General features: G+C 39.4%; 2 protein-coding genes across 2 annotated transcripts in view; both read right to left on the reverse strand.

The window, feature by feature from the left end:
• Nucleotides 1-10,439: 10,439 nt before the first annotated feature.
• On the reverse strand, nt 10,440-109,619 carry SH3GL2 (SH3 domain containing GRB2 like 2, endophilin A1). The gene is made up of 9 exons (XM_030466965.1): nt 109,562-109,619; nt 32,319-32,387; nt 27,392-27,464; nt 22,291-22,434; nt 21,148-21,281; nt 19,664-19,822; nt 16,463-16,566; nt 13,137-13,267; nt 10,440-10,681 (listed from the first exon to the last, which is right to left on the reverse strand). Exons 1-9 carry the CDS (start codon nt 109,604-109,606, stop codon nt 10,482-10,484), a joined length of 1,059 nt encoding a protein of 352 aa, XP_030322825.1. The 5' UTR covers nt 109,607-109,619; the 3' UTR covers nt 10,440-10,481.
• A 27,415-nt stretch (nt 109,620-137,034) lies between these two features.
• CNTLN (centlein) overlaps nt 137,035-144,179 on the reverse strand; it is a 178,812-nt gene continuing 171,667 nt past the window's right edge. The window contains 1 exon segment of the mRNA XM_030467597.1: nt 137,035-137,136. Within this exon segment, the coding sequence (XP_030323457.1) occupies nt 137,035-137,136 (102 nt within the window).

Consider the following 144,179-nt stretch of genomic DNA (forward strand, 5'->3'; position numbering starts at 1 on the left):
CACAGGGTTAGCTGTTGCTACACATTACCATTGCTAGACACTTCTGTGTTCCCTTAGTGCACTTGAACAGCAGCATCTGAAGGTTTCCCGTACAGCCCAGTCATTACAAAACTTAGTACTGGAGATCTTTAAAAGCTAGTCTGAATAAGATATTATAGAATACTTACAGAAAAACAACTTGGGCAAAGATTAACTTGGAATTATGTAGAATTTATCTATAGCTGATAGAGATTGATATACAAAATTACTGTAGAACTTGCACCATACTGGGCATAGTGTTAAAAAACAATACAGATATTTTTTTTCTCTTTCTATATCTGAAACTGCAAAATAAATTAATGTGACTAATTTCCTAGGCAGAAGACCAACATAGTTGAAAGATAAAAAAGATTCACACGGCCTGTGGCAGTGTACTACCAAGTGCAGGCAGGAGTTATGAAGTTTTACAGAATGTTCAGTAAACAAGGACAAAGGCCAAGTGCAAAACAGTTGCCGAGACTACTCTGCTACGTAGCCAGAACAGGTGAAAAAAAAAGTAATTATATTCAGTATCTGATTAAACATGATCAGATCCTCAGGGTTTACTGTGAATACACAAGAGATCTGTGATGACAGGAAAATTGAAAGTAAGAAGAATAATCTTGACAATAGAGCTTCAGAAGTTCCTATTAGCTTTATCAAAACTACATTCTTCAGAAAAAAACCTCCCCAACAAGTAGGTGTGCAGCCTCTACATAAACAAAAGTTATCCTCTATATAAAATAAGAGTCTGTTGCTTCAATCTGTAAGCTGGAAAACTAGTGCAGAGGCAAAAGATGTGGTGCAAGTTCTACAGTAATTTTTCATATCAAAGCAGCTATAGATACCATGTTACATAGCGCCCCATTTGTCTTCATCTTGGCCTAAGAAGTCTCCTTGTAGCTTAGTGACATCTGTGTATTAGAGAGATACTCAAGAGCAGATCAGAAATTGTTTACCAGAGAACATTTTTCAGAGCTCACCATCAAAACATTTTTACTTTGCACATTTCAGATACTTTAAAGGAATGTGCTAGCATAGTTGTGCCCGCATCATAACTTGTAAGTCTTTCCTACAACAGTAATGTACAGGTGGAAGCAGAAACCTGTATCCATGGAGCTCTAACCCCAATATACATGTGCTTTATCCTCCCTTTTCTTCTCTTTCCTTTTTTTTTTTTTTTTTTTTTTTTTTTGTATTTTGAAGAGGCAAAAAAACCCCAGCCTCTTTTTGTCTGAATCTCTTGTTTTCTTTTTAACTTACTCTTAAGGGGCAAGAGGATAGCTAAGGATGACAATAAAGTCTCAGAAAAAGATGTTTCTGTTCCCTGCTGGCAATAAATTCATTTTACAAAGAACTGGTGTTGCTGATAACATCAGCCCAGATCTTTCACAGTGACATTCAGAGCACACATAGCAATAATTTGCTTTCATTGCTCTTGTACCTTTGGCAACCCGAGTTCTCTCTGCCTTGTCTTCACCAAGCCCATAATTTACTAAGACTCAGATTATTGTCATCTTTACACACACACTCTGTCATTTCACACATGTACACGACATTGTTATTCTTACAATCTGCTTTTGAGAGTGTTTTTAAGTTTTCATATGAAGAATATTTGTTTCAGCACAGAAAGGCACCTTCATCTTAGCTGTTTACCAATACTAATAACTTTCAGAATGTCACTGGAGGACACATCTTTAATCCCGAAGCCACTTTTTGACCCTTATGCTCATATATACCTACTACAGTCACACTATAATTAAAATCTTAGATATTGGTATTTCCCACATCTCCCCTTATTTCTAATACATTTTTAGAAAAACAAAATAAAACATTTGAAATTGCTCTAAACTAGGAACTGAGACAACTACTTCAGTAAAAACTTTGGAAAAAGCAGGTCTTGATCACTTCTGCCTCAAAGTCTCAAATGTAAACTGAGTATAATAAATAGATTGTGTTACAAGAAGGAACCTCAATTAATATACATGAATATTTAGGGAGGGGTTCATATTAAAGGTGCAATTGACTGTCAATTCATTCCTTGTCTAATACATTCTTAGAGGTAGTTTGGCCAAAAGAAAGAATAAATCTTGTTCCATCCAAAGGCTGAGAGATATATTTCATTATTAATAACTCGCGTCTGAATGAACAATTTTAGAAGATACTCTGGTTAAAATTTTATTTTATTTTATGTTTCCTGAAGGTAGGCATCTGCAATTTTATTATTACACAAGGGAGAGAAAAGAAAGAGCTACATGTAAGCATGTGTGTGCCTGATTGAAATTATAAAGCTTTGTGCTGGAAAGATCTGTAGCTAGGAGACAACTAAAAATAACGCTATTTAGGACAGATGAGTGATGTAAGAATGTAGGTCCTATTCAACATTTTTACTGGACTTTTCAACCCATAGGTGTCTTTTATTAACCCATTCTGGAGATCCCCAAGAAAAAAAAAGTTGCTTATATTATGAAATATGATAGATGAAAGTAGATAGGTGAGCTTTAGTAATTTCCGCAGCTTGGGCTTTTGGGTTGTTGGGGTTTTTTAAAACGTTAATATTCAGGTGTGAGTGACATTGAAAGAGCGGGTTTTTACAATTAGCTTTGCACAACGGCCATTATCTATAGGAATCTATAGTTTTGGTAACAGTATCCTTTAAAACTTTAAATTTCATAAAGAAAACACATCTATTAAAAAGTTAGTATTAAAATTAAATGCCAGGGTGCCCTCTACTGGCTCATAGTATTTGCATCAACCAGTAAACTTCAAATATTTCTAAGCCTACAGGAGCCGTGCTCCAAAATCTAAGAGAAGATTTCCAGCTGCATTTAATCTGAAACATGCTGGACTTGTTAAAAACAGATCTGAGTCCTTCCCACGTCTTGAAAAGGTGGCGGCAGCATATGCTGTGTGTAGCCTGCAGAAACTGACTGGCTTCTCCTATGGCTGCTGACTGCATGGAAGAGCAAACCACATTAGTGCATCTCAGTAATGAGGATCCAACATTATGCATCATCAGATGGGAAAATAAATACAAAAATAAATAAATAAAATCATTACAGAGCATGCAAATAGAAACAAAGTGTGAGTTCTTACACTTTCTACAGCTCATTGGAGCCTACAGGTTCAGCAGGGACTGTGAAAATCCTGCTGCTTCACAGACCTTCCCTGATATATTTCCTCACAGGTGCTATGAAAAAAAGTGGTCTTTGACCTGTGGTAAGTTTAGGAGCAAGATTGATAGTTGCACACAGTCATGAGGGAGTTCTTCACCTCAGTCACCAAGTAGGAAGTTTCTCGGGCAAACTGGAAATACTTGCTCGGAGGTGGCAGTAGATGACTGCTGACTTTCAGCTGGTGGACAGGAGAAACATTTTAACACCTCTATGCTTGCAGTTTTGCCTCCCTGTGGTCTGTGGAAGTGTGCTACAAGGCAGATCAGCAGACTTGTTTTTTCAGACTTCCTCATACTGCAATATTGCAGAGAATAGCAGGAAGTGAGAGCTTTTCTATGTTTCTAGTAAATTTTGGAATTCCACAAACTTCCTTTGGCCATACAAAGATTAAAATTATAAAACAAAACATGAGATTATATAATACTTTTTCAGGGTGAGAGAAAGAACAGAAAAAGAACCAATGGGGCAGGTTGCAGTTACTTGGTAAGCCCTTTGACATGGTAGTGTGGAGGAGCACATCTACATCTAACTTAACAGACTAATAAAGTGCTGAAGACCTCCAGACATCTACCTATAAAGCTGTGGCACATTAATAGCTGTAGTTTCCAACCATCATCCCAATATTACATGGATATTACAATACTTTCATCTTAATTGTTTGCAGGTCGACTGAAGGTTGGAATCTTAATGCTTAATGAATATCCTTAAGCAGTCAGAAGTAAAATTTTGGCCTTGAGTAAAAGCAGAAATTTTGATTTGGTTGGGTTAATACCATAGTTATACTGAGCAGATTTTTCCTCATGTCTACAGTGTAGAGTGTGAGAGGTTTAAGCACACTGCTACATATTGCCAACAGCTCTGTGAAAAACTGAATTATTATCAGCCCTATTATACAGTTGGAGAATTGAAGCTAAATTCACTGTCCAGATTCTGGCAACAATTCTCTTCTAGCACTGGAAATCAAATCTATGCGGAGTCTCATCCTAGGATCTTAAACAGATCTGGAAATAGGCATGATTTGACCCTGGAGACATGAGACTCGACTTCCAGTCCACAGTAAATAGTAACTGCATGATGCTCCAAAGCAAAAGCATGGAACAATTTTGGGGAGAAGGAATGTTGTGAGGACATGGTGAAATGATCTGTAATATTCCATGACTCTGGAAGCTTCCCTATTTTAAGCAGGTATCTCAGCTTTACACACAACTTCAAGTAGCAGCTGCTGCTCTTTTGTAGAGGACCTTGTGAGTATACGTTATTTCCTGGTAATCTCCCAGGTTTTTATCCTCCTGCTCAAAAGTTCTAAAATGATGGTATAAACAGTCTAGTTGCTTTCTATTTACCTTATACCTGCAATTCATTCTGCTCTTTGAAGTGCAGGCTTTAAAGTATCCACGTACAGGATTTGAAGAAGCTGATTTTCTTCCCTAGCACTGCTCTTCGCTTCACCTCACTCACGGCACAGAAACTGGACACAACTTTGGATCAGATGATTACTGCCGGACTGATGAAGCTCATGCATCTGCAGTTTGTTTTCAACACTGCCAGCTCCATGAGCTGATGTCTATTATCCATACTACATCTCTTCCTGGTGGTTCAAGTTTGCATTGCTAAGAAACTTCTTTGGCATGATGCATGAGGACTGTCAGAGGCCATGTCCTCTCATGATGAAGAAGTAAAGTAAGCTTGCAAGGATTTCTATTTATGACTCTGTTTTTCTCATCATGTCAATATTTGCTTTAGAAGCAGCTCTGATTACAGTAAAGGCTAAAATCAGAGAGATTCCAAGAATACAAGTAGCACCTCTAGAAGGATAGAAGATAAAACTACTTCCTCTTTTTTCTCACTGATATTTTCTCACATATTATGATGTTCTCTCTTGATGTTTTCATTATTTATTTCCCAGCTCCACCAGAAAAGTCAGCAATAGAAGAGGACAGTCCAGGCTTTAAAGCTTTCTACTGACAGATTGAGCATCCTTTCTGCCTCTTCTAAAGTTCTCTTCTCCATCACGCAGCCCCATGCACAGGTTTGAAACTTCAGACACATGATACTTTCCACATTTAAACAGGCACTTTTGGATTTCTTCATGTGCTCATGATCTCTGGATCCAGAGGTCCTGGCAGATAAGGATATCAAGTGTTCGACTGGGACAGCCCAGCTAGAGTTAGGACTATAATGTTTGCTGATGGGTTTTAAAGATCAAATCACCCAGCAAATCTTGACATAAATTGAGAAAATAAAACTGCATATTGGACTGAGCTCTGCCTGAAGTATTGGCAGAGGATTTTGAGAGTCTTGTGGTTTAACATTCTCTGTGGTTTAGCATCCTCACAGATAAACTGACAATGGACAGTGAGCAGTGAGGAAGACTGAAAACAGACTGAAGGACGAGGCCCAAAAGGGTGTGTTGATCAGCACCAGCTAAAGACAAATTATAAATGTTGTACACCAGAGTTTGATAGTGGGTCCAATCTTCTTCACCTTCTTCACTAACGTGAGTTTAGAGGAGGGCCAAGAAAATGTTCGGAGTCCTGGAATGTCTCTCCTATGAAGAGCGGTGGATAGTGTTGGGGTTGTTCTGTCTGGAGAGAAGGCTCAGGGAAACCTTATTTCATCTTTTCAGTATATAAAGAGGGCTTATAAGAAAGACAGACTTTTTAGCAAGGACTGTAGTGACAGTCCAAGAGGTAACTGAAAGAGGGTAGATACAGCTTGGACATAAGAAAGAAACTGTTTTACAGTGAGGATGCTGAGACACTGAAACAGATTGTCCAGAGAAGCTGTGGATGTCTCACTAATGGAAGTGTTCAAACTCAAGTTCTTGTTCCTGTTTGGGGGTTGGTACTAGATTATATTTAAAGGTTTCTTCCAACTCCTATGTGATGCTATGACTCTATGATTAACAGTCTAGAAGATTAGGCAGAGTACACCCTCCATAACTTTGCAGATTACAGGAAACAGGGAGGAGTGGCTGAAACAGAAGATTGTGCTAACTTTCACAGGGACCTGGATGGGCTGGAGAAATGGGCTCACAGGAACTCCATGAATTTCAAAAAAGGGAAATGTTTCTCTCCAGAGGAGAAACCTTAGACAGTGTGAAGGTCCCATGTCACAACAGAGGTCTGTGTGAGACAAGAGAGTTTGTGCATTATCCTGAATTTTGGTCTAGGCATTAGATGTGTACATGGTTTCAGACCAAAGGATATAGTCTTTGTGGAGCAGGAAGGAGCACAGATCCTAGGGTGCAGCCAACAGGAGCCCATGGAGCCTAGTGTTGGTGCTCACAGCAGCAAGGAGTACTGGGATACAGCTGTGAGGTCCAAGAATACTCAGAGTCTGTGGATGTGCAGACCACAAGGCCTGGGAAAAGGGTCACAATTTGGAGCCACACCTGCTCTTTGAACCAGTTCTTCAAGTCATAAGCAAATGTCTTGCCACTCTGGTGTGGGAGGAGACAAAATGACTACAGAAATCATTAGAAAATCCAGTAAAACAGCTCCCTTGGTGATGTGAACTATGGCTTCAGGACCTCATTGCCCAAGCAGTGCTCTGAGCAAAGAAAGTGCCAGAGGTCAGTGACTTTTGTGCTACAGGAAAGTCTTGTTGATTGTGATCGAGTAAATTGCTGAATCCTCCAGTTTCAGTCAGTGACCCCAGGAAGCACCACTGTGACACTGGGAAAGCAGATCTTGTCAGAGCTATGCAGCTTCTCCTGGGGCCTTCTGGTTCATAGACTAGCAAATCACTGGAGTTTAAGCTCCTTTATCTTTCCCTGCATTGTTAGTGCTCCTTTTCTACTTCAGGTTTCACCACAGGTAGAGAGATGAAAAGGCACAAGCCCTGAGCACTGGGCAAGTTAGTGCAAATGGAATGAGGCTGGCTGCCAGAAGAGGGCTCATGCTGCAGGGACTCCAGCTTGTCCAGTGTCTGCCCTAGCAACATCGGAAAGTGTTCCCTTTGAGTCCTGGACCTGCCAGGGCTTTCCAGACCCACTAGCTCTAGGATGGAATGACAAAAGCTGCTCCTTCTTTGTCCTCCTGCCCTGTGCTTTATCTCCAAGGAGATGAATGGGTAATGGTTGAAGGTGGAAGAGGGTAGATTTAGATTGGATGCTAGGAATAAATGCTTTAGTGTGAGGGTGGTGAGACACTGGAACAAGTTACCCAGGGAAGTGCCTCATTCTGGAAGTGTTCAGGCCAGGCTGAACACTTGGACTATTGGAAAATGTCCCTGCCCTTGAAGAGGGTTGCAACTCAATAGTCTTTAAGGTCCCTTCTAACCCAAAACGTTGTATGAATATATTTGCTTCTAGAAGAGAACAGTCACAGAGCTCTGCAGGCAAAGCTTTGAGCTTCAAAGATGTAACAGCAAACACCATCTTGCTTTCTTCCAATCCCTAAACCACACTCTTCTTCCTAGCACAGAAATTTCAGATGCAAGCTTTTGTCACCTCTGGTAGTAACTGTCTTGGATAAGTCATGTTTTTCTTTTACCACCTGAGGAATAAAGCATTCTTCAGGGATTACCTGTACAAGACAGAGAACAGAGCAATACAGAACTACCAGGAATTGTGCAAAATGTCCACACCAGGCCCTTGTTATCAAGTGATGGTCTGCAACACACTGTTTGGCTATTTTGTGGATTACTTCTGTCTGCACTTGCTGAAAGACACAACATTTCCCTACACCTTAAAATTACATCCTCTAAGCAGGCTGGGACAGCTCTGCACACGAATTATTCTTTTGCTCAAAATCATGCCAGTTATCTCTAAGACAGTTGCTCTATGTTTGCATGCCCTTCACAAACACTAAAAAACAGTGAACTGACAAAACAGGGGTATGCCACAAATGTTGTGTCAGATCAACACTTGTGACTTTTAGACCTTGGTTTTGTTTTGTTTTATTGTTTGTTTGTCTTTTAAATAGTGTGTCTTGGAAGAAAGCTTTAAAGGCCATCTTGTCTGACTCCCCTTGCAATGAGTCAGGACATTTTCAGCTGGATCAGGTTGCTCAAAGCCCCATCCAACCTGACCTTGAGCTAAACTTTGAATAAGACTCCATCTATGTCAGACTCTGTTTTGTTCTACTCAGTCATTCTCTGTCAAAGTGGGTAGGGACATCCCTTAGATAGGCCTGTGGGGTTATGTGAAAAGGCACTGGCAGTGGGGGGGCTGCAGGGCAGCTGTGAGAGGCTAGAGCTGCCCTGTGCTGGGCAGAGAAGAGTGAGAAACAGCAGAGGGACCAAAAAGGTCAAAGATTTCCCACTCATGAAGTAGGGGAAATCTGTGACAAGGAAGGAACAGCAGGGAAGAGCTGTAAGGAACTGATCATGAGCCTACCTTTCCATATCCCCCCTGCTTTGCTCATGGGGAGGAGTCAGGAGTGAAAGAGAGATTTAAACTTAGGAAATCAGAAGGGAAAGATACTATTTTAATGTTTGTCTTTTTTGTTCCTCACTGCACAAATCTCCTTTAAGTAATGATAAATTAGTATCTCCAAATCAGCTCTGTTTTCCTTTTGACAGTAATCAGTAAGCAATCTCTCTTGTCTTCATCTCAGCCCACGAGCTTTGTTATCCTCCTACTGAGGAGGAAAACTGAGTTAGCACTTGGGTACATGTTTGGCTTTTTGCCAAGGCTAAGCCATCACAGTATGTCTACAACAAATAATATAAAGTGAAATAAAATTCTGTGTCGTTTGAAAGAAAAAATAGATCATAAGGTACCATATCATTTAAGCTTTACTGTGTGCTTGTTCACAACAGCGTTCCTTCATGACAACCTGTATCCACAAGACTGGAGGTTGGTCATCATGATATTAATTTCATGTGCTCAGGCTTCAGTTTATCCTGCTTATGAGGGCCACTATACACATGAGCAATATGACAGTGACCAAAAAAAGCGGTTTTCACGTTTGGAGGAAATCAGGAATAAACTTTCTGAAATACAGTTCTTGTTAGTTGAAATTAGCACAAGAGATTTGAAACCAACAAATAATCCACAACATTATTCTAGGTATTCTCTCAGCATTTATTTGAAATATCAATACTTTCCATGATACAGTTTATACATTAAGCAGTAGGGAATTATCTTCATTTCGCATAATCCAGTACTGAAGTGGCACATTCGAAGCAGCACATTACAATTCTGAAAGAGTCTGTACATTTTAGATAAATAGAACTCTGGATAACTAAACTAACAGAACTTCTGCAACTGTTACCAAAAGAATGCCAAGAAGCTAGGCACAGCACTGTACACACAAAGTGCAGGAAGGAGGAGTACAAGAAAACCAACCAAACATATTGAAAATGTTTTTGCATATACAGCCACATATCATTGCTCAACACAAAAATAAAATGAGTTTCATTTAGTCCTCATTGAGGGCAAAATATGCACAAATGATGTTCTAAGAACACATGGTAGACAGAAACAGATGAAGTGAAGACTGTGTTTGGTTGGTTATTGTATTCCTCAGTGAATAACTTTACAAAGGATATCTGGTGCTCAAGCAGCATGATTTTGTGCCAAGACTTGACAAGAAACAGTTACAAATGCCAGTTTTATTCCCCATCTTGCCCTCTTACTGGCATTTTGGTGAGCATGCACAAAGTTCCTGAAGGGCAAATTCAGGTGGTTTGTGGTCCAAGGTTTTTACTATAGGAATCCCCATTTTATGGTTTATAGTTTACCTATGGATGGAAATAGGCCTCTTAGCAATATATAAGAATATAAAAACAAGCAGAGAACAGCAGAACACACAGTACAGTGGTTCACTTTCTGAGAAACCAGAGGGCCCATATTTACACCATCTCTGTGAGAACAGTAAGCCAGTTTGGTTGAAAGATACAATTCTGGTTAGTCAATGTTAGACCATGTGAACTGTATCATTAGGAAGGGAATGATAGAATGACAAGAACTTTTCCCTCCTATTATAGAGAACTAAGACTGAAAAGAAATACAGTGGTGACAGGCATTATCTTCCCAAAACCACCTTCACTTTCTGCTACTTTTCTGAACCACCTGGCTTTGCTTGCCATCATCTTCCCAGCTCTACCTTAGTAATGGCTCTGGTTACCCCCAGGCCAGCATGGCCAAAAACTAATCAACACTGCTGGTTCAGAAGATACCACGCATCACCACCTCATAGTACAACACATAAACCAAAGATGCTCAGTGGGAATCTACTCTAACCACTGCCGTTTGCATTTGTAAGGTGTAAGAAGCAGCATTTTGAAAGCAGTGGTACTGACAAAGCTACCTGGGTCAGAGGTGGTGCATCAGCCATTCTAATGGGGTAATGGAACTAGAATATCAACGTAATTGATGGGGAAGAAACCTGACTGGCCATGAAGCATTCCCTCATACCAATTTTCATCAATCTGGTTAGTGAGGGTAATGATATCACCCTCTTTAAAGCCCAGCTCCCCTTCGTTTTCTGGTTCAAAGTCATAAAGAGCTCGGCAGCACGGCTGATCCATGTGAACACCTATGGAGAAAAAACACAAATAAACAATGTATTTTAAAGAGTTAAAGAATCTTTTTTACTTTTGTACTTGCTGCAGATTTTGCTGTTTCTCTTGCCACTTGTGCTGATGACAGATTTCTTATAGCATCTAAATTTGGACTGCTAGAAGACAGCTTCAGCTTTTGGCTTTTTGGCAGCCTTCAGTTTTTATGTGACTGCTAGTAAATGTCTGAGAATTCTAAAAGAACCAAGTCACAGTCAAGCCCACACCTCAAAGCATGGCTTCAACTAGTTTGGAATCTAATTTTTTTTCTGTTGATAGAACACAAATAATAAAGTAGAAGTCCTAATGTATTTTCAGCTTTACTGGCAGAGACATGCTTTGTCCATTTACCTCAGTAGTGCAAGGGGCAGCTTAAGACAACAGTGAAGATATAACAATGTAAATATGCTCCTATTCCTCTGAATTTTACTATGAGGTTTCCAAAGACCTTTTCTCCCCATTGCTACAAAAGACTTGATTGCAGGGCCACAAGCATAGATCCAGAAAAAGTTTGAAATGAAAATTTTTTTTAATACACTAGCTCATGAACATCTGACCATAAACCCTTTAGGAAGCCTAATGGATATTATTATAAGTCATTAGTTAGTTAAGAATTTCATGAGTTATATGAAATTAATAAACATTCCTCCCATCCCCCAGGTGCCATCCAGTGCTTCTTCCTTCAACTCTCTATAGCTTCGAGCTTGCCAAAAGTAAAATTGGTACTGGTCAAATTAATTAGGAATTAGGAGCACTAAACTGTTAAGGATTCTTATATCCCTGACTTTAAGCAGTCAAAGTTCACACACTTCAAGTAGTCAGAAAAAACTCAACACATACCACTCCACCTTAATGACACTTCTAAGAATATGTTTTTCAGCTTTTTCATGTATACTTGTTTCAGGATAAATAAGTTTCAGATTCAAACTTATTGCACATTCATTTTAAACACTCATTATGGCTCACAGACCTATGATCAAGAAACTTCAGTAGAACAATATTCAATATCTATGGATATCAACAGCAAGTTGTTTTCAAATACTAGATTTAATTTATTAATATCTGTGGGGAAACCTTCTTTAACTTCTCTAGATACTGTTCAAAATTCTTTAGATACTGTATTTTGCTTTGTTTGTCATGATGACTATTTTGCTGATAATAGTAACCATTACAAGGCATGGTTAACCTCATTTCTGCCACATGAAATTTAGAGGACTTAGCAAATCTAATGACCAGAGAAAATCAGAGTTTTGAACAAACAAACATACATTAAAGAATTTTCAAAGAAGTAATTTCTCTGAAAGTTGTAAACTCTTCAAAAGAACAAACCAACAATTGAAGAAAATGCTAAATACTGCTCTCTGAAGACGAAAACCATTAATGATGAAGAGACACAGTAACCTCAGTCTGCACTGCCTTACCACAGACAAGTATTCATGACACTACAGAAAAGACATGAAAAGAAAATGAGGAGCTTTAGTATGCAAGACTCGAGCCATGCTTGAGCAATCTGCATTGTATCCACCTCTCAGCTAGCACAGTGAGATTTCTAGGAGTTTGCAAGATCATGCAAGGTGATATCCCACTGCAGGTGCCAAATGGAGACACTGTTACTGCCTGTATCTGAGAGAACAACAAACATTCCTATCAGGATGTAATGGGAAGGTAGGAAGGATATCCTGATTAAAGAGGTAGTGAAAAAAACACAGTCTTGTAAGATGAAGTGTACGAGCAGTTGTCCCTGACATAAACTGGAATAACTGAGCTTCGGGTCTGGAGAGAGACCCTGAGCCATCACCATAGCATGGGATAACAGACCATTACTGTGAGAACAAATAATAAGGCTTTCTAAGTATGTGCTGCTGCCAATTGGACGAAGAAAATTACTCAGATAGCTTTGTTTTTCTTTTTAGTGACTTTTACTTTGAGGCTCTTTGTGTTGTAATACATGGTTTTAAAAAGCAGGATGAGGTTATGGAGGTTTCAGGGGGGGAGCAGTTCAGGGTTCTACATTTTCATGGAAATCTTCCAGTTCTTAGTTTTCTAAATGCTTGTTTTGTAAAGGTCTATATTTCAAGCTCAATTTAGTACAACAGCCTCTCTTCTAGAACTAGTGAAGTTTTTGACACAAATACACATTTAAAGCAGTGGGTGATTTGTCCCTGTCTCCAGTCTGGTGATGTGAGCATTTAACAACATTTTGAACTTCTAGGACTAGTGAAATTTTTGACACAAATACACATTGAAAGCAGTGGGTGATTTGTACCTGTCTCCAGTCTGGTGATGTGAACATTTAACAACATTTTGAACACCCTTCTCTCATTTTACTTCATTATGGAAGGAATAATTTCTAGAATGAAGCATGGAACTTGTGCATTGTAACACAACTTCAGACAGCATTGTTTTTTCTCCTCACACTGCTCCTGCCATTACCTGATGGTTTGGGTGTGGTGGCATGGGATATTCCTCCATTGTGCTGAGTATTGTCACCAGTTGTGAAATCCAGACTCATACGGGGTTTGGGCTGGTATTCCCTCCTGGGCTGAGATGATGCTTCTTTTATTCTGTCAAAGTGTGAAGTTAAATATCAGGAGTTAGTTTTCTGTTAACAGATGAGATGTACAAAACAGCTCTATTTCCACCTCTGAAGCTCCTGCTCACTGCTCTCCTAGACTAAACAAGTTTTCACATTTGAAGAAATTTTTTGCTTTTCACATTAGTTTAAGTTACCAAAACACACTAGCTGTGACTACATGGTAAGTTTGTTAATTTTTGTTTTCCTCTAGGAACCTACAACTTTGTCTGTCTTCCTTTTGTCTAACAGTACCAAAGAGTTCCTAATTGAGAAAAACTGATTAGCGATGCTTACAGAAGGGCTGTAGAAATATTTCTGCCCCCATTTTCAGCATGACCTTTTCTTCTATCCTTGGCAAGCCTTGAGTATTCAGTTAATCAATGCCAACTCCTGCCATTTGGTGAGAAGACTCTGAGGAGATGCACTGAATTCAGTTGCACTTAGTTAATTTTTAATTTGGAATACCTGTTTCATAAAGGCACACAACTCCAGTTTCCCTGATTCTCAAAGAAAATATTATGCATAATTCATTTCAGCTTACTCCTTTAATGGAGAAATATATAATTTCTAGGAGAGGAACATTTTCAGATTCCAGGGTAAAATCCAGTGAAGGCATGATGACAGAATCAGAGCAGCTTACACAGAACAACTGCAGCATAGGTTTCTAATACTGCATATGAAGGAATACTTGGGTCAGAATCTCTGTATTTCAAGGACAGGTAAGTTTCTTTAACCTTCTCTAGATCTGCTCCAGACTTCCTGTTAGCAGCACATTCTGCTTTTATCTGTTGAAAATATCTGCACCTAACCAAACCAGTTTCAGTACTGAAAACAAGGGTTTACAGCAATTTTATTCAGTTCCCAGAGACTGCTTGTTGTCTTGATAAACAAAAACAATCAAGTTAAAAAAATAATTTAATGAAGTTATCAAAATAAATAAAAGGCTTTGCTGTGTTTCATTCCTTAACATAAGTTACTTTTTGAAAGCAGTGAAGTTTTGAGGAAATCCTTAAGCAAGTCCTGTTTCACTTAATACTTTGTGAAACAAACACCATTTTTCACTGATTGTGAACAAGAAAGAGCTGGTTCTATTGACTTGTTAAAAATTACCCAAAAGCTCAGCATGAGCCATGCTTCTTAAGAAAAGAAACATCTCCAAGGAAACCATTCTCACTTCTCAGTTGCTCTGTCACGATACTGTCTTCAAAACTGTAACCTCCTTTTGCATGATGAAGAAGAGAGTTTAAAAGGAAAAGATTTGCTAACCTTCCAGAATTTACAACTTTCAGTGCAAGCTACCCAGTATTTGCCGAGTTTCTAACACCCCAGTTTCTGGAATCATGGTATGTTAAGGAAGCTTATGCTTGCCATTAATGTGTAGAAGAAGAAAAATGAAAATTCTTGAACTTACAGTTCCCAAAGAAAGCTTTGAAGCTTAATCTAAAGGGCCCAGAAAGAAGCTTTGATTGTGCTTTTAAATTTGTCATGGTTTTTGCTATCTCGGATTTTTAAAAAATTCTTATGGTGGTATATTAAACAGGACAGTGTTAGCAGTTAGAAGATATTTCCCATGCCAAACAACAGCAAGAAAAAGTTCTATTCCCATCTTTTAAAAAGTATTTAGAAAAGAGGCAGTATGTACTGTAGACATCACTGTGAGTGAAGAGTAACAAATTTTCTTATAATAAAAGTATTATTTATTTTCTGGTCCATATGGTCAAAAATATAAACCTAAAACCCAGTGCCATGCATTCTTTGCTTCCTGCATCTCAGCAGCAGGAAAAGACTAGTAGCTCAGATAGCAGCAGCTCTATATCCCTGCTTTTCTCTGGCATGAGCATATCACACTGCTCATGTGGTGCAAAGGATAATTCACTCACCAGACCCTTTACCATTAGCGATAAACAGTAAGTTTACATAAATGATTTGCCTCAGCTGATCTGTAATAGCAGTCTGATGCAAGGTTCTCAAAAAGCTAAAATCATTCAGAGCTGAAACTTAAAGCAAAGATACTGACTGTCTAGCAGGAGATCTAAATGGGCAAAGGATTCTCTGAACTGATGCAGGAAGAGAAAGCTTTTGCAGAAAGAGGTATGTTCACTTTATGGTGAACATAGCTTACAGATGACAGGATAACCATCCTGTTTCTGAGAAATTTTTAACTCGTCTGTAAAGCAAATGAATTGCAGTATTCATTTGGAAGTGCTGAAAATCACTTAGCTATTTTCACAGTAACGTACACTCTTATCCTGAGACAGCCTGATGGGCAGCCTACCTACAAGTGCTGCTCCTAATCACAAGGAAATTTTAAAACTTAGAACTGGATGCGGCTTACAGACTCTGTGCCCTGAGAAAATAAACACGGATAGACCTAGTAGTACCAGAAACTATATCTAAACCAGTGATATCATAAAACAGCAAAGAATTATTAAAAAGATGCTATCACACAGTAAATGAACATTATCTGCTCTTGGTAATTAGGAAGTTTAGGAAGTTTTTTCTGTACCATGTGGACTATGGAAGTATTTTTGCTATGTTGTTTCATCAAAGAAGGACATGTGTGGAAAGCTGATGAACTTCTATAAACACTATTATCCTCATTTGAAGAAGGTACAATCTATTTTTGACAGAAACAAAAATTATAAACTGAGTAAATTCTATTGAAAGACAATGTACCAATTCTGAGATAACATTCACAGTTACAAAACAAAGGGATTGAAGACATAAACTCAGATAAGTCTTCTGTTAAGTTTATCTAATAATACATCTCAAACTAGGATTACTTAATAAGATGGCAAATTATGGAGGTCTCACTACTTGTCTCAGGAAGACCTTCAGGTAGATGAGAACCTAACAAGACATACTTTGTGAATACATGCAGGAATGGTAAGGAATCCAAAGCTGTAAATGTCATTGACTTCTGATATTTTTAAACTCTTGCTTTTACTTAAATAACATTTAACAGCTTTACTGAGCTGAGGTGCTTTCCTGAAGCCAGCTCACATTCAGGAATATTTGGAAGGAACATACAAACCTCAACCTGCAATTGCCTAGTGAAATGGTCTTTGTTTTCACAAACATGCAATTACCAAGTTGCAAGAGATAGCAGCATTGCGTTCTACTCGTAAGTTTTCTGCCTCATAAAACAAAAAACATTTCCACAAACTTACAAAAAGTGCATTACCTATCCTCCAGCTTAGAAGTAACTCTCTGTAGGATCTGTGTGGCCTGCTTGTGGTACTCCAGCTGGGCTTGTACAAGAGCAGAAAGCTGGCTCACTTGTTCAATCTGAGGATTGACAATAAAATATCAGATCTTAGGTAAGTATTAAATGCTCAGCAGTAGCAAGGAAATACCACTGTCACACTGACACTGCAAAGGCAGCTATACTCGTCTTTCTAAAAATTTGATCCACCTTTGTAATTCATACTTATATACATATACATCAGTCTTTTCTCATTACCATGTCTGGTTATGGCCTGATGATGAATGCAGCTCTTCGACAATGCTCATTTACATGGGTAATTTGCATGAACATCAGCCCATAGACCTACCTTGTTCAGCAAACACTACAAATTAAAAATGAAATTGTAATGAGAGCATTATACATCTTTCTCTCTGCAGTTGAGAAGCACAAAACCATAGCAACTTTGGTCATGTTTCTGTCATACTCTGGCCTGTGAAGCAGACCAAATCAGGAATATACTATATATTCTTAAATGCAGAGTATTTGTATTGAAGGCAAATAGCATTCTAACTCAGGAGTGAAAAAATGCTGAAAACTCTTTCATGAGCAATGCAATTGCTAGCAGTTTCCATACTTAACAGTGCCACAATGGTGCAATTCAAACTGGCACTATATGTCCACACAGGATTCGATGTTATTCCAAGAATTAAAATCAGAAACTTAGTATACTTCTTTAGTTTCAAGTCAGCTATATTTAATTTCTAACTTGCAAATATTTTCACGTTTTTTGTGGTTCCTTTAAGTCAAGCTGGAAATAAAATTAATAATTAAATTCAATGTGTATTTAAATTTTAAACGAATCCAATCATTTACTTCAATGGAAATATTTAAACTGAGTTTCCTTTGACTATAGAATTATAGAAAGGACTAGGTATGAAGGGACCTTAGAGATCATCTGCTCTAACCTTACTGCCATGGGCAAGTACACATCTCATCTAGACAAGGTTGTTCAAGGCCTCATACAACTTATCCTTGTACATTTCCAGGGAGGCAGCATCCACAACTTCTCAGGGCAATCTGTTCCAGAGTCTCACCACCCTTGTACCATAGAACTTTCTAACATCCAGTCTAAACCTATTAGCCCTCAGTTTAAATCCATTTCCCCTTGTCCTGTATCTGGATAGTCTTATGAAAAGTCTGTCTCCAGCCTTCCTATAGGTTTCCTTCAGTTATTGAAAAGCAGCTATAAGGTCCCACCAGTCTTCTCTTCTTCAGTCTGAAAAACCCCAGCTTCTTCATCCTCTCATAGCACAAGTGCTCCAGCCTATGGATCATCTTTGTGTCCTGCCTCTGGACTTGTTTCAACAGACCTATATCATTTTTATGGTGGGGAAACCAGAACTGGATCCAGTATTCAAGGTGGGTTCTCACAAGTGCAGAGCAGAGGGGGAGAATCACCACTCTCGACATGCTGGCCGTGCTCCTCTTGATGCATCCTAGGATACAAATGGCCTCCTGAGCTGCATGAGTGCACTGATAGCTCACATTGAGGTTCTCATCAATCAACACCTCAAAGTCTTTCTCTTCAGGGCTACTCTCAACTTACTCTGTAACCAGCTTGTAACTGGGCCTTGGGTCAGTTTGACCCAGAGGCAGGACCTTGCATTTGGACTTGTTGAATCTCATGCAGTTGACACGGGCCCATTTCTCAAGCCTGTTAAGGTCTCCCTGGATGGCATCCTTTACCTCAAGTGAATCCACTGCACCACACAGCTTGGTGTCATCATGAAACTTACTGGGGGTCATTCAATGCCATGGTCCGTGTCACTGATAAAGATGTTAGACAGCACTGGACCCTGAAAAACTCCACTTGTTACTAGTGTACAGTTGCTCTTCCCACAGCTACCAGAGTTCTAACACTTGTGTAGGCCACCATATTCATCAGGCATGATTTGCCCTTAGTGAAGCCACGCTGGCTGTCACCAATCATCTCATTGTTTTTCATGTGCCTTAGTACAGATGTCAGGAGGACCTGCTCCATGATTTTACCTGGCACAGGGATGAGACTGACTGGTCTGTAGTTCCCTGGGTTTTCTGTGCTCCCTTTCTTAAAAATGGGACTTATGTTTCCCCTTTTCCAATTTGTGGGAATTTCTCCAGACTGCCACAGCTTCTCAAATATGATGGCTAGTGGCCTAGAAACTTCAGCCACCAGTTCCTTCAGGACCCATGAAGGTATCTCATCAGGTGTTCCCAAACCTGATATTCACTTACTCTTGGTGGTTCCTCACTCTCCCAGATCCAGACATTGCCCTCTGTGAATTGAGTAGTGTGGCTCATTTGGTTATCAGTGAAGACTGAAGCAAAGAACTTGTTGAGTACTTCAACCTTCTATATATCCCCAGTAACCAGGTCAAACTGTATCCCTCTGGAGGGGCCCCACATTCTCTCTTGTCTTTCTTTTTTCTCTGACATATCTGTAGAAACCTTTTGTTATCTTTAACTTTTGACAAGATGGCCTGTAAAACAGACTGAGCCTGAAATATTTCTTTTCCTCCAAAAGAGATAATTTTTTCTTCTCCCTCAATTTTACCATTTCAACATCAATTATGAAAAGTAGACAAGAAAAACAACCAAACAGATGCTCAGTCCCAAACCACTCTATAACGAAAGTCAGATTTAAGCTCTCATATTAACTTTGGCTGTCCGATTAACTATTTCATTTCCTTACAGCAGAGACCATGGGCTTGTGAGTTCACTGTCTCTGATCTTTACCAGTCCTCTCAGCAGCTTATACACTTGAACAAGAGCCTTGGCTCAGACCCTTAAACCAGAACCAAGTAAAAGTCATGACATTTAAACAGTTCTAAGAAGGAAGATATTTTGGTTTTGTAAATAACACTATGCAGCTAGGAAGCACAATGATGTTACAGAGAATTGGTATTCTTCAGCTCAGTTACCTATCAAATACTTATAAAATTAGTTCTACATGTGCATGCTATACATTACTATAGTTTCTGAGACTCTATTAATAGAGTTCACCGAGGAGGCAAGTGCTTCTTCACTATACAATGACAGAAATCTATGTCATTGTGGATTTAATAAAGCTTTCAAGCTTTAGATTGCTTTGGTCTGCCTTCAGTGCTAAATAAGTGTCTTCTTAAAATTCAGCTCAAAGATTAACAAGGGATATCTCACATCCATCTCCAGAAGGTTGAACATGCTTGACTCAGCAATTTCTTTTGATTCATCAAATTTCTCCAGAGCTTGGCGAAGTTCCTCATCAGGGAGCTTGCCCTGTCTTTTCTTTTTGTAATCAAAATCCAGGCGTCGACCCTCCATTTTCTTTAGGTGATGCTAAAAAACAAAAATTCAAACACAGGCACAGAATAAAGGATGTTCTCCAGCTCTCCTCAAACTGCATTCTAATCAGGTAGTGCATACATTTTGCAAGCATGTGCTGTTTGCTCTATATCAAATCTTCCCTAAATGGGCAAATTACAGAGCAATGAAAGAGGTGATTTTACATATCATTTAAGAAACTATGGTTCACTGCTGTCTAAATGACAAACCTTCAACATTAAAAAGTCTCACAGAATGGATAACTGCACTTGACACCTGTATAAAATATATGGGAGTTTATAGCTTTTTAACTCCGATGCAGAGTCACCTGGACACCAAGTTTTTTCCTGAGATGTCTAACACTCTATTAAAAGCACAAGTTAGTACATTTTTGCCTGTGTAGTAGTTCTCATAAACAAAGCAACACAGAAAATACTTTTGTCATTTCCATAAGACTACCAAAGGATCTTAGTGCTATCTTTTACATCTATCTTTTAGTAAAGATTTTTGAGTTTGCTAATTGATGTAACATTCACGTCAATCTGTTTAGCAGCTGCCACATCAAGCCAGCCAAAACTTAATGCTACCAGCATGAGCACAGGTACTGGATACTTCAGGTGTTTACCTTCCCTCAGAATAATCAATTTGCCATCTATTATGATATTTATAACTTTTTCAGCTTTTTAAATTATATTAAACTACCTAAGATATATTTCTTCCATATATATTCAGCAATATGAAAGCACTACTTAGGTCAGAAGAACAGTTACTAGCAGGGATAAGAATTTGCTGAACTGGGAGGCACTGATACTTCCCCAGTTACAAAATTAGCTGGTGTCTGCAGAAGAATGTGTGCAAACAGATTTTTCTCTGTAAATGTGAGTTGGTTCTTGGATTTCTAATTATGTAATTCATGCATCCAAACAGTATTTGTGATCAAAACTCCTGGGGACGTTTCAGACACAGTTGTCAGACAGACAAAGAGAGCCAGTCTAGAAGCAACTACAGAAATGCCCTCACATGTCGTACATTAGAAAACTGAATGTAAACATCTGTTCATCTATTTTGTGAAATGAGCTTTCAAATCACACGATTAGAGTACTGTGTTGTGTCTTCACAAGCTTGATGACTGCCAGCACAGAATGTTAGAATTTTGATTTTTCCCCTTCTAAACCAGTAAGAAGAGAAAACTGGAAAGTAAAACTCAGGCCAAGAGATACTAAAGTCAGATCACCTGTGAATCTGAAAGCCTATTTTTAACTCCACAACTAGTATACACTTGGAACACATACACTTTCTGCACATTTGGCATTATTAAAATGCCACATCACAGGCAATACCTGAATTTCTCTCAGATCTTTGTCATGAAGATTCTGAAGTGGGTCAATGAAGTTTTGTTTCACTTCTATGTCTAAAGAGTCCTTGACCTCAGAAAGCTCCTTCATAGCTTCTCCCACATCTGCAAGTGCTGGTCCTGAAAGAAAAGGTCTCCAGTTTACCTCAAAGTAACTTTTGGACAGTTCCAAATCACTGTCGAATGAAACCAAGCCATGGTAAATAAAATCATCAGGGACTACATAGCAATTTGCACAAACTAAATTCTATTAATTCTTCATTTCCTCTTTAAAAATGAGTTTGAAATTTAGCAAGTGAGAGGCAATCAATAGAGAACCCAGTTCAGTAGTCTTTAGCACAAACGAGTCTACATCTGACAAGTGAGCTAGTAGACTATATAAAATAAGCAAGGAAGTACCCTTTCCATTGCAGGTGTCTTTATGCTAGAAAGTTTATCAAGATCCAAATGAAATACAATTTTCACAGTCCTATTTGAGCATCCCATGTCTTGCCATATAAAAATGGGTATAGAGAGGGCTACAAAATAGGGCAGAATACTCTCACATTGTGAGAGTAATCACCTCTACTGTTGAAGAACATAATGTTAAGTCTCAGTTTAACATTTTTAACTCAGATGTAAACTCATGTGAGGCTTTGAAGAAGCAGTTGATAGGTAAGAGAGGAGTATTAACTAGTGCCTTAGATGTGGAATTTGGCCAGAAAAAATGTGAAAGTCTTTCTAAAATCTATTAGCTTTTATTCTTTGCCTGTAATGAAGACAATAACATTTACTATAAAGATTCTGAGGACAAAATGTTTTACTGTACACATGCATAGAAATCATACAATTTCTGAAACTACATTTTTCATCCCAACACAACCTCAGTAACAAAATACATGACAGAGAGCCTAAAGCCTCTATGGGTCCAAATGGAAACATTTTACTTTCAATGAAAAGAAAAAAATCCTTGATGAAAATAAATCAACAGGGATAGACAGTTCTTGAAGCTGAAGTCTGTTAAAGCAGAACCCTAATGTTTCTTCCTGAAGTTCTCCTTTACTAGACTGCAACGCTTTAATAATGAATATTATATTAAATTTTACTACAATTTTTATGGCATTGTAATAAAAAAGGAAGTAATAGTTACCAAAGTTGCATTCTTCTCCAAGTTCTCGGCCAAATTTCAGCATTGCATCTGCCAGCAAGGCTTCAGCTTGAGGGTAACCTGGTCCCTTTTCCTGGCCCCGAATTTTTGACATAGTGTTGATCATGCTGAGTTTAGCCCTGGAAGCTGAAGCAAGTGACAGAGGTTACAAACATGCAACACATAACTATACAGACAGTTTTGATGTTTACCTCAGCTACCTACAATGTATTTGAAGGGCGCTATTTATGTTTAGGACCAAGCCATGGCTTTCACCACTTATTTTAAGAGCAAAGGAAGGAAATGTTGGTCACTGACTTTTTCCTTCTGCTGCCAGGTGAGAGAAGAGGTTCTGTCCAGAAGTTTAAGTCAGAGCTTCCCTTGAAATTGCTTGGACAGAAGAAAGCCCAGGAGTACTATGAAGATAAGCATGTTTGATATGTGCTACAATTCAGGTAGAGGAATCTTCAAGCTATCACCAAATTCTTAATCTTAAAATCACCAGGTACTGAATGGATAGCAGACTGAGCCAGCCTTCCTCTCCAGGCGAAGTTCAGACTATGTACCCTCAAGATGATACTGTGGTGTCTCACATTTTTTAAATGTTGAAAACTTTTTCTGTTGCAGAATATTTAAAACCTATGTCCTCAGACATGGTGTCCAACAACCTTTGGAACAATTTTTGGTTTTTAAGGAGATTTAGGCAAACTGCTACTTCAATACCATTTTCAGCTGTACTTTAGCTTGTATTTTATTTCAGACACACAATTGCAGATCAGAAGAAAGCAGCCAATTACCATAACTGATGAAAACAAAGACAAACATAAAAGAACTTGTTTGATGATGTGCTGTAATGAATTCTTGCAACAGTGAATTTTCACAGAATGTAAGCAGCCTGCAGAATTAATTAGTGGCACTTGTCTTCAAATTTTGCTAATTAAATCCTATTGTCAGCAAAGATTACTAGGTGTTGGGTTTTTTTGTATGCACAAAACATACACACAAAAACAGACCCAGGATAATCAGGCAAGTGTCATAGCATATATTTTGCCTGAGAAGCAGCTATGACAGGATAACCAGTTCATAATAAACACTAATTTTTGTGGGCTTTCTCACTAGTCTTGAGTGCCACTAGATCATTCTTTTCAGTGTATGAATTTCTTGATGCCTTCTGTCTCTACCCACTACAAAACTATGGTCACCAGACTAGATGACTGTTTAATATAAGAAACTGCATTTTGATGGCCTTTAAAACCACCGTTAACATGATGGCTGCAGTGAGAAAATACTGAAGCATAAAAAAGCCCAACTAAGGCACAAAAAGAAAATTAATAAGGGGAACTGAAGCAACAAGCTTAATTAAAGCAGAAAAAAATGGGAATACTTTCAGAAAAAAAAGGAAAAAAAAGTAGGAGGTAACATAAAATAATGTAGTGTCTATATTCGGCTGTTTAGAGAGTGACCAGTATTCATGAATCCTAGCATGTGCAAAAATATTTTCCCAGAGGACTTAGAAGTTCCCTGAGCAAACAGCCAAACAACCCCGGTTTCATGAGCCACTCCTCTTCAGACTCATGCACTAGATACTTCACCTGCTTCTTTGCCATTCTTTGGACTTGCTCCAGCACCTAATGTCCTTCTTGTAGTCAGAGGCCCAAAACTGAACAGAGTATTCCAAGTGCAGCCTCACTAGAGCTGAGTACAGGGAGATGATCACTTCCCTAGTCCTGCTGCCATGCTAGGTCTGATACAAGCCAGGATGCTGTTGGCCTTCTTGGCCACTTGCGTGCACCACTAGCTCATGCTCAGCCAACTGTGACCAACAGGTCCTTTTCAACAAAGCAGCTTTCTATCCGCTCTTTCTCAACCCTGTAGCATTGCAGTAGGATTGCTGTGACCAAAGTGCAAGGCCTGACACTGAGCTTTGTTGAACCGCATGCAACTGGCCTTGGCCCATTGAACCAGCCTGTCCAGGTTCTGCTGTAGAGCCTTCCTACACTCAAAAAGATCAACACTCCTACTAGCCTGGAGTCACCTGAAAACTTACTGAGTGTCCACTCAATTCCCTCATCCAGACCACTGATAAAGATATTAAATAGAACTGGTCCCAACACTGAGCCTTGAGAAACACAAGTGACAAACCAGCAACTGGATTTAGCTCCATTCACCACAAGCCTTTTGTCCCAGCCAGCCAGACAATTTTTTACACAGTGAAGTGTATGACTGTCCAAGCCACGGGCAGCCAGTTTCTCCAGAAGAATGTTGTTGAAAATGGTGTCAAAGGTTTTACTAAAGTTATGGTAGACAAATTCCATATCCACTAAGTGTGTCACCTTGTCACAGGGGGAGATCAGGTTAGTCAAACAAACAGAACCTGCCTTTCATAATCTCATGATGACTGACTGGACCTGATCTCCTGGTTCTCCTGCATATGCTGTATATGACTGATGTGTTCTTAATTTTTTTTCATAACTGGGAAGTCTAGTAAGCGATATTTTTCATTTGGATTAATCTCAGTCCATCTCTTATGATTCATTCACCTTTGTCTTTAATATATTTTTCCATTACGCTTCCTTCCCCTTACCTTTCCCCTTTCCATTTCCCTTTAGCATTAACTGCTTTCTGATGTTAGACAATGCTGCATACCTCATTTAAAGATCTCTCAAAACACCATGAATCCAATTGATCTCTAGCACTGCAGTACTATGTCATACGAGCATAATGATATTTTTATGGCACGTCTTACTTAACAAGGAATGTGTCTGACACCCCAAATCCTCTTCTCCCTGCCAAATTCAGGGAAACTCCTAAAGAAAATCTTCTGTTAAATCTTGCTGGTTTATTGTTAGTTTTTTGTTTGTTTGCTTGTTTTGTTTTCACTAATTTTTCCCTCCTTCCAACTGTAATATATCTGTTTTATTAAAGTGAGAAAGTAAAAAGGAGATACTGGAAATCAGCTGTTTTGGTGCCTGAGGTAATGTCATTGTAGTATATATAATAAGTTGTAATATATAGTAATACATATAGGGTAACATATAGAGAGTAATATATAGTTATATATGTCTATATGGGGAATCTTAAAGATTATATTTTTATTGTATTGAAGTAAGAAGTAATTTTCCATCCAATACTGTTCACTATAGGGAGCCTTTTTACAAATGATATGTAACAATCTAAGATTGGGTTAGAGCTGAAAAGACTGAGTCCTGCTTCCCTTTTACTCCAACTGCTACTGTCGCCCACGTATGGAATCAATAGCATTCTCTCATTTGATAAGCAAGAAAGTAAATCTTCCTTCTTCCTACTACAACTTTATTTTCCTGATCCTACTTACACATGTCACAAGCAGATGATAGGAAGTGTAGCCAGAGTATGGAAACTGCTCTTTCTTGCAGCATTGCAAACTTACATTATCCTGAGGTGCCTGAAATCACACTCTTAACTACATACAGAAATTTTGGTCTCCAGCATTGCTGTGACTCTCCTTCATGATTCACAGCAATCATAACTATTCAAATGTGTTAGGAAAGCAGACAGAGAAACAATAAACAACTCAATCTTAGTCTACATGCTTCACAACATGAGCTTGATGATAGTTAACAACTTTATCACTTGCCCTGTGTTTGTCAATCCTATTTCTTTTCCTGCAGAATGCTTGTTGATGATGAGCAATAAAGCTGTGGACTTGAGTCACAAACAGTATTTCAACAGTATTTCAACTGTTGACACAGAAACCATTTTAGTCAACAGTATTTTCTCTCTAGCAGCTCTTGAATCTGTAAATATTATTCCTCCTTTTCTCAGTCCACTGGCAGCATCATCAAATTATCCTCCTTTCCTCTGTGGCCTAACACAGAAATATCACTAATTAAGCTATACCAGCAACAGTCCTTCATCCTTCTACACTGGAGTTAAAATATTTCACACTGGTTTAAACTTGCTCCCATCTATTAGGAAACAAAATCTGCACAGTGAATGAGTGAAATTGTTGTGTACTTCTATGAAATTCAAAGATATTTGCAGCAGGTAGAGGGTGTCATTTTATTTTCACACAAATTTTGCACAAGCATGACTCTATTGACCCCATCAGTGAAGCTGATACTTTCTTACACTAATATTAAAACTCTTATATTCCTAAATCATAAAATCTAGGATTAAAATCTTGAAGTTCTTGAATTTAATGCTGTACTTGATTGTAACAGTTCCAGGACAGCCCTCCTTGTCAGGAACCTTTGGCAAGAGAGGAGCATGCAGCTTTCCATCAGCCCACTGACAAAATTTTTCTTTGGTCTTCCCATGGAAACCAGTCATTTATTTCCATTTTGAAGGTTCAATTCATTCATCTCTGATTATGTCAGCTTTTGTGCCCTTTCCTCCTGTTTGGCATCAGCAGCTCTTTTGCACCCTTTTGTAGTTATTCTTCTGAGGATGAGATACTACTAGAGGACCAGGAGAAAGGTGTTGTTTCTTCTTCTGCTATGCCTTGGAGGAAACTGCTTCAGAACTTTGCTTTTATTCCCATGGTCTGCAAGGACTGCTTGGCCTTTTCCCCTTACACAGGGTGAATGACTGGCACTGTAGAAGGAAAAGGTGTCTAATTCTCATTTCCACACATAAGCTGATGGTCTGGCCTCTGTACCTCTCCACACCCAGGGAGGTGACTGCTGCTGCCCCAGTATTCCCTGACTGCCCTGCTCCTGGCTGGAGCACCTACCTGGGATGGGCTGTGGCTGACAGGCCTGGCCCTGCCACTCCTGGGGTGTCCTCTGCCAGGACAGCTCCTAATGCTCACAGTGCTGATATTCAGTAAATAAAGTAAAATAAAGTAAACACACCTGGCTGCCAGCCATATGCTGCCCCCTTACCTAAAGCAAGACTACATAAAAAGAAAAGAAACCTCCTGAAGTCAGCCTCCATCCTCCCTGACAGCCTAACACAGAAACCTGTATTCACCTTTGTCTTTTATTTCACGGTAACTTCCCCAAATTAGTGTTCGTCCAAACTGCATCAGTGAGGATGAGATCTATCCGGTTACATATTGGTAAGAAAGAGTTTTTGAAAAAAAAAGTGCTGCAAGTATTTTGGGACAGAGAAGTTACTTTACCTGGATTGGGTTGAAGATACTCTATCGTCTTTGCCATTATTTCCACAACTGCCCTGCTGGTAACATCCACTTTCTAAAAGATAGTGAGACAAACAAAAAGACACATGATTAAAAAATCAGTTGATGAAAACTTTGAAGAATTAGCCATTTTTTATTGCAGATTTCAGTAAAAATATATCACCAATTATAAAATAGGCTGCCTGCCTCTTGCAGAGGGAGGTCTTTTAAAATCAGAGTAAGGAAGACTAGGTATCAATCAGCTTCCAGTTTCAAGAAATCTATCACCACCAACACAGACCATTTATTTCCTTTTCTGAATCCATGAAGAATTATTTTATATTTAGGAATTTAAAATTCTTAGGACTGAAAAGCATCAGTTCCTTCTACTGTAATAAGAATTTTTGCTTTCTTAAGCATCAACTTCTTAAGATGCATATAGCAAAGTACAAAACTACTCTCCCTCTCAGAAATCAGGCCTCAAAGAAAAAATGCTGCTTTGGCAGATTTGGGAATCCCTGTAATCTGTCCTGTACTCTGCATTTATGGAGACACATTGCATTTCTCTGCAACGTGAAAGTATCCCACAGAGTGGACTTATTTAACATAACGACAAGTTCCTATTTTGGAAAAAGAACACCTGAACTATGTCAGTTGCAGCATGCTGTGACTGACCTCTTTCCTGTTTCCTGTTGCCACTGCCATCTGCCAGGTCTTGCTCTATGGTTTACACAAAGAAGCAGTAGAGGTCTGCCAGCCCTGTACTGCCTGGTGGGAAGCCCAGAAATGGCTAGAAGGCTGCAGAGGAGAGTGGGGGTGAGAGAAAAGAAGGCTGGGGATAGGCAGTAAGAGGATGCCCACTGTCTGCAGAAAAGATGGCGAAGGACATGGAGTCAGGCAAGGAGCATGGAGGCAGCCAAGGAGTTAACTCCATTCTCTTCTCAGCTCTCAGTGCTCTCATCTCCTGGAATGCCAGTCAGTGGTGACCATGAGCACTATGTGACACTCACCCCTGGCTGTTGCAATGTCCTAGTTTCCCCTCTAAACCTTGCATCAGTATTCTAAATCTTTGCTATCATCTTCCAGCTTTGTCAGCAGCGTCTAAACTTGTACATTCAAAGCAAAGCTGGGCAGAAGGGAAAAAACTCTGTAGCACTTTAGCTGTAAAGAAGTACAGAGGACATGCCCTTCTTTGTTTTCTATGCATTTTTCCCCATATCAGTATACAAATGTACAGATAAAATAACTTCTGTCTCTCTTGATCTGAGTTAGGTATCAGATATGTACTCTACAAATACCTTGCGGTAGGTTGTGTTGCAGGATTTGCTAGTACCTTTCAAGTCATAACCAGAAAAAAATCTGCCCCTACTGTTCCCTCCAACTGAAATATTTTCACTGGCACACACAGCTATGTCTCCTTTTTTTTCCTTTTTTTTTTTTTCCACTCCATAGAAACACTCAGTGCTACTGCTGCCAGCCTCACCAAGCACTCCTCTGTTGAGGGGCTATCCCCTCCTGCCTAAGGCACTTTGCCAGTGGAAGCCACTTAACAGGACCTCTGAACCTGTGAACGAGTATTTCAATCCACTGTCAACAACCTTCAGCAGACAGCAGTTGCTACTTTTGACACATGGTCAAGGAGTTGAGAATTACAGGCACCTTTTGCCATTGAAACAACTATCTTGCAGGTGGACATTCTATGTTGTAGTATCTCGAAGTATCACAGATGCAGTGATCAGAATATTGTGGAGTCTGGGGTGCTGCTGAGCATGCTGGAGGTTATTACTAAGACAAAGATTTAGATTTCAAAAGAGCAAACTTCAGCTCACTCAGAGCTCAGCTGGGAGGAGTTCCATGGGAAGCGTCCATGGAGGATAAAGCAGGTAGTGAGTTATCAGAGTTTTTCAAGAACACTCTCCCAGAAGCAGAAAAAATTAATCCTCTTTAAATATAAGGGAAGTAGGCAGAGCAGGAGACCCCCTTGGGTTAAATATGAGATTCTGACTTTGTTCAAACCGAAGTGTATCAGAGATGGAACAGAGGACAAATACTTGTTGAGAAATATAACAGCACTGTCAAGGTGTGCAGAGATCTGTTGGAAAAGCAAAAGTTCAGCTCAAACTGAAATTGGCCAGAGATATCAAAACTACAAAAAAAGTGTTCTTCAGGTACATAAACAACAAGAAGAAAATACTGGTCTATTGTTAAACTGGATACTTGAATTAGACACCAAAAATGAAAAGGCAAAGGTTCTCAACACTTCTTCACCTCTCCCTTTACCAGCACTATTGGTTCTGGAGAACAAAAATCCAGGGCAACTGTCACAGTTTAACACTGGCCTGGCAATTAAACTGAATAACAGATGTTCTCCATTAATTCCACCCCAACCCACCCTGTAAAGAAAGGAGAACAAGAATAAGGGAGACTTATGGGTTGGAAACTAAACTACCCAGATTTAATGAAACAGTAATGATAAAAAAGGAAAAAATACTAAATATATATAAATATACAGGAAAATTGATACCACTTTCCTCCCCCCTTTGCCTCTATAACTCTCATGTCACCACTGAGGCTGCAGGGCAGTCCTGGGAAAGTCCAGGCTGGACTCCTAGAGTCAGCAGCAGTCAGAAGCTGGAGGCAGGAACACACAGATTCAGGCTGGAATGGATCAGGACCACAGGCAGATGAACGGATGGAATGCTCCCAGGATGCCTCCCGGCAAACAGGGACAGGAGAAAAAGGAAGGAAGGGAAGGGATTTGACCCTCATGATCCCTCAAATTTATACTGAGTATGACGTGTATGGGATGGAATACTCTGGTCAATTTTGATCATTTATCTTGCCTACTCCTCCCTAAAGGAGGGTTTGCAGCTGTGACCTCTTTACTCCTTTTCTTCTTCCGGAGGGCAAAATGTTCCTCAGAACTGAGCAGTGGCCTTGGCTCAGCACACCAATCTCTGGCTGTAACTATAAACATTGAGTGTTATCAGTCCCAGAAGCAGACACTGACTGTTCATTTCAGCAAGTGCAGCTACTTACAAGAGACTTAACTGAAAGCAAAAGTAAAAGAAAGAAAATTACCTTTATACTGGCCCAAACCAGGACAGCAATGCAAACACAGACTCATCATCAGTGAAGGAATCATTGGTACATGATCTATTGCAGGAGCTTAATGCTTACAAATCGATAGGCCCTGACATTACCCACTCAACGGTGTTAAGTAAACTGACAGATGTCATTGCAACATCCATTCTCCGTAATTTTTGAGGGAGATCAGGGCATAACCCCGAAGACTGGAGGAAGGCTAATGCCACCCCCATCTAGAAGAAGGGCTTACAGGAGGAGCCAAGAAATTATTTCAGTCACTGAGACCATTATGGAACAAATCCTTCTGGGGACTATCACAGGTCAAACGAAACAAACTACTGGGAAAAGCCAGCATGGGTCCTCCAATAGCAAATCACACTTTACAAACTTGATTGCCTTCTATGACAAAGTAAGATGCTCAGCTGATGTAGGGGAAGGGGTGAACATTGTATACCAGGATTCTCCAAGGTTTTCAATATGGTTGTCCACAGCCTCTGCCTAGAGAAGCTGATGCATTATGGTCCAGACAAGTGGACTGTGCAGTGGGTGGGGAGCTACCTGCATCCAGAGGGTGGTGGTAAATAGCTCCTTTTCATACTGTCAACTTCTCACAAGTATGGTCCTAAAAGGAGTGATACTTGACCTCACACTGTTTATTACCTTAATACGTGATCTGGATGATGTGATCGTGTACTCTGATAAAGTTTGATGATGATACCAAGCTGTTGTGGAGAAGCTGAGTGGAGAAGTGGACATCTCAAAAAGGAGAGCCACCCTGTAGTAAGATCTGCATAGGCTGGGAGAGTGGGATAACAAGAACTTCATAAAGTTCATTGATGACAAATGTAAGGTCTTGCACCTGGGAATACTTAACCCAGGACTGCAGCACAGATTGGGCTCAACCTAACTCCATGGAAAGGGACCTGCAGGTCCTGGTGGACAACAAGCTCAACATTAGTGAATTCTCTGCTGCAGAGGCAAAGAAAGACAGTGGGATGCTGGGTTATATCTACAAGGGCATCACCAGCAGAGACAAATAAGTCATTATCTCACTCTACTCAGTGCTTCTCAGGCCACACCTGGAACACTGTCTTCAGTTCTGGTCCCTGATATACATAAAAAGATATGAACAGGCTGTGGAGGCTGCAGAGAAGGGCTAAAAGTATGGTGAAAGGAGAGGGAAGCCTGCCATAGGAGGAAAGGCTGAGAGAGCTGAGTTTGTTCAGCCTTGAGTAAAGAATGTTTAGGGGAGAACTCATTACCCTGTTTCAGTATTGAAAAAAAGTGGCTACAAAGAAGATGAAGACTCCCTTTCTGTAAGAGGAACTCCACAGTTATTCCAAAGGATAATCTGACTGGACATAACAGAAATTTTTTCATAATGAGAACAATCAGCCACTGGAATAATTTCCCCAGGAAAGTGGAGGATTCCCCAAAACTGGACACTGTTAAAACTCAGCTGGACAGGGTGCTAGGCCATCACGTTTAGATTGTGCTATTACATCGAAAGGTTGGATGAGATGAACTTTGAGGTCCCATCCAGCCTAGTGTTTTATGATTCTATGTTTCTTCTCAGAGAGCCTCTACAATGGTTCAACTGCAATTAATTTTTATCTGGCATCAGCCTCAATCTCTGAAGGAAAAACTGGCAATAAAAAAAGTACCATTTATCATGCATGTCTTGCTCAGAAAACAAAAAGAAATATGAAATGGAAAGCTCAGTCCTGCTGAATAAAAATTAAGTCTTTCAAAATTACTTAAAAGATTTGAAAAGCTTTGAAATTCCCCTCCTAAAAAAAGAAAAAGGGTGTTAACAAATATATGCATTTGTACTTAGACTTACCCTTTCCATTTCTTTGAAGTCATCATCTAGCTTGGTTCCTTCTGCACCTCCTACTTTTTCACTCACTTTCTGCAGATAAAAAAAGAACAAAAAACAGATTAATTGATAACTGAAAAATCTAGCCTTTGTTTTACTGGGGAGATGTCAGGTGATTTTTATTAGTTGGTACAACAATCACACATAGTATTCTTTCTGAATGACTTATTTCAACCACTCTTTAAGTTAAGCAATCACAAAATAATATACTAATATTTAGGTCTCAGATATCCAGTCTGCTGTTGTCAGACACCAGCATGTCTTTGCAAGACCACATCTCCATTTCTCTGTTGAATGGTTGAATGAACATATGTTTCTTGGAACTTACCAAGGAATTATTCAGCAATGTCAGAGGTGTATTCAATAGACAGAAATATACATGGCTGTGTGTTCTGATGAAAAAAGAGGTGTCTTGTGAGAATGAACTGGGGAGGGAAACAAGGCCCTAAAAAAATTCCAGAGATGCACAACTGCTGATCAGAGATGAGCAACTGCTTTGTTCAGTGTGTATCAGTGCAACACCAAGAGTAAGAATCCTGCCTAAGTACAGAGAAAGAAGAAACTTCATGGCCTGACGCTGACCACCTAGTAGGCACCCACATCTGAGAACTCTAAGAAACATATTACGTCAAGCACAACAAGACCTCCACCATTAAAAAACCAAGTTTATAAATAAAAGTGCTAGATTAAAAAAAAACAAACATACAAAAAAGTTAAGAGCTTGAGGTTAACCTGAGTTATACGTAAAATACCTGATTGACACATATTAGGAAGAATGAAAGGCAACTTTGGTCTCATGTCTTTAGTAAGTACTCATTTATTTTTTTTTTAGAAAACACTCAGTTTGAAAACTAATTGGAAAATTATTTTGTCCTACTTTTTCATTCCACTAGTTCAGTGGAACACTCTGAACTGAATTTCCTTTTACTGTCAGTAAAAGTGATAGTAACAGATTTGAAAGGCAATTGCTATGCAGCACCATTCAAGATGGATTTTAACAATTGCATTGTGAATCACCAAGGGTTTTAGTGGTGTAATTCCACAGCTAAATCAGGTGCACACAACCCAGTGAAGGTACTAATCTTTCATTAGGCAGGTATTTGTCATAAGAAAATCATCAGACATATGACTTTCTGTTTTCTATCCGTATTTAGTTCTTTGTTCTTAACACCATTTAATTTTAAAAACTTTTTTAGTTGTCTCTAAGTCATCTTTATATTTTTTTAGTTAAATGTAACTACTAATTTCAGTGAGGCGACTTCTGGAATAAAAAAATAAAAAAAAACAAAATAAGAATTGCATTTTTTTCTGCTTGCTTTCAACCACTGTGTTAAATCTTCAATAGCTTTCCTTTAGTACAGAGAGAAGGAAGACCCACAGTCAATCACACACATGCTATTAATAAAATCCAGACATTTGATTAATTTAAAATTATCCCCAGTTCACCTCAACAAAGCTTCAAGTGCAGCATGGCCAGCACTTGATAAAACAGGCTATAATAATCTGTGCAATAGATAATAGCTATCAGCTCTGTTTGTTTTCTTTCAAGTCCTTGCAAATCATTACCCCAAAAATGGTTCATTAATGAGATGCTAATACTATGAAACACCCTCAAATAAAAAAATAACTTTATTTAACATTCCAGTACAGGAGAGATGTGCAAATATTTCAAACGTTTTTGTATCAATAATCTGAATGCAAATCCATGTAAGCATTCTTTTATCATTAACCTGAATGCACATAAGTTTGTGTGATCTGTAGTATTGAACTTGTGCCTTACACAGACAGGTGAAGTGCCAAAAAAAATTAATTGTAATTATGCATCACAATCACAATAGTGCATCTCTGCAATCTGCTGAATCTACTGGAGTGGTCATTGCTAAATCAAAAGGCACGTCAACTCTCTCTTCTAAACACACTTTCCATTTTTGGTCACTTTGTCAATATCATCCTCAGAATCACAATCATGAGTCATTCATTTAATATGACTAACAAAACTATGTACCAAGCAATTATTTTGTGAAGTGTTGCATCAAGTACTGTTACAGACAACAGAGGTGAGTCAAAGGAGAGATGAACTGAGAAGTCTTCAGCCCTTCTGGAGCTGTGTTATTCTTCTCTCAGCATAGTTACACCATAGACCCTCAAGAAAGTACCCTCACATCCACTATCCAGACAAAAATCTGGTTTGGAAAAGCACTGACAGGAAAAGATAAGCTGAACTTGCTGCTGATCCCACTTGAAAATTTAAATACTTGCTTTTCTTAAAGGCCACAGCCATTCAACAGTCAGAGATGAGAACTCAAATTAAGGATTCAAGTTTAAAAAAGAAATAATAAGAAAAAAATTAAACCCAAAAAATTTCTTGCCCACAAGGACAGAAGGGTGAAATCTACTCAGAAGAAGGTATTTCTTGCCATTGAAAGGCCATAATCTAATATGGTCAGCTAAGATCACCAGGACTGAGATAGGCATCTTAAGCATTTGCAAAGGAGCCGACATCTATGCCATCACCATATTGACAAAATTAGAGATATTCTTAAACCCATTTATATCTATCCTCCAATCCAACAGATAAAGCATTTCATTCTGATAACTGCTCCAAGATGGTCAGATTGATTACCATAGGTCATGAAGCTATGCCAGTTTACATCAGCTGAATATCTTCTCTGATGCTAAAGATTAAGTAGGTAGAGACATTGCTAGCTAACAGCTAAAGCTACTCAGAAAGCAAGAGTCCTTTGATATGTCATTTGAGTAGAGGTTTTCAATATTTTTGTTCTTGCTTTACAACAACATAAAAATCAGACCCTTTTGCATTGTCTTGAAAAACACTACCACTGCATCAACTCCTAGTCCCATCATGTGGAAGAACAAAATCTTAATCTGATAACACAGCAAACATTAATTATTTACTTTCTGATTAATTATTTACTTTCTGATTATCTTTCTTTTTCTAATGTTGTTTATCTATTCCATCTTGCCTCCAAAAACCTATTATAATAAAATAATCCTTAACATATCAATGTATTTTCAAGAAAAATAACTGATTCAATATACATTTCTGGGTGGGGTAAAAAAACGTTATGACAAATATATAGAACTTTTTTACACCTAAGAATGTCATATTTTACAGTCAAGATTTTAATATTTTAGATGTGCTATGTGTCTTAAAGCAAATTCCAACTGTATAAAGATCTCATTTCCACTCAAGAAAAATATTACCATCTACTAGTCAGAATGGTTTCAGTAGGCACAATAAAAGTTGTGCCTACTTAAGCAATCCTACACTTGAGAAAAACATAAACTTTTTCTTTTTTCCTTAGCAGATAGCGTTAAAAAGGGTGGGGTTTTTGGTAGATGCTGACAGGATCTGGAATATAAACTATGGTGACAGTAGTGTGGCTTGGTAGATGGAACTCATGTGAAACAAAAAAACTTGTTAGGTCTTAGTTATGGAGCCATTTGTTCCATTTTTCAAATTCAGTTGCCTTTTATAGACTACACTGATGATCACTCTTACAATATGCAATACAGCATTCCTCTAACTAATGATGATATGAATCTAATAGTCTTTTTTCACTTCTCAGAAGATACTAATGTAAATCAAATATGCATTAAGTTATTCCCTAAGAATTGTGTTCTTCAGCACTATGAAACTGTATTGTACTAGACTGCCTTCTGAACAATTCACAGTTTCAACAATGCTACCAGAAAGCCTTGCACAGTAGTCTATGCCATTACCCAAACTTGAAAATACAGAAGATTAGCAATAAACTACAATAGTAGCCACCTGTGTCTGCAGCACTTTTAATTTAATAAAATACTTATTTGGCAGCATGTATAGAAAGGAGCTTTGCTTCTGTACAGAACTAGAAAACCTGCTTTGAATTGATTAGCACTATAAATGCACTCCCTTTGCCTATGCTGCAAATTGCATGACCTGTTTGTAAAGCATTACACCACAGCAAGAATGAAAAAGCAACAGCCTCTTTATAGCATCAATTCATTGCTACAAATGCAGAGCAGAGAAACATTTTTACTCAAAGCAGATAGCAAACTCATATTTTTCTTCTGCTTCTTCTACAGTCCTATCAAATTACTGAATAGTGAACAGAATGGTAAGAACAGAGGATTTACTATATGAAAGCTACAAGAAACAGTAATGATTGGAGATTACAAATTAATGATGGAGAAAACCAATTCTCTCTGTAGTTCATGGCTTGATAAATGCAAGTCACCATGTTGACTTGTCATTCCTGATAGCTTAGTATCTGTTCCACAGGTTTCTATTAATCTACCAGACAGTTTTTGCCTTCTCTACTTTTGCTTCTCATTATGAGCGTTCATGTTCTGGAAGCACACTGCAAGAAACATTTTCATGTTTGATGAAGATTTTTAACATGTTCTAAAATGCAATGATGCCTTGTTAGCTATTTTTTTTTTTTTTAAAGGAGATATAAATGACTTGCAAAACAAAGGGAAAAAATGAAGACATAGCTGACTTGCAAAAGAAATATACATTTTTATGGGAAGAAGTTTGTGTACACATGGTGAAGGTTTGCTGACAACATAGGTTTTTCAGAAGGATAAAACATTTGAAAAAGAGCATTTATAAAAAGCACTGTCTTTAATAAAGATTTCCTTCTTTCCATTACTACACATGTCAGAGTAAGATAAAACTACCACTTGCAGGCAAATTTTTCAGTCTGTCATCTAATCCTGCACAGCTTGGTATTTATGGTATCATGGTATCACAATTTGTTACCACAGAAAATATGACATATGTAATCCAGATTTATGGCCATGGCCCTGGTTCTCTGCAGATAATGAAGCATACTTAATTATGTCAAATTGCACTTTCAGCAATCACAGTAAGCAAGAAATATATTTTCTGGTGATTTCAGATGCATTAGAATAGGTATTAAAAGAAAAAAAACACCTCATAAAACATGTAAATTAGCTGTAGTTTAGATTTCTGCTCCTTCTCCAATTGACATCAGAATATACATTAAAAGTAAGACCTTTCACAGATAAGTCTGGAGATAGTTTATCTTCAGAAGCATTCAGAGACCGTAGAAAATATCAGTGTTGGTCCACTGCACCTTATCCTGTTCTGGAAAGGAATTTAACATCTGATTTCAAATGAGGAAGACTAATATTACTCAATCTTTTCTAGAACAGCCATCTTGATGAGAGCCCAATGATCCAGTAACATTAGTCTTGGAAAGCTTCACAAAACTCAACAAATGTGGTAAAGTCCTAATGCATGAGGCTGTTTGCCTCAGCACCTCCCTGGATGGGCTTTTGTCAACATCATCATTTGACAGGTCCTCCAGTTGCAGTGTCTCATCTCTATTATGCAGGGGCACCATCTCTATTATGGTGGGGGAAGCCAGACACGGATTTCCTTGCTGCTCTGGGGAGGGACCTCTCCCCTTTCACCCCCGTGTCTCTCTGGTTCCCCCCCCTCTGCCTGGTGACTGGAGGGCAGGGGGTCTTCTCCTTTTTGTGGTTCCTCCACCTGTTGCCTTTGCCCCAGGGCTGGCAGCCTGTGGCTCCACCCATGTATCTCCCTTTCACATTTCCAAATACTCCTCAACCTTTCCACCTCTTCTTTCAGTTCTAGCAACAGACTGAGCAGGTCATTACCTGGTCACAGTATACACTGGTACTGTGACTGCTTTCCTCTGAGCAACAGGCTCAGACATCCTGTGCAGCCCGACACCTGAACAGCAGTGTGTGCCTGGCTCAACCTCAGTCTGAGCTGCTGCATTATTCTTGGCCATGACTTTGACATGACGGGATACCATAACCGGGGTTGTCTTCTGGGTCTGAAAAGACTGCAGCTGACCTCACCTCCAGGCCTGGCACCCCACACCCTTCTGCTGCCCCACACCTTGTTTGCCCATCCCATTTGCCACGCTTTGCGCTTCTTTTTTTTTTTCTTTTCCAGTTGCCATAGGTTAGCCACCCCGGCAAGAGTCCCACACCATGACCTGCTGGAGTCCCACCGAATCATTGACTACCATTCACAAGACAGGGAAGCTTATCACCCTCTCCCTTGCATTTATAATTCTTTGAATTCTGGTCTATTCACCTTTTCATTTGTAAATACCTTGTGCAAAGTAGTAACCATCAAAAGGATATAACATAAAACTGTAGAGCAAGCCACTTCAGTAGTAAAACAAAATTAGGATCTCAACATAACAGACATTCAAGATACAATAATGTCCGCTTACTTTTCATTAATAAATGTCTCTTCTCCAGCTGAGACACCTATAAGGACAGTCTACAACACCAGCTCATCCTTCCCTTCCAGAGCTGAGGAGCACAGTGACTCCACTGCTACCACAGAAGCTGTAAGGGGTCATGAAGACAGTGTGAAGGGCACATGAGAATACAGAATCTCCAGGGATGTTTATTATTTATCTTCTGTTTGCACTGATACTTTGATTATGCCATTGAAGCTTTGTCTTCTCCTTGGCAAAATGAAGAAATACACTTGTTTATCACACGGGAAAATTGTGAGCATTAATTTGCACTTGCTACCGCTTGCCAGCAGGACCGTATCTAACAGATATGTTCATAATGTAGGTAAGTATCTGCCAGATAAGCCTGAAATTATCTTTTCTTTTTTCCTTCTTCCACTCACCAGATATATTTAAGCATGAAAAAATATACTCCCTCCCTTGATACCAATGAAATCACTTTCTCCTAGAAATCTTTGTTTGTTGTCCTATTCCACCACAACACACAGGCCAGATAGGTTTATCCTCCCTTAAAAGTTCTCTTGACTTTGATATTGGATGTATGAAATGTAATGTCATATATGAAGTGGACTGTTCAAAGATCAGGAAGTGAACTGAATTTTGGAAAGTGAAAAGGGAAGGCGATGACTGGACTCTGAAAGATTTTCTTTCATGTCTCACAAAGCACCTTTACATACATATATTTGTGTATACAAAAAAATAGCATAGGCTTGTTAGTCCTCACACAGTACTAGAAGGACTCATAGCTCTGTTAAGAATTCCACTAGCAGTCTGAAGTCTGTACAGAAACCTAGAGACATTTGCTACAGATGTGACATACAAAAGACACAGAAACTGGCAATGCTAAAGACAAGCCATTGCTGAACCTTGTCAAGTCATGAATGAAATTCTTCATGGGATAGGGTCTCCAGTAAAGCCAGTGATAGCAGGAAGCAGAAGAAGAATGGCCCAGTGGAACTATTTCCACCGAAGAGAGATTAAAAGAGATTAGGATCCCAAACTCCAGCATTATTGCAGTGTAAGAGGTATGCCTTGTGAGCCTGACCAGTGTTCCTACTCCTCATTTAAAATCATTCTCTTATTTGCCTTTTCTGTCATTTTTTTTTTCCTTCTTAATTTTTCAGCTAGAGCTGTCAAAGAGGAGGGAAAACAGTGTCTGAACCAATCCTTTCTTTGACCAAACTGGTTTTGCTTTCTGTCCACTGCAGAATTCCTGCAGCTCCAGCATCACAGAAGAATCATTCACATTCAGCGGTGGCACACAATATGAAAGTATGCTGCAAGCTTCTGCACTGCCAGGAATTACTGCAGAGCCTCTGCTGCAAAGCCACTGCATTACATTGGAGGCTGTCCACCAGTAAGGGAAATAAAGCAAGGTGAGAACGGGAAGAACTGCTGAGGAAGTGCTGGTGTAGCAGTGTTCTGCATTGTATCTCTGCATGGAAAATCCCTGCACAGAGCTACTAACCATGGCAGATGAGTTATGTACTACCCAAGAGAAGACAAAAATTGAAATCACCTACACATTCCAGTGACAGAGGTGTGTTGACAGCTGAGATATCCACAATAACCAATAGAATCCATTTCACAGTTAAAATTATTACTGAAGTTTTGCATGTTTACCAAACACACCCTTTAGGAGGCAAGCTCTCTGAAATTTTTTTTCAGCCACAAAGCTGGTCACAATCCCAGCACCTTTGCAGTTGAAAGTAGCCTTGAGATTTGGCAAAAAACAGAAACTGGCAAAAGCTGAAAAGCTGCCAGAGAGCTGAGGACAGTCAGAACACTGTGTGCTTTTTTAACACTCTGTCCCCAGCAGGCCACCAGTATGAGAAATAAAGAAGCTGGCTTTTTAAAAGTGGCTGTATTAGCTAGAATATCTGCCAATCTCGGGTTTTTTTCAGTACACAAAAGGAGCAGAGAACCTATTCCCCTGTGTTATCTATCCCCACAAAGTATTTCTACTTTGGATCACAACAGTAGCATGGCACAGTCCCTTTGGTGGACCTGTGGGCAATAAAACATTCACAAGTTTTTCACTCCTGTGCAAAGGAATCTGGGCCCACAATACTTAGTTTTCCACACAGCAACAGCAGGAGCCCTTCCCTATATTGCACTTGCCACAAAGAAGGAGGCCAGAGGTGCTGCTTCCCAGAGTGCCAAAAAATCTGGTAGTTGCCTGAGTGTTTCATCAGTGTAAGTGGCTCACTCAGCTGAGTGGTGAAACTCTGAGGAAGCAAAAAAATTAATACAAGAACACTAATAGTTTTGGAGGTTCTCAGATTTCCTGCATAGAGAGGCGTGAAGCACTAGCTTTCTCATCTGAAACACTGTCAGTCACCAGCTCCTGACATATCACACTGTTACCTTAAATAAATAATGTTTTTGTATTTTACAAGGAGAGTGTGAGCCATGAAATGACACATTCTTTCAAACTTTCATACCTCTCTCATGCCTCCAAGTAATTTTTAAGAAGCTTTAAGGGGCAGATTCTTCCTCTGGGTAGACAGAATTGCAGCTCTAAATTTTGTTGCTGCACTTTAAGACAGCTGAGATGTGGATCTTAAATTCAGCGATGCATGACAGCACATAGAGTGAAAAAGAGGGAAAGAAAATAGAGCATTTATCGCTAGCATCCCAATCTGGAACATAGGTACAGAATATTCATAGATCACGATACATCTTATCTCAGCTAAATCCACTAACACACACTTGTTTCTAAGTTCTGCAGAAAAAAAATAATTTCTTTCCCCTGCTTTACTTTGCACATGCAAACCTCACCACATTGCAGACCCAGTCAGGGTACAGATGGCAGGTGGCTTAAACAATCCCATGGTTTCCTAAACTATGCCACCAGACTACATGAGCTCACCTATTACTTTTCAGCACAGAATTCTTCCTGCAGCAGTGGTTTAAGCTGCCAGTCAGACCCAAGATTCACCCTTCAGAAAGAATAACACTTAGTTTTTGGCTATTTATCTAGCTAACTTACATGTTCTAAACATGAACTTTGAAAATACTGTAGAATATTTCACATGCTGGTGTATCAGGTGAAGAATGCTAGGGCACAGACTACCACCTTGCTAATATCTCTACAAAGCGTAGAGTCCAAATATCTAATCAGCATTATACAAGCACTGATGCAACGATATGATGTTGATCAGTGAAACAGACTCTACTACACATAACTTTGCTAACTAATTTTTTTTGACAGTATTAAAGCTCTGAGGGTGTTGCAATTTCTTTATCTCAGCACAGGGATTAATTAAAGTTTTTGCCCATACTCAGGCCAAAAAAAACCCCTTCAGAAATCCCCCAAAATGCAAATTAACAGCATGAGACTTTTACAGCAATTAAATCCCATTGAAGGCATATTTTATAACTCTGCATAATGTACACCAGTCTACATGTCTTCTGTAGGGTGAAAGGCAGTTTAGTCCTTAGCATCTGGAAACGTGAGAATGCTGGGAACAGTCAGAAGCTGCTAGAGGCCAAGAGAACAAAACGTGGCTTAAATATGATTCATCTATTTAACAGCTGTACAAACTGTGCTGAACTCTTCTCTTCATTTAAAATGAAAATTTTCACATTAAAAATGTGAACTTACCTCACATTCAAAAATGCGTTTGCTGGAATTTGTCAGTGAATTAATAACTATCTGTCAAAGACAAGATGTTAAAGGGCATTTGTGAGGGAAAGCACATCTATAAGCTGTGGATGTTAGCTGATGCACATTTTCTTTCTGGTGTTCCTATTGCCGTAACATCTTAAAGGCTGCACTCTGTACAGTACAACAAAATGCCAGTCTAAACTATCTGTATGTTTTATTATGCTGTTGGGAGTGCTGGTAATTTATTAACTACATAGCAACCCAAAGCCATCCATCACTTCTAGTCTGAGAGTAGCATATTTAGAAATGGCAGAGATTTGCTATTAAGTTTTAAGTTTGTTATGTGAGCACAACATAAATTAAGCTGAATGCCCTTTCCTTAAATAATGTCGTGTTTCTCACACTCTCTGTGTAACAGCAGCACATGCCCAAGTATTGGCCTGTTATCAGGGGCAGGAGAGCACTACACAACAACAATAACGTTCAGCAAGCTCTGAGTATTTCTGGTGTGATTCCTTTGATTGATTGAAACGGTGGTGTGCTGTTTTTGTCCTTCTGTGATGTATGCAAATGAAAAATAGAAAGAGGAACAGATGAAACATATTCACACATAAGGAAAAAATGATGGACAACATCACTTAGCCTGACATTGTCCTGCATATGAGCTTGCTACAGAGTGCAATAGCCAGGAGCAGCTTTACTTTGGCAGCTGCAGCAAGGTCAGCAAGGGAATTCTGTTAGTAAAAGCAGTAGCCCCTTCCTAACAAAATTAATGCACAGCCATATCCCAACAGGACTAATCTTTAAATTTGAAGATGATAATTTTCCTCCTTCATCCTTCGTGTGTATCAGACACTAGAGGCAAAGGACATTTTGGAAATGGACAAAGGAAACAAAGCCTGTTCTGACTTAAACAATGCTGCAGCACATCAGCAGCATCCCTGAAATCTAGGCATACCAGCATTACAAAGCATACACACACTACTAGCACAAAGAAGCATACCAGCACTAAGTGAAAGCAGATCTGAGCCTGATGCTCTCTGATACCTACTTGGAAATTCCAAGAGGTACAAAAGAGAAGAGATAACTGACCATGAAATTTGCCTGGAAACAAATTACACTAGAGCACTGATCTCACTAACTGGCTCATGGAAGGATGGATCATAATACAACATGGATCAACACAGTAAAGCTTTAAATGTAGTAATAATATGTGCCTGCAGTTCTAGGTGGTATTCAAGATACTGATGCTTTGATAAGGTCCCTGTGGAATAGGGAAATGAAAATATTTTAAAAGGTTTTTACCTGATTTACAAAGCAGTGTCTTACTACCAGGAGGAATATAGATACTTTTGAGAGAGAGCAATGAAATGGGCATTTTTTGCTTGTTACCTCACAATTTGCTTGGATTATAGAATTCAGATGAAAATATAATAAAAAAGAGCATTGAGCATGGTAAAAGGCCCTGCAGAGAGCTCAAAAAATTGAAAATATTTACAGCTTCAAATATCTCAAGATATTTACAGTCTTTTAGTATTTTACAGTCAGTCTTTCAGTCTTTTAAAGCAAGTGAAGCTCTGAGCCATTGTAGATCAATTTACATATATACCTGAAGTTTCACAGAAAAATGTTCCTCTTAAAGTGAAATATCAGTTTTTCCAGGTTATATCCCCTGTACTTTTAACATTAGATGAGAATAAATTATTGCGATGACTACGTTTAGTTTTATAAAGTTATTATATACCCTTAACTTTTCATAAAAATAATATGAAGTCTTCATGACTGAGCAGTGCAAGTTCCTTTACAGCCCTTGAGTTTTAAAAACAGGTTAGGAAAATGCAGAAGTAGAACTGCTTACTTTTCTTGCTAAATACAAAAATATTAAAAGTGACAACAGATTATAAGTGAGAACTACCCAGCAAAAGGGGAGGAGGAATGTGAAAAGAGAAGGCACAGGAGAGTATAAAAGAGACAGGATCTTCATTTGGTATAACACATGAATCAGCTTCTGTTTTACAACACAAGTAATACTAACAGATGCTCATATGCTGCCCCTGTCAATGAAAAACCCATCTCTTCTTTCATCTGTTTTCTTAAAAAAATTACATTATATTGTCACATGATGATCTGATAAAATAACATTTCTTCTTCCATCTCTCCTCCTCTTGCTTTCCATAATTGCAAGTATTTAAATTTGTCCTGAATTTGAGAATGTAAATATCTTGCAGCCTGCATGGGATATTAAAAACATGTATGATCCTCTATGTCAGTCTGTTAATTACATTTAGAAGAACGTTTCTATTTAATGCAAAATTTACCACAAGCTATTCAATGTTTCTTGTAGGAAAAAAAACAACAAAAAAAAAAAAAACAGGTGAAATTTTCACATATCTAAATATGAACATCACAACGTCAAATAAAAACACATTCGTAACCTCTTGACGTAATTAACCTAACTACCCATGAGTTCAGTTACTGTGCAAATATCTATCCTACTAGTAAGTTCATTATTCCCAGGCAGTTTTATAACTGGGGGGTGGGAGAAGAGTAAGTTGTTTTGCATTCTTTCACAGCCTGTAGTTCTTTCTAAAAGAAACACAGTGATAGCAATGCTACTAAGTACTCCACTACCTTACTCTGCCTTGGAAGCTGATTATCAGTCTGAGGTAAAACATAATTCTCAAGAAATCCTCAATCTTTAACACTGTTGTTTCTTGTTTTAAAATACTATGTTCGAATTAGTTTCCATAGGTGATGTACAAGCAGATATTATACACAGAGGTGGTCAGTTTGAAATGTATAAAAGCTCTGCCATGCTAAACTGTCTTGATTCACCTTCCAATCTAGAGAAAATTGAAGACTAGCTTGCACAAAACATTGAGTTAAAGGCAGAAGCTCTTGGCAATTGTCACAGTACCACCTGCAGGTTACCAAAACTTTGAGGAGCATGGATTTCTATTGCTAGCTGATTACAAAGGTGCCTCACATTTACACAGTTTTAAAAATATTTTAAACTCCCATTTCCCCACAGTCTTCTAAAAAGCCAGCAAGCAGGAGACCCTGTATTATAACCTATACTACGTCCCTACAGACAGCTTCAGACACCACTTTTTCTCCTATGTGGGTGTGTCTCTGTCTTTACAGCCATTTTCAGTGAGGCATCTCCTTGACTGTGATCTATGCTAAATCTTTAATCACCTGTGATCAGATTTCAACATATAAACATTTTTCCCTAAATCACATCTAGAAGGGTAGATGAACTAGCTCAGATCCCAGTTTCCACCACTTACTGGAGTTCAAACATTTGTAAAGAACAGCTTTTCTTAGTAGAAAGGTAGCAAAAGTTGCTTCTTAACTTGCTTCTTGGATAAACATGCTGTACCTTTCAAAGCTGAGCTTTCACCACAGAGAACCACAGAAAAAATCCCACAGGATGAAGTAAAGCAGTAGAAGTGATGGGAATTTTAAATATCTGATAATCTCAGTGGATGAAATGAAAGGTTGTGGATGCTTTTTGCCTGAACTTTAGTAAAGCTTTGACATCATTTCCCACAACATTCTCCTGGAGAAGCTGGCTGCTCATGGCTAGGATAAGTATATGCTTTCACTGGGTAAAAAACTGGCTGGCTGAGCCCAAAGAATTGCAGTGAATGGAGTGGTCTCACAAGCCACTTATCCTTAAAATACTTCTTTTTTGAGTTCTTGAGCCTCTTATGATAACAAGTAACTGGATGCAATTAATAGTATTTTACTATTCAGACTTCAGAAATAAAAGCTTGAGAGAGAACAGTCACATTAGACATTTTGAAAGAGAAGCTTTCAAAGAACTGTCAACTGGCAACGGTGTTGAATTTTGTTACCATCAGCTGTTGTTTGATACAACAGAATACAATCAGTATTCAACAGCTATAGTGCAGTAGCTCAGAGTTAAAACCATTAGCCTCTTTGTTTTAAGCACCATTTTAATTGACTAATAAGAATACATAAAAGCTTTGCTTACCCTAGTGAGTATTTTGAAAAAAAACCTCCTTTATGGCTCAGAAGTACTCTGACTCCAGCAAGCCTTCAAATGCTGGCAGTACACCACACTTATGCTAATTGGTACAAAGCTACTTTCAAACCAGCTGAGGTTTTCCCTATGCACAGCCAGGTGACCTACTTACACCTGGCTTCCCAATAGAGGCAGCAAAGGTGGAATTCAACTAGTTTAACACTTCCCTTTTCTTTAATAAGATTTAGTAAGGACAATTATGCTTGAAGATGGTTGATGGACTTCGAAAAAGCAGTAGCATAGTGGCACGCTGAATTACACCTAACATTGCACACAGAAGGTAGGAAAGAAGGAATGGCTGCAAATATAGCTACACTTGAACATATACATCCAAAGTAGCCAAATCAAACAATCTTAGTCTCTTCTGTAAAAGAGACTCTCTGAGTGAGCTTATAATGCCACATGTTATGTGCAAGCTTGAACAGCTCTTTCACCATTAGATAATGGCAATGCAAACCCAAGGTTTAAAGTCGTTGAAATTTATCTAGAACTGAAGGTAGGCAACATGGAGACAGAGAAATCATATTGGTTTTTGCAATATCTCATTTTAATTTATTTATGTTGAACATGCCACTCACTTTGAAGCTTCATAAACCTCTGGACAATAAATAAGCTGTATTGTGAATGTGCTTGAACCTGTGAACATTTTCTTTCTGACCCAGTTGCTTTGCTACTGTGTGAAGCCACAGAACCTAGATGATAAGACCCTTTTTATATCTTTTCCTAAAGGGTATGCAGGAGCTGTGATGGGATCAGTTTTTATCTGTCTTCTGATGATGATTCAATAATCTTATATGCCAGACACACTATGCCAACATAAGCATGAAAAAATGCTAAAATAAGAGCTACAAAAAGAGAAGATCCTTGACGTAAAAAATTAGCAGCACTTTTCAAAAGCCACACACAAGAAACACTATGAAAATAAGCTTGGTATATGCAATCTGACAATTCAGGGCAGATTAAAAACATTTTATGGGTACATATATAAGTGATGATCTCAAGACTTATTATTCACTTTTTACTTTTCAAGCCTTAGTGTAGCGGGAGGAGCCCTTCTTGCTCCTAGGGCTGATCCTGAGGCCTCGGGGCTTAGCCCATTCCTGGACGATGTCCTAGGGCTGTTCCTGGGGCTCCGGGATCTACCCCTTCTTGCCTGCTTCTGGGGCTCCTTGAGCTGTGGGCTTCTCCATCCTCACTGAAGAGTGAGAGCTCTCTCCGTGGGTGTCAGCTGCTCTCTTATTGGCCCCCTGCTCCTGCACATGCTCAGGAGGGAGGCCAGACACAGGTGAACCCACACCCACTCATCAATAACTCAGGGCACCTGGTCCTGTCTCACTACACCTTAGGTTCTCCATCACCAACACAAGAGCCATTGAATCCTGACTATCAAAAGAGCCATGTGGGAAAGAAAACTATGGCCTGAGAAGTGGTGGGAAAACAGAAGCCTGGAGCAGACTGCCTTCCAGCACCACAAAAATATTAAATAAGACAAGAGCACACGGCAGTGCAGAGAGCGGCAGCGGCAGCGGTGTGAGCTGTGCCTTTAAATTGAAGAGGATTTGAGAAGGAGTTGGGCTTCCCAGAGACGGTGAAGCCAGGGCAGAGCGAGGAGACCCGAGTCTGAGCGGGGATCCTGCGAGGTGAGGAAGGCTGACATGGCAGGAGGCGGGGCTGTGAAGGGCGGCAAGGTTTAAAAAGCGGCCATTTTGGCAGCCTCCTCTGAGCACGCGGCAGCGCAGAGAGTGGCAGCCAGCCTTCAGAGGGCAGGCGCGAGGGCAGGCAGGTAGGAACTACTAGCTACATACATCATGGTCACAACGCGGCCAAAAACCTTAGTGAAAAAGAATGTGGGGACTCAGACGGAGCTCCCAAGCAGGCATGCAGCAGTGCAGGTCTCTGGCTGCAGTGAATGCCTGTGCCTGGCACTGGTATCAAAGGGAACCAGTGACAGCGCATGTGTGCGGTGTGAGCAAGTAAATGATCTCCTCAGGCAGGTGGTTAAACTGACAGAGGAGGTGGAGAGACTGAGAGCCATTAGAGAATGTGAGAGGGAAATTGACTGGTGGAATCACACCCTGAGGCAGGGGCAAATGGGAGAGGTTGAGGAAGTGATGGATCCCCCCCCCAGAAGGAGAGGCCTTAAGAGACATGAATGAATGGAAGGAGGTCCGGCCTCAGAAGGGCATGAAAAAATCCTCCCAACCCCCTCCACCCTCCCAATTGCCCTTGAAGAATAGGTATGAGGCCTTGGAAATTCAGGGACAGGAAAACGTAGTTACAGAGGTAGATTTACCTAGTGAACCACCTAGGACTCGTCAGTCACCCCGTGTCCTTAGGACTTCTTCAATCAAGAAGGAAAGGAGAGTGGTGGTGGTAGGTGACTCCCTTCTGAGGGGGACAGAAGGGCCCATCTGTCGACCGGACCCATCCCACAGGGAGGTCTGCTGCCTCCCTGGGGCTCGGATTAGAGATGTTAAAAGGAAACTCCCTAATCTTGTGGGTTCCTCTGATTACTATCCACTGCTGATTTTTCAGATTGGCAGTGATGAAATCATCACAAGAAATGTAAGGGCAATGAAGAGTGACTTCAGGGCCCTGGGACGGCTAGTTAGGGGGTCTGGAGCGCAAGTAGTGTTTGCCTCCATCCCTCCTGTAAGAATGGGTGGGGAGGTATATAGGAAGAGTTTACAGGTCAATGAGTGGCTGAGAGACTGGTGCCAAAGACAGGGTTTTGGTTTTTTTGATCACGGAATGCTATATGAGACACCTGGCCTGGTGATGGCAGGTGGGATGCACCTGTCGCAGAGGGGGAAGAGGCTTTTGGGGCAGGACTTAGCAGGGCTCATTGAGAGAGCTTTAAACTAGATGTGAAGGGGGAAGGGGAGAAAACTGGGTCTGTTAGGGATAAACACAAGAAGAACGAACCAGGGCCCGAAGGCAGGTGGTCTAGGGAGGATTTAGTCCCACCAGTGTGCTCTGTTTGTTCCCTGAAATGTCTGTATGCTAATGCACGCAGCATGGGGAATAAGCAAGAAGAGTTAGAGGTCAGTGTACGGGCTAAGGGTTATGATCTGGTAGCGATAACAGAGACATGGTGGGATAGGTCACATGACTGGAATGTGGCCATGGATGGCTATGTGCTTTTTCGGAAAGATAGGGCGGGGAAGCGAGGTGGTGGAGTTGCTCTTTATGTGAGAGAGCAACTAGAATGTGTTGAGTTTTGTGCAGGAGCTGATGAGGGGCAAGTTGAAAGTTTGTGGGTAAGAATTAAGGGGCAGGCTGGTGTGGGTGATACAGTTGTGGGGGTCTACTACAGACCTCCTGATCAAGGCGAGGAGGTTGATGAGGCCTTCTACAGGCAGCTGAAAGCAGCCTCACAACTTCAGTCCCTAGTCCTCATGGGAGATTTTAACTACCCCGATATCTGCTGGTTGACTCACACAGCCAGCCTTTCACAGTCTAGGAGGTTCCTCCAGTGCATTGATGATAACTTCTTAATGCAAATGGTGGACAAGCCGATTAGAAGAGGAGCGCTGCTGGATCTTGTACTAACCAACAAGGAGGGCCTTGTTGAAGCAGTGGTGGTCAATGGCAACCTTGGCTGCAGTGATCATGAGATGGTAGAGTTCAGGATCCTGTGTGGAAGGAACAGAATACCCAGTAGGACCGGAACCCTGGACTTCCACAGGGCAAACTTTGGCCTCCTCATTCAACTGTTAAGAGAAATCCCATGGGACAGGGCGTTAAGAGATAAAGGGGCTCAAGATAGCTGGTCAATATTCAAGGACCACTATTTGCAAGCACAGGATCAGAGCGTCCCTATGGTTAGGAAATCTAGTAAGGGAGCTAGGAGACCAGCATGGTTAAAAAAGGAACTGCTGGGAAAACTTAAGTGGAAAAGGAAAATCTACAGATCATGGAAGGGGGGGCTGGTCACTTGGGAGGAATACAGGACTGTTGTCAGAGAATGTAGGGAGGCAATTAGGAAAGCTAAGGCCTCCTTGGAACTTAACCTTGCAAGTCAGGTTAAGGATAATAGAAAGGGCTTTTTTCAAATACATAGCTAGCAAAACTAACACTAGAGGCAATATTGGCCCACTAAGGAATGAGCTGGGAGCCCTGGTGACAGAGGATATAAAGAAGGCAGAGGTGCTGAATGCCTTCTTTGCCTCTGTCTTTACTGCAGGGTTTCTGCATGAGCCCCAGATTCATTTAGCCCCAGAAGTAGTCAAGATAGATGAGGAGTTTGACATGGTAGATGAGGATTGGGTTAGGGATCAGCTGAGTAATCTGGACATCCATAAGTCGATGGGTCCAGATGGAATGCATCCAAGGGTGCTGAGGGAGCTGGCGGAGGTCATTGCTAGGCCACTCTCCATCATCTTCAGTAAGTCATGGGTAACAGGAGAGGTGCCTGAGGACTGGAGAATAGCAAATGTCACTCCAGTCTACAAGAAGGGCAAGAAGGAAGACCCGGGTAACTATAGACCGGTCAGCCTCACCTCCATCCCTGGAAAGGTGATGGAACAACTTGTTCTTGTCACTATCTCCAGGCATATCAAGGACATGGGGGTCATCAAGAGCAGTCAGCATGGTTTTATCAAGGGTAAATCATGTTTGACTAACCTCATAGCCTTCTATGAGGAAATTACTAGGTGGATAGATGATGGAAGAGCGGTAGATGTGGTTTATCTTGATTTCAGTAAAGCATTTGACACCGTCTCTCACAGCATCCTTGTAGATAAGTTGATCAAGTATGGGTTTGGTGATCAGGTAGTGAGGTGGATCAGGAACTGGTTGAAAGGAAGGAGTCAGAGAGTTGTAGTCAATGGGGCAGAATCTGGTTGGAGGTGTGTGACTAGTGGAGTCCCTCAGGGGTCGGTACTGGGACCGGTGTTGTTCAATATCTTCATCAACGACTTGGATGAGGGTATAGAATGTACCCTCAGCAAGTTTGCTGATGACACTAAGCTGGGAGGAGTGGCTGACACACCAGAGGGCTGTGCTGCCATTCAGAGAGACTTAGACAGGCTGGAGAGTTGGGCAGAGAGAAACATGATGAAATTCAACAAGGGGAAGTGTAGAGTTTTGCATCTGGGGAAGAACAACACGATGTCCCAGTATAGGTTGGGGGCTGACCTGCTGGAGAGCAGTGTAGGTGAAAGAGACCTGGGGGTCCTGGTAGACAAGAGGATGACCATGAGCCAGCAATGTGCCCTTGTGGCCAAGAAGGCCAATGGCATCCTGGTGTGCATTAGAAAGGGTGTGGTTAGTAGGTCAAGAGAGGTTCTCCTCCCCCTCTATTCTGCATTGGTGAGGCCGCACCTGGAGTATTGTGTCCAGTTCTGGGCCCCTCAGTTCAAGAAGGACAGGGAAGTGCTTGAAAGAGTCCAGCGCAGAGCTACTAAGATGATTAAGGGAGTGGAACATCTCCCTTATGAGGAAAGGCTGAGGGAGCTGGGTCTCTTTAGTTTGGAGAAAAGGAGACTGAGGGGTGACCTCATCAATGTTTTCAAATATGTAAGGGGTGAGTGTCAGGGAGATGGAGTTAGGCTTTTCTCAGTGGTGACCAGTGATAGGACAAGGGGTAATGGATGTAAATTGGAGCATAGGAGGTTCAAGTTGAATATTCGAAAAAATTTTTTTACTGTAAGGGTGACAGAGCCCTGGAACAGGCTGCCCAGGGGGGTCGTGGAGTCTCCTTCACTGGAGACATTCAAAACCCGCCTGGACACGTTCCTATGTGAAGTGCTCTAGGTGGCCCTGCTCTGGCAGGGGGGGTTGGACTAGATGATCTTTCGAGGTCCCTTCCAACCCCAAGGATTCTATGATTCTATGATTCTATGAAGTGGTACTGTCACTACAATTCTGAAACGCGAAAGCATGAGTGGGGTAGGGATATGGGGAGGATTTGGAAAACCAAGACCAACCACATTTCCTTTTAAACATGCCAGAAATGCTCAGGCCAGTCTTCTTTCTGAGGGCAGAAATGTTACCCCTACCTGTACACTATTTCCTATTCTTTCACAAACACGAGTCCGTTTCCAGCAGAGGAGCTGACAGAAAAATCATTATAAGCTTTCATGACCTGGTGGCCACCTTTTCATTTCCAGCCACCAGATACCCTGCTAGAATCTGTTCATGCATCAGTTCCACTTCAAGCCACCCTGACTTTGTATTTTTGCAGTTTCAGCATCAGTACAAGTGATACTGCTACAGAATCCTTCGCTGAGATAACCTGGGAGTGCACTCTACTCTCATGACTGATGACCTATTTTATTTAGCAGAGAGCTGGGGGGGATAAGCCTTTGCTACTCCATTTCCATTTCATTCTCAAGCTTATCTTACCACAGCACAGCTACTCTGAGGGATAATGCTACTTTAAATTACTGAAGAAACTGAAGAAATAATTACTGTGCTTAATGCAAAAGAGCATGTAATTCACTCTTATAACATGCATTGTGCTTATCTCTAGGAGTAACTGATAAGTTTCGAACTCTTATTTGCTGTATAATGTTCTTTTGTGAAGTTGGGTTTTTACCACTACACTTTTGCTCACACAGAGCAAAATAAATGTTTAGAATTGCAAATTAGTGTGTCCTTCTATTATACTGTGGGAATATCAGTGGAAAAAAATAGTTTAAAGTGAGGACATTATATTCGCAATAGCTTATCATCAATAAATTTTACAACCATCAAAAAATGTGAAGCTGCAAAAAAACCCAAACCACAACAAAAACAATTAAAAGATTCTGTTTTTCTGTCCTGACACAGGAAAAATTCCTGGTTAAAATTCAGAGAAATTTTACCTTTAGAGGACTGCAGAATTTGGAGGAGATGCATTAACCATTCAAGCTGAAAGAGCTATCCATGTTTTGAAATGAGGCTGTAAACGTTTCCATGTAACCAATCTTCATGTGAAGACCAATAACTACCTCTTCCTCAACTTTTCTCTCTCGTGCATTTGAACTGTAAGTCTGTCTGGGTAAAGCTGAGGCTGGTTTAATGAGGAGTATACATCACAATGCTAAGTTCAATCTATCAAGACTTGATACTTCTTCAGCAAGAGTGCTGACAAAATGTATACCTTCATTTTGACAGGTAAAATGTCGTGATACTTTCCCAGCATCAAAGAGACTAAGGATGTTCCTAATTACTCATGAGCTTTATAGCCTCCTGCAAACTACAGACAAAAGCAATAAAACTGAAGTTATTTTGACACTGGGCATCTGTCACAGTTTAACACTGGCCTGGCAATTAAACAGAATAACAGATACTCTCTATTAATACCCCTCCCTGATAAAGAAACGAGAGAGAGTAAGGGAGAGAGCCTTATGAGTTGGAAATTAAACTACACAACTTTAATGAAACAGTAAGGATAAAAAGGAAAAAAATTACTAAATATATACAAATATACAGGAAAATTGATTCTACTTCCCTCCCCCCTCTCCCCAAGTAACTCTCATGTCACCACCAAGGCTGCAGGGCAGCCCTGGCAAAGTCCAGGCTGGATTCCTGGAGTCAGCAGCAGTCAGGAGCTGGAGGCAGGATACACACAGATTCAGGCTGGCACGGATCAGGACCACAGGCAGATGAACAGACAGAATCCTCCCAGGATGCCTCCCAGCAAACAGGGACAGGCAAAGAAGGGGAAGCAGGAAGGGGAGTGACCCTCATGATCCCTCAAATTTATACTATGATGTGTATGGGATGGAATACTCTGGTCAATTTTGGTCATTTGTCTTGTCCATTCCTCGCTAAAGGAGGGTTTGCAGCTGTGACCTCTTTACTCCTTTTCTCCTTCCGGAGGGCAAAATGTTCCTCAGAACTGAGCAGTGGCCTTGGCTCTGCACACCAATCTCTGGCTGCAACTATAAACATCGAGTGTTATCAGTCCCAGAAGCAGACACTGTCTGAGAAACTTGCTGTTCATTTCAGCAAGTGCAGCTACTTACAAGAAACTTAGCTGAAAGCAAAAGACAGAAAATTACCTTTATTCTGGCCCAAACCAGGACAGCATCTCAGGTAAGACAGTCAAGGAGATGTCTGATCCAAGCTCTGTTTAATGAGCTCAAATGGTACAGCATGACCACTCCTTGTTCTTATATGGAATCTCTTCTATGTAGGAGCTTCTGATCATTCAGATGCCCTTTGTAAAGACAGTTGGGAACCCACAAAGATGAACGTCTTTAGATTTTTATAGTTTAGGGCATGTGAATCATAACCAGGGATAGTAACTACCAGGACACTACAGAATAAATTTAGAGATTTTTAGGATCCTCTCAAACAGTTTGACAGATAATGCCAACTAGACAAAAAGACTTTTTTTTCAGGATTCTACCAGTTTCACTATGAACTGAGATGTTCTCTCCATGCTAGGACAGAAATTCTGTTCAAAACTGGACATAACAAGTGGCCTCATAAGCTCACTCAGAGTCTCTTTTACAGAAGAGACTAAGATGCGCTTCTCTGACATCTCACAGCCTTAGCCATTTCAGTAAAATTCAGGCCAAATTAATGACCGTGTCAACATTTAGAGGTGAGGGAAGGGGAAAGAAAAAATACACACAAACTACGGGAGGTCTGAAAGGAGAGAGTAAGATCATCCAGTTCACAGGAGAAATTTGCATGAACAAAACAGTACATACTTAAGTAGGCTGCTGTCAGTTTTTTCAACAGAAATTCTCTTCTAAGTCAAAACTGGTTTCAGCATCATGAAAGTTAGGAAATCATCTGTGACCGCAAAAAGCTGCACAGCTGTTGTGGTTTAGGTCCAGCCTTCAAAAGCAAAGAACCAAGCAGTCACTGGCTTGGAGATGGGGAGAAGGAAATAAAAGGAAAAGCTAGTGGGCTGAGGCAAGGACAAGAAAGGTTCACTCACCAGTTACAGTCATGGATTTTCAAGGCCAGGCTTTGAGGCAGGTCCAGCTTTAGAGCTGGGACAGCTTCCAGCAGCTTCTCACAGGAGCCATCCCTGTGGCCCCTCCCTGCTACCAAATCCCTGCCACACAAACCCCATAACAACAGGGCATGAATATAATGCTCTTCCCCATTTGATGAATTTGTACCTTACAGAGTTTCTAGCTATTTTGTGTTTTTAACAGACTCTATGGACAATACCTTGCTCTGGAGGTTGGTTCATCAACTCCTTTTCTCTAAAGAAGTTGACAGTGCTGAGAACTAAGTCCCTGTGAATCCCTCCATTTGTGTAAACCACAAAACATCAGGCCTGGTTTGCCTTACCAAGGCATCAGTGAGGTTTCATCAAATGACTCTGAATTAAAAAGGTACCAGAAAGAGCTACAGTAACTAAATACACAAGAGAAAAAAAACTTGTTTGCACAGCAGAAATATCAAGAAAAGTTCCTCATGATCTGTGAACTTAATTATATAGCATTTCTTAGTTCAATTACTACTACAAATCCATTTGTTTATAGCTTATGAGAAGTGAAATGATCAACTATGCTTACTCAGGCAAAGGCATTCTGGCACTCACTACACTTTGCTGCTGGTAAGACACGTCAAATCTTCCCTTCTTTTTTATGGAACCAGAAGTTATAAACTACATTTTGATTGCACCATAATAAGATGTTTGAATTACATCATGGTAGCCTGCTGCATCTAATAAAAGGTTTTAATTTTAAATCATCAGCTTTCACAAAGGATAAAGTAAGTATCAATTATTCACAGCAGAATGATAATTTTCCATTACTTCTGACAGCCTTCCCAGTGGATAAAATGGCAAGAGTTTTCAGACAGCCTTTGTTGCTTTGTGAAGATTTTAGACAAATGTACCAATTTAGTGATTAGGATTGCTAGGTTTTACCCCAAGTACTATGAGCAAAATTTTTGAAGGGCTAAGTGATCAACTAAAACCTTAGTATCTAGACAACCTGCTCTTATGATTTATCTTCACTTCTCTATGTCCAATTGGCTCATGGAATACTTTGATGCAACAGAGGCAATAGAAATTGCTGTTATCCAGGATGTTGAAAAAAACTGTGAATGGAGTGACATCACAGAAAGGCACCAGCAAGGTAGGAAGTTCCAGGAAGGCATTGATGATACCTTCTTTCTCCAAGCAGTAGAGAAACCAATAAGAAAGTGTGCTGTTCTCACCAACAAAAACGAGCTGCTGGGCAATGTGCAGCTTAAGGGCAGCCTTTATTTCAGTGATCATGAAATGGTAAAATCTGGGATCTTTAGGACAACAAGGAGAGTGTACAGCAAGCTCACTACCCTGGACTTCAAAAGAGCAGACACTGACCTCTTTCAGGGCTCTGCTTGTTGGTGTACCATGGGATAAACACCTCCTCCAAGCCCTAGGAGCAATATGTCCTAACAAAAAGGAAGTCAGACAAGAATGCCAGGAGACCTACACAGATGAATAAGCAGGTCCTGGACACACATTTATATAAAAAGAACACTACAGAGGGTGGTTGCAAGGACAAGTAGCCTAGGAGTAGTACAAAGAAGTTGGCCAAGAAGCCAGAGATCAGCTAGGAAAGCTAAAGCCCAGATAGAACTAAATCTAGCCAAGGATGTCAAGGGCAACAAGAATAGCTTATACAGGCACACCACTTATAAAAGGAAAAATTTGAAAAATGTGGGTCCTCTCCAAAAGAAAAGAGCACAAATACAGGCTGGCTGGACAGACTGAGAACAGTCCTGAGGATAAGCACTCAGGGGTACTGGTTAATGAGAAGCTCAACATGTGCTGTCACGGTGTGCTTGTAACCCAGAAAGTACAGCCAGCAGGTCAGGGGAGATGATTATCCTGCTCTGCTCTGCACTAATGAGACTCCACCTGAAGTACTGTGTCCAGTTCTGGGGTTCCCAGCGTAAGAAGGACATACGAGATGTTGGATCAAGTCCAGAGGACAGCCACAGGGATCATCAGAGGACTGGAGCATCTCTCCTATGAGGACAGGCTGAGAGAGCTGGGGTAGTTCAGCCTGAAGAAGAGAAGCCTCTGGTGACACCATATATAGCAGCCTTCCAGTACCTACAGGAAAGTCTGGAGGGACTTCTTACAAGGCCATGTAATTGTAGGAAAAAGGACAATGGCTTCAAACTGGAGGAGGGTAGATTTAAATTAGACATCAGGAAGCAATTCTTTAGTGTAAGGGTGGTGAGACACTGGAGCACATTGCTCAGGGAAGGTGTAGATACCCCCCTCCCTGGAAGTGTGCAAGAGCAGGCTGGCGATGGCTTTGAGCAGCCTGGTCTAGTGGAAGGTGTCCCTACCCACACAGGGGAGCTGGAACTAGATGATCTTCAAGGTCCCTTCCAACCCAAACAATTCTATGATTCTATGATTAGTATCAAACATAACTTGTTTGACATCATTGAGACATGTACTGCATTAGGCAGCCCCAACCAAAGATAGCCAGTATCCTTGGGGAAGCTGGCTTACTAACAAGAACATAACCCAGTGCTATGGAGAGTAAGTGACATCAGCTTGTTCAGGAAAATGGTCGATGAAGTCCCACAGGAGGTGGCTAACAAAGGCAAAGGACTGCAGCAAGCCTGGCAGGCCTTGAAGGGCAGCCACCACAGGTATGGTCTCCATACTGAAGGGAACAGGCAAACATGTCAGGAGATGGGCTTGGCTAACAGGACACTCACAGCTGAGCCTCAGTGCTTTACCAAGGAGATGGCAGCGATGTGAAGCTACAAAGAAGGAATATAGGAACTTTGCCTGGGTATGCCGGGACAATGTTAGAAATTTTGAAAGCTCAGTTGAAGCCAGAACTGGGAAGACACATCAGAAGATGCAGGAAGAGCTTTTAACACTGTATTAAAATATCAAATGAGATAAATGGAGGCTCCTTAATGAGTGGAGCAGGAATTAGTGCAAGAGGTGTGGATAAGGCCAAAGTACTTTGTGCATTGATTGCCTTCATGTTCAGCAGTCTCGTCTTTCATCCTTGATGCCACAGTTCAGAGAAGAGGAGTTACTGGGAGTGGAAGTGGAGTAAGTCAGAGCCCTCTTCAGTAAATGATATTACTAGGAATCCATGTGACCAGATGCACTGCATCCAAGGCTGCTGAGCAAGCTGGCCAATATCTTATCAAGGGTCTATCACTCTATTATTTTGGAAAACCATTTGGAATCTATCGTTCTATAATTTTGCAAAGCTCATGGCAAGTGGGGAAGAACTCCTTGGCAGAAAAGAAGTGAAAAAAGTGCACTCATCTCCAGACAGCACAGGAAGGCAAATTTGGGAAATCATAGCCTCATTTTACTGCTTATGAACAACATAAATCAAGGCCTCTCAGGAGCCATTTTTGGGCACATGAAAAAGTAGGTGACTGGAAACATCAAAGATTTAGCAAAGACAAGCCAACCTGATTGCCTTCAGTGGCACAATGACTAAATCTAGGCATGGAGAAAGCACAGCAGATGTCACCTACAGTAATTTTACTGAGGCTTGTGAGAGCTCCCTAATAATCAGGCTGAGATGCGACAGTCTGCATGAACAAGCAGATGAGCAATAAAAATGGCTGGATCATCAGTCTCACAGGGTAATAGGTACTGTTTCATACTCTACCTATAGGCTGGTAACAACTGCAGTTCCTCATCAGTCTGCTCTGGAATCTCATCAACTGTTCATCATCTTTATGATGATGTCTGGGGGAAGCAGCTCTACAGGACACCCTTGGATGCTGGTGGGTAGTAAGCTGAGCCAGGGCCAGACATATTTTGAGTTATTTTCTGGTACAATGCAACTGGCAGGTCTGACTGATCTGAATGTGAAGTAGTTCCTGACAGGTGAGCAACTGTTGCACACACATAAGGAATTCATAGACAGACCTGCGTTCTTAACTTCAGGTTCATTGAGCTGACTTCCGCATTAGGCTAATTTCAGCAGCAATGCCAGTGACATAGGTTTCCTAAATTAGCTTGGTTCAAATTAAAAATTTAGAGAAGAAAAGCTTTTGAGACAGCAGGGCACACTGCAGTGCAGAACTACAGAAACGTCACCTTAAAAATACATGCACAAAAAGATATCTGTTGGTTTCAGAGCTGATAATCACCAAGCACCATAGCTTAGTATAAAGTTTCAGAAGCACAATAGATTTTCTTGTCCTGATCTATAAACTGTGAGCATGCATCAATAAAACCTCAAAAATTCAAAAGAGAGAGCTACAATCCAAAATTATGCACATTCAAAAACAAACAAACAAACAAAAAAACTCAAAGCAAAAAAAAACAAAACAAAAAAGAAAAACAAAAAAACCACAACCCCCCCCAAACATTTTAAAAAGTTGTACAATGCAATAGTGATACCTATTGGACCCTGGAATGTAAGACAGGTCCCTCAAATCAGTCAAGAGTGGACTTCATTGTTATTCTTAAGAAAAGCACTGATTATTTGACGGAATGGTGAATTTGTGCAAAGAATGGTCATTAAATCATACAAAGACATTTACTCAAGCAAATCAGTGGAGATACGGTTTACTTTTTAAATTTACCTGCAACCACTTTCACACAAAAAAAGATCCACTCCTGGGTTAGACCTAAATTAATATTGTACAGAGAGGAAATAGTGTTCATCGTGTAGAGATTTGTACAAAGTCTTTAATAAGCATTACTGCACAGAAATCAGTACAGATACAGGATAACTGTAAGAACTAAGAAAGAAAATGTGTCTTAGTTCCAAATTTGTTTCTTTTTTCAATGACAAATATACAATTTTAGGTTTTACAAATTTTTCTCTCATAGAAGAAATATACTACTGGTATAGCACTATGAAGGTTTAAAACCACTATTCACACCACAACTTGATTTTGTATTTCTGCAATCAAGTCTCAATGGCAGAAGTCCCAAGTACACTGTCAGCCTAATATCCATCCTAACGTGGCCTCCTCCACAGTGTTTGCGTTTGAATATCTGTCTCTCAGGTATCATAACTCAGTCATGCACAAACAATCTTGCTCTCACTTCCCACAGAAGAAGCATTGATTACTAGCTTGTCCAATTAATTATCAGGTCAGCCACAGCAATTTTAGTTGTGTTGAGGAAGATATGAGATGAGCCACAAGTCACAAGAGAGACATTATACAATGTCATGAAAAAAAAAGCAGGCAAAAAGGAAGGAAAGGGAGGGAAGGGAGGGTGGGGAGGGAGGGAGAAAGGAAGGGAGGGAGGGAGGAAGGAAGGAAGGAAGGAAGGAAGGAGGAAGGAAGGAAGGAAGGAAGGAAGGAAGGAAGGAAGGAAGGAAGGAAGGAAGGAAGGAAGGAAGGAAGGAAGAAGGAAGGAAGGAAGAAGGAAGGAAGGAAGGAAGGAAGAAGGAGAAGGAAGGAAGGAAGGAAGGAAGGAAGGAAGGAAGGAAGGAAGGAAGGAAGGAAGGAAGGAAGGAAGGAAGGAAGGAAGGAAGGAAGGAAGGAAGGAAGGAGGAAGGAAGGAAGGAAGGAAGGAAGGAAGGAAGGAAGGAGGAAGGAAGGAAGGAAGGAAGGAAGGAAGGAAGGAAGGAAGGAAGGAAGGAAGGAAGGAAGGAAGGAAGGAAGGAAGGAAGGAAGGAAGGAAGGAAGGAAGGAGGAAGGAAGGAAGGAAGGAAGGAAGAGGAAGGAAGGAAGGAAGGAAGGAAGGAAGGAAGAAGGAAGGAAGGAAGGAAGGAAGGAAGGAAGGAAGGAAGGAAGGAAGGAAGGAAGGAAGGAAGGAAGGAAGGAAGGAAGGAAGGAAGGAAGGAAGGAAGGAAGGAAGGAAGGAAGGAAGGAAGGAAGGAAGGAAGGAAGGAAGGAAGGAAGGAAGGAAGGAAGGAAGGAAGGAAGGAAGGAAGGAAGGAAGGAAGGAAGGAAGGAAGGAAGGAAGGAAGGAAGGAAGGAAGGAAGGAAGGAAGGCTCTTCTCAGCCATTACATGTGCTTGCTCAGCTTCTCTGTACTGCAGACACTTCTCTCCTACTTTCTCACAGTCCTCTCTCCCTTAAATATCTGTAAAAAAAAAAAGATGAACTATCTGCCAGTGATCCCAGGTGTGGATATATTTCACTAACTCTGGTGTACAATCTCTGTGAGTAGGAGTGACAGTAAAGACACAGAATCCACAAACTGTTCTGTTGAGACAAAAGCAAAAGGTGCACTGAAACCCTCAGACTGTTTGGCTGCGTTTGATCATATTTATCCATGATTTGGGTCAAATGTAGAGTTGCAAAGATACATGAGGGACTACTTTTTAATACAGGACTTCCACATAAAAGGAAGAGAAAAATTAACAGGCAAGCATATACTAACTGTTATGTCTGAAACTTTTACATGTACATGAGGCAACAAACATCGTAACCATATACCTTAGTTAACAGGATTGTCTCACTATAGTTGTTTGCTTTACACATGTAACATGCACATAGTTCAAATTCAGGAAAGGTAATGTGAACTGACAGTGAAAAATTGGAATACCTGTCTCAGGTCTCAGCTCATCACAAGTGCTGAATCGTATCATTTTCTCAGAGAAAGGTGAACAGTACTATTGTCCTTTGTAAATCATACTTGTAGCACAAGTATAGCATTTCTGTCTTTATTAAGGATCTCTATTTATACTCTGAGATTAAAAATATATTCAATGTATATTTATATTATGTATTCTTAATGATTTAAAAAAGAAAATGGTTTCCAGTAGAATGGTTTCTTTTCACACTGGGATTAGATACTTTCCTCCCCTCTTTACAGGGGCACCATTACCAGGAAACTGTGTTAGACAATTCCTTAAAATAACTCTGTCTTGATTAAACTTCATATCACATAATGGTGTACAGGCTGTAATTGCTGTTGTCAATTTAGCCAGCAACTATGGGCAGTAGGCATATTTCCTAACTACTCTTTAATATTCAAAATCATGATACAGAAGACATCTTCTTGGAGAGTACTGCCATTACGTGAAGCTCTAAAATAATAATTTTAAAGACAGAACACCATACTATTGTCTGCCACAGCTGTCAAAGACATGTTAAAAGGTACTGTGGTTCTCTGAAAACTGTTCAGGATGAACCATGCTCCAGCTTCCTTTTGCAAGATGCTGTATTAGTACCTAAGACAATCTAATCCCTCATCTGAAAAATTGTAAGATGTAACTCTACACTATTTAGCTTCACTGACATCAGCTATATGAACTATGGTACAGCTATGACTCATTGAATGCTATCTTTGAGCTGTTTCATAACTAGGACACAGCTCTGTCCCTGTTAGAGATGGTGGTGGTTTTTTTTTTTTTCTTGGACATGCCACAGATTCATTGCAAGCTCATCATGCTGCTAACATCTAACACTACTAACCTGAAAGGTTTTTTTGAACGTTAGAAATTCTATATAAGGGCTTTACAGGGAATAGCTGTACAACAGAAATTAAAACCAGCAGTAGATGCTTAAATGTCACTCTGTAATAGGAAATTAAAGAGCATTCACACACAGTGTATTAAAATAATTCTCCCTGGGTTCACCTTTTGCAGAGTTGACGTGTATATGCTGTGCTGTCACTTCAGTCCTTAATTTCATACCCTGTTTTACCCTATAAATGAAATTGTGGTTTCAAGCTTACTTTTAGAGACTACCTGCTCATATAATGAAATAATTATCCAAGGTTAATGATTTCTGCCTAGAAAAAGCCCCATAATGGCTTTAGTGCATTAGGTTAGATGGCAAGACTGCTTCTGGTCATGATCTAGTACTATCAGCCACATAAAACTGCAGAGATTTTCCATGCACTGATTAATATTCTCAGTGCCCTTGTAGCAGAAGTATTGTGATTTGGAAGCTCAAAGAGTTTTTCAGGTCACAGTTACTAGTGGCTGACCTGTCAGACATTGCTGTGCTACACTGAAGTTTTTTTTTTAAAAAAATAATTTAAAATAGTGAGAGACAGAAGAGCAAGAGGAAGACAAAAGCAGAAAGTCTTCTTGAAGGTGCAGGAGGTATAAACGAGCCAAGGAGCTAGAAAGGATCAGAAAATGGAACAGGTCAGACTCTTAGATGGAGAATGAAACAATGTATTCCTTTGTGTAGGATTTATGCTACTTCCTCCCTTTCTCTTTTTTTTTTCTCCTCTATGGATTGTGACTGCACTTTTGCCCCACTTCTGGGAAAACGAATAGTTCTATGAAGTTCACTATCAAATCTCTCTCTTCAGATGCTAAAAAACTCATTTTAAGTATTGTCTTCATTAGTTCCCAAAGCAAGGGACAATTCAAGGTTCAAGGACAGTTCTACAATACTTCTCAAATCTATAATCTCATTTTACAAATCTCAGTCTGTCAGTAAAGCTGCCAAAAGTAATGTTTCCAAGAAATACAGATTAAAATTTTAATTTTTCTGACTTCTGAAATGACAGATATCTATTCCAAAGTAGAAGTGAAAACCACAAAGAACAATACCATAAAGGCAATTAAAACAATAATTCAAAGCTGCAGAAAAAAAAAATCTGAAATATTCTAAAAAGTGAGTAATACCAAGCTAATAAATGATGATAAACAGTGCAGAAACAGAAAACTCAAAAGAAATTGCTAGAAGCAAGAATTAAATTGGGTTAGGATCTGGATGGAGGGCCAGGCCCAGAGAGTGGTGCTGAACAGTGGCTGCCCACTGGTGATGTCCTCCAGAGATCAGTGCTGGAAAATGGCAGCCAACAATTTTTTTTTCAGGTAAGGAGGCAATACAAGAAAAATATGTATTCGATTAAGAATAGCACAAATTGTCTTTATTCTGTTACCTACATTTCATCTAATATGGGTAGGAGGGACATGCCATCCATTTAGATTTTCTCCACTAAAATGATGGCTGTGTTTATTTTTATGAAGGAAAAGATTTTTCTGGCAACAAAAAGAAAACTGAATTTTTACAATATACAATGGCCCAACTGTTCACCTCTGATGGTCTTTGATTGTACTGATGGGGTTTTTTTTGCCAAGTTCCTGATTCAGTGTTTTTTGCACTAGGTTACAGCATGATCATTCCTCAGATCTTTCCCAGATCTCTGGTGGGTTTTTTTGTTTGTTGTGATAGCAATTAACCAGATAGCCTAACATGCACCAGCTCAATAGCTGCTTATCAATATATACATACTTCTTCCCAGGTAGAGAGAGAAGTGAACAGCTCATAAGTAAAACCAAAAAAATGCTTCCCCACATTTTTCTCCATTACATATTTGAGATCTCACAATCCCACTATGGTTTTGGGAGCATTTTCAGTCCTAAAGTATATTAAGTAAACCCAAAACAGCTGACTGCCAACCCACTAAATAACTCAAAAAAGAATCACCTATGGAAGGGGTCCTACCATGTTCCATATCCCATATGCAAGATATGTTGCAGACATGCCCTGCAGAAAATACCTGCAGACTCTGGGCCAGTCTGTAAATCCACGTTTTCGGCTTTGAAAGTTGACACCTCAGTTCAATTTCAAACTGAGGGTCACAATAAGCACTCGCTTTATTTCCTGTCAGATAAAAAGATGCCTTATTAGCAAAATTATGCAGAGCCTTCACGCATCCCATCTACCAATGCCAATGTAACTCCCAGTTTTCTCATCTTAGCATTCTGTACCAATTTTTTACTGTTTAACAAGTCTGTAATGGCATCTCATCAATTGAAGCTGAATGCCTTCAGTTTCATGAGTATTGAACACCATGAATTTTTATAGATATTAGGTTTAAAACATGTTTGAGTATTTTGGTAACTAAATAAACAAGTTGTTTTCATTTTCCTAAATTATATTACCTTTAATGGGAATTGTCTAGTTGCAAAAAATTTTCTAGTTGTAGAATACTTCCTATATAACTGAAAATACCAAACCATGACTTTTGATCCTCAAGTTTGTTATTCCCATGAACAAGACTCTAAAAATCTTGACAGGTGAATGAACATTCTAAGATACTTCTATAAAAGTTAAAGTAGCATATCTTAATAGAATAAAAGGGATGTGAAAGTAATTGTCCTGTGTAAGCAGATTGCTGAAACAAAAATAATTAGTACAGTTCTTTATCCTTTCCTGAGAAAATCTATCAAATGCTGGTTCACATAACAATTAATTCAGCCAGGGTCAAATCTATCAGCAGGTAGAAACACCTGAAGGCCTATGAGGAAAATGCAAAAGAGAACAATATATTCTGAAATCTGCAGTGTAAACAAAACATTAGAATATGCTTCCTGCCAATTCCAATCCATCTGAATATCAAAGAAACCTTAAAACAGTGGTGCAAAGAAAAAAGCAACAAAACACTAAATATCAAGTTCATTAGCAAGCATTTTCAGTTTATGAAACTGGGCCACAGAGAACATAATCTGAAAAAAAGAGCTTTTGTTCTGTGGGTGTTGAATCAGGGTACTGGTATAATTGGTATAATCAGGGTAATATATCTTACAAACAAATCCATGTCACAAACAGCCAATGAGCCCAAAATTTATGCTATTTAAGAGATGCAATTTCTAGCACAGCACCAAATTCTACCATTTTTGACACCCCAGAACACAAAGTCCCAAGGATGCTTTCAGACAGGTACATTACAAAAGATATTTTGTTGAGTTTTAATCAAAAACTCAGATAAACTGAGACTGTTTTTTCCAAGGCAGAGGGCAAATCCCTATAATAGCATAGATGTATCTAGACTGCTGACAGCAGAAGCTTGTTTACAAGCTGCCATCTCACTTTGTTCACAGAAACACCCTTGGAAGTTAAAAGACTAATGAATTTCCTATATGTTGTCAGTTGTATTTTATCAGCTCTCTGATTAAGGATAAGCAGGATAGAAAGACTTGCAGCAGACCAACTCCATCATTGCTTTTAGTTCCAACTACACAATTCATCTTGACAGAAGTTGGTGACTTAAAAGATCCAACTCGGTTAACAATATTGCCATTATTGCCATAATTGCTAAGTTAGTTAACCACCTTCAGACAAGTCACTTAAAGACCTAAACAAATCATGTAAATATATATTCACAGATCTTCTGTTAGTCTAGGCTGCAGTAACTGGTTTGTTATATATCCACTTATTGCTTCATAAACTGCAAAATCATCTTTTTAATGCAGCTTTCCTAAAGCCATTTCTTCAAACATGTAAGCATCAGTTCAACTTGCCAGTTTTCCATTTTTTCCCCTGCACATATTTTATATTATTTCACATTGCTTTTGCAGCAGTGTAAGAACTAAAACACTGTGTTTTCTTAGAGTAGAATATAATAAATACAACTCAAATTTACAAAAGAGATGCCACATTATGATCACATCCTATGCAGAACGTCTTCTGCCTTCAGAGACCCACAGTGACAGCTGATAATATAAAATTCAAGACAGAAAAGTTTTGGGGTTTTTTGGTTTTTTGTTTCTTTATAGTGCAGACATTCAGCCTTTAATCCTCTTTATACCAAACAGACCTTTGCTTCAGGAAACTATCAGTCCTTGTTCTCACCTTACAAAATCTTTCTGATTTAGATAAAAGTGACACTGGACTCTCAGCCCTGAAGAAGCTTTCAATTCTGCTTTGTTTTCTGGAAGAAACATCTGCTTTTTCACAGCCTTTCTAACATAGCACTGAGCAACACACTTTAAACAGTTACAGTGCTTTCAAGCTGAGATGCCTACTTGGCAAGAAAGCCCAGAGAAATTGATTTAAGTCTGCTACTCAGTTTCACGACTGCCATTTTACTCTCTGCAAGACTCAGAATGACCCCCATAAACATCAGTTTTACAGAATACAGCTCATCAGTTCCACACCAGGAGTGGCACCTCAGCTCTGTTATCTCTCTTTTGCTGAAGTTTTGAATTAGCTTTAAGACTAAATTTTTGTCTTCCAACATTAATAATGATGGAGGTTTCAAATCTCCCTCACAACTTTTCCTGGCTCACAGGAGTCACAACACATCACAAGAAAATAGTTTATCTGAAGGCACCTATAGAAACTAGCAAACTATGACAACTCTTGCACTAGAGCTCTGTACATCATAAACACAGCACCTGACCTGCCAAAGTTGAAAATTAATAGCTCAGGCCTGAGTCTATGATATATCTCCTATGCAGTGCAGTATGTACTACATACAGAGCTGCAAAGTAAAGACAGTGGGTGGGAATTAGGAGTCTCTGAAGTAAATGCCGTCTAAGAACAGATTCTCCATACCTTCAAAACTGTGAAAAGGCAGGCAGGGACCATGAAAATTCAATTTTCAGTTTCAGCTAGCCTTATTCAATAGATAATTTTCCACTGATTTTTCAGTATATCGCCATTAAAAAGAAAACATTTTCACAAGCAAAGTGAACATTTCGCCAGAATGTTTTAGCATGTGTAAATCGTGTAATTTATACTGGATTGCTATGTGCAGCACACTGCATATCTCTGTAGAGATAGAGGTGACTAATTAGTAGAAATATTTAAACATTATCACTCTTGCCACAAAAAAAAAAATAAATCAGCAACTGTCCTTTAAGAAGTACAGGACAGTTTGCAATCAGTAAATACAACTTAATTATCAGCAAGCTTTTTTTCACTGTTGCCCCTTTTTTCCAATGCCTCAGCATTGGTTATGGGCTGTTTAATGAGTTTCTTGAGCCATTCCGAAATACTTAGAAAAATATCAGCTCTTTTTATGTCAATAAATTAGCTGAAAACAGTAATCCATAAAAGACTAGGCTATTGTTTTCAAGGAATAAGGAAACCTTTAGCACTGCCAAGTGTAAGATCTTGCTCAGCTCCTGTACTCATCCTTTTCCCATTGTTTCCCTCCAGATGCTTTGCTTTTCTTAGTATATGAGACAGGTTCCTTATGTGCTTATACAGCTGGGTTTATACTCGGGGGGGGGGGGGGGGAAATAGACAGTTTTGGAAGTGAAAAAAATAAATACTGTAACTTTATCAGAAAGGTTTCAGAAAAGCTAACCCAAAAGGTGGTAGTCCTTGCAGCATAGTTCAAAAGCAAAATCAGAGACATTCCTCATGCTTTAAAGAACACATAATTCTGTGCTCACATACTATATATTAGAACACCTTAGAGAAGACTGTCTTCCAATACAGAAGTTACTGATTTTTCATGCAAGTGTGAAATCAAACATGCACGAAAATGTGATTATGTTCAAGTTCAGTAACAGCATAAGGGTCATGACATAAATACTATTTGAACAGTACCACTATAATCATCTGGTTAGTTGGCTTGCTCACACTATTGTGTGAGATACAAAGGTGCAGCACCTTTGTATCTCTGATAAGGGATCAGTGTACCATATCAAAATGTTCTGTGCTGATCCTAACGACATTTTCTAAGGCCAGATTTAAGTCTCTTTTATTTTGTAAAAATGAACAAAAAACTTCTAATTGAAGCTGTGGGAACACAAGCAGGATTTTTAGCTCTGCAGGCCTTTCAAACAGAGACCAGTTTGACCTGGCTGAAAAACAGGCTGGTCCTGACAGCTTTCAAGCAGCACCGCTCTGAGTGCCAGGCTGTCTCTCCCCTTGAGGACAGGTGCCCAGCCTGTTCCCACACCAGTTAATCTGAAATGCCCCAGTGACCCTTATTCTTCCCCACTTCCTTCTCCCCCTCCTGGAATTTCCCAGGCATTCCACTCAGCACACACAGCCTCATTAACTCTCATGGTCCATGGGGCATCACCATTATGCCCTCCAAGCCTGTTCCTAGGGATTCATTCCCCTGCTGCCCTCCCTCCCAGCAAACAGGGTGACCACGCATGGGCTCAGGGAAGGCAGTTCCCAGGTCTTTGCTATACCAGCGAAGCAAGAACAGCAGGTTGTCTCACTGGTAGAGGGGACAGCAGATTATTAGAAAAGGAAGGATGATTTTTACATGGATCTCCTCCTTCCACTTGAAACCAGTGCAAAATATTTGCATTCAAGTTCAGAGGCAACAGTCTGTCAGTCTGTCCCCCTTCACACTGCTATCAGTGCAGATATGGTGTTACATACTGAGTTACTAATAGTGTTAACAAACTGCAAACAAGTTAACTTGTTAACTGCTACCTTTGTATTAATAAGGAGAAAATCTCCCATCTACCAGAAATGCAGATACATGAAGAGAGTAAAAACCCCAAGCAGTTTATATAAAATGCTATTTCTTGCTCAGAAAACCTTTTGCAACGAGCAAGTGGATCTAAGAAGCTAAAAAATTATTGAAGTGCTGTTGCCTGGATACATTTTCTTTTCTATTTCATTCCCAAATGACTCTATGAAAACTACAGCTTACCTTTGTTCTGACTGTTCAACTGAAAAGAAAAAATTCCTTAAACTTCAGGATGTCTTAAGCAGAAGATATTTATTCTTTGATTGGATACTTGTAAAATTAAAAAAAAACCCCAATATTTATAACTTGCTTATAATACAATCTAAACATAGTTAATTATATTTATAATAATGTATTTTGTTTCTAATAATGTATTTACAATCTATTCCAAAATACTGTCTCCATAATTTTGTATTTTACAAATATAGAGATAAACTAAACTTCATGCATATGATTGTTTAAAGATAATGATTTATAGACATATATTTAAAAATAGAAGAAATGACACAAAATTATTAAATAACTTTTATTTGACTCTCTGTATGTATACATTATGATATATGAACTTTTACTGGTTTTGCACTATTTGCAGCTCCATTAAAATTTTCCTTGTACACAATGGGAAGTATTAATTTAATAAAATACTGGTTTTTGTCCTGCATTAACTTTCCTGTGCAATCTATAGAGAACTGTCTTATGAAACAACTTTATCCTGTATAAAGACTGCTTATGTTTCCCAGACATGGTCATCAATACCTAAACTGAGCATTATAAAATTATGGCTCAGTTTATTTTAACAGCACCTCTACAAGACTGTGGAAAACTTTATTAGTTAATGACAGTTCCTGATATTCTTTTTATCTGCTGTAGACTGACAAGAAAGCATGAACATAAGCAGTTTGAAATTATATACAAAGCTTAACTACTTGTTAAAGAATTTTTTGATGATCAAGACCAGCAAATGTTAAAAAAACCAAAAAAACAAAAACAAAAAAAAAAAAAAAAAAACAAAAAAAAAAAAACGAGAGAGAGAGAGAGAAAATTGGCAAAGAAAACAGAAAAGAGAAGTGAAAACAATCCACAAAGCATGCCCCTTTCAATAGTCCTTACTTGCAAAACAGCTTATTTACCTACTGTATGATGGAACATGCACAGCACCTACAACTAATTTTCTGAATTTTAGTTTGCTGCCATCTTCTTGCATAACCTGGAAAAAGCAGTCCTTAATGAAGTCTTAATGCTTTTTAAAATACAAAGTAACATTCCACCCAGTCACTTGCAGCATAAGTTATCCAGTGATACTCAGTGAAAGACCTGGAACTGCATCCCCAAGAAGTGAAGGTTGCCATGACTACTGTTACTTCAAAAGTCTTTAATTTTTATGAACAACATTTAACAATTTTAACAACAATATATAAGAGTGAAAATAAAAGACATCTCTGGTCATGGTGCTATGTAAAAGAGCAAAAAGAGGGCCTTTTTTTTCTTAAGCCATTTATAGTAATGCTACACAAAAAGGGGAGAAAATAAAAAACCACACTTAACTAGATTGCTCCTCCACACATCTAGTAAAAGCATTCAATAATGTCTTTAAAAAGACATAATTTCTAAAAGCATGCTGGAACACAGAGTAAAATCGATTTTAAACAAAACGCACAAAAAAGAATAATTATCACACTTAAAATAGTTGTTACTGTATGACCTGTTTGTGGGTACTACTTGTTACAGATACAAGCACACCTGATTGCCTTTTTTTAATGCCATGGAGAGACTACATGAATTTGCAGAAGTCTTGCTTAATTAAGTGCCACGAAATCATGACTCAAATAAATCTAGAGGACAAAAGTAAATTAAAGAGTCAGATTATTTTCCTGTAATTAGGTTGCTTTCACTTCAAGGAATCGCAGGTTTTTTTCTTCTATATTGAGCACAAGGACTCAGCTCTAATTACGCAAGATGAGTCATGGGGATTTTTCCCTGATGAAAGTGCCAACTCAAGTCTTTATTACTCTTTAATGATGTGTGTAAAAGTGTGCTACTAACTACAACAATGAGGTACATTACTGACCCCTGGGACTTGACTCTAATTTACCTTCAACTCAACTGTCAATTCACACTTCTTCCTCTTAATGATATTAATATAACATACACCGTTGGTAAAGAGACATTTTAGAATATGAGAGTTCCATTCCCAGCCAAAGTTTAGTGAGAATATATCTTCAGTAAAATCAATTAAACTGTATCATTTCCACAGCAGTTGTAATCTAGCAGCTGGAGAGAATCTAAACCCACCTTTTGGTTGAAATGGTTATTATTAATGCTGCATTTGTTCTTGTTCCCTGATGAAAATGCCCTTCTCTGCCTGCTGAAGATGTGGCCTGCAGAACAACAAGTAATTGTGCAGGAGCACCTCAGTGACTTTTTGACGTTTCTCTGTGAGTAGAAAAGGATGAAGACTCTTCTTCTCCCTGTCTGCAGTGATCTTTTCAAACTAGCATCAAATGGATTATTCATCTGTAAGAAGACTCTATACTATTCATGAAAAGTACAGGGAATGTGGAACTAGATGAACTTTAAGGTCCCTTCCAATACAAACAATTCTACAAATGTATGACATACATACTTAAATACAGCCTGCAGGTTCAGAGCATTGTGTATTGCAGCTGCAGAGGGAACTCATACCTACACTGATGTGATTTACTTCCCAAGGATGTCTACCTCAACTTGAAGAAAATGATTCCTGAGGTCAACAACTCCTGCTTGAAGGATTAAATAAATATGAAGTCACCTACTCTTTTTTTCTTCCTTACTGGCTTCATATGGAAATATGCCAACCATCACAGTAGCCAGCAGTAATGGAAGCTAGTGCTGAAACTTGAAATACATTTTGCTTACAAAGTTACAGACAAATCAGTGCCCTCTCCTGCTTTATAATAATAAAAAAAATTCAACAGAATAAAAATGCATTTCCTAATCAAATGATACACACAAACAAAGCTGTACAGAAAGCACAGTAGCAGATGCTTTTAATACCTGTTCACTTATGTGAACAAGCAACATCACTTAAAGGATGAGGTGAAAAAACTTCTTAAAATTTCCCACATACACATTCAAGTTTTCTTTTATTAAGGAGTAACAACGTCTAAATACAGTGTAGTAGAGGGAAAAAGGAGAACTTTTAAGGACACACAGCATGAGAGCAGCAGGTAAAAAGGCACCCCTGTCTGCATAGCATCAGCTACACACCACACTCTCCTGCAACATTCCAAATGCTAAAGGTATTTAACAAACTTGTTTTGGAATATCTAGACTCTAAAAATCAAGTTAAAATAAATTAATTTCTGCTGATAACTGATGACAGTTCACAATCATCTGATGAAATCTAAGCATATTCTTAAATTACATTGCACTCTGTCTCCATCTTAAAGTAATTCCAATGATCATGGTCCATCATAGTCATTCAACTGGCACGTAGTAAACTCTTAATGGGAGAACATTACTCATGTTCAATTTAAAAGAGACTGATTTCTTAACTTCAAATTCTCTGACACTCTTGATGAGCACAAAGGAAAAACAAAAGAGACAAAAGTCCTCCTGTCACCTGTTGAATGGTTATTTTTAGAGGGTTTTAAGATAGGAACCTGCTTCTTCAGCTTTAAGTATTCTAGGGATCATCACAGTTGGATATGATTTATTGCTTCCATTTGCTAAGGATGATATGTGAACAATCAAATATAAGGTCAAATACTTGAAGACTTTTTTAAAACCAAACAGGGACATACCTGGATGTCAAAAGCTAGTCACTGTTCTGTGTCTGTCATGGATTTAGGTTTCACAAAGTACATTTGCCCATTGCAAGATACTTAAAATTCACTGAGTGATTAAATTGTGAATTTTTGAAATTGTAAATAAATGTGAAAATTAATGCAGAGTTTAATTAGCAGATTGACATTCTTAACACAAGCTGTTCACTTACATGCATGTCCGTTTATCCAGAAGGAAAAAAGTACATTTGGATAGTTTACTGGGGATTTTTGCTAATACAGATGTAAGTAGCTATGAGATAATCACACTTCCACTTTTATCCTTTTGTCTGTACCCCATTCTTCCAGAAACAGATTTTATCACATCCACAATAGTCTTTAAATAAAACTTCTGTTAGAGTGCTCTTGCCTGGTGTTAAGTCTATGCAGTTTAACTGAAACAGCAATAAACATGTAGGTGTTTAAGTGATCATGACAAAAGTATCAAAATGGAAAAGCTCAACTTTTTAACAAAATAACCAATTAGTAAGAGTACTTCCCTTGGCTCTCTTTCTCAACATACTGTTTCTTAAAACCAAAGCTTGAAACACTAGTAGCAAGATATTTTTCTCAGTTCAAGCCTTCACAGGTCCAGGAGGGTAAAAATGGCATGTTAGCAATCTCTATGTCATGGGCTTATTATGCTTTTTAACTCAACAGAAAACCTGTAAAAGAAATAACTGTGTAAGAAGGATTTTCTTCACTTGCACATCAGTAGCAATAGCATACATTTGCCAAGCAAACTATGCTTATTAGGATTTTTTTCCCTCTTATAAATGGATCTGAATAATGCTGTGTCCAAAATCCTGAGACAGCTCAGCATGATCAGCCTTTAGTTCTAGTAATGTAAAATGCATATCCAATATAAATGATACTTGCACAGAAGGATTTTCTTACAATTTTACCCAAGTAAATTTCCTATCCCATTACCTCAGTTTCCTCATATGTGTAAAAAAAGATAAAAATCTTTGAGAGGCTGCCATGAGAGGCACTGTAAGTGAAAAGGGTTACTGCTGTTTTTCAGCTATACCTCCAAGTCTCACTAGGTCATTTTCTCTATATGCATCTCCCCATTTTGAAAACAGCTTTTACAAAAATGATTGAGTATAATTTTTAAAAGAACTTTGCCTCCACAAATATTCATGGAAGCAGTGGAAGTTATAGACAACATCTTAGTGTAAAGCAAAACATGGGTGAAGTCTCAATAGCTGCTACACTACAGGTATTCCTCTCAGAAAAAAGATGAACAGCTATTGAGTTCTGCTTGTGGAGCTAGCTACACCAGCATGACAAAGAGTATAGGGAAAGATACATAACTTCTTGCTTTACTGTATTTAACATACAAGGCACCTTTTTGGTCAGAATGGCGGTAAAAACTGATACATATTCTGTAATTCGATTTCCCAGTCCCAACCATACTCCTCTCCTTCTATACTCCAGCAGAGTAACCTCCAAAATATGTTTTAACTGACTGCTCTACATGCACAGGGCTAATTGTAATCAGCTGGCCCAGAACATTTAAATGCCAGAGCAGGCATTTAAATATCTTGTGAGGAAGGCAAAGCATTGATTTTTTTTTTTTTTTTTTTTTTTTTTTTTTTTTTTTTTTTTTTCCCCTCTCTCATACTTTGCTTGCTGTAGTTACTGCTAAAACTTGCTCTGCTCCTATAGATGCCAGCAAGCCCTGGTGTCCTGTGGAATGAACTGTCCATGGCATTTTGCTGAAAAGTAAAATGTGCCAGTCCACTCATCTGGAGTCCATCTAAAGCTCTACTAACACACACATGCACCAGAGCAGGCTCATCTTTCCTGGTTTGTTCTTCCTGTGTTTCATCTACTAACAAAAGTCAGTGTTCTATTCTATTAGCAGCTTTCCCAGCCCATGAAGAATGGTTAAAGAAAGGAAGTAGAGAAAAAGATTTTCAGTAGCTCCACACTTTTATGGCTTCAGTTGGGTTTTTATTACTACACTTACATTAAAGACTCTTTGGAGAATTTTATTTAGCATTAGATAACAATTTAGTATCATGAAAATGATACGGCAGTAAAAAAAACTTAAGCAAGAGATGTTACAAATGTTGACTCCCTGCATTTCCCTCAGTCCCTGGACATCAGTCTTCCAAATCCAATTCGGCCACACCAGGTAGGGAAACATCCATATCACAACCATGTTCTCTGTCAAGTCAAAAGATGACATGTCCATTTGTTGGATCTGCTTAAGGAATAACATGTAGAAGCCCCGTTTTGGTGACTGAAAGACTCTGAAGAAAAATAGCATATGCAGACATTTCATCTTCAAAATCTCAAGTAGAATTCTCCCATGTTTTGAATGAGTGTTTTAAGGCCTGGTAAGAGAAGTGGTACAATGAATTCACTATAAAGAGAGAAATGACCATCCCAAAATAAATTCAAGATCAAATCTTCTCAAAGCAGGGAAGACATGGAATATTGACTGCTTCAGAATTAAAAACATGGTTTCTTAATCCCAGTCCTACTGAAGTATAATAGAGATCGTCAGTTACTAAATTGACTAAAGGTTAGAATTCAGCTGGTTATCCATAGAAACAGAACTAAAGTCACTGAGTGAGGCAGTAAAAGTTTGTATGCATTCTAGCCTGGGGGTAAAGTGAATAGGATTTTTCAGGATTTCATGTTAGGAATTTCAGGCACAGATTTGAGCTAAATGTATTTTCGGATGCAGCTATAAGGAGAAATGGCCTGCAAAACATGAACTGTTACCATCTGTATTGGAGAAAAGAATCTGCCTGAGTTAAGTGTGAAGACTGATGTTGAGCAAAAATAATTGCACTTAGGATGCAAATAAAAACAAAAAAACCCAAACAAACCAACAAACAAAAAATAATAACCAAAACAAAACTAAATTGTAGAAAGCAATTCTTTTTTCCAAAACAAAACTACACATCTGCATGGTAAGCATCTCCTAACATTGAAATGCAGCACCTTCATAAAACTTTGTTAGTCTAGAAGTTATGTTACATGAAGGATTTCAAGATCTTTCCCTAGATTCAGAGAATAGTAAACCTATGCAGTAATAAAAATGGTTTATAAGGTAGTGTTCTGTTTTCCCAGATGTGCCTCGAGTGAAAAAAACACCTGTCTTGTTACTGAGACTGATCAACATCAACGGCTAAGCACAAAGCTCTTTAGTCAAAGAAAATAAGACTGGCCCAAGGAAGTACTTGAAGTCAGCTGAGAGGGAACTGCGGTTGACTCTTCAGTCTGGAGGAAAGAAAAGTCATGATTTCACCCAAAAGTAGTGATGAGTTTTTGTCCAAGACCAGTGACATCCAGGCAGACCAGGAAGAATAAGAGGGCAAAGCAGCCCATTGAGACACCTTTTATCTGATCTTACTCCTTAATAACAGAATATAATACTGTTGTAGTGTATCTACTGCTTCAGGAGTTACCATTTGAACAGGAAGAACTAAAAAAGGAGGGCTTTTTGGACTCTGAGAGGAGTGGAATGCAAAGGCAGGGGTCTATTCCCTCCCATTTCCTGCCTTCTCCTAAACCATGACAGAATAACTGGTGTTCAACGTGGGGCTCAATCCCACAACCCTGGGATTACGAGTCCCATGCTCTGCCTGTCATGGATTTGCAGTTTGGGCAGGACACAAACCTAATGACAGAATTCCTCTCTATTCCCCCATCCCTCCTCTCCCGCAAAGGGAAGATAAAATGAGAATAAAGATTGGAGATCTTAAATTAGAAACTGAAAACAATGGAATACAGATTTTACTAGCACAAGGGAAAGGTAATATCATAAAGGGTAAGGTAGCAGAGAATACAAATATATACAAAAATATATATAAATATATATATATACACCCTGATAGCACATGGTGAACTTGCAAGGACAAACAGTAGCAAGGCCATCAGGAGGTGAGAGGAAAAAGAGGGAGGAGATGCTGAATTTCTGATCTTTTATAGAGTATGGCAAGAAATGGGAGGGAACAGATCCCTCCCTTTGTGTTCTACCACTCTCAGAGTCTGAAGAGCCCTCCTTCTTTAGTTCATTGTGTTCAAACAGTGACATCAGGTCATGTTGGATTTACATTATAAGTGCCTGTGCACCTATTGAGGAAATTCTAAATTTTTACTCCAACTTGATGCTTAAGCAGATGATGCACTCCTGTAAGCAGTTCAGAAGTACAATATTTACCATCTGAGAAAGATTAACAAGCTTTTACCCGTTGGAATTACAAATATAACAATTTAAGAAGATTCACTGCTAACAGACCATGATAATGTATTTTCTAGCAAGAAATTCAGTCTGAAGACATGGTATAATAAGTAGATGAATCTCATATGTAGCAATACTAGGTGAGATGTTTAAGGTAATGCAAAGATAAGAATAGTCAGAATGATTCATTAAGAACACAATTGCAAACCTACAGGCAGCTGCTGCCCATTTAACTTGTCAGTTACCAAGAAAACCTGTCAGTTTGGAGTGAGACAATGATGTATTGTGGGTTCCAACTTTTAATTTATTTTATTTTGCATTCCTTGAAACACTGCAATTAGCCAGCCAGTAAATTCCACTTTTCTAATTTGGCTTGATAAAATTTTCAGTGCCTCAAAAATGCAGTTTGTTTTACTCCACAAATATGTAATCATTACACAACAAACAATGGATCCTCTGGTACAACTCAAAGGTATGATAAGCCATGTCACCAGTTAATAAAATAGCTAGAGCTAAAGCAGTTATTTTTTACATTTTCTATTTACAGAATAGAAATCTGTTCCAGAATATCTATGTTTTAAATTTGTTCCTCCTTGTCCTTAATTCAAAACAATAAGCCAAGACTATAGAGTCTGGACCTCAGAGGAGCCTAGAAAACACTATCAGAAGATGATGCTAGAATGCTATGCATATGTAAATTACACACTGCTGCAATAAAAATGCATATTTCTGCCTTGCTTTTCCATTGATATTCATGTTTGAATAAAAAAATCTGTGGAAAAGAGCATACCTTAGACTCATGAAAAAAAAACAAACCACAAAGCTCAAAAAATTTGTACAAAAAACCCCCAAATGATATTCTGTAATTTACAGAATCTATGAGGATGCTCATGATGGGAAAATTCATAAGCAAGTATTTGAAATTACTTACCTTGCAGATAGTCCTTGCTGCACACACTGGTGGCTTCACTGTATCCAGACATTACATTATGCAATGAGAACCCTCATCAGTATTTCTCCTACCCATGGTTTTCTTTGCAGAGAGTGGTGTAAGACTTATTTTGAGGTCACAGTGGATGACATTCTCATATCAAGGCAAATTAGATTCCAAGATGAATGACTGATATTACACTAATTTTCCAAGTGAGGAAAGTGAGGAAAAAGATAGATGACTTGGTTGGCTTTTGGATATGCAACTCATCAATAGATTCTGATAATAAGTATTTCACAAAAGTTTTCCTCATTACCTGGGTTTCTTTGTTACATATGTGTGCAAAAAGTAACAGAGATAGGTAGCTTGTGGCATAAAAGAAGATATTAGATCACTGAAATTTTGCCAACTTAAAATATCCTGTACTCAAAATAACACTACCTTTTTTTCAAAATAACCACATTCCAATAATCAGAGACATTTCCAAGTACTGGAAAATGGCTGACCTAAGTATGGAGACTCTGAAATGTCAGTGATAAAAACCGACTTTCGGACTTCTACTGGTAAAACCACTATAGATAAAAAAGGGCTCGCAAGTAGTCTTCAGCCTCTGTTCCTGTTTACTCACAACATTTAATTGTGTGAAGTGTAGAAATAATAGGATGGCAGCCACTGAAAGACATTTACATGACATTATTTTAGCAGCTATTATGTTTTAGGAAAGCACAGCTGACAGCAGCATTACTTGTTATCTGCATATGTTCAGAAAGACAGGACTAGAGAGAAAAAGAAAATAGCAAGTTAAATATTATGTCACAAAGTGGCATCTCCACCACTTCACCATCTAATTTAAACTCAGAGCTGCCCCCTCTTAAATGAATAAAATGTCCACAGTTTTGGTTCGTTACTATTCAGGACAAGGTATTACTGAAGCCAATGGATTTATTTTGTGTAAAGACTGAATAAAGGGATCAGGATTTACTTTACAAAGAGAAATTCAAACATGTCATCAGTACTCTAACTAAAAGGACTATTGTTCCCTAATAATACTTTTAAAAATTTAATATGAGAAGGCAAAATTCACCAAAAAATCAAAACTCCAACTCGTATCCAAATGTCAAAACAAAAAAAGTAAATGGATGAGGTTGGATGAAGGTTTGACAGGACACATACCAAACTCCATGCTCATCATGTATTCTTACCAAGGGAAAAATGACAACTAATGTCACAGTGGAAAGCAGAAGACTGTATTGGTGTGAAGTGACAAGACTGTATGACTTCTCCTTCAGTTATGGTTTTAACTATGAGGACAATGAATTCAGACTCAAGAAAATGAGAATGGTGAAACACCCTCTTGGACCCCTGGCTCATAAGCAAACTGGAATTAAATACTAGAGTGGGAAAGTAAGACTCTATCACAAACTAGAAGTCATCATTAACTGATGAGACATTGACAAAAAATCCATGCAGTTCCTGCCATAAAACAATTTCAAAATGAGGCTGCACCGAAAAATCTAAAGAGGAGATTGACCAGTGGGAATAATCCTTTCAGGAAATTAACATGCAAGAGATTAGGAAGACTACAAAAGCCATTCTGAAGAAAAGTTGTTTAAAATTGCATGTATCTCTTTCAACAAGTGGGGAAATGTTTTCAGCACACATTTAGTAGGTTTCACAGACTCACAAATAAAAATTAAAAATAGCATTTATATCCTTTTAAGTCTAGAAAGCATGTAGTGCTATTTCAAAGCTGTGCACTTTCCTGTGTTCCCCAAAACGTTTTAATTCAAAAACAGATCCTAGAAATACACTGGAGTAGACATTACTGGTATCCTTCCATTTTGATACAAGTTGACACAGAACCAGAGAGTTATGGCACCTTTAAGATGTCAGTTTTCCAGGGATTTTACTTTTGATTATCGACAGAGATTTCATATCTCAAAGTTTATCCTTCTTTTTTTTTTTTTCTTTTCAGAAACAAGCATCAACTTTTGAAGCAAAGCTTGTACTTCGCTCAAGGCTGAGAAACAGTATTTCTGCCAGTTTGCTTCACAAAGAGCCATGAATGTTTATTACCTATAAAGTTGGCATGTAAGGAAGAGAGCTGAAGAGTTGAAGAGTAGTGATGTAAAAGCAGCACATCAAAAGTAGAAGGCAGTTGAACCAGCTTTATATATTTGACCCAGATTGCCAGACTGGGTCTGCAAATTAATTTTTCCAGCACTGTTGGGCATATATCAGAGTTTTACAATTTCCTATTCCCTAGGACGGATAATCTCCAGGAAGCTTCTTCCGAACACATGCTTATTCTAGAAGCTGCAGCAGTTAAATAACAAGCTCAGACAGCTGGGTTCAATTTAGGTTGCAGATTACTCATTCCCCAAAAAAGATAACTACTGCTATGCTGGTAAAAGACAGGATGACTGCTATTACTGAACCCAGTTGCTATGGCCAGCTTTTTTCTATTCAGAACATTAAGGAAATATTTCTAAAAGGCCACTGTTTTCCAGCAGGAAAAAAAATTTTAAAAAGAAAGGAAATAAATTTGACTTACAAATCATGACAGGTTTTCTCAGAAATAACTGCTATTCTTAAAGACTCCAGATTAGTCAAATTAAAGAGATTAAACTGCAGGAATCTGGCATTTTCAGCTTTTCTGAGAACATTTTTCATTCAGCTCCTATATTTCACTCTGTAACTGATTTGCCATTATCTGCCTAAAACTTTTGCATGTGGGGAAAGGACTTTGCGAAAGGACTATTGTTTTAGATTATGCTTTTTAAAATTTATTTATTTATTTAGTAGCTCAGAAATGCATTATAGTTGGAAATGTCAGGGTTAGTCAAGGGTGAGTGTAGCATCACAGCCCATGTACTTTAACTTTCCAGCTGTCTCAATTTCACTTTCTATCCATTCCATTCCCATCAGTAATCTCATTTGGTTAAGCACCGACTTGCACAAAGGCACTAAGAGATCCTCTGGTGTATTTTCCGTGGGATATTTGGAGAAATCTTTATTCCACATCCAAGGGTTTGATAGATTTCCACCTAAGATTAAAATCAAAATTTCTATCTAGATAGTTTTTAGTATTTTCCAATCACTTGCCAATTTCTGATTTAATGATTTCTTTTAAATGTTTTCCATTTTACAATAAACAGTATACCAGATTCTGCTGAAATACTTGAAGACAGATTACACTGAAATGTGTTAACTGATTACTCACATTTGTCTCCAGGCATTTTCCCCGTGCCTAACATGTAACTTCACCAGATATTTTAATTAGACGAGAATATATTTTAGGGTGTAGGCCTCATCCTATCAAAGGTAACTCTTGAGAAACTCTGGACAAGACAAAGCAGCAATACTGTGGCAAGACTAGCCCACTGTTTCATTGCAGTTTTATTTATTTATTTATTTGTAGAAAATAATAACCAATGTTGTAATGACATACGAAACTATTCCATGGCTAAAGCACCACTTCCACCCAGTCAAAGTCTGGGTCTCACCAATGTACATGAAAATTTAGAAATGCCAAAAAAGGGGCCCCTGTACCCTAATACATTTTTTTACTGAAATTTGAATTTGTAAAATTTCCTTGCATTATCAAAGCTGAAGTGATGGCATCCTTCTCTATATGGACAGAAATTTTCATGACAGCTTGAGATTCTTCTTAAAGAGTTCTCATATCATCACCATTTACTCATCTTTTATTTCTTCATGTAGTGATCATAGAATCATAGAATCATAGAATCATAGAATCCTTGGGGTTGGAAGGGACCTTGAAAGATCATCTAGTCCAACCCCCCCTGCCAGAGCAGGGCCACCTAGAGCACTTCGCATAGGAACGTGTCCAGGTGGGTTTTGAATGTCTCCAGTGAAGGAGACTCCACGACCCCCCTGGGCAGCCTGTTCCAGGGCTCTGTCACCCTTACAGTAAAAAAATTTTTTCGAATATTCAACTTGAACCTCCTATGCTCCAATTTACACCCATTACCCCTTGTCCTATCACTGGTCACCACTGAGAAAAGCCTAACTCCATCTTGATGATAGCTACATTTGGTATTTCTCATCTTTAAACCAGGTATCTCCATGATGACTTGTATTCAAATTGACTTATGGATCAGTATCTTTAGAATCAGAGTGTGATAAGTCTATCCATGACAAGCTATAATATAATTTAAGTAACACTGTGATTTGCAAGGTTTCCTTATATTCAGAAACTGAATTGGTATCAGTTATATTACAGTATGATAATTATTTTTTTACTGTAAGTTCTTGTTTTTCATATGCTAGTGGAATTTCCCTGGAAACACAATGTGTTTAACAGCATCTGCATAATAGAAGCTTTTCAACACCAAGACATCCTCTTTCATGCAGAAGCAAGCTTATTCATGACATAAATAAGCAGTTAAATTCACACCAGAGAAAGCTCCCAAGCAAGCCTTCTAAGATAAGAGATCCACATCCATTTATAATTACGCACATTAGTGTTACAGTCACAGAAAGTCCATCTATTAAAACATGATGAAAATAGTTTCTACAAGATCTGAAAGCTTTTGAAATTGTGTTTACCATCTATAAGTAGTCATAGGAGGGCCACAGCTCAACCTTTTCTTATGACTGTAATGGAAATGGTCCTTAGAAAAATTGTTTGCTGTACACTGGTAACTTGCTGCCTATTGGTTAACTGCATGTATAGCAGGAGTGTCTTCAAAGGTTCCTGGATCTTTCACAATATTCAGAATGGTATTATAATCCACCTTTGAAGCACCGATTCCTAGCAATTTTGGAACCAGGAGCAACAACTCAAGGAAAAAGCAAGAGCCCACAGATTTAAAAGGACATTGTCAAGGCTGATAAGCTCAAATGTAATTACCTTGTTTTGTATTGTCACTACAGTAGTGCTGTCATAAGATGCTGTGGTTGCAAGAAGCAAACTTCAAAAGTATTTTGCCAGTAGGTCTACAATCATAAACCAGTATATACCAAGTTAGAGGAAAAATATATAGGAAAAAAGTTTCCATATACAAGCTTCTTGGAAGAAAAATGCCTTTAAACAGCATCCAAGAAGTAAAACATCCCCTGGTAAGAACCTGTCAATTCCTATTGTTCTTCTTCTTTTAACTGGGAGCAAAAGTCTTGTAAGCAGCATTTGAACACTTTTTAAAGAAATACTGAAGTTGCCTTAAAAAAAAAAAAAAGTGAAAAGTGCTTAAAAAGGAAACAAGATGCATGAACTGCAGAAGAGGTACAAAGTTCACAAATACAGGCAGCTGCGTGATTTATGTTCACCATTATTAAAAGGACTTCTAAAATATCAAACAACAATGCTTATAAAGCACAAAGGAAACAGTTTAAAAGTCCTTTCAAGGTTATACTTTAAATAATAACTTTAAGTTAAACACTGAAGAATTTGAGAGTCTTAATTATTAGAGTATCATGTCAGCATTTGGTAACAATGATGCTCTTAAATATTTGTAAGTTATAATAGAAATCATTAATATTTTATATACAAGCAAGCAGAACTGTTTGCTTGCATGTAAAAGTCAAAGTCTGGGTCTCACCAATGTACATGAAAATTTAAAAATGCCAAAATACTGACAATGACTGTTTCATGGTATCTCCTTGGTGATTATATTCAAGACAGTGAAAACTTTCCAAATAGGCAGGACCGCAAATAAAAAATAATAATAGTGAAAAAAGGATTTTTTTTGTTATACCTCTGCTTCTCAAGTGCTGTTGTTAACACCTTTTACAAAAGGATGTAGGAAATGGGAGAGCCATTTCTAAATAAAAGGAAACACATAGGGCCCAGGCCCAGCTGAGCTGCCAACCCACCCATCCTGCAACTGAGCTCATCCCCCTGAGCAGAAGCAGCCTTGCTTCCAGACAGGGCAGTCGGGAGAATCCTGGGAGCTTGCACTGCTTTATCAGATCCCAACAAATGAGTTCAGGAGGGTCAGAGGCAAGGCTGCCCGACAAAGGCTCCTAAGCTGTGATTTCTCCAACCAGGACACCCCTGGCACGTGATCTGCGTCCCGTGGCCTCCGTGACACAACAGGAGCCTTATGTAAGCACTGTAATACTATAATACTCTTACACCAACTGGAAAAGGCCAGGCACAGGGTACAGCACAGCTCCCTTGTCTCCCCCTCCTCCCTCAGCACTTATAATTGATGGTAACTGGAGTTGTTACCTGGTGCTGGGCTGAAGTTACTGAGCTGACCCCAACAGCCCCTGTGGTGCGTGGGAGCAGTGTCTGTGGGGGAATGTAGTGACTCTCCTTGACAATCAGAACCAGGGACTCCCCCGAAAGAGCCCACATCACACCAAATTCAGGCAAAGGCAGTGCTCACAGTGCATGGCAGGAGATAAACTGCATATAGGCAGTTCCCAGCAGGAGAGAAAGAGTTAAATGGTGATACTGACACACCTTCAACAGCAGATTTGACTGTTTGGAGTTGAGGTTCTAAGTGTATCTTATTAGGAATTGAATGACTAGTGACTTTTTGAAAAACAACTGATAATTTGTCTTTTTTCATTGTCCCAGGGTTTATCCTTGTTTGAGCGCCACTAAAAAAAAAAGTGTAATTTTTTATTTTTTTTTTTTTAGGGATGGGCAGAACAAACCATCTCTGATCCACATGACAGCTCCTTCCTATCCTCTGTCTCTGCAGAACATAAACCAGCCATAACCCCAGCCAGGGAGTCTCCAGATCCAAGATTAACCTGAACCATCTTGCACTTTCAGTCACAGATGTTCCTCATTTAGCACCCAACAGTCAGTCACAATAGTAATCATCATTAAAGTAGGAGCCAGAGCCAAGGTCTCCAGCTGAGACTTTAAGAATCCTTTCTCCATTTATATACATTAAAAATTAATTGATTACAATGAAAAAGTGAACTTTAAAATTTCAAGATGTAGTCTGGAATGAGAAGTTCATTCATTCATAGCCAGAAGTGCAAACACAGGCAAAATATCGCAAAGATCTCCTATTTCCTTGGTAAATCCTTGCAGGAACAAGTGCTTATCTGACTGCCAATTCTCAAATTATTCTACTTCCAAGCTATTAATAATGAGAAGTCGAAGAAATAGCGAGCATAAGAAATTGTAGTTGCATTCTTTGCAACCTAAAAATGCCATGTTCAAAGAACAAAGTGTTATTAACCTTTTATTCCATTGCAAGAATGCTAGGTTTAAATGGAAAATATTATTGAACTGTACACTTACACTGACATTGTCAATGTTTCCCTCCAGCACTCCCAATTTACATCACTATTCAAAGAGCTAACAACTCTCATAGTTAGTACAGAGAATACACAAATCATTAGGGCACATTTTTTAATGTAATAAAAAAACAGTTAAGCATTTTTGTCCCTCAGCCATTTTCAGGCTACCAGTGGATATTCAAATCCTCACACTGTGTGTTTGTGCTAACAGACTCTCAAGTTACAATAAGAGATACACAATGGCATGAGATGTGTAGGGAAGTTGGTAACAAAATTTTTAAAAATCCTTCATTCTGTAACAACCCACACACAAAGACTCATCTTCCCATCACTAAAGACAACTGCAGTTTCCCCCCCCCCATTTCAACTACAGAAAGAATCATAGAATGTGTTTAGGTTGGAAGGGAGCTTAAAGATGACCTACTCCCAACCCCTCTGCATGGGCAGGGACACCTCCCCTACTAGACCAGCTTGCTCAAATCCCCATCCATGCCAGCCTTGAACACTTCCACAGAAAGGGCATTCACAGCTTCCCTGGGCAACCTGTGCCAGTGTCTCACCACCTGTACTGTAAAATAATTTTCTTCTTTCTTATGTCTAGTCTATATCTGTGCTCTTTCAGTTACCCCTTGTCCCTGACTTTCAGAAAAAAATCGTGTGATATATAACAAAAACTTCACCACTTCCAGCTGACCCATAAGCCAGCTGCCACCAGGTGGCAAGGCCATTCTGAACTCTTCACTTCCCTTCTAACTACTGACAACATCCTGCACTGATATAATTAAGTGAAGGTGAACGGTGTACATAACACAAGCATTCAGAATTGCCTCTTCCCTTTCCTATTACACCTGAATCTCACCTCCTTCCTAGTGAAATACGATGCTAAAAGCTAAACCACACTCCTGCTAACAGAACTATTCCAGGCCTTTCTTCTGGCTGTGACAATAGTATTCACAGCTTACCCATCTCCCCATGGTTGCCTTACAGGCAGAAAAAAAAAACCTCAGGATAAACAATTAAGTAAACGTCTGTTTCAATTTTTCCCTTTTTAATCTGCAAAAATAAAAATTAATAAAAATTAAACCCTCAAGTACTTGTCTGAAACTCTGGATTTCCCCACTGAAACAAGTCTTTGTTATCACTGAAAATATAGCTAATTTTGTTTATCTAGTAGGCAACCAATTTTTAAATGAATCTTTTAGTGGGAAAAAACGAAACAAATAATAAAATAACCCAAACCAAACCAAAGCAAAAAAATCTGTCTTAATCAGATATGCTATTCCTACAAAACACAATTAGCTCAAATCTTCAATGCAGATTCACTATCTTCCAATTACCTTTGTAGGCCTACACAGACTCTGGGGGGGGGGGAAGATAAACTTTAAAAGGCTTGAACAATGAACAATTTGACAATGTTGGATTTTGCACAACTCAAAAGCATTTTAAAAGTTATTTATTAAACCAAGTTGAATTTGTGCTTGCTGAAGACTAAAAGCATGCAATGCAACAGGTACTGTGGCTTATCTGTGCTGTGGCACAGATACTGAGCATCACTGACCATGTCAGAGCCCAAGATGTGTCAGAATTTTGGCCATCAGACTGACAAAGATTCTCTCATCATACAAAACAAGCCTGAAAGACAGATTTTTGTGTGTGTAATTTGGCCCACACAATCAAAAGTATTTATGTATTAACACGCATGAGTCATTTATTCACTAATTGTTTACCACCACTCTCTAAAGTTACTTGTATGAACATGAGGGAGATTACTGTGGTGTGATGGCTTTTCCTATGAAGACTGCATCCCCAGCTGGGAATATATCAGCATTTTTCTTCCCTTAAACCAACTCTAAATACTGCATTTTTTAAACTCAGCATTTGTGTTTCCAGTGGTTGTGTTTCTCCCTTTCAGATAATGGAACCCTGAGTTTTCAGCTCTTTGTTTCTGTTCCTGTGAAAAAAGCCATTATTCATCTTAAAGGATTTAATCTTTTTTTTTTTTTTTTCTTTTTAGGAAAATTAAATTATCAGTTCTCATATTTTGACAACCAGATAGCTTCCACAGAAGGTCCTGAGAATGAGGATAATAAATACTCTTACTTGGTTTAAAAGGCCAGTGAAGCGGCATCTGCCAGTCTCACCCACTAATCCTAACTGTTGTGCTCATCTTCAACCAGTTTTTGCCTTCCGAACACACTGTTTTCCAGACTGATAGTCCACTAAAGCCTTCTCCTTTCCCTCCCCCCCCCGAACAGTTCTTCTACCACTTACATCCCTGATGCTTACACGTCTCTTGTTTACCATTCTGAATCAAAACCTACTTTGCTGACTGAGGCAGCATCAGAACTTCAGAAAAAGGCCCCAGAGGATGTCCTCTCCACAATGATAAACAGAGAGAGAGAGAATTTCTCACAGGGGAAATTCCCTTGCTTTTGCAGCCTTATACCCTAATACCTCACAAGTAGTCTTTGCAGTCTGGCTATGTGTTCTTTTTGCTTTCAGAGCCTTTCACTTCTAAACACACTCTTCTACTCTAAGAAACTGAAGCTGCTTAAGAAAGAACACCAGACAATCAATCAATGAAACTCTGGCTTAAAAAATGCTTGCAAAAAACCAAAAATGCTTGCAGACACAAACAGAAGCTTCTGCACCCCAGCCAAATGCTCCTGAGGACTTACTGTCTACACCCTCTACATCCCATGGATAAATGTTGCAGTCTATCAACACATGACAAAAAAAAAGAAAAAAAACTGCAAAAAACTGTAGTTCTCAGCAAAAATTGCTCCATTCTACAAGTGGTGTTAAAGCATTAGCTCTGTACCATGTGATTATTTATTTGTAAGAATTATTTGCACAGGACAAATCAGCCATATGTATCTATTTATATTTCATTTAGTCATATAGAAAATTCCCAAGCACAAATCTGTGCTCTAAATATATCACAAGCCTAACTGGGCTTTCACTATTGTTCTGTAATTATTTACTAGTGAAAGAAGATGTCATAACCCTCTAATTTTGACTTACCTCTTAACACAGAATCAGAAAGCTACTCCCACAACAACCATAATAGTTGGCATCAACACTGGATATATTCATTATTTCATGTCTTCACCAAACTTTTAAAGTATTTATGTTTTGAATGGTCTTCAATATGTCAAAAGTAGCTCAATGAAAAAACACTTATTTTGGAATTCAAGTTCAAAGGAGATCATTGTACAGAACTTGAAGCAGAAGAATAATCTATTCTGTTTCCAAAATTATGCAAAGATAAATACTATAATATATTAAAACAAGATAATAATAAAAGTTACTAATTATAAGAGCTCAAAAATTTTGACATATCTTCTGTAGCTGGAATAAACTAAGCAATGCAAATCACCTACACAAAGATGTTTGATATGTTACCTATCTCACAAACCTCTGTTTACTTCAACATATCAAAATCTGCCTTCCTATCCTTGACCCTAAATGGAAAATCTGAAACCACAACCAAAAGGTTCAGGAAGCATGAGATTTTCATCACCTGTACAGTGCCAGAAGATCAGGCTCTGCATCCTCTAAGAACCTGGAGATATGGGTTGATTTCTAAGACATATGTAGAATCTGTACCACTGAGCAGCCTTTTGCATCCTGGTCTACACCCCAAAGTAACTGTAACTCACTTTTGCTTCAGGCTTTTTGACCAGTGTGAGTGACACTGCACAACCATCCTCCTGTCCTTCCTTTTTCACACCCACCATCTCAGGCAGAGCTACACTGTGTACTTGTCCTGACACAACTAAGTGTTGCTGGGAACTGACCTCCAGACTTCTGCCAAAGTAAGACATTTGCACAGAAATGACAAAGCAATTCTTTCTTCTCTAGTTTGTTTTACTTGGAGTGGGCTTCAGAGTGGCTTTGCAACAGGAGTTGCAATCCTCCTGTTTTTATAAAACTACTCTACTGGGGTCAAGATATCACCTAGAACAGGTGACTCATCTCTGCAGTTTTACATACAGTAAAACAACTTACAAAGCAGAACTGTAGGAGGTGAGATTTCAGATAAATTTTATAGGAGACTCAAAATCCATTTTATTAACAGTCTTAAAGATTCATTAAAGAAGTTTCACACACTGATCCTGTGAACCTAGATAGTGAAAAACAAACTGTACAATGGAGAGGATGTGTAGTTCTTAATCAAATCATTCATTATCCATTATTTTGATACAGTCTCACACAACATCCTCCTCGACAAAATGTCCAGCACAGAGCTGGAGAAATCCATAATACACCGGGAGAAAAACTGGCTGGATGGTAAATGGGGTCACATCAGACTGGCAGCCAGCCACCAGTGGTGTTCCCCAGGGCTCAGTTTTAGGGCCAGTGCCCTTTAATGCTTTTAAAATGATCTGGACACAAGAATTGAATGTACATTAAGTGAGATTGCTAAAATCTTGATAAGAATATGAAATTAGGAGGAGTTGTGGACTCCTTTGAGGGTAGAGAGGCCTTACAGAGAGATCTGCAGAGTCTAGAGAGCTGAGTAATCACAAAACATGACATTTTATGAGAGCGAGTGCATGTTTTTCCAACTGGGACAGGGTAATCCTGGGGGCTCCCACACAAACTGGGGGATGGGACGCTGGAAAGCAGCCCCAGAGAAAGTGACGTGGGGGTCTGACTTGGTGGCAAGTTGCCTATGAGTCACCAGTGTCTCCTGGCATCCAAACGGGCCACCTATGTCGTGGGATGCATCAAGCACAGCATCACCAGCCCATCAAGGGGGGTGACTGTCCCACCCTACACTGCATTGGTGCAGTCCCATGAGGGTCTGAACCAGAACTTGGAAGGAAATGATTACTTGAAAATGTCTGCATTGTGTACTTTAAAGTAAGCATTTTACCCCTGCACTTCTTGGAAAGTTCGGAAACCTTGATGTTCAAATGAAGAACAATATAAAGCAGACCAGAAGTCTTTTTTAAAATCATGCTTTTAATCCAGCTCCTCCACTGCATAATGGCCCACCTTATGATTTTTAAATATTCACAGCTGACTATGGTACATATCAAGATAGCACTGCTTGTCTCATTAAAATACTGTAATTTCCAACTAGGATATGTAACATAAAATATTAATCATCACTTCAGAAGCCACTTCTATGCCTTAATTTGTACCAGATAATTTTCTGCTTAAGTCTGCTCCAAAAAGCTTGCTAATATTTTTCATGTATCCATATTTTGCCCTTTTGTTTGTGTTTGCAGCAGACACATTTACATTAGCACCACTTTTAGATGTTTTGAATTGGTCATATGGTAGTAATAGCTTGTCATTTTCTCTTATCTATCTCACTTCATGATGAAGTCTGCCCAAAAAGGTCCTGCACACATCTAAATATCTCCTACACAAAAGTGCCTATCTCCTTTGTCTGCATGTAATGTGCACATCCTCATGGCTGGGGGTTCTTGATACACAGCCATATACACATCTGTGGATAGGGGATACATTGCAGTCGTCTTACTGCTAGTTCCATGATGGAAAAAAAAGCTCAGAATACGAAATGAAAAAGGCTTGCATGTCTGCGGGGAGGCTCTAATTAGATACAAGAATTTTAAATCCATCTCCAAATGCAAAGAAGCAGAGAGTGACTCACAGGCCCTTCTGCAGAGTGTGAAGAAGAGAAATTAGCAGGGAATATGAGGATTATGTTGGCAGAAGAACTGCTATAAAAACAAATACATTGTAGTGTAAAAAAAAACCAAGCACAAATAATGTATTTATCCTGGGATACATTTATCCTCATATTTATTTGCAGCATGAGTTATAGTAGTCTGAGGGCAAAGCAATCTCTGTGTTGTTACCTAGACACATGCCCTCCTGTACCTCAGTCATGTCCAGCTCCTTTGAACACTTCACTGAAAAAATACAACACAGGTTATTCAGGTTGAGATGCCCTGCTTGAACAATTCTTTGCAAATCATTAGTTTGTATCAGTTCAGAGAAAAGGAGGAGTATCTTCGGTCATAGGAGTGCCAAGCTGGTGAAGACAGCTTTAAACTAAAATTCTCTGCAACAGGGAAACTCAGTCTATCCCACTTCTATCAATTACTGGCAAGAGCCAGTAATAGACACCTGGAGATGTATCACAGGTCAGCAGGAGTGCACCTAATTACAGCATGAAGGAATTCCAGACACTCCAGCCAGGAAAGTATTTTAATTGGGGCCCAACTTACATATCTATTCACAAACACATGGCAACGTGGGGAATAAACAAGTGGAGTTAGACACGTGCACATGCCTACAGGACTGTGATTTTATTGGCATTGTAGAGATATGGTGGAATGGACAAGGAAGTGGGAGGATGGTGGCAGTGAAAGAGTTGAGATCAATTGCCTGATGTCCAGCAGGGAACCAGTGACAAATGAGTTCCTCAGGTAGCTAATCACTGCTAATCGCTAAACACTTCTGGGACCAGTGCTGTTTAACATCTTTGTCAGCAACATGAACAGTGGAACTGAGTGCACCTTGAGCAGGTTTGCTGATGATGCCTAGCCGAGTGGTGCAGCGGACACGCTGGATGGCATGATATCCAAAGGGACCTGGCAAGGTCTGAGAGGTGGGCCCATGCCAACCACATGAAGTTCAACAAAATTCAAATACAATCTGGGCAGAAAGTGGATTGGGAGTAGCCCTGAGGAAAAGGACTTGGGGGCATTGGTTGATGTGAAGCTCAACGTGAGCCAGCAATGTGTGTTTGCATTCTGGAAAGCCAACCATATCCTGGGCTGCGTCAAAAAAAATGTGGTCAGGAGGTCAAGGGAGGTGACTCTCCACCCTCTACCTGGCTCTTGTGAGAATCCAGCTTGAGTACTGTGTCCAGTTCTGGAGCCCCCAGCCCCCAGGAAAGACACGGAGCTGCTGGACCAAGTCCAGAGGAGGGACATGATGATGACCAGAGGGCTGGAGCACCTCTCCTATGAAGACAGATGAGAGAGTTGGGGTTGTTCAGAACGGAGATGTAGGGAGACCTTGGAGAGGCCTTTCAATACCTGAGGGGACTACAGGAGATATGGGCACAAACTTTTTACCAGGACCTGTAGAGATAGGACAAGGGGTAATAATTTTAAACTGGGAGAGGGTAGATTTAGACTACATATTAAGAAGAAATGTTCTGCAATGAGGGTGGGGAAACACTGGAACAGGTAGCCCAGAGAGGTTGTAGAAGCCCCCATCCCTGGAAACATTCAAGATAAAATTGGACTGGCAACTGGCAACTCTGAGCAAACTGATATGGTTGAAGATGTCCTTGTTCGCTGCTGCAGGGCTGGACTACATGGCATTTAAAGGCCCCTTACAAGCCAACCCATTCTGTAATTCCATGATTCCTTGGTATTAAAGAACCAATAACACTTCCGATGCTGCTCAGTGATGCCATTAAGACTTATGTGCAAAAATTTGTAGTAGCCCTCGAAAACACAAGTAAAAAGAAGGAACAGAGCACTCATGAAGGCTATTTGTGTAAGTACAGATAGACACTCTTTCTGCAGCATGAAAGTAAAGTACACTCTTTTTTTAAAGTAAATTTTTCCTGAATTTCAGGTTTTTTTTCTATTCGCACAAATACTTCTAGGGTTCCATTTAGTCCTTGCAAGCATTTGAGGTTCTGACATTAAAAATAATTTTATCTTCTTAAAATCTGTAACACTATTAATGATGAAAAAATAAAAGGCTCCTAAAAATTGCATGGTCTCATCACACAATGTTAAGCTTCTTCAAACTGCTCTCTCACCTGTCAAACCTTTTGAAATCCACCATTTCAATTCAAAGATTATTAAAATATATGTGTATATCAGTATAATGGTTAAAATTGCACAAACTGGCACTGCTTCACTTACATACTAGCAATAGGACTTTTGTACTTGAACCACTATGGCCAGCACAGACATAAAAGAAACATATCATAGTCTTCCCACAACTTCACTTCCATGAGTGGTCATAGTCCTCCTAATAGTGTGGGGCAAGATGGGCACAAAATGTTAGATACTTCCTTTCCTTGTAGCAAACACTGTAAACTACAGCCTGACTAGCTAGGCCTCCTCCAAGCCCCACAGCTGTCAGACACACCTAGAGGTGCTTTGAGGCATCTCCCACTCTTTTACCAAGAACACATTTTGCATGCTAGCTGGACATGTAGCTTTTGCATGGATAAAACAGAAAACACCCTAAAACGCTCTTTTTCCCTATTTAAAACCTGAAAGATAATTTGTCTATCTCAGGACTGAGTTTGAGCCACCTATAGGTCTAGTAAGTTAGAAAAGTTCACAGAAAAAAAAATAATTCGGGGTGTGTCCTTGTGGAAAACCCTTTAGCCTCCATGTCTTGAGCAAACCTATTATTAAATAGGAAGTACATCAATCTGTTTAACGAGAGAATGATTGTCATCACATATATTAACAAAACTATAAATTCCTTCAGGGTTTAAATTATTATTCATGAGAAGTGGCTTGTATTCCAATCTGTTAAGCTTTTGTGGGAAGTGGTAAAGTGTAGCCAGACAGCTCACTTAGAAAGATGAAGAATTAGGATCAACTTATTCTTAATGCAGAACATTTACATCTTCATCTACATCTTCAACTTTACAAATAAATTAAGGACTTAAAACCAACATCAATGTACAGGATGCCCCCAACTTTCTTTTACCACACAAAACAAGTAAGCTGTAGTGCAAATGAAGGATGGGAAGGTAGTTAAAATTTATGCCATGTGGTTCTGCATTGCTTGACTGGAAGTATCTGGAAAGATTACGACTCCAGTGGCCAGAAGATGTCTTGCTCTTGGCTCTTCAGAGGGATGCACAGTCCCAGGACTTCCTATACTGACCTAAGATTCTTCAGTTCCTACAAGGAGCTTGGCCTATTGAGCAGATTAATTCATCAGATCTTTCAGCCTTACTGAATACTTGATCAACAAACAAAAAATCTCAGCTGGCATCTCATGGAGAAATAGTGTGTCTGTCTCTGACTAAAAAGTGTACTTTTAAAACAACACATTTCAAATCACTCACGAGGTCTGGCTATGGCAATTTAGCAAGTCAGGAATTACACAGCTGTTTTTTCAGTACCACATCTTCGGCATATTGGTGAGACAAAATTGATGCAAAACAGGGAGATAAATTCACAGAAAAGCTTGCACTGCCAGGGGAGACTCCTGGGTAAGTAGGAATGTGTATTGCCCAGTGTTTGCCTGGGTGTGCAGAAAAGGAGTGGTTAGGAATTCAGGTCAACTGAGGCAGATATTGGAGCTCACAACAGAACACAGAAGTGGTCCCTCACCAGCATCCTTGTTTTGTATGATCCAAACTTTGGAGATGTGTAAAATCAGTGCTGTAGCATGGCAGCCAGTACCGCAGATATGCTAAAGATGAACTCCTTGATGGCAAGACAGTGGTGTTACCCAGAGCACCAGAGATCACAGTGAGGCAGACTGATTTTCAGAAGTCCATAGACTCTTAGTATTTCATGGCTTTGTAAGAGTTCCCATGTAGGTCTGTGTCACAGAAGATACAATCTTGTTCTTTAGCATGCATTAAAAGTAAAGAAACCTGCTCAGCCACATCTGTTCACTATTACACCATTCAAAACCAACCAACAAACAAAAAGACCAAACATCCCTAAATGTCCCTAAATCTATTATTTCTTCTGCTTGTGGACAATGTTACTTTTTTTCTTTTGTCCATCTTGCTTGCTAATGAAGTTAGTAGCAGCCAAGCAACTTTGTAAATTTAAAACTTAAGTCAACCCATCAACTGAACAGAGAACTTTAAATAAAGCAAGACTTCAAATATTCAATTGCCACAGAAAAGCTCTCCTGTACTTGGATTATTTCCTGCAGTTTCCACAAGCATTTAGCTTAAGTATTTCAAGTAGTGCAAATAAATTGAAAAGATAAATGCTTAGCAACAACCAAGTACCCTTTCCAGACAGCAGGTGCATTAGCATTTCAATGAAGATCAGGAATTAACTTTTAAAAATAAATATTATGATCATCCTCATTTACCACTATGATTTAGATTGCAGAGCAGTCTCGTAGCATGTGAACTGGATCGCTTTTGAATGACGTAGAAATTTCTCTCCAAGAGCTCACCTGATGTGCTGTTGGCAGGAATTCAGTCCACAGGACTAGAGGTTGTCCAAAATCAAACTATAAATAAATAATAAACCTTAACTATGGTTCTCTGTGCCGACTGCTTTGTTACACAGACCTATGCCTTTTGCACTGTATGACTTTCCATCACAGACCTAGCCTCAGAAGTTCATGTCAGCTGCTACATCACTCAACCTGAAAGAAAGCAAGAGGGGGAGGCACAACTATGCACCCGTCAAAGATGTGGCACATATTGTAAACTAGAACAGTTCCCAGAGGAGGTATGTTGAAAGAAGACAAAATGGCTTAGAGGAGTTTTTGTCAGGTCTTTGCAATGGCTTTCATCTATCACTTTCCGTGTGTTGTTTTCCTCTCAAATCTCTTTAAGGCCTATGGTTATGGTTAGAAGAAAACATTACAGTTGTCTTGTAATATTTCTTATATCCATATGATCATCATTGTAATTATATGGTTGTAAGAAAACATTAGCTTTTACCCTTAGAAAGAAACAAAAATTTAAACCCTGAAGTCAACACAATTCAGAAATTAAAAAGGAGACAGCATTATTTTTTTTTAAATCCTGACTCTCTAATGTTTTCTTAATCTTCAGGATTCTATCCTGCAAAAACACTTGGTTAAAAAAAAAATCTTAAAAATTACTTCTGCACACTTTAAATAAAATAAATAAGTAAAATACCCTAAAATGAACAGAATTTGTTCTTTAGAATGTTCTGCTGCTGAGTAAAGGCATATAGCAGACACATCACTGAATGTCTCCTGTCAATAACAGGTCACCCCCATTTTTCATGTGCCACAAGTCTCAGTAAGACAGAAAATTCTGAAGAAAAAAAAAATTAAGGCTTTTTTATTCATCTTTTTTTTTTCAAGACCTTTGACACTACATGAACACTGCTTTTGTGAACAGAATTATCCACCTTTAAAATATTATGTTTTAAAATTAAGTCATACTATGCTTTTTTATAACTTAAAGCAGTAGTTAATGACAGCACCCTTACTATTTTAAGAATCAATAAGGCATCAGAACAAATCCCAGCCTTTCCAGCCTGCAAACCAAAGACATTATTTCAGTAGAGCCAAGGAGTCACAATCACAGTCACAATTAATTCACTGCTTAAGTCCCAGCTCATTGGTCACATTGAGATGTTGCAGAGGAAACTAAGGGAACAAAAACACTGCCAGAAATTCCTCAGATGTCAAAGGATGGCACAGAAAAAGAGGCAACAGCCACTTTTTTCTCACTCCTGCTCACTTTGCAGCAATGATGTGGGAAAAGACATGGTTACAGAAGGGTGCACTGCAGAGGTTTTCGTCTTGGCACGGGATGGGTAGGGTTGTGGCAGAAAACAAAGTTGCTGTAGCTATGCTTTGATTTTTTTTTTCTTTTTTCTTTTTTTTTCCTTTTCTTTTTTTTTCTTTTTTTTTTTTTTTTTTCCTTTTTTTCTCCCTATCCAATCATCCCTGGACTTTTTTGTCAAGGAGGTGGGTTTACCTGTGACAGGACAGGACTGAGTTCCCCTATCTTTCCCTCAAGGCCTCCCCATAGCTTAGCATAAGGAAGGCAGAAAAGGCTATTACTTCATTCTTCTGTATACTGAAGGTAACTTCCAAGGCAAACCCAGGCAAATAAAAATGGAGCAAGAATACTCCAAAGCAGTCAGTTCTCACCTGGGAATACTAAGGAGTAAATTGGCATCCATGTTTATTTACACCACCAAGTTTCAGTATAGCACATCTGAAACATATAACCACAAAACCTGTCCTCCTCAAGGACAACTGCAGAGACTTTAAAGGCAGAAAATGGACACCTGAACCAACTGCTAATATATGAGTGATACAGACACTGTGACTACTTGCATCATGTATTAGAGAACACAGTCATAAGAGTCACAATAAGAGTCACAATAATGGTCATACTGAGGGTCATAATCTCCCTCACATGCTCTTCTGTTAAGTCCTCCATGCAGTGATAATAAAGTTCCTAAACTACAGCATGTAAAATCAACACCTGGTCCCACTCTTCCCTCTAGCTGGCTGCCTATTACCTGCTGCTTCACCTGCTCTCAAAAACCCTAAAATTCAGGCAGGTCTCATCACTCGTTTATCTATCCACAGGGTTGTTACTTATACTCCTGATCTTGTCTTCATGTCCTAACAAAAAGCTTACTTAATATGCATGGCTTCTCCCTGAGCAGCTTAATTTACCTTTAGAACTTTCATTTTAGTGCAAAAAAAACCCTCAAATACAGCATTCAAAGGAAATACAGGCCTGAGTAACAATTTTTTACAAGGGTTTGAAAGAAATACTGAGACAAAAGCAGGAAAACAAAACGCCTACAGCAGTGAAACTGTATATGTTCTTGTAGATCACAAAGTTTCCCTGGACACAAGCATAGCTAATCTGCAAACACAAATGAGAAAAATATTGGTATAGAATACTATGCTTCATAGCAGCTGCACTTATTTTTCAAGCTCTCTTGCTTTCTGGAAGAAAAGGCAGGAAGAAAAAGCCCCTGACCGAATGCAAGTGAATAAGACATAACAGCCCCATGTCTGCATGTCTCTAGAGAACCTTCCAAAAGACTACCTGCTTGCTATAAAAGTTGTTAGAAATTCCATATACCTGATTTTAATGTCAGGTTTAGGACATCTCAAGATAAGAGGAGTAAATCAGTAATCACCCTGTCAAGTAATCACCCAGTAATCACCAGAGCCAAAATTACAGCAACAGAAATAAGAGTAAGGCCAGCCCTTGGACATCACTGGATTTTCTCCTCTAGTTTGGTATATACTTTCAAATTTAAGTCTACCCACTTTCTAATTCACTTTTCTCTCAGGAACTTCTTTTTTCATTAAAATGGATTCTGCAGCGGCACCCATATGCCCCAGTTAAAAACTCAATCCAAGCATTGTCTGGTTGTCTTAATGTATCAGGGATGTGCATCAAGAAACACAAGAGCCCAGACCCTAGCTTGAGGAGCTGAGGTTTTCCAGATCTTAAGAGCCACAACCACATGTATGTCCAGAGATTAACATTGATATGGGTAAGGGGGATATATAATTTATTACTTATGCTAAGCACTGAGCAGCACAGAAGAATAGTTCATTTTCTGAAGATATACTGAAAGACTTATTTAGAGGCTACACAAATGCCTTCTCACATTAAAGTAACAGAGCCTTCCACCAACTTTGGGATTATGGAGAAGAAGAACAAAGTGAGACAATTTTGCATTTCTTCATGAAAAGCCATACATCTGTACAGCTAGGAAGTCTGCTACTGCATTTTGCCTTTGCAGCCTAGGCAGGAACTTGCTGTCACTGACAGCACCTCAGGCTGCAGCACAGATGTCACAGCATTGCAGGGAGTCCCAGAAATATGCCAAGACCGAGCTCAGCTTCTGCCTCAGACAGTTTTGAATGTCACTAAGCTGTCTCAATGAGTCAATGACTTGAACCAGGCACTTTTCTGATAGAGAAAGAACCTTTAGCAGAACCTTTGGCAGTTAGCACTGGGGAAATCTTCCACATGCAAAACATAAGGATTGCCAGCCTGCTAAGGATAAACATACTCTCCCTTGGTGAAGGAACAAGGACCTGAGTCACGGAGAGCTTATTTTCCAGTGACTGCTCAGTAGTTTTTGTAAAATGCTATCCCCAAATCAGAGCAGCAGAGGAGTATCTCCTTTTCCTTATCTTTTTTCCTGATGAGACAAGAAATTGCAACAAATGGAATCTCCATCTTAAAAAAAATGCTGTCTTTTCCCATCCTTAGTCATATAGGATTCAAACTGTTCTGAGAAACACCATTAAATCCACCGTGACCTCTTTAACCCACGGTATGGGTGGGTTAAAGTAAGACTGTATGTGCTTTGAGAACACTGGTCATCTTGTCTCTTGGGCTGGAACAATACACAACATCACAGTGTCCAGATCAGAAAGTGGGGATCCTGAATACAGTGGGCTAATAGGGAAGGAGATAGTCAGTGCTGGCTTCATCCACTAATGCCAGCCTCTAGACAGGGCTGTCAATATATACTGGTATCCAGAATTTGCCTCCACTCAGTTTTCAAGAATTTCTGTTGAGGATCCTCCCACTCTTTCGTTTTGCTCCTGATTGCTTTACTTCCACCCACCTTTACAGTTAAATAAAAACCAGAGTGTTCTCCAAACACAAAAAGCTCTACAGTCTATTTCAGGTGTTACAGGATTCTTGACCTTCAAAATGCAGCCATTATGAAGTGTGCTAGTCCAGACCTTTAAGGAGTGATGAGGCATCTGTGAAAATTAGAGGTCCCAAATCAACCTGACTTAAATTATTTTTAATTACAAGATTGCAAAAAGGAATATAAGTTAAATAAGTTATCTATCTTTTGATATCAGGTATTTTTGGCAATTACTTTAGTAAGAGAATCCAACTCCTACCTACCATGCAAAGATTAACTTTTCTGCAATGTGCCTTTTTTGTAGTAGTTTACATAGATAAAACAAACAGGACAAAACTGATAGAGGAAAATACATTATTATGCACAGCAGACTTGTCATTTTCACAGAATCACAGAATTATGAGTTGGAAGGGCCCTCTAGAGAGCATCTAGCCCAACTCTTTCACTTTCGATCACCTATCAATAGTCTTCAATAACAGGGAAAGTCCTGGAGGTCAGCAAATGTAATGACCAACTACCAGAAGAGCTGGAAAGACAACACAGAGAACTACAGTCCTGTCTGTCTGACCTCAGTGCTGGGGAAGATTACTGAGAAGATCATCTTAAAGGCCATCACTCAGCACATACATTACAAGAAGGCAATCAAGCTGTCAGTCAGCATGAGTTTATGAAAGGCAGGTGCTGTTTGACTGACCTGATCTCCTCCTATGACAAGGTGATCCACCTAGTGGATCAGATAAAGGCTGTGTATGTTGTCTACTCAAAATTTAGTAAAGACTTTGACACAATTTCCCATAGCAATCTGCTTGACAAACTGGCCACTCTTTGCTTAGACAGGCTGGGTAAAAAACTGGCTGGCTGGCTGGGTCCAATGAGTTGTGGTGAATGGAGTTAAATCCAGCTGGCAGCTAGTAATAAGTCATGTTCACTTGTGTATCTTTATCAATGATCAGGATGAGGGGATTGAGTGCCCTTTCAGTCAGTTTGCAGATGACACCAAGTTGGGCAGGAGTATTGATCTGCCTGAGACCAGAAAGGCTCTACACAGAGACTTGGACAGGCTGGATTGGTGGTCCAAGGGAGTCTGTATGAGATTAAACACGGCCCAGTGCTGGGTCCTGAACTTGGGTCACAGGGTTTAGGAAGACTGACATGTTCCATTGGCTATTGATGTGACCTTTTCATAGAAGGCCAGAGGGTTTGTCAAGCATGATTTGCGCTTGGTGAAGCCATGTTGATTGTACCATCACCTCTTCATTATTCTTCTGCCCCAGCAGTGCCTCCAGGAGGATCTGCTCCATGATCTTACCAGGCACAGAGGTGAGACTGTCTGGCCTATAGTCCCCTGGATCTTCCTTCTTTCCCTTTTTGAAAATGGGGCTTATGTTTCCCCTGTTCTTATCAGTGAGCACCTCACTGGACTGCCATGACTTTTGGAATATAATCGACAGGGGTTTAGCAACCACATCTGCCAGTTCCCTCAGTACCCCTGGGTGCATCCCATCGGGTCCCGTGGAGCTGTACACTTTCAGGTTCTTCAGATGGTCATGAACCTGATCTTCACTTACAATGAGCAGTTTTTCCTTCCAACCTTTGCCATTGTCTTCTGTGACTTCAGGAGTGTGGCTGAAGCCTTTGCCAGTGATCACTGAGATAAAGAAGTTGTTGAGAACCTCAGTCTTAAAAATTTTTGCTATTCCCCTTGATCTCCCTGGCTAGATTTAGTTCTGAGTTTTGGCTTTTCTAACGAGATCAGATGCTCAGATAGCTTCCTTAGGTGCCTCGTCATTCTAGATGTCCTTTTTTCCATTCCTTGTAGAGTTTATTTTTGTGTGATAGTATGTCCAGGATCTCCCTGTTCATCCAGGCAGGTGTCCCAGCATTCTTTCCTGCCTTCCTCTTTGTCACTATACAAGAAGGTGATCCTTGAATATTAAACAGCTGTCCTGGGCCCTCCTTCCCTCTAGGGCTTTGTCCCATGATACTTTGGCCAGCAGATCCCTGAAGTGATAAAAATCTGCATGCCTAAAGTCCAGGGTTGTAAGTTTGGAATACATCTTCCTAGATGCCTTGAGGACCTTGAATTCAAGTGCTTCATGATCACTACATCCAAGGCTGTCCCTAAGCCTCATGTTGGTCACCAGCCCTTCCCTGTTAGTAAGAACAAGGTCCATCATAGCACATTTTCTTGTTGGTTCCTCTACCATTTGGAGGAGGAAGTTATCATCTACGTTCCAGGAACATCCTGGATTGGCAGTGCTTTGCTGTGTTGTCTCACCAGCAGATGTCAGGGTGGTTGAAATCAACAGGGTGGTTGAAGACCATGGCCTGTGAACATGAGGCTTCTTTTGTCTGCCTATGGAGGGCCTCTTCTGCTTGGCTCTGCTGGTCAGGTAGCCTGTAGCAAACCCCTACTGTAACATCACCTTCTCCCCTCTTCCCTTTAATCTTAACCCATATGCACTTGATCAGTTTGTCATCCTTCCTCAGGTGAAGCTCCATTGATTCCAGTTGATACTGATGCAGAGGGAAACACCTCCTCCTCTCCTACCCTGCCTGTCCTTGCTAAAGAGCTTGAACCCATCTATCCTTACATTCCAGTCATGGGAATCATCCCGCCACTTTTCAGTAATAGTCACTATGTCATAGCTTTCCAGAAGCACAGTGGCCTTTAATTCATCCTGTTTGTTGCCCAAGCTGCATGCATTCACATAGAGGCACTTCAGCTGGGCTGGCCATGTCACCTTCTTAGGTGAATCCCTCTTGATTCCTTTGGGGTGTCTAAGGGCATCCTCCCTCGCTTGCCTCCCTGGGCAACAAATTAAGAGCCTTTACTAGCACTCCATCTTTCTGCCCCTGGTGTACCACTCCAAATTTTGTTACTATGTCATGGTTGCATGATATTATTACCCCTTCACCCTTCAAATCAAGTTTAAAGCCCTATCCACTGAGTCCTGCCAACCCTTGCCCCAGAATCCTTTATCCCCTCTGGGACAAGTGCATCCCATTATTTGCTTGTAGCTCTGGTGCCATGATCATAGAACCCAATGGCCTGTCGATCACACAAGTTCCAGAGCCATGAATTGACCTGTTAGCTCTTCCTACAATTTCCCTTATCCCTCTTTGATGTCAGAGGGATGGAGAAGAACACAACTTGAGCTTCTCTTCCCTTCACCAGTTGCCCCAAGGCCCTGAAATCTCTTTTAATTGATTGTGTGCCTCTCAATGTTTTGTCATCACTGCCCACACAAAAGAAGTGGGTAATAATCTGAAGGACTCACAGATGTGAATAGATGCGAGATTCACTTCACCAGTCCTCCCCCGGTGACATGTTCACTAGCAGAACCAGTGTTTGAATTTCTTGTCCTTTCAGGAGGCTCTCTGGCATTATATCACAACTCTTTTATAGGCTGCCTATAGCAAGGTTACACTGCTGCTGCCTCAGCAACACTTTTGCTGGAATCAAGTAACACCCTTTCTTTGGTGGAGGAATGGTGAGGAGGAAAGAAGGTGAGAGCAAAACAGCTGTCCTTCGGTTGTCACCTACGTGATGCTGCAACAAATACTCCATCTCAATTTCAGTCTAGATAATAGCATTATCTTTTAGAACACTATTTAGTTACACAGATAGGGCCTCTGTCATGATCACAACAGCATCATCAGTATTAAATTGATTACCCACTGATTACCTAACACGGAAGGCTAGGTAATTCTACTGTGACAAAGATCACTAGAATAATACCATGCTGCAGCTAAGTTTTCTTTTGGCTGTATAATATCACTACTATTGTCCATCAGGGACCACTAGGTGAGAGGGTAATAAATACCAGAGTTATAGAAGCTTAAGGCAAGCAGCACATAGGATGACTCTCTAGTTCCAGGAGGAAAGCTGTTGGAAGGATGTTTTGGCTGCCCCTGAGGGTACCACAGACTTTCACTGTGAAGAGGGCCATGGGCCTTCTTTACCAGGGTATGTCCCACCAAATGATGTCCAGTCACAATTTCTCTTCAGGTGTACTCACAGTGTGGCAACAGCTTCTTGTGGCCTGCAAAGCAGATTGTCAACTCCTTCCTTCCTTTTGAGCTTTTAAAAGTTAAGGACTGCCACAATACTAGGTCACAACAGTCAGTGTGACTCATTAACCAAACTCATCAACCCTACATGCTCCTCAACAAATACTCAAGATCATCCCAGCACCACTGTTACATTTCCACTTCACAGGTACCTAAAACCACATGATCTTTTGCACAGTAAGGTCTCCAAAATCTTCTTCAGTTACCTGTTTATCCTGTTTCAGTACTTTCATGAAGCAGGCTATCGATCAGTACACTAGTCATGAGGACACATTTAAATCTTAAAGACAGTGTTTTGCATGAGTGACCAAGAGCAGCTAGTTCCTTCTTGCTGTGAAATACTTCCAGTGAAGATGAAAGGCATAATATAAATAAATAATATGATGCAAAATGTGTTTTGGGCATAGCATCCTCAGATAATCTTTTCCTCCAAATATCACTGGGACAATAATTGCAGTTGGTTGTCAATTTCTAAGCTTCATATGTACATACCTAAATACCTTCATATACTTAAAAAAAATGGAAACTGTATATACCAAGTGGAAAGATACTGTAATGACAGACGCTAGAGAAATTTTCCCCCAAAAACCAGCAGTTTTTTCTACTGGATTTAGAAAAAGGGTGGAAAGTGGAGCAGACTGTTCAAGCAATCAACAACTCAGAAGGGTTAGACAGTATCCAACTAGAGGGCAATTTAGATTAAGGTCAATTTTTCAACCCTTCAATTATGTAATACCAACAAAAGAACACATGGGAATGATGCCAAATGTGAATACTGTATCTGACAATCAAGCTAGACTGCCCAAACAGAAGGAACTTCCTACCTGCTGTTAAATAATCCTCTCTGCAGCTACGTAATTACTTTTCTAAAAATAGTCTTTATTCCCCTATCAAAAATTTTCTCCCTTTTTCTTCATTTCAAAACATACCGCTCCCACTGACAGAAAACAGCAGACTGCGGGTGGTACATGGCTCTTGAAGAGAGGCTTCTAACAATCATCTTGGGGCACTATCCTGACACCAGTCTCTTCCCTCTTTCCTCCACCTACTCACAATTTTCTACACCACAGGAGAGCTCTTTAAGTCAAATTTACATTGGACTTAAGCTGCACACAGTGCAGCTGCCTCACTAGGAAAAAATACAGCATTGTCCAGTTTCCACAGCCATTCTTAACAGGCCTTACAGACCATACATACCTTAATAGACAAGAGAACTGAGCATTATTTCGTGGGTAGGGATGAGAGAAGCATGGAAGGAGATACGCAGACCCGGAGGAGTCCAGCTTCAGTCACCAGGAGATGGAAAAGACAGGTGAGGGGCTAACACAGGAAAAGCCTGTTTGGCAAGCATACACAAGTTCTGAACACACAGGGACAGTCTGGACAGGGGCTTGATGGGGATTTAGGAAAATACATGTATCAGTGCATCACTATCCACACTCTCCATCAGCATGAGAGGAATGGTAACAACTGGTAGTTGGAGAGTCTAGCAAGTGTAGAAAACAGGTTGTATAAAGGAGGAGTGCTTCACCTACTCTACTGAAAAATGTTTTTCACACTTCTGTCCAAGGAATTAAAAAAATATTCAGCTAGATGAGCCACAATATGAAAACCACTTTAACATTAATTTGAAATTAATTTCCTCCATTTTTACATTCCTAATAATTTCAATGGAACTTCAAACACACACTTCAGAACTTCCGTTGGGCCCATCCTAAAAAGCAGACACTCTTACAGGATATTTTCAAAACAGATTACCAACTTTTTAAAACTCTGTCTAAATTCTAACCTGCTCTTTTTTGCAAATGAACCAATGTATACCAATTTCAATCAATGCAGAACCTCAACAAAGCCCACAGGATATTGTGCTACATGGGTTATAGCACAGGTCTCATTTGCTTATTAAACACTTGGGTTAGTTTTTCTGTGCACTTCACAGGCTGCCTTGTTAAAGAGAGAAGTGTGGTAGTTTCCACCTAGAAGTCAGGGTATGCTACAAGCTACTGAAAAACTATGACTGGAGTGGAACTTTTTTTCTTCCACTGTTCTTTTCGTGATCAATCTGTTTCTCTGTAAAACTGTATAAAGTGTAACTTCTGCCTTGGTGTTAAGACAAATCATGTTGTATCACAAAAGCAGAACACATCGGTAGAAAATATTACAGACCTTTTGGTTCAAAACATCACATTAGAGCTGCTATTTAAATGTCAGTCACATTTATTCAGTGGTTCCGAGGGGAGCCTCTAATGTGGACATTCTTGGCATTTTTGTTTGTTTCTTTCCCCAATAAATTATTATTTTCTGAAAGCTCAGCTTTGTGCCTCACAAGAGACATATTATGCAATGAACACAGTCATGTGGAAACAAAGCCCATGCTATTTTAAAACAACTCTGTTCAAATGCCCCAGACTGTCAAACCTGTCTCACCCACAGTCACTCTGGTTGCTTTAAAACCACACAAACCTCTAGGAAGCAACAGTCTCTTGGTCACACTGATGTAGCACTAATGGTAGAAGAATTTGCATGACTTAAAAAAGGTACCATTTGGTGGCACAGCACTTGGACAGCCATTTCTGGAAAAACACTCGGAGCATTCTTCTTAGCTGCAAGATGTCTGACAGATTTGCACCAGCACAGTTAACATTCAAATGGGGTCATTTTTTCTTAGGTGCTCTGTGAGTAATAGCGGCAAATTAATACTTTAACCTGCTCCACACTTGTCAGTCTCACACCTTGTAACTCAACTCCCCATGAATTTCATGACTTACTCTACTTATGCAAACTCAACAGTATTTCTTCAAACTTTTTGACACTGAATAGAGCTGGAACTTAAAATTCTTCTGGAAGGCAAAAGGATGAATACTACATTCACTCAAAGGAGCAAAGTTTGCTCCTGTTCTAAAATGATTCAAAAATGTTGCAGTTAGTTCATGGACTTTGGCAGCCATTAAGTTCTTCAACATGGCTCCTAGCAAACTCAGAATTAAAGTACTCCATGCAGGTTAGTTTGATGTTTTAGAAGTAAAACAATGATGAATGAAAACAAAATGCTCATGTTTTATAAAGCAACCCAGACACGGAATTCACATCATTTTAAGCTGGGGTATGGGGAGCAGACTTCTAAATGAAAGAAAACTTTCTTGTAACATTTAAATTTTGCCACAATTTTTTATATTTCTAAATGAAAGTGTATTTTATATTAATAATATTATGTGCATGTGACTATAAACACTACGTGCATAGATTGTGTACTAATGTTAGGATTATATGTACTAATATTACAACAAGAATAATAGCATTAAAAACAGAAGGAAACTAAACCAGAGACTTCAGAACTTCACAGTGCTGAACTGGGTTAAAGAACAGATCAACCTGAAAAATATTTTGAAATTGTTCCTGGTGTGACTTACGACAATATTATGACAGCACATCATACACAAGTTCTTACGTGATTATGCACCACAGTAAAAATTAGAATATTTTTAAACTTCTATTCTGGTCCTATCTGGGAAGCTTTATTCATACCAGCAATGTCAATCCATATTTCACCTCAGGATTAATTCTTATTCAAAAGGATTACTCCCTTGAGTAAGAACACCACAACTGAGTCCTGGATTTCTCACTTATATTGAAAACAAGCCAATAAACCGATCAGTCGTGCAACCTACTTGTGAGTCATTCTTGTACATTAATATGTCTTCGTGGCCTGCATAAAACAAATCTGTGATAGTCAAGGATGGGTCCAAAAATCCCTGGGTCACCTGATTTCAGGCTGCTAAAGCTGGCATCAGAAACTTAGTATTTTGGTTCCAGACAACTAAAACTCTGCCTTCCTTCTATTATATTACAATATTGCTAAAAATCAGCATGAGACTGTCATCTGAAGGACAGCACAGCATGGACAGACCTTTCACACCATGCTCCCTCCAAAAAAAGATGTTTACCTCTGTTGCTGCAGAGGCACACTCATTAGCTTACAATAATGGAGAACTGAGACTTCTATTGGTGGAAAGCGAGTTTTAACTTGCCCACCTCTTAAAAGTGGGTGATACAGACATTGTAACTCTTATTTTCAGTACCAGAGCTCAGTGCAGCAACTATGATTCCTGGGCTTCTGATAGCACTGTAGGTAGGAGGGGAAGAAATAACAAAGTCGCAGGAACAGATGGGCGCTGCAGGATGGGCTCAGGCACCCTTAACTGCTTCCTATCACAGCTGCCATGAGTACAGCAGGTTTCTGGTGAAGCTTATTTTACCAATGATGCAGCACAATGTGTTATGAAAGGTGAGAGACAATGTCACCCGATGCCTGCATAAGCCAGTGCAGGACCCGACATATGCCATCATTGCATTCAGACTCATAAAGGGTACCAGTGTAGTTGCAAGGCATTGAGAATCAGAAGTTGGACAGATTCTTGGATCATCCTTTCAGGAACACTTCCCAACATTTCAACATCTGATGATGTTGAAACTGATCTGATCAACACTTCCCATCTCATTTCAACATGAGATGGACGGAAAAGGCAAAAATGCAGGTGTTGAAAAGCATAATAGCTCCTGTGCCTTGCATGCTCGCACCTGCAGACTGCTTACAGTGACCATAAGCTGTTACCTGAAGATGTCTGCAATGATGATTAGTAGAAAATAACTATGGGGGTTTTATTTACTTGGGGAAGAAAAAAAAAAAAGAAAAAACCAACAAAAAAACCCCACAAAACAACAACAACAAAACTAAAACAAAAACCCACCACATTACACTAGTCTTGATCTCAAACCTCTAACCCCAAAAATTTCCCCTGACTTCTATGAAACCATTTTAGATTTATGCCCAAAGTATGCTGACTCAGAACCTGATTCAAAAGCTGTACCCTTAGGGACACGCAGATTTTGCATTATGAAACAACTCGAAGACTGGTGGAACATCCACCCTGACCTTCCTGCAGTATCACATCATGCCTAAAGCAACAGGACCAAACATCATTATTCAGATTTCGGTTGTACTCTGGAGCCAGAAAACAAAACACACGCACACACACACAGAAAAAGGTCGTGTTTATTGCTGATTTACTAAGTCAGGCTGTGGAAACTCTGATGGAAACACGGTGCACAGCCCTCGGTAGGGAAGGTCGGAGGCCCACGGCGTGTATCTGCCCCAGCGGTCACCCCCACTGCCTCGAAGTCCTCTCGCTGCCCGCGCTGCCCGGCGAGGGCGGCCCAGGACCCGCTCAAGAAGCCGGGAGCCGCTGCCCGCCTGCCGCAGCGCGGCCGGAGCTGGCGGAGGGCGGGGAAGCAGCGGCTGTGCCCGGTCGGCAGCCCCTCGGCCAGACGCAAGAGTGCACGGATACCCACGCGAGCCCGCGGACACCCGTGCAGAGCCACCCACCGCCGCGCACATCCACGCATCATTCACACTCCTCCACGTTCACGCAAACCCGCGAACCAGGCGCACTCGCGCTTCCTCATGCACCCCCCGCGCACCCTCCCACCAGCAGAGCATCCGCGCGAACCCACCCGTGCATACGACGAAAGCCTCCCCCCCCCCGCACACTCACACACACCACACACGCGCGCATACTACGCCCACCCACGCGTGCATACCCACGCACGAGGGGCGCACGACGCGCAGCACCCCTCAGCCGCCTGCCCCACGCGGCCGAGCACCCCCGGAGGGCAGCCGGGCGGGCACCACGCACCCCTGCGGTGGGGAGCGGAGCAGAGAGGAGCGGGGCGGGGCGTTACCTGGGTCGCTTTGTGGAACTGCTTCTTGAGCCCGGCCACCGACATGGCGAGGCCGCCGCGCTGCAGCCGAGCGAGCGGAGCCGAGGGGAGGTTGCGGTGGTCCCGGGGCAAGCCGCCTGCCCGCCCGCGCCACTCGCGTTGCCCGCACCCGCGGCAGCGGCTGTCAGGCGGCGGCGGTGCGGGGGCGCCGTGACGTCAGGGCGGGACGTACCGCCTCCCACCGGCCGCGGGGGCCGCTCCTCGCCCCCGCCCCCAGGTGCCGTCCGTCCGCCCCCGCAAGCTCTCGCCGCAAGGCTCCGGAGGTCCCGACGGAGACTGCCGGCACCTGGGGGCAGGGAAGAGGAGCGGGGCGGACGCCGTCCCGGGGGATCCCAGCTCCGCGCCCGTCCGCTGAGTTGATCTCCTTCTTCTCCCCCCCCGCCCCCGCGCCCACTCAGCGGTTCGGTTCTCCCGCCCGGGAGTCTCTCTGCAGCTCGGGGTGCCGACCCCGCTCCCCCGAGCCGGCCCGGGACACAAGAATGGTGGGGTCCCTCGGCTCTCCCCTTGCTGCTCCCCAGCAGCAGCCTCGGCAAGGAGGGGTGCACCTGACCCCACGGGATTAGGTGGAGTAGTAATGAGGAAAAAGAGGGGAATGCTTTAGCAGAGGAAGTCAGTGAGTCAGTCTCAGGTCAATCTTCAGGTCCGGAGGCCTGAAGGGTTTGTCTCCAGCTTCTTCGGGCCTGGTTTGTCTCGGACCACAGTCAGCAGTCTGACCCTGGCCGATGGAGTCTTTCACTCTCTCCCATCACAATGTCAGTGATGTGTAGAAATGCAAATCTAAAGCCTGCCCGTTATAACCTGCTGTTGTGGCTGTTGGCTTGAAGGTAAAAGCCTGAAAGGTAAAAAGCCCTATATTTTAACAGTTCAGTGTTGTAAATCCTAGCAAAACAGTAATTAATAATTACTAGGCTCTGACAGCCACATACTAAACAGCACAAGCAATGTAATGATCCTTCTCTGGAGGCTGGACCAGCCACCACATAGGTGTTCTGCAAATCTGCACAACTGAGATGCACACTCTCTTGGCAGCTAGTTGAAACCAGCCGTGCTGTGTTGGCTTTGTAACTCCACCACAGCTGCACTCAACACAAGCTAGTTAGGTGGGATGGCAACATTTTCAGAAGTACCAAAGCTTTTTTCTAAACTCTGTGTGGAGTCATTGTGGTGCACCACACAGGCTTGGAGCATGTAGTCGAGCTACACTGCCTCCCTCACTCTTTAGGCCCATACATCATTTCAGCTCTATGAGGTATGGGGGAACTCAGGTGATTCCATGTAGATGAACCCTGTACCTGGGCGTTCAGAGGCAGAGCAATGCCTCCAGACCACTGAGTTGTACTGACTCAATGCAGTTCTTGGAAACATCTTGCAATAAGGGAAGGTTCTTGAAGAGGAGGCATGTCAGTGGTTTTACCAAAGTTACGCATTATTCAACTTTTACCAAAGTTGTTCATTGTGAAGAAAGGCAAACAGAGAATATATCATTCTGTTCACTGTAGAATGAGAGAGTGTAAAAGCCTGACCCTAGGCACAATAGGTGGCACCACTTTCTGACCTAGTGCCAAGTCTACATAGAAATGCTACCATCAACTTTAGTATTTATATTGTTTTAAAGGATGAAAAATGGGACCATAGGGAGCTTCCAGCCAAGAAATGAGAGTTTCTCATGCTAGCCCCGTGTGCTTTTAACAGGAAACTCCAACTGTAGTTGGGAAATGTCTTCATACTCTCCAAACACAGTGAGAGGTAGAGAGTAGACCTATGAAAACTATAGATTTTAATTAGTTATATGAAGTGAAGATTATATTTCTGTGTCACTAAATAACTGGAATCAAATGGTTACATTTCAGGATATGGCATATGCTGTCTGTTTTAAAAAAATACACTCCTGTCTACTACAAATGTTACATTAAAATTATATGAATAAAAGAATAAATAAGAGACAATGTGGGCATAGGACAGTCCACCAAATTCAGATTCTGTGTTTAATAAGTGGGAGATACGAGGCCTCATTTTCAAGGGTATTAATGCCCCTGCAGCTCCCACTGCATGCAGATTGAAATTACAAGCATGCAGCATGGCAATAAATCAGCCTAAATAGTAGTTGGAATGCCCTGACTCACCTTATATTACTGGCTGTGAATATTTGTAGTCTCACAGCTGAATCAAACACTTTTTCTTGTGCTCACATTTCTTTGTCTTTCTTTCTAGAACGTGTATTCCTGGGAAAAGAAGGTAATATCTTTATTAAAAGACAATTTATGTGTGTCGGCGTCAAAACGACTTTGAGTAAATCAAATGCTGGCAATTGATGGAAAAAGAGAATTTAATTTAGAGTCCGCTCTTCAGTAAATCATGTCATCTGTGATGACTTCTCCAGGAGCTATCTACGTGAGTAATGCTTCAAAATCAGCTTCAGTGAGATGACTGCTGTTTTCAATAAACTGTAGTGAGCAATAACAAATTTTGTTTGCCTAGAATACATTATATTTAATTTTAAAATATTTATAGGTATTTATGAGATCTAGGTGTATCTACATATATCTATTTATATTGCAGCTCCACATTCCATTTTAACATGGATAAATCTAATAGCCAAAGGACTTCTTTTTTTCCTGTATGGCAAAATAAAATTCTAATAATAAAAAAATAAATTAAGAAAATGTCATTTTTGCATATCCAAGAACTACTCTAATGCAGTAAGTGCTTTTGTAGGAGCAGCCCTGGCCCTGTCTCTTGTGCACTCTTATCTCTGGTGACTTTAAGATGTAAGTTGCTATCATTACATAACACATAGCTGATTCTGCAAATCTAGAACTGTGTGCTACTTCTAGCAGCATTTGTTTGCATTAGCTGATGGTTTTAAAAGGCAAAAATATTTGCTAACTTAAACCTGTCAAGCATGTACAATGGGGAATAATTCATTGGGAATAACACATCTGTCACAGAAAGAGTGGCATTTTTTTTACCACAGAGCTGTAGTATGACCTTGTAAATACTGATCTGTTGTTAAGATGATATAAATTATTTTATTAACCCACATGATAACGTAATTCCAAATAATTTAGAAGAACAAGAATCTTGCCTATTTTGTTGCCCAGTCATGAACTCTTCAGACAAAAGGAAGAAGACAAAAAGGAAAACAGGCAAAAAAAAAGGCAAACAATCACACTTGATCTCAAAAGAGCAACTAAGCAACTATGAGGTAGTTCATATATTAAACTATTGATTACAGTGATTACAGGTGCCTGATTTTCTGAACCTCTAACAAAGTAAGCATTGTCAGAATTATCAGCACAGAGCATTTCTGATAACTGTACCTTAGCTTTCTCTTGCAGAACAGACAGTACTTAATGTATACATAGTACTTTATAATAATTTTTAAAATGTCATTTTCAAGAACGTTTAAATTTTGGCTGTGATCAATACACACATTCTAAGCCTGATTTCCAGGCACTTTGCACCATGCAGATGACACCAAGCTGTGTGGGAGTGTTGATCTGCTCAGGGGTAGGAAGGGAGGGACCTGGAGAGGCTGGATTAGTGATCCAAGGCAAATAATAGAAGGTTCAGCAAGGCTGGGTGCTGGGTTCTGCACTTTGGTCACAACAGCCCTGTGCAACAGTACAGGCTTGGAGAGGAGTGGCTGCAAAAGTGCTGGCTAGAAAAGGACCTGGGGCTGCTGGTTGATACCCAGCTAAATATGATCCAGCAGTGTGCCCAGGTGGCCAAGAGGGCCAACATCATCCTGGCTTCTATAAGCAATAGTGCGGCCAGCAGGAGAGGGGAAGTGATGGTGCCCCTGTACTCAGCACTGGTGAGACCACACCTCAAGTGCTGTGCTCAGTTCTGGGACCCTCACTACAAGAAAGGCATTTAGGTGCTGGGGCAAGTTCAGAGGAGGGCAGCAAAGCTGGTGAAGGGTCTGGAGAACAAGCCCTGTGAGGAGAGGCTGAGGCAATTGGGAATATTTAGTTTGGAGAAGAGGAGGTTGAGGGGAGACCATATTGCTCTTCATAATTGCCATAAAGGAGGTTGTGCTGAGCTGCATGCTGACCTCTTAAGGGATTAATGATATAACTTGAGGAAATGACCTGAAGTTGCATGTAGGAAGGTTTAGACCAGGTGTTTGGAAATAGTTAGACATTGGAATGGGCTGCCCAGGGAAGTGGTGAAATCACCATCCCTGGAAGTACTTAAGAACCACGTAGATGAGAAGCTTCATGGTATGCTTTATTGTGCATGGTGATATTGTTAAACATATATATATAATTTTTAATATGCAATTTTATTTTACTGGGGGAGGGAGAGAAGGGTTGACCACTGGATGCAGCAATCTTATATTTCTTTTCCAGCCATGACAAGTTTGGGGTTCTGCAATTTTAGTCATACATTTCTCTTCATGTGGACATGGACAAACTGAATTTGCCAGAGTTGTCTCAAAATCCTCATGCCATTCCTTTATAGTGATGCTTCACTCCTATTGTATAGCCATGCTTAATCCTCAGTTTCTCCATCCCCTTTTCATCCAAGGAACAAAAGTCCATTTTAAAGGCAAAGAGTAAAGGAGACACACAAGAAGATCATTTGTTGGGATTTGAGGGTCGGTCTGCTTTCCATTGTACGGACATGAAGATGCTTAGCAGATCTCCAGACAACTTCAGACCTTTACAGATACAGTGTCTGCTAGGATGTTAGCAGCAGAAAAAGAAGTGGTAATTTAGGAAACTTCCAGCAGTAGCGTGAGACAGAGATCTCCCATGCCATTGTAACTCCTTTTGTAAGTAAAATCATTAAAAGGCACAACTCTGCTGCACAAAACTGAGGTCTAAAGCCAGTAAGGATTGAATCTGCAGCAGAATTCCCTAACTCATACTGGAGAACTTTAGCCAAAAGAAGGAACACTACCATTGTCTCCCAAGTTTGCTTTGTAAATCTCACATCCATATTCTGAGTAAGCTAAGTATCTCTTTTGGAAACTGTGTTGCAACTATTCAAAGCGGTACAGGTATTCTTATGAAAGCCATATTTTGAGATAAGCAGAAAAATTTATTGGAGTAGATGCTGAAGAATTAGATCTATGTGTTTTTTTGATGCAAAATCCTTTTGAGATTTTTTTTCTTAAAACACAGCTAATATTTCAACAACACAGAGGGATGTAATACTTAGTGAAATTCTTTGCTAAGGTGACTACCAAAATTAAATAAAACGGTAACATTACATTAAAACATTAGGAAAAGTACTTGAGCCAGAGAATTTAAATAACTTATTACAGAAGTAGGTGGTATGGATGTATATTCTACGACCCTGTAGGATGTGCAGTGGAAGCAAGTCATTCTGATCAGTGCATAGGTAATGAAAAAAGCACATTGAAAAACCAAAGATCAATATAACCAAACAAACAAAAAACCCCAAATCATCAGGCATTATAAATAGAAGTTTTTTCACAGTAAATAATGCAGAAATACCAAAAAGTACTTAAAATCTTTGCTCACATTTCACTGGGGAAGGTTTAGTATGTTTAGAAAGTTATGGTGCTTTGTCAATTATTTTAAATGGATTCTTTGTTTACATTATACTCATAATGCTTGTTTAACACAGGAGAATATAAACCAGCATTATGAATGGGTATTCAAGACTCCAGGCAAGGTTTAGTCTGTGGCTTGCAATTGCTCAGGGACTGTGTAGCTCAATCGGAGATTAAACCAGAAGCTACAGTTTATGTATCAGAGCCCTCATTTTAAATCTGATGTGAGCTTCTCTACTACAGGTCGCACAGCAAAGATGGATGAATTAAAAATGTATGAATCTGCAGGCACTGGATAATAGAATTTATATTAAACCAATGCTTAATTTAAAAAAAAAAAAAAAGGGTGAAAAATGATGGTCATGTAAGTGTGAGATATAAAGGAATCAAATAACAACAAAAAAAATTGGTTTATCTTGCAAAAAAATTTAACTCCTCCATTGATTAGAAGGTATCTTTACAGCTTCTGATGATAAGAAAGTATACACACCATAGGCAGTAAGTTCCAAGAAAGGGAGATGGAGACATAACAAGGCAAGGAGGTAGGACAGAAAAATGTCAATAATTCCCATCCTCTTGTTTGAATCAAAGAAGCCATTTCATTTCCCTTCACACAGGTCAATACAATAAAGCAGAATTAATAGCACTGTTCCTATCCGTCAAGTGTTATTGTTCTTCCACACACAGTAGTTTACAAGTTCAATAGCTGAATATTTGTGTTTGTTTCAAGCATAATGTAGATTATCCAGGTTTGCTATTGATAGATTCATCTTTCCGTCTCATGGATTTATAACTTCAGTTTCCTTTCTTGATAGATGATTGACAGATGAGGTTTCTGAGTAAGTCCAGGAGTTCATGTTTATAAAATTACACAAAGGTGAAGGTATACTTCCTCAACATGTGTTTATTAAAGAAATGCAGAGCATTTGTCACCGTGTTCAGCAGAAAACAAGGCCTGTGTTCCATCCATAGCACCATGATAAAAAGCATTTTTTCTTTGTCTTAGCTGATGAGAGCCTTTCCTGACAGCACACTTTTGATAAGATTATTGCTGAGCACTGTCTAGTCTGTTCCTCAAGATACTTAGGTAGTTCTCTTCCATGTTGAATGAGGTCTGTTCTTAATTCTGTTGTTCAGCACATATGTCTTGCCTTATCTATTTTAATTCCATATTTGAAAAATGGAGTACAATTCAATCATTAATCTTGTCATTGTGGTTTATCACCAAGTGTTGAGCGAGGAAGTTTCTGTGAATAGCTCTGCAGGCTATGAAGAGATAGCATGAATTGGTTCTTTTCAAGCTTCAAGTCTCCTTTAATTTTAGCTTTGCCAGTAGTTAAATAAAGGAGTTAGATCCCTCATTCACTGGATGGTGGATAATATGGATAATAAATAGATTTTTAAGATACACAAATAAAATCAATTTTCAACCACCTGCATTTTTTTAACAAGCAGTGTTTATGTGTCTCGCAGCAGCAGTCGTTTCACCATAACAACTAAGGAAAATCCGAAAAATGCCTGCAAACAAGACACAACCTCTGGCCAGTACATCTAGCACCAGTTTTTAGCTAGATCAGCTAGTGGTACACAACAACCTAGCTCAATTACATAAATGCCTGAATATCTTACACAACTGCTCTGCTTATGCACTTGTTGCACTGTCTAGGCATTAGTGTCTTCGTAGGACAGAAGTCCAGAGAGTGGATTTTGGATAGCTTCGGATTGTTTCTTGTGCAGACAAGACAAATGCACGCAATAACATGGTTTGGGTTTTTTTTTGTGTGTGTGTGTATCTATGCGGTAGAATAAGAATCATTCCTAAGGTGTGTGGCCAGCTTAGGCTTTTTAATTGAAAATTTAACCAGGAAAAGAGTCAGTCTTAATTGCTCACATTGTGTCACTTGCCTATCTGCAACAGACAATGAGCTACTGAGTTCCACAGGGCACAAGACAGACATCAGTCAGTTGGAACAGGTCTAGAGGAGGGTCACAGAAATGATCAGAGGGCTGAAGCACCTTTCCTATGAAGACAGGCTGGGAAAATTCAACCTGGAGAGGGGAAGACTCTGAGCAGACTGTATTGCAGCTGTTCAGTACTTAAAGAGGATGTCTAAGAAAGGTAAGGACAGACTTTTTAGAAAGGCTTTTTTTCATAGGATGAGGGATAATGTTTTCAAACTAAAAGAAGATTTAGACTAGATATAAGGAAGAAATTTTTTACAGTGAGGGTGGTGAAATACAGCAAAAAGGTTATCAGAGGGGCATTAGAAGACCCATCACTGCAAACATTCAGGGTTTGGTGGGAAGAGATTCTGAGCAACTTGACTGAGTTAAAAATGTCCCTGCTCATTGCAGGGGGAGATGATTAGATTAGTTTACTTAAAGATCCTTTCTGAAGATCAAACCTAACCAAACCAAACCATTCTGTGATTCTGGGATTCTGTATTTCTGTGTTGCATGGCCATATCTCCAACTCCCAGGAGGCAGAACACAGATAAAAAGGTAAGCATCTGTTGTTCTTGGCAAAATTAATGAGTGTTCCTTATGTTCTGTATGTTGGTGAGCAGTTCCTCACAGCAGTGTATCAGCAAGACTGTCATGAGAGAAGCTCTGCAGCAAGCATAGTCTTATTTCAGATAACTTAATCTACTATATGCATAGTGATTTTTTTTTTTTAAAGTTTCGTTGATTACGGCTTACATACAAGGAAATAATGATCTGCTCAAGTAGAGATTGTGTGGAGTGAGAAGTCTTCAGAATTATTTGTATGTAATATATATATATATGGGTTTCATTTTTATGCTACAGTTCCAATTGTACTAAAGTGACTTTTATATTTGCTTTCATTTAGCTCACTATACATGTTTTTAAAGTATTTTAACCTTCAGGAATTTTAAACCTATTATATTTTTCATTGTGATGTTTGTGCAACTAATATAAACTAAAGTGGACCTTCGAGAGAGACTTCTGGCTCATGAGACTAAAAGCCCTAAGAATCTGTGACTGGCTAGCTTTTACAAAATTTCTGTTCACCCTTCAAATTTATTTTCTTAACAAAGGTTGCTTAATAGAGGGCAAAACATTCCAGACTCATGGGATTGGAGAGAGAATTACAGAGAGTACTAGACTGCACAGGGAAACCTCCAATGCAGCCTTTTAAGAGGCATTATTAATGTGAAAAATACCTTCAGATTCTAATTAATAGTGCAATCAGCATGAAACACCCAAACTTTCATAGTAAATTATATTAGAATATGATCTTTAAAGAAGAAACAGTTCTTCCATCTCTGCAGCAATAGATGAAGCAGTGAATTCTGGTTTGGTAATGTGCCATTAGCTCAACCTCTGCCACAGCAAAATGCACAGTTTCTTGCTAACATAGCTGTGTGGCACAGTATTACTGCAAATGTGTGAGATTTTTGGCACCAGCTGGTCCTTCTGTAATATTGACTGTCCAATAACTAATCAAACAGTGTTAAAATCATATTTTGTCCAATTGTTTGTGTTGTCCACAGGTTCAGAGGCTATCCCATCTGGACCATCTGATGAAGTGAGAATCACCTGTCACACAGGTTACTAATGAAGGTCACAGGTGTTATGACCCATTCCCAGAAGTCTTTAATGTAAGAATGATGTCAAGGCATTAATGCAAACTTATGGCTCAACAGGCTTGAAAGTTAACATTGGTTTGGTCTTAATGCAGAAAGAGGGTTTCTGAGACTTTTTTTTTTTTTTTTTTTTTTAAATCACATAGGCCAGATAAGGGACAACCAAAACAATGAGTGGTGTACTTGAAGGCTTCAGCTGAATAAGGTGATCCTGGAACATCTTGCTGTTTTAGCAGTGTGAATGAAACACCCAGATTCCTCTCCCTCCTTTCCCAGCTTTTGTTGTTTGTTTGTTTTGCTAGTTTGTGGTTTTTGGTTTTGGTTTTGATTTTGGTTTTTCACTGGTTAGGTGAAAAATACCAGCTCCAGTAAAAACTTTTTAAAGTAATTATCATAGGATGCGCCTTCTTTCCTCCAGCATGTCAACTGCACCTTGCAGCTTGGTATAGTCATGAAATTTGCTGAGGATATGTCTAAGATATCTTTACAACTCTCTGCTTCTAGACTAGAAGTTACTTGCTTTGTCTGCCTGTTTTCAGATGACATGAATTGCTTTCCAGCTATGCCTGTTCTCTCAGTAAACCCTAAAAGATAACTAGCAACCGGCTTAGATGTAGGTTTTTTACAAAAGAGATGCCTAAAGTTATGTGGCAAGAATATTGCTTGTGACAAAGGAGAAGACTCTGTGGGTTGAGGGCAGAAGTACATTTATTTATCGTGTTAAAAGTTCAAAAGATATGCAGAGGACAGACTTTCAAAACGGTACAGATAGAAACAGAGATTTCTTCACTTATGGCTAACTGGAGGTTGTATGATTCGACCTGTCACTGAGACTCACATATCAGGCAATAAAGGGCTTTGATGATTGAGGATGTGTCATACATCACAGGATACAATTCCTTCCCTAGAGACACTTGGCAAACTACTCTGATGATATTTAATTTTTTACAAAGATAACCCTAAATCTTTATGATGATAGGGAGAGAAAGGCAAGACTGAAGGGCTCATTAGAGAATTATCTATAGACAGAAGCATTGTAATATGTGTTGCCTATTTCATAATATTTGGGTAATCCTTGTAATTTAAAAGGTTCTCCTCTTTTTTTTCATTAATACCTCTTTTTAGTTTGCAGCTATTTTAGATACCCCTCTTGTAATTTGCCATTTGAAAAAAAACTCAGTTGTTTGATTGTTTTTTCTATACTTATGTGTGATCCATATTTCCAGTGAAATAGTAAATTTAAAGAGGCATCTTGAACTGAAAGTTGCCTAAATCATATCTGAAAGAAAAGTCCTTGAGACAAAATAAATCAATAACTTAAAAAATGGAAGCAAAATTCTCTTTCTAGTTATGTCTTTCCCTCATGACTTGAAAGAAACATCATTTGTGGGTTCACAGACAGAACAACATCTGTCTGGACTCTTTGCCAGTGATGCCATACTCACTACTAATTAGTAAGTCTGGTTTTTTACACATAGCACTGCTTTACACTGAGGTTCTTCTACACGGCCAAAGCAATTCCTCAAAATCAATAAAAACCATGCTGTTATAAATATTCAACATTAAAAAAATATTTTTGCTATAAAGTGTTTCTGTTTCTAAAAGCAAATGTTAGGTGCAAGTGACAAAGACAGCTCACAGGCTAATGATTCTTTGGGAGAGAAGGTGAATGAATAAAAGGAAAACAGACATCTGGTTAGTTTGTTGGGAGAAGGATGGTGTCCCCCTTCCCAGCTAAGAAAAGGTAGTTATGTTTTGCTAAAGTCCCAGTGAGACTTCAATAAGAAAGAAACTGTATGGGTAAACAGAAAAGGTAACCTGTATTTAACTGAATACTCGTGATATTTTGCTGAAATGCACACAGAGAATATTTTAGAAGTACACTGTTAGAACAAAATACATGTTTGGGAAAATTAGGCAGGCTTTTGGTACATTTATAATCCTCCATGACTCTGTGCAGAAGACTTTTTCCCAAGCATGCCAGGCTGGATATCTAATAACAGGGGGTACCTCTCTCTGCATACTTAAGGGCCCTTCTAAAAGATGATTTTAAACTTTCAGGGGTGCAGTTCTTGCCCAGTACATTAAGTAAAACATAATACCAACATTATGCTCTGAACAATGTTTTGGTGGGTGGTCTATGCTTCTTAAATTAAAAGTCCATATTAAAAAGAAAACACATTTTAATAATCCCTGGTTTTGGGCACACATCCCTTTGCTAAATGAATTTTAAACCTAGCAATAAAATCAGGCCTGTTGTAAAGGAGGCTGAAGTAGTGAAGAATAAGTGTTTTTTCCTGAGATTACATTTGGATTAAATTTTAAAAAAATAGAAAAAAACCTAAAAGAAGTGTGGATTCTGCAATGAACTTAAAAATTACTTCTTTAGTTTATTCTTTGGAAGAACAGTGACTTGCCTTAGGCCTGTTCTGAAAAGAAATGCTTTTGATGTTCTTTTCCATCTGTTGTTTGGTCTTTCAGAGCCCATTAGGGTCTTCAGAACTGCTCGAAGTGTTGCAGTCCTGAAATTGCCTCTGCCATAATGCTTTAAAATAGGGAACTGACCTTGGATCATGGGTTGCAGCACAGGACTGTCATCAGGCTGTTCTCTCTAATGTTATTTTAAATGGTCCATCAACATTAGTGCATACAAGACAAAATAGTCCAGCTGCTCCCAGATGTTGATGGAGTGCCAAGAGTTGAAGCTGATAGTCAGAAATAAACTATTGAAAGAAGCACTTACTGCTTTCCCATTCAACATCCAAGACTTCAGGCAGTGCCAAGCTATAAATATCTTCAGCTCAAGCCGCTTAAGGTCAGAGGATTAGTATTAACAGTGCACAATCATTAGTGCATTGAACTCTCACATCATCACAATTAGTAGACCTGCTTAGAAAGCAAAAAGTATAGAATAACCACCACTGAGGAATTATATCCTTTGACTATATATTGCGATTCTATGCTCAAAAATAATTGTTGGATTTTTTTTACATCTTTGTTCTTATGGCTCTTAACAGGTTCTTATTTTAGATCACTACTGAAATCTCAGCATTGTGCTTTCTGGAGTTATTCATAGTATGTAGGAAAGGGCCAAGCACAGATGTTATTCTAAAGAGTACTTACAAAAAATCCCCAAATCCAAATCTTTCCTTTTTCTATGCTGTGTAATCTGTCCATTTGGTTGCTTTTAATATTAATTTTATCATGTATTTAGATAGTTCCAGTTATGCCACTATATAAAGAGTCTCAAGAAATGCAGTTTATGAGAAAAAGGACCCAATTTGGCCATATTAATTATCAAAAGAGTGGTCTTTCACATAAATTTTCAAAACAGTCATAAACAAAATTTCATACATGAAACTTGTCTTTCATTGTATATTTAGTCCTGATCCTCATTCACTGAACAAACTCTTTTCTTACTGTCTTCTTCTGTTTGTGCTTTCATGATCATTATTTCCCTGCATATTTTATCTTTTGAGTGCCATAATTTTGGGTGTTCTGTCCTGAGTCCTCTTGTCAGCTTTTTTACTCTCCAATTCACATTAGATTTGACTGCATCTGCATGCCATTTTTAATCTTTCCATTTCTTTCTCTTCAGTCACAAGTGTGTGGTAGGAAGTTACCTGCCGTTCTTTCTCATGGTGAAGTGAAGGGAAACTAGAAAAACTCAGGTCCAAATCCCCAAACTTGTTTAAAAAAAGTGGCCTGTGCTTATGAGTTCCTACAAGGATAAGGTTGGAGGATTAGTGATTCTAAATACATTATCATCTTAAAGAAATAGATTGCTGTTGTGTCTGGTCTCACTCTACCCACAAGTAAGGTTTTAATGAGTGTGTTTATATCAGATGATTGTTACCAATACACCTTTTTATTTGAAATACGAGAAACAATGTATGGGGAGGCTTTAGATGGATATTTACACATTGCTTTACTTGGTAGATGGGGGCAAGATTAGTGACACATATTGATTATTGTGAAGTTATTCCTGAGATATGAGATATAGCATATTATCTGTGCAAAAGTGAGTCATTTCCAAAGAGGAGGCAAAATTGCAGGATGATTTCCAAAACTGTCTCCTTTTTGATGAGTGCAATGGTCTTGATTTGAATGGAGCTTCCAATAAGAAAACTGACCACAAGATAAATATAGTTTGCCAACTTTGAGTCTACTGTGATCTAGTTATCAGTGGATAAGCACCTATGTCTTTTGGATGGAAATAAATAATGAAAAAGAAGACATTTGGATCTCATTTTGAGAACTGGTGTGCATGGAAGAAAAGTTTTTCAGACACAGAAAATGTTCGTTTACCTTACAAAAGCAAAGCATTTTGAAACTGTGTCACAAAGTAGTGTTGAACCTTGCTGCAACAAGAGTTTGTTTAATTTTTTTGCGTGAAACTGCGCACTCGGTGTTCTAATGTCTACAATCCCTCTGGCACTTGCTGAAACTGGACTTTGGTTGCTATATAATCCAAAGCTTTCTGGATCCAAACATTTTTCTATTGAATTTAAGACGGATTTCTTTCCTTTGTGAGCATTTCTGCCAGTATTTAGGAAATTACAGGGCATTTCTACAGCAGGAGGCTCCTGAAAAGTTCCATTGTGCACTTGCTAAATTATTTCCATTACATGGCTGTGAGGTTGCCTACCAAAACTACACAAGGTTGGAATAAGAGTTGAAACCATCTGTGCACCCAAACATAAAACTGAGGACTGTGTTCACAAAGCAAAGTATTTTACCAGCAGCACTATCCTGCTTGCCTGTGCTGCTTTGTCCACATGTATAGTTTTCTACAGGTTCCAGTCAATTTTGTTTCTCCAGCCTTGGCACTTCTAAGCATGCTTAAACAGATTGAAAGATATGTTTAGCACACAGCAACCAACAAAGACTATTCCTATTTCTGTGTTCCTCAGAGTGAAATCTGTATTCTATTTAAATAAAATGGGGAACTTATATCTGATTCCAAAAGAATCTGACCCATATCTTTATTCTTGGTGCATCAGAGAACCTGAATTTAGGAGCTCAGTATTATATCTGAGTCTAGACAGGAAACCTAGTTACACAAAGGCTGTTCCAGGTGAACAAAAAGTAAGTAGATCTCTAGCGGGAGGATTAGGAGATGAGGAGTGAGTTCATGCCACTTCTGCCTCCTCCCCAAGCTTCTGTTTATTCTGCCCTCTTTCTGCCTGCCTCTACACTGTAACTGTCTGTGTGTTTGCATCTCTACATCGTGTGGTCAGGAAACTGACACAGCTGAAAAGTAACCAAAGGAAAGAAAAAGCTCAGTTTGCATTACAGACACAGGAGCTAGCACTAGCCCAAAGGGAGCAGAAGGACATGCAGGCAAAGCAGGGAGTGATGGAGAGATTGTCACTTTCAATGGCAGGCCAGCATTGCTGTTGGTTTAGGGTGACTGAAACCACAACCTGAGCAACGCTTGGTCAACACTTAGAGAGGAAATAAGCCCAAATGGGAAAGATGGAGCAGCTAAATGCCCTGCTATAGCTTAAAATCTGTGGAGACAGTTACTGGAAAAGTTTTAGACAGAAGTTCACTTTGCAAGCAGAAAAGAAGACAGTAGCTGGTTTTGAAGTACATGATAAATTTAATGCCTTTTTTAGGTTAGTTGGGCAATGGCAACCAATGGAGAATAGTACTTCATAAAAAAGCAAAATATAATAACATAGTTCTATTTTAAACCAAGTGAAAAAACAGTATGTAGCTAACCTCATTTAAAACACCAAAACACAACAATCTTAGGATTTTGAGGGCTGAATACTTACAAAGAAAGAAGAGCAGAAGCAGATTCTAGGAAGCTCAGAAAAGTTTAGAGATGTTACTGTGATTGGGTGGGGAGGGGGAACACAGTGAATTCCTGACAGAAGAATAAGACTTTGTCAGGGATAGGAAGTCTGAATTTGCAACGAAGCTAAGTGAGACTCTAGAGCACTCTAACAAAAAATCTAATACTACAAGAAACATATCTGAGGACGGCAAATGTTAGGGTGCTGCTCATTCAATTCCCCCACTGTGGTGTGGGAGGAAGAATCAGAAGGGTAAAAATGCAAAAACTTGTAGCTTGAGACAAAGAAAGTTTAATGGATAAAGCAAAAACTGAGATTGTAAGTAAAGCAAACCAAGTAAATCATTCATCACCATCAACAGACAGGTGCTCAGCCATCACCAGGAAAGGAGGGCTCCAACATGTGTAATGATGGTTACTGTGGAAGATAAACGTCATTGCTTCAAACATATCCTCTTTCTCTTTCCTCCCCCTCAGATTTCATTGCTGATCACAATGTTATGTTGTCAGTCCTGGCTGTGCCCCCTACCGAATTCTGTGTACCCCCAGTCAACTTGCTGGTGGAACAATGTGAGGAGAAGGCTCTGATGCTGTGCAAGCACTGCTTGGCAATAACATTGGTGATTTATCAATACTTTTTTAGTCACAAATCTAAACTGCAGGACCATACAAAATGCTATGAAGTAAAATTTATTCCAGCCAAAACAAGTACAAAAGACTAGGTGGACAAAAGTTACATACAAGAAGAAAAAGAAGATACATACATAACATATAGGAAAAAAAGTTCGTAAGTTTACGAACACCAGCAAAGTACATTCACTATGCCAAGATGGCATCAGCTATGTGCTCAGATGAGTTCTGCCAATGGAATAAGGCTGAGCAGTTGTGGCACTTACACATCAGACACTGGAAGGCAAAAAATTTGTCACAGAAAATTTGTCACAGAAGAGCAGAAAGTATGGTAGAGGAGGTGAATAAAGTTCAGAGTGATGAGCTCATCCTGATCTAGACAGATTCTAGCAGAATTCAAATAAATTAATTCTGTTCTGTGCATTTTCACTTTCAGCTACAATAGTACCAAAACTATGGTATAAATCAGCCTTATTCATGGGTTAACCAAACAGTGAGTTATCCTAGACTCTGGTGATAAACAGTTGCTTAAAGTCAAAGATCTCAGTGTTATCCCATTCCCAGAGAGAACTTGAGTTTGACTAGGAATCAACATCTAAAGCTTAGTCCTCATCATTAAAAACTATAAATTCTTCCTAATTGTCTTCTTGGTTTTACAGAGGGCTATAAAATCTTAATAGAAATATCAGTAGTTAATAAGCTGATCAGAACAATTATGGTCAAATGATTTTCCTAAAAATATGTATTTTTTTAATCAATGACAGCTTGTATTTTTTCATAAGCAGGATTAGGCCAGGTACCATGAGTGGCAACAGTATGAAGTCTAGAAGATATCTAGTAATAGAACACATCTAATATCAAGCTTAACTCACAGCAGCTATCAAATAGTTTATGATCTTCCTTGTGTTTTAAGGTGGTTGCTATGGCAAATGAAGGCTACAAAAAGATGAGCTCATTAGGAAGAGTCAAGGGCAGTCAAGGGAGAATACACACATGTATATTTCATTAAGCCAGTAAAAATGATATATAAACCATTGCAATGTCAGAAGCAATTTACAGCTACTCAGGGTTGAACTCTACTGAAAATTTAATGAGCATTGATCAGGATTATTTTGTGAAACCATCTATAGACATGTTACAATTGATTTATTTTCCTCTCTCTATTTTGATAGACTGCTGTGTAACCCCTGTAAAGTAAGTGCCATTGGATACTTCACAAGAAAGGATGCTTGCTTTTCTGCCCATCCACACTTCCTTTTAAACCAGTTCATTGATTATCTGGAAGCATCAGCAACTGATGAAAAGGTGAAACACTTTTCATTCATTTGTTGGAAAATCACTGTATTTTTAGCAGTCTTAGGATTTATTACTCCAACCCGAAGACCCTAACAAGAGGCATATACTTTCTGTTTTACAAATGTAGCATTTCACACATTATCAACAAATATTATGCAGTTGAGAACCACCCACAAAACCAGTAAGTCATTACTCCTTTTCAATCAGCAGGTTTCTGAGTAATATCACTTAAACACAGAAAGCCACTGTTTGTCCCTGTCACAATATCTTCTTCAAAGTTTGAAGGTAATAGGGAGTGAAGGAGTGAGTCACTGATGACAGTTTTTAATACTGCTATGTAAAGATTATATTAGAATTATGATAGGTTTTATGTCTGTTTATGAATTATTGAAATATTTTTAAAATTTATATTCTATATTCCTGTGGGTATTTTCTTGGACTTGTTATCTCCTTGCAGCAGTCTGCCAACTGTTGTCATAGCAGCTGCATAGACCTCCAGTTCTTTGAGCATAGATGCTAAACAGAACCATTAGACATTTAGGTTTAGGTATCTGAAGAACAACCTGCATGCTACCAAAGAAGCATGACAGGAGCAGTAAAATAAAGCAAAATCTTTTGGATGCCCATCTCAGCTAAAAGAAATACGAACTCCACAGTCATATCTAGTTATGATTTATGATCTGAATGGTGCAGCTGTAGAAAACGTAGTTTGGTTTTTTTATGGCTGACCTGGACTATGAGTGATTCATTCCGTATCTCTGGATGGACGAAGTAGGTTGTCCCTAGATTTCCTTGGGTGTAATATGTTCCTCAGAGGTGAAACACAAATAATACTGGATAGCTCATATCTGATCTGGCACTACTGTCTGCTTTAATCAACTCTCCACTGTACAAATCTCTGCTGGACACTTCTACACCAACAACTTTCTCTCACGTCAACTGTACACTGATGGACAAATGGTGCTCATTTAACATTGAGAACAGTAAGAAACAAGAAATTAACATGAAGCTCCATCAAATGTTTTATAAACAGCTTCTTTCAGGTCATAGTCCCGAATATCACTTTTTGAAACTGTGTTTTGAAATTTTTTTCATTTGATTTTTTTTTAACATTACTTTTAGAAAAAAATCCCATGGTTGAGTTTCCTTTATCTAATATTGAGATAACCAAAAATGATTGCAGAGTAAAGCAGACCCCTGTCATGGCCGAGCACAATGAAGGAATGAGATTAATCAGGTAGCATGTGTTACCAGTAGTGTGACTCATACCGTAAAAGTCCCCCTATAAATTCACAGTTTCCTTGCAAAAATCAGAGCACCATGAGCAGGGATGCCAGGTCCCTGAAGTTCTGTTCAAAGGTACTGAACAGGGTTCTGTTCACTCTGCTGAGCAAGCACCATCTGCCAATTGGCATGCAGTTGTCCCTGCAGTGAGTTGGCAGTGTAGAAGTGTTCAGCAGCCATTTGGCAGCAAGCAGTTGGTGGTGTGCAAATGCCCCCTTTTGCTCATACCTGTGTGTTTGCTTTTATCATAATTACTAACTTCATTTTTTTTTCATCATAAATATTAATTTCCAGCCAGACTCTGATGCTAGTCTGGTTCCAGATCGCTGCCACCATATGCCAATCTCCATCACACGATTCTATAGCTAGAAAATAGTCTCAATAGTTTGTAGATAAAAGGTACTTAGATCAAAAGTGTTAAAATTAGGTTTTGATTTGTTTAGAATAGCAACATGGAGCATCCTCCACTTCGAAGTTGAAACTAAGAAGGTGTTTTGGAGGCAACTGGAAATCTGTTCAAGAATAACCTTTGCATACCCAGGAAACTGTGAGACTTCATTCAGGAAATGATAGTGAGAAAAAATTATAACTGAAAAAACATTAAACATTTAATAATTTTATTACTTTAATTAAATGTTATTTTAATTAAATCTAATGTCTATCTTAAATTAGAATTTAATATTTAAATTATTTAGTAAAGCTATGCTTTCAAGGAATTTTTTCTTTTTTTTATTAGCAGTCTCTGGTACTTTATCTATCTCTAACTAAGCACAGGAACATATTCTGAGGACAAGAGTAAAAATCAATCATAATGATTAATTATCATTTTGAAAAGAGCAATGAATCAAGGAAAATATTGCCTATCAAAATAAACAAACAAAAAATAAAAGTCATATGAAGGGATCATATCACCTCCTGAAAAAAAAGCTGTGTAATAGCAAACAAGGGCTTGACAAAGTCTTAGGCACATTCAGAAGAGGAAGTGTCTTGCCCTTTTATTGCTCTGCTACACACAAGACATGTCAAGATGAAGAGAGCTCTAAGAATAACAAAAATACAAAACTTAAAATATGGGCTAGACAGCTTCTTACAAATTGTCCCAAAATGGACTTTTCTTTTGTTGAAAACACAGGAGATGCAGATAGGAGAAGGGAGGAAGGAGGCATTTACACTTGTTTGGTGCTTGCATCCTTCTTTCTTAGCTTAGTCAGCAGCAGCTCCAGAGCATCTTTAATAACCAGGAGACTTCCAGTGTGCTTAAAATTCAGCACATGCTCAGTTCCCCTCCTCATCTGGGTTGCACTGCTACTAGCCCTTCATATTGATGAATACTGAAATCTCCTCTTAAATAGAGACCATATATACAGCTCTCAACAAATTGTGTATGTCATAGAGTAGAGAAGCCAGGATCATATGAAATTAAGCAGAAAGTGGGTCTGCATTTTATCAGAGCCTGTACTCTGCCTTAGTCTCAATCTAAATTATCAAATCATCAGCTTGACAAGTGTCTGTTGAGTTTCTCTCATAATGCCTGGATTAATTCTGAATCAGACATCACAGGTCACTTATAAATCCTCTTTGAACAGCACCTTAGGTAGAGGTGCTATTTTGGAGTAGGTTAATACCAGGAAAACCTTTTATCCAGTAAATTACATGCAAAAAAAAGAAGCCTTGTAATGGAACTTAGCCACTTCCTGTACCCTACTTGGCTTCATAGTGTGTACTTCAGTGCCATCCTGTGTTAGGCATAAGGCCATTTACCTAAACAAAGCAATCTCTGTTGCTTTAATAATTCAGTTTCTGGTTTACCTCTCCCGAGCTTGTGGTACATATGTCCAAAATCTACCCACTTAATATTTTAAAATATTTTAGAAGCATTCTAAATTTTTTTCTTCCATTGAAGAATTTATAATGTTAAATACAGAAGAGCATTTATTTTATAAATAAATTCTGCATGCTGAAAAATTAAAAGATCGTTGGAATCCTATTTGTATTGGTGGCAATCCCTGTCAGTGGAAAACAAGGCACCCTTGTTCATTCACTGCTCTCTGTCTATGCTATCTGGAGGACATGGCAGTTTCAGTGTTAAGACTGAGAAGTAGACCTGTAACCAGTTTCTCCCATAGGAAACCCACTGAAGTTGTCTTCTGAAGGAATGCACTTTTTTAAAGACTTATTTTTCACTGCTTATTTTTTCCATTTGAAGTGACAGACAGAGGGATGCATGGCATTTCTTGTTTGTTGTCGTTAAAGACGATGATCTTCAGTCAGCATTGAATTGATGTACTAGAGTTCTTTTCATTAGCTCCAGTAGTTCAGACTCACACTTCACAGGCTTTCTTATCTAGCATGCCTTACTTCTAAAATGATATATAAAGATAACACCAACTAGATCAATGATATATGAACATTCATTAACTTCACAGTCACGTAATTATACCTCTGAAGGCTTGGAAAGCCAGACCAGGACCCAAGAAAGCACAAGCAATCACAGCAGAGCTGAGAGGTGCAACACAAGGAACCCTGATGGGGTAAAGTGGGAAGTGAACCCTGCACTCCAGGAAAAGCAAGGGAAAGCATGGTCAGAGCCATGAGGTTCTTCCAGAAACTTTCATCTCCAGACTCTCAGCTTAGGAGCCCACTGGAGCTCAGGTTTGGCCACCAGTCCCAGCCTGATCAGTGCTACAAGAGTTCTGAGCTCCAGTCCTATCTCCTGCTGCCACTAAATTGTTGTTTGGCTTTCCTGGATTGATGCTGGATACTATTCAACACTTTCACTTGATTACAGTCCCCTCACTCAACCAGCAGCTGTGGGCACCCTGACCTCACAGCTCCCTGGCACAACCTACAGAAGCCATCTCACCATGTCTGGGGCCAGGTGATGAAGAAGGTTCTGCTTCTAGAGTAAACACAAGGCAAGACCCAGGGAAGCCAATGAAGTGTGGAGCCCTAGCTCATGGTATATCTGGGTTTCAGAGAACTAAGCTAGTTTGTATTGTCCAGAGCAGATCAGATGTCAAAGCTCTGTAAAACTCTATACCTTTCATATTTAGAAATGCATATACACTTCTGCATGTGCATGTACACACATAGACAAGTGTGTGTGTGTATATATATATATAAAAATGTTATTATACTTTAGGAACTCACCCGTGTGACACTGTACATAATGCCTGTAACTAGCCAATGTGTTTCACATGTTGAGATACCAGCTACCGCTTCCCGAGCGACAGGTCTGTTTGAAACCCTATTTTTGAGCTTGCAGGAGCCAAAAGTCCCGGCCAGGAGGCACAATAGAGACCCGCACTCTCGCTCAAAAAACAAGCACTGAACTAATTTTTTGTGCAAGTTTGCCATCTAGAGGACACATCAGGTAGTTCGTAGGTATGGCTCAAAACTGCACTGCCTTGGTGGCAATATGATCTTGCAAGTGTTGAGCTGATACTTCTGCCCAAAACATAATCAGTTCCTCACTAAATTTGTAACGTAAATATATAATCTGCGCCTGATACCAGTGAAAAAGGATTTTAAAGAATATTCATATGTCCTGGGTTTGTGAAGAGGAGTTTGGGGAGAGGGAGGGCCATAGGGCAGCACTTATGAGAAGCTGCTGGAAGGTTCCCTTATTCCAGTCCTTGTCCCACATCTACACAAGACTGAGCAGATCTGGGAAGCTGGTAACATAGTCAAGAACAGGAAAACAAAACTGGAAATTGTATTAAAATGGACCTGCAGGATGAAGTTAGAGAGCAATGCCAAAGACACCAAGGTCAGTGAAGAAGGAGGGAGAAGGTGCCTAAACAGAAATTTTTCCACAGCCCATGGTGAGATGGCAGCTGTGCCGCTGCAGCCCATGGAGCAGCACGGTGCAGCAGTCCCTGAAGGACCGCAGTGGGGTAAGTGTGGATTTGTGGGTAGATGTGAAGCAGCAGCCTGTGCAGGATTGCAGAGCGGGGCAGATGTGGATCTGCAGCCAGGGAGGGCCCCGTGCCAGAGGAGGTGACTGCTCCTGAAGCAGCCGTGACCCTGTGTGCAGCCCAGGCTGGAGCAGTCTGTGCCTGAGGGACTGCACCTGTGGGAGGGACTCATGATGGAGAGGCTCAGGAAGGACTCTCCCGTGAGAGGGACCCCGCGTTTGGGCAGGGGAAGAACATGAGGAGCCCTCTGGTTGGGGAGGAAGGAGCGGCAGAAACACCGTGTGGGGAACTGACCCTAAACCCCCACTGCCCCTCCCTGTGCCCTGAGGGGGAGGCAGCAGGGAAGGGATCCGGGCCTGGGGAGAAGGGAAGGGGTGGTGGGAAAGATGTTAGGATCTGGCTTTTTTCTTTCTTCTTGTAGATTAAATTAGTCTTTCTTTTTTCCCAAATTGAACCTGTTTTTTGCCTGTTACTGTAATTGGAGAATGCAAACCTCCCTATCCTTGTCTCAGTTAAGGGGCAGAAAACATAATTCACATTAGATACTTTTAATCCCTTTATAGTAAAAATGATTGTTTCAGAAGCCGTCTCTTCTTCCACTTGTGCAGAAAAGTTTAAATATACATTAAAAACAAGTATGTTCATTTTAGAGAGCGAATTCTGCATTTGTGACAGAGAAAAGTAAAATACTTTTCCCCTTCAGAATATTGGACTTTGTAGCCTTCTTATGAAAACATCTCAAACTGAATGACATTTTTCCACTGGAAGATGCTTACTGATGCTGCCATTTTCTTTTTTTTTTTTTTTTTTTTTAATATAAAATTAGAAATATCTTTCAAATATGTTTAAAAGATTAAGAAACATCTTCAAGTATACATGGCAACATTGCCAACAAAGTTTGCAAAATAACTAGCAGTATTAGAATTCCAGAGGAAACTGTGAAGTAGTGTAACCTAATTTATAGTTTAGGGTTTGTTCCCATTACTTTTCTCATTAGGCTGTTTAGCTTCCAAACTGCACAAAAAAATTTCTGTCTTCCCAAGATGTAGGACAATGCACCTACCACCATTTAAAACATAAGAAGGAAAAAAATCTTAGCCATGGTACCCCAATAATTTTAGGAGAGGAATGAGGTATTCAGCAGACATATTGTTTTTATCTCAAGTGATAACCACCCTTCTCCCATCCTGGCCCACTCACTCCAGAGACTTTTATAGGGAAAAACTGATGCCTGACCAGTGCATGCATTCCCTCTCTGGAAACACTTTCCCAGGTGACTCAGAATACCCTGTTTGCTAGAAACGCACAAGGTAGAACAAGTAAGGTTAATTATTGATTAATTTTATTAGTTGAAGACAATTGGTATTTCATGGCCTTTAAATCCTCGGTGTCACGGGTGCTAATTATAGAGGTCCTATAGCACTACGTAGAGGACGTAGCAGCACTACGTCCTGCTGCAGTGTGCAGTGCCTGGCATTGCCCACAGGCAGGTACTGGATGTTAAAGGGCAGAGCTTGAGTTATTCCCCCAATGCACATGCTCACCCCCAGAGGGAAGTGCTCCTGAAGCCAAGAGAGGGACACACCAAGCTCTGAGGCTCTAGGCTGAGTCTCGATCCAAGTGGGCTGCTCCAAATTTTTCACAACACAACTCAGACAGCAAATGATAATCTGAGGCTTGCTCTTCCTCCCCCAGCTTGACGTTCTTGGAAGCTGGAAGCTGATTTGTAAGATAAATAAATTACACCACTGATGTAAGAAAGTGTTAAATGCCATGGAAGAAACAACAAACACACCAGAATCCAAGGGGAGCCATCCCATAGTCTGAATGCTACTATTCTCAAAGTGTTTTATTTCTGTATTTCATAGGGACCAGAGTAACAAGATGTTAGCCATGGGGGTCCCTCCCCCATGTTAAAAACAGTTTCTTTAAGCACACAATTTTAATTAATCTACTCTGCATCAGATGGAACAAGTTGGTGTAGCAAATAAAACAGTGAGAGATTTCTTCTGCCTCTCCCACATGTTTGTGTTAAGAGAGCAGCAGCCAGAAACAGACTGCTTGAGGGATCTAAGAAAACAGACCTGGCAACCATTCATTTTGCATTTTTGATGGTTCACAAGGCTTGCATGCACCAGCTTCTCTGATAGGAACAGCAGGAGTGGCAGGAACAGACTGTATTTTGTAACTGTACATTTAGAAACTGAAAAAACAACACTACAGCAACCATGATTTATTTTGAGAATCCATTTTACTTTGCTACTGGATTAGCAAGCATCAAGACCTATGACCAAAGAAAGCAGACAGGTTTCCACAGTGGCTCTCTGAGGACCACTTAATGGAGCACCAAAGACTGCCACCCCACTCAAAATCCCATAGCACTGCATGGGGATCTGATGCCATACAAACTTAAGGTAGCTAAAATGATGCATAAACTGCACATTTTTCTGATTTTCTTTCCAACCTTTACATCACATTCTTCCTCATCATGAACCTGAGACCTTTCTTTAAAGTTTGTCTAGTGGTAAGGATGTTAATGTTAACATACAGGAGGGTCAGAGTATGTACTTATGAGTGCACAGGGCACAGCTGGAAGGTGCTGGTGGAAACTGTGGGCCACCTGTGTGTGTGGGACCCGCTCTGAGGCTGCTCTACCCACTTGTGAATTTGTTTGCTTTCTCAACACCTGAATCATTAATTAAAACCTTCTTAATTACCAATACAGTCAATTGATGGAAAATCCCCAAATAAAGCTGTTTTGTTGTCCATACAGACAACACAGTCAAAAGTCCTTTAAGTGATTTTTCCTAAGGGGGTTTTGCTAGACCAAGTGAGGAAGTCTTTTCCTTTGTTGGAAAGGAACATGTAAAGCTTCTTCCTTACTTGGCCAAGGTGCTGTGCCCCTGCTATCAGCGACTTCCTTGCTTTCCCAGAGTGAGCCATCATCTGCCTCCCCGTGGAACATGAGCTCCGAGGCAGTTCTGCGGGCTCACTCCTTAGCAAGTGAACATTTGAAGGAGTCAAAGTCTCATCAGAGATGAGGCAGACAACTGCAGAAGGCTCAGATGAAGGGAAAGAGATTTATCTGTACTGAGGTATGTCCTGCAGAACTTGTTTTGTTCAAATATAATGTTTTGGCCAAGTAAGACTGATAAGCTTACTTTAATTTTAAAAGAAGAAGAAAAATAACCCCATACCCCTGAGGCCTATGCCACAGATATACCAAGACTCCACTTTTTGGAGGTCTGGTGACACACAAGGCAAACAGCTGCAAATAAATATTTGCTGTATTTTTCATTCATGGAAAAAATTGTGATAATTCTGGCCTCATGTAGGTTCAAGAGTTTCTGTTTTGCTCTCTCTCTTCAGACGAAGTAGATAATATATGGTTCTGCAGCATTCACTGCTCTTGTTTACTCCTGGTCCAAGAAAAGAGCTCTCTTCACATTCAGGTGCTCAGGAGATACATAAATGTGCAGGGGACAGTAAAGCAAGATGTTTAAGTTATGAGAAAAAAACGTACTAGTCTGGGAAATGTTTTTAAAAAGTTCTTTTGTTTTCATGCCAGTTAGCTGATATTACCTGCTCTTTTACTAAGACGAGATAGGCAAGAGCAAAGATCAGCACAAAAATCAGACTTGTCCCAGCAGGTTGTGCAGAAGATGGAAATGAGACAAGGAGGCTCATCTTCACAGAGCTTCAGCCTCACTGCCCAGCAGATGTTCAACTGAAATCATTTTCAAACACATGTTGCTGGCATTACTGAAAACCATACGTACATGGTTTTCACATATTTCAATGGATTTATTTTCCATAATTTTTATTGTCACTGGAGCCCATGTAAATTTTTACATTCAGTAAAACCCTGAGGTTCCACAGCTTAATTCCCTTTTGCATGGGAATTGCTTTCTTCTGCTTGCTTCAAACATGTTGCCTGACAATTTCATATGATACCCATTATTTCCTGGTCTGGAAAAAAGTAGTGGTCAACCATTCCTGAAGACGCATTTCTTATTTTACATATAGGCTAGTTCCTGGCTTTAATTTACAGGTACAGGTGGGATACATTTGCATGATTTTAAGTAATTCAAATAAAAATTCTTTCAAGCCCCTGTTGTCACCAGGTATAACTGAAGTTTACTTACATCTTCCTTTCCTCATCCTCTTCTCAGAGATATCAAACAGTGAACGCCATAAATAAAAACCATGGTGACACTTCAGTAAAAGCACTCTACTGACATGCAGAAAACTTCTGTTTCTGTGCTTCTGTTGAGTAGGCCAAAAAGATCTTGCTTCTGATTCCTCAACCAATATGAAGAACTGAATAGTGAAAATTCTATTTGTTGTAAAACAACTTCATATACATATATGAAGAGCTTAATGTTATTAACATACGAATTAAGAAATCTGTTTTAGGCTTTTTTTGGCTTGGTTTGGGCTTTTTTGTTTGTTTGTTTGTTTTGGGTTAGTTGGTTATTTGTTTGTTCTTTAGTGGTTTGCTTTGTTTTGCTTTGTTTTTTGTTTTTCATGTGGATTGGTCCTGAGGAATACAAACTCTTAAAATCAAAGATATGAAGAAGTAGCAATTATTGGTTAGCACCACTAGAGAAATATTAGTGTAAAAAACAGGCCATTGTCTTTATCATCTTTTCTGTATGCCATTTTCTCAAGGAAAATGAGGGCTTGCAGCTTAGTGTTGGTCACGAAAGAACTGGGACTACTAGTGAAAAAACCCACCCTGGAAATATCTTTATTGTATTGAGTTTTTTAAATACAGTTAAGTACATAGCACAAAATACACTCCAACTCAGAGCAAAATACAGTTTTTTCCCTACACATTGCTCTGTATTTAATACTTTTTTTCCTGCAATCATTCATTTTCTCATTTTTTCTAATAAAAGAAAGCATATAATTTTATGTTGTGTTTTTAACATAAATCTGGGATTTACAAAGAAGCTACAGGAAATTAGGTATTCAAAATCCCAATGATATTCCCAATTCCTTTGCAAATCCTATTCTCATCAGTACAACCAGGAGTTACTTAGCTGCACTTTGTACTTTCTGAACTGTACAGATGCATATTATTCATATCAAAAAGTTCCTCTCTCTGCAAAGTTGGCACTGGTGTTCAATGCTAACGTATTTCAAAGAAAATAAATCTTAACTTTGCATTGATCAGCGGCAATTTTTGTCCTTAGGAATCAACACCACCTTTCTCAATAGGAATGTAATTAGTTCCTCTTGTTCAACAATTAATTAGTTCACAGTTTCTACTTACGTATTGAACATGCATATTGACAGTTCTTTATGTGAAGAGGAAAGAGCACACATATTTCAGTCATGCTTTGTGAAGATAGGTCTCAGCAATATCATGCAGTGTGTTTTATGAGAGAACTGTACTCTTCTACCAGTATCATCTTCTCATCTAATTTCTCCTGTATGGCATCCATTAAGTATGCAGCGAAAGGAAACTGAAAAAGAAACACAGTAAGGAAAAATTATCAATGAACTTTATTTTCTTTGTGTGAAAAACATTTATTAATATCTTTAAACCATTAGATTTCACTTAAGTGTGACAGTACCACACATGCACACATCTGATCTTTAAAGTTCACCTGACTGTTTAGTGTCTGAAAATTTGCTATCATAAAAATGATAAAAGAACAGAGTAAAATGAAAAAAGATAAACGCCTTATTGAACAATTCATGCTTTACTGACCATGTTAATGATGTAAACTGCAGTAGCAGCATCTCTGTCATTTATCTTCAATCAGCTGATCAATAAAAGGTTACAGTCATCTCCAGGGCACACAGAAATGATAGTGTATACTCTCTACTCTCAAGGGGATGAGACAGAACTATCAATACAGCTCTTGATGCTGTGACAACTGCCTTAGAATCACACATAAAAAATTGTAAATAAAAAAAAAACCTCAAAACAAACCCCAAATCCCTGGAAGCTCCAGTTGTATTGATTGGGATATAACAAAAGTATCTCCTCCTCTCAAATATAATACCAAATATATAAGTATGTATTTCCATATTTACAGAGAAAAATTAAAACCTCTTTTATATATCCTCTAATATAAAAGATATATTTGCACAATCAATGATATATTTTTGGTATATTTTTCAGTAAAACTGCTTTAATACTTAAAGCATGCCACATTCCTAGTGCATCGTTGTACTGTAAGCTGGGAAGTATTTTTGGAGGTGGTACAAAACACCAGTCACTGCAGCTCCATCCAGAGAGTGGTGAATGCTGTGCCAGAGAGCTGAACAGTGTTTGTTAACCCCTGGAAAATCTCTGTTAGCTCTCTTGAGCTCCTGGTGAGACCAGCAGTGACCAAGGGGTCACTCCCACACCAGAAGTAGCAGCTGACACTTTTATCAGAAGGAGAAATAATTTTACCTCAGTAAGGCCACCAGAAATAAATTAGGTAAAACACAGGAGTTGATTGAGCAGGCCAATTACCAGCTTCCTCTGCTTTTCACAACTGTAGTTCAAGGCAGTACTTTTGCATCCAGAACCACAGTGTCGTTCTACATACATGTGTCACTGCCCTGATTTAATTTTTTCCACTTCTTTATTCCATGTTAAAGAGAAAACTATATAGTACTTATACCTGATAATGTACTGCTTGTTTCCTAGATATATGAAACAAACAAAAAAAAAATAAACAAAAAAACGAGATGTAAAAATACATATAATAAAAACACTGGTGTAATGGCTTGATATAAAGATATGAATCTATATACTGATATTTATAATTACTAACAAGTTAAAACAATTATTCTAAAACAGTAGCAAGGAAAATCTTTCTAATAACAAGCATTTATCATGAAGTGACTGTAACAGTAATTCTACATGCTGCTCTAGTCACTTGGAAGTTATAAAAAAAGGAGAATAATATGCATTATTTCCCCTTTCTATTGGAGAGGGGATTTTGAAGAGCCAGTACTTGCTGGCCAGACATATTTCCATCTGTCATAAACAATTTTTGTCTATGGTAAGAATTTTCTATTAGTCATCTACACCTATCAGCTTTCTCCTGTACACTATTGCGATGACTTTTTGGAGAAGAGAGGGATACAGTTCACTAAGCACAAATCTATTCAAACTGTTATTAGACATAATTCTACCTGAAGTTCTGTGCTACTGTGCTTGAAAAACACTGACTCCAGCATCCTTTTCACTCTAATTGCTCTCTCTTCCTTGTATAACCATGTTTTTTATGACAATTCAGTTGCCTCTAAGTCTCTAGTTCTTCTTGCCTTGCTTGACTACATTAATTGCTGATACATTTCACTTCCTTAATATTGTTCCTGAGATGAATGATTTCTTATTGATGTCTCTGGCTCATATCATTCCAGCTACATTTTACTTGCTGCTCACTAATCTCCGTAGTTTTCATGTCACAGTAAAGTGATCTTTCAGGAACTCGTTCCATTTAAATAATTAATCTAAATCAAGAGCATTTGAAAGTTGAAAGTTATGTCATTCTTTCAACATTTGTTGATTTTAGAGAAAGTGTTGTATGTTTTTATCTGGTTTTCCTTCTATACAATCACCTGGAACTAGATGATCTCTACAGTCCTCATCTTTAATAGAAGCCTGTCAGATTTACTTTTAATGATGGCTCTGCAACTATCCTGGGAAGCTTCCCTCTACATTTCTCCTCAGAACTTCACAACTGTTGAAGATGTCTCTACTCCAAAGTATTAATCCCTGCATTCAAACCTGCCAGATGCTTGGGGAAGGCTTTGGGACTTCAGTGAGTGCTAAGTGCACACCTAAGGAGTGAAAGCTTGCTTATACCACTGATAATTACATATTTTAATACAGAATGGTACTTCCTTCAAATGTTGTACAGTTTTCTGTGCCACAACCAATTTATCTGAACACTAAGAATTAACAATTATAGCACTCATAAATCAGTACAATATGGTAGACTTTAAAAGAAGGAGTATTTAATTGACTTGTATAAATTCAGAATATTTGAGAGCACAAACTACGTGTGGGTTTAAAGATTTTTATTTACGTCCTTACCTTTAGTAGAATTATATATTTATTCTTTGATAGTAGAAAGCCATATGAATGAAATGGCATATTTCTTACATAATGTATCAGAGAGAAATCTTCTTGTACAGATAACTGTAAAGTAATATGATCCTAAAGAGTCAGGAATGCTGACAGTTATTTCTGTTTCTATCACTTACTTATTCTGACCCTGAGTATACCTGTTCTGAACATCCCTTCTGAAAAAGTTAACTAGCAGTATTTGTTGATTTTACATGACATGACTGAGTCTCACTCAGCACAAGTGCATAAAAATACACTGATCTGCCAGTGGAAAGACTCGTAAGGAATGCAAGGCAATGTTGTTACTCTAATGAGATACAAAGCCTCCATTCATGGAGCAGAGTGCCTCTGCCTCACAAAGTCTGAAATGTGTTAACATAAAGGTATGTATTTCCTGAAACCCTGGCATTGGTGGTTACATATATTTTAAATCTCACTGTATGAAGATAAAATACATTTGTCCAACAAAACTATCCAACACACTGCAAAGCTGCCTCGAATTGAAGTGAACCACAAAGAGTAACTTGAAACAAAACTGAAGACATTCACATTGTAATGAACAATTCATCCTAATTTCACTAGAGAAGTCAAAGTTAAAAAAAAAATAACATTGGAGTGCTTAACTTCATCCTTGTTGCTTGTCCATCCTCCTTTGTGATGGCTGTATACACCTGATCATATAAATATATATGCGTCTCTACAACACATGGATTCTGTATTCTTTTCAAGAGTTATTAAGTCAATCACTCTTTTTTTTCAGTCCAGGACAGGTGATGAAACGTGGTTTTGGTTTTATGCATGAGATAAAACACAGGTTTATACTACAAAACACTGCCAATACACAGGACTGAGCCCTTAGTTTCATTATGACACAAAAATCTGTTACTTTTGGATGGTCTAATAACAGCATTAAAGGTGCTGAGAATATGGTTCAGACTGCACTGGTGATGCTTTTTAAGATATAGGTACACCTAGTGACTGTGGTAGTGGTGGGTGTATGACTGGTGTGTTAGTGCATACATGAATACAGACGTGCATGTGAGCAGAGGACAGGCAATGAGCAGAGACCTGTTCAAAGAGAAGAAGACAGACACAGGCTGGAGAGAGACTAATGGACACAAAGCAGGTGAATTCCAACCCAAGATATTTGGAAGGAAAAAACCCACAGCTGTTAATGCCCATTCCCAGATGATACCGGAGGAAATCTATATTTAGAAGCCTGGGCAAATCCTAAAAAGGGATTAGGGAAAATCCCTGCCAAACCCTGTTCTAGAGATAGATTATACACGTACCTACAGAGTTCCCACAAAACAGAGGAGAGAGTTTTTCTGGAAGTTTTTACCATTGGAATATGGTTTGTAGATTCATAATGAGTACATGAGAAAAACTATTTTATTGCATAGTTTTGTTTATGTGAGATGTGATATCCCAAGTGCTGTATGTTTCATCAGGGACTTACTAAATCAATGCTGTCATTCAGTTTGATGTTTGGAAGAACTAGACAGATTATTTGTGTTTTATTAAAAAACAGGTTTTTTGAGACTTCAGACAGTAAGCTGCATTGGGCTAACATGCTGTACTTACACACAAAATTATTAAAAGATTGTTCCAAGATGCTGTTCCTTACAATCAATCACAATTAATGAAAGCCTTGGGTGGTAAAAGAAATCTTGTAAAAATTATGTGAAAAGAATCTTCTTGGTTAAACTCTGTAAGTTTGATATGATGGGAAAAAGCTAGACAAGATTTCTGATTTATAAATTTTTTTTTTTTTTTTTTTTATGATTATATTACTGTATACTACTATACTGTGCCAGGTTTAAATAATAAGAAATACACAACCCAATCTGAAGGGAAAAAAAAAAGTAGAAGCCTCATCACTTGCCATGCAAACTGTATGGATACATATATACTGGGACAGTACTTCCCTCCTCTTCCAACTATCGTGAGCTGCTAAAACCTCAATGGTCTATAATATGATACCTCTCCCAGCTTCTCCCTCCATACCCAATCACACATCAGTTTGATAAATCTGTGCATGACCCAGACACCTCTAAGCAGGTACCAGATAACTGCATGTGTGCCTGAGAAGCCTCTCCACATACGGATTCTTCATAGGGAAGAGAACCTTTTACCGTTTACCCTTATGTCAGTTACTAAGGTGTTTCATTTTATACTTTACTGAGAACACTCTAGCCAGTGGATACTAATGTACAAATACAAAAAGGCAACAGAAAAAGCATTTGTTGGCCCTTCAGGCTTTAAGTCTGGATGGCCAGTGAGTTTTAACAGCTCTGCAGAATTCAGAACAAGACTGAACTTTTTGATCATCTTATTCTTCCTGATGCAGAGATGCCTCTACCAAATTGTAAACTTCTTAGCAGTGGTGTAGTTTCTCCACATGTTCCTATAACCATTGACAAAAATAAAGACTCATAGTCTGACTAGGGTCTGTGAGCCTCAGGATGCAAAAATATTTATCACTGAAATATTAACATTCTTCTAAACTGACAAAAATTACCTTTGCAAGTCAAAAGAGAACTGAAAATAACAGTACAGATGAAGTGTGAAACAGAAGTGTGCTGTCTTTTATCATCACACTTTAGGGGAATCTATAAAAAGACAGTAAAAGCAACTAGTGCTTTCCTCATCCCCCCCCCCCCCCCCCAAGTTCTAATGTAGCAGTAAAATGGCATATGTCAGTAATAAAAATAAAATGTCTATGACATTTTAAATGTTATCGTACTGTCACAGAGGAATAAAATTAGCTTGAAGAATAATCTAGAGGGATATGATCCAGTTCATTATGTATAACAGCAACAGCAGCAGTTTCCCAGTGTTCATAAAGGTTTCTCCATTAAATTTACCTCCAGTCAATAATTAGGAGTCTACAAATAAACCTAGGCAATTAGATCAATACTGCCACGCAATTATGTTCCAAAGTCCAGGCTTAATGGCACAAAAAGACACTATATCAAACTGCAATATTAAGTGATCTGATGCAATTTTCACATGAACATTTTCTTAGAATAACAGAAAAGGGCAAAGCCTGCATCTCTGCTCGAGATGCAAATGGCTATGCAGTTTGCCAGCCTGTAAACAGTAAGTCTGTTACCAGCAAAGTCCTGACAGAAAGCTTTCATTACACAGAGCTCTTCTGTGAGCTGCTCTCAAATAGAGATCAAGAAATCTTTAGCAAGTTCCATGCATATGACTTGGCATGGACAGGAATGAAAAGCAGAGCTGGCTGCTCCCAAAAAACAATTCTAAAGATGGTCACTTTTCTAAGAATTGCTTTTACACTCTGAGCTCCTCTTGAGGAAACTGACAAGATGGAGAAAAAATTACTGAAAATCAAAAATTACTGAAAACCAATATTAACTTACACACAAACATATTCAGACAAGAGCCATGAGCTCCCATATGCTTAGCTAATGTTTGCAATGCTAACGCAGTTGGTAACATATCCACCAATGTTCTCACTCTCCATGCCCTGTTTTTTCCTGTCTGCCTGTAACATGTGAAATGATGAAATGCTGCTTAGCATTGTTTAGTGACTTACCAAAGAATTATACCAACATAGAGTAAAAATTGTTTGTCATATTCCATGAATCTAGTTCCTATTTTGTACTCCATAGTATGGAGAGAATAAAGAAATTTAGATTTTTACAAAAATTCTTAAAATTAAGGCAACTAAGCAAAAAAGAAATTTTTGTGCTTTTACTGATGAGTTCCACTACAAGATTAAATTAAAAATCAAGTATTTCTGATAAAACCAGGAAAAGCAAACTGGTATTTCCTCTTCCACAGTGGCAATGAAGCAGTCTTAATGTTACTAAGTTTTGATAATGAAAGCAGGAAAACCTGTCATTCCTTAAAAATCTCGTTGTGAGACACAATGTAGACACAAAAGCTATTAATGATTAGATATATAAATCTGAATGTGACTGTTCTCTTGAAATGGCTTTCAAAATATTTTCAGTCATTCATATTGTTAACTGAAATTAACTACATTGCTAATGGATCCATGCTAGTGAATATGCATTAGGAACACTGGATTTATATATCAAATTTTATTTCTTTTCAGACATCAGCTACATATCATCTTAATAAAGGAGACAGCCAAAATATAATGGAAAAGTTTCAACAGTCAGTGTATGTTGTCAGTGATGTCCAAACAAAAGCTGACTATGGCTAGAAAAGCAGGACTCTCACCTGCCAATAAACTGCCCTTGATCACTTACAAGAGGGGAGCATCCCAGCAGACTCTGTGTGTATTAAAAAAAAGACTTGAAAGAGAAGAAAAAGTATCACACAGGTCACAGCAGCAGTCTCAATGGACCCCTCAGGGATTTCTGCTAGTCTCAGCCTTGTCATCCTCTATGCAGCTTTCCTCTCTGCCCAGAAAATGTCGATAGGAAAATGTTTGAG

Source organism: Calypte anna, chromosome Z, assembly GCF_003957555.1.
Source record: "Calypte anna isolate BGI_N300 chromosome Z, bCalAnn1_v1.p, whole genome shotgun sequence".
Taxonomy (NCBI): Eukaryota; Metazoa; Chordata; class Aves; order Apodiformes; family Trochilidae; genus Calypte; species Calypte anna.

Excerpts from the sequence above, each read along its gene's own strand:
- SH3GL2 (XM_030466965.1), bottom strand. The coding sequence starts at position 109,606 with ATGTCGGTGGCCGGGCTCAAGAAGCAGTTCCACAAAGCGACCCAG. Across the intron at positions 19,823-21,147 it reads AAGATCTGAGAGAAATTCAG|CATCACCTAAAGAAAATGGA; the intron begins GTATTGCCTGTG and ends TTTGTTTTTTAG. Across the intron at positions 10,682-13,136 it reads CACCACACCCAAACCATCAG|GTGTTCACATGGATCAGCCG; the intron begins GTAATGGCAGGA and ends TTTTCTCCATAG.